Source organism: Gnatocerus cornutus, chromosome 1 (genome assembly GCF_029298725.1).
Source record: "Gnatocerus cornutus isolate USDA-ARS CGAHR chromosome 1, icGnaCorn1.1, whole genome shotgun sequence".
Taxonomy (NCBI): domain Eukaryota; kingdom Metazoa; phylum Arthropoda; class Insecta; order Coleoptera; family Tenebrionidae; genus Gnatocerus; species Gnatocerus cornutus.
The window spans coordinates 23,802,407-23,946,585 of NC_142233.1; the positions used below are offsets into that span (position 1 = coordinate 23,802,407).

The 144,179-nt window shown below is 31.9% G+C and overlaps 3 protein-coding genes across 4 annotated transcripts; 2 read left to right on the plus strand and 1 right to left on the minus strand.

Annotated features, from left to right (window-relative positions):
• Positions 1-15,098: 15,098 nt before the first annotated feature.
• LOC148180872 (uncharacterized) lies at positions 15,099-112,331 on the plus strand. Of its 2 annotated transcripts, none has more exons than XM_088044175.1 (6): positions 15,099-15,291; positions 52,665-52,696; positions 105,321-105,394; positions 105,462-105,563; positions 108,058-108,273; positions 111,954-112,331. In XM_088044175.1, the coding sequence occupies exons 3-6, from the start codon at positions 105,323-105,325 to the stop codon at positions 112,035-112,037; spliced, it is 474 nt and encodes a 157-aa protein (XP_087900301.1). In that variant the 5' UTR covers positions 15,099-15,291; positions 52,665-52,696; positions 105,321-105,322; the 3' UTR covers positions 112,038-112,331. The 2 variants fall into 2 exon arrangements, with proteins under 2 accessions (XP_087900301.1, XP_087900305.1); XM_088044179.1 differs by having other exon boundaries at positions 52,665-52,692.
• Positions 112,332-121,551: 9,220 nt separating this feature from the next.
• LOC148180873 (uncharacterized) lies at positions 121,552-133,067 on the minus strand. Its single transcript, XM_088035578.1, has 3 exons — positions 132,876-133,067; positions 126,380-126,782; positions 121,552-123,041 (listed from the first exon to the last, which is right to left on the minus strand). The coding sequence occupies exons 2-3, from the start codon at positions 126,548-126,550 to the stop codon at positions 122,760-122,762; spliced, it is 453 nt and encodes a 150-aa protein (XP_087891704.1). The 5' UTR covers positions 126,551-126,782; positions 132,876-133,067; the 3' UTR covers positions 121,552-122,759.
• Positions 133,068-133,914: 847 nt separating this feature from the next.
• On the plus strand, positions 133,915-137,855 carry LOC148180874 (UBX domain-containing protein 4-like). The gene is made up of 6 exons (XM_088047777.1): positions 133,915-134,115; positions 134,171-134,305; positions 134,369-134,506; positions 134,556-134,848; positions 136,820-137,496; positions 137,546-137,855. Exons 1-6 carry the CDS (start codon positions 134,034-134,036, stop codon positions 137,679-137,681), a joined length of 1,461 nt encoding a protein of 486 aa, XP_087903903.1. The 5' UTR covers positions 133,915-134,033; the 3' UTR covers positions 137,682-137,855.
• The last annotated feature ends 6,324 nt before the right edge of the window (positions 137,856-144,179 follow it).

A 144,179-nucleotide genomic window follows, 5' to 3' on the forward strand; every position in this document is an offset into this window, starting at 1 on the left:
TTTGTGCAGAGTTAGTCTTTCAGAACAAAAGTATTAAAATTAATATTACGAGTTATATTACAACAGATTTCGTTCAAATTTAAATTTTAACGAAGTAGGTATAATTTTTAGAATATACTCAAAGCTTATTCGTAATTTTTGTATTTAAAACGTCGCAAATTAGTTTGGTGATTAAAAAACAGCAGTAAGTAATTCGATTAACCAACCGCCATAAACTCATTTTCGTTTCATTTCATTTAAAATAATTTCCCCTTTTTAAAGCCGGAACAGCATCAGCTGTATTTAATGATAAAACTTTAATATCCTTATTTTACTTCCACATCTCTACGGAATAATAAATATACAGCAGGCATTCAAGAAGAAACATCTTAAAATGTTTCATTCTCTCTCCAACAATTATTTTTTAAAATAATATTAATTTTTCAAGAGCTCGCTATTGTATTGCGAGGGAGTATATTTCAAATAATGCGGAGGAACAGCATCGCTTTCCTTAATTAAAATATATTCCTTGGGAGATACAAAACACAAAAGCTCAAGAATAGATGGCGTTTGAAGCAGGTATAAAACCCGACCGAAAGGGAGCTTTGATGATTTATCTAAATGTTTCAGTGAACAAGAAAGTGTCAGAACTGCTTGCGTGGAAAAACGGCAAGGAAAATTAAATGCAAGAAAAATCATTGTTGGGAAAGAGTGAAAAGGGTTAATTATAGTAGCAAAAAACGAACTTTTTGTTTGTTACCTTTGAAAATCGACCTTTCCATTTAAAAATACGAGTCACTTTAAAGGTGAAGCTTGCTAACTTGCATTTCGTTCCAGTGCACTTTCGACGAGGAAATTTCATACAAGCATAAAACTTGAAAGCTCGTTATGACCCAAGATAAACAAACCCAGCTTTAATAATGCTTTCAAGAATGGCTATAATAATTCAACTATAATAATCATTATAGTTTCAAGAGCAAAATAACGCAACAGCTATAAGTTAAAACAAAGCAATAGCAACTTTAATTTTTTTTTGTAAAAGTCTCTAAAAAGATTAATCTCTTCAACTTCTGTTTTATTTTGTTATTACTGCCCTCAAAATTAACGTGTTTATCCACCTTTTATTCTCGCGCATTTACCTTGCTTTACTTTACCAACAAAGCCAGAATTAGTCGTTACCAAGACAGAGGGTCTTACACAAAAACCAAGCTAACAAAAGAAACACAAGAAAAGAGCCCTTGAATTAACATAATTCGCTCGTCACGAAGTCAATTGAGGCATATGAGGAAAAATTGAGGTGATCTTCTCTTAAAAAAATTTTATTCGTTTAAGGTATGCCACTGCGAACCCGAAATGGAATTTTCCAAATTGCTGAATAATTTTCGAATAATATTCTCGAGGTGCACTTTCCATTTAAATGATAGCATTGAACATTTGCTGCAGTTTCAGTAGTCAGGAAAGAAAATCCAATGCAAATTGTAACTTCTTGTGGAGATTAATTTCGTTAGGTATTTAGTTTTTGTTAGACGAAATTTAGCCTGTTTAATTAAATTTATTTTGGTCTGTTAATTTTAATGAAACGGTTAGAGATGTTTTTTTGGGTTTTGGACGTATTTTTCGCCGTGTTAGATGTTTGGACTAATGAAAATTTCTGGTTGAATGAGCTGGATAATAGAAAACCGAGTCTCTAAAGATTTGTTTAAATTACGGAAGATAAATATTACTCGTATGAAATAAAAATGGCAAATAATTGCAAATTAAGCTTGTTTCGTGTACATCCAACTTTTATGCAAAAACATTATTTGTTTTGGAAATTACTAAAAAAACAATAAAAAGCGAGAAAATATGCAATTCGACTTCGACTGTTGGGAAAATATTTGTTTTTTATTGATCGATTCTTTCAAAGTAAATTCTTCAATTTTTAGATGAATTTACATTTTTTTAACATTTGTGCCAATTATTTAAATCGGAATTTTTGATATTTTTCAACTTCCCATGTCCTTTATTAAATTGTTCATACAATTTGTTTGATGCGTCAAATTTTTTCAATTCTGAAGGTTTTATAATTGTTTCAAATGTTTAAGAAATTGTAGCAATTTTTCTTTTAATTTTTCAAATTAGTGAAATTTTTTAAATCATCAAGTTTAACACATCAATAATTTTGAAGTCTTTTTATTAAACCAATAAATATTTTAGACTATTGATATTGTTTCTATTAGACCTAATTTCTTTTCTAGATTTGAAATTGACATGATCACAGCTCTTCCAAAATAATTCGACAGGATCCTACTTACCATAAATTCATGTGAATTTCCTGAAGACACTTAAATGTAAATTACCGCCAGTATTAATCACCAGAATCAGAATTAGATTGTCTCATTAACCCTCTAATTTAATCGTGTTCTTACCTATCTAATTTGTATTACGCCCCATAATGAATGATCCTTCCTCAGGCTAATCCCTTCACTAGGACGAAACAAGAAACGAAAATCCACGCAGTTTGTCCGCTTCATGACGTCGCGACAAACAGTTTCCGGTAAATAAAATCCGGCACTAGTTACTACCGCCATTAATTAAAAGGTGCAGCTCAAACGTCCACGAGATAAACAGATTGTCCACAGGATAAAAGGACTTGTTCATTGGTTGGTTGGGCGCACTAATCGTCAGATAAAATCGCTGAAACGTCCTATTTTCCGGTTTCAATAATCGATTTTCCTTTTTAAATGAGAGATTTCAATCAGCGATAAGAATAATTTATAGGCGGTTTTCCACGTTTTGTAACTCCGAATTAATCTGTAAATTAAAAATTCAAGATACTGGAAACTGGCGAATAATGAAAAGTGATGGGGTTTGTCTAATTGACAGTGTAATGTACTAGGGCTGTCGTGGTGGAATTTTGTCAATTTCGGGGTTATTATTTGATTATCGAATTTGCAGATTGATAGTGCAGGCGTGTTGATTTCTAACAGGAAGATAAATGATCATGGTTTCAAATTTCGGGTTTTTAGAGGTAACTGAATTTAATTAAAACCAGTGCATTCAGACACATACAGAAAAACATGTGGGAGATAGAAATGTATTGTGCATTCATTAAAATAAATGTATGTAGGTATAGATAGCATTTATTAAAAATTTTGCTATATCCAACCATAAACTCTGAAACTGTTTTTGTCATTGAAACAATAAATTAAAAGCTTTATTCTAAAAACAAATGGAATTACTAAAATTTAAATTTAAGGCAAATTGAATTTTAATGTTATTTTTTTAATTATTGTTTTGGCAAACACAACACTAATGTATAATAATATTGACAGAAGTGTTTAATTTTTGAATTTTATTTCTACATACTCAAAATTTTTATATTAAATTTTCTTGTTTTCTGCATGTTTTTGGTATTAAATCATATTAAGCTTCCCTGATAAAATTACGTACGAAATTATAAAAATCTGTAATTTTATTCACTTTCCAAGTTCCATAAAGTTACAATAACTCCTTCTATTGAAGAATTATCAAATTTCGTAAAGATTTGGCTCAGTTCGCTATACCGTTAGCTAAACCACCAGTAATATCCATTCACAAAACATAAAAGTTACTATGGTTGGCGATAAAAAATAACCCTAAACGGAACAGTTGGTGAGATTGGTAACCAAATGGACATTTGACAATTATAATGCCAAAATTTCAAAATAAAATCTCTAATTTTGACTCACTCTGCAAGAAAACGTAAGAAATAGATAATTTCTACATTGGGAAATTTCAACAAGACACTAAGAACTGAACTGACTTTTTTAACAAACTTCAAAGTACAGTCCTATGAAATGATGATTGAAAAGTACACTCTGATTTTACAGAAATCAAACGTAACTTGATTTTTATGTTTTGTGAATGGATATTACTTCGGTTTTGTGTAAAATAAGTCTAGAAATGATCGGTCAATTATCACAATAGATCTAAATTGTAAAAAGAAACGTGTCATTTTCAGTATTTGCACAACTTTCAAAGAGATTCAAATTCTATCGTCCAAAGAAAGTAGAAAGGAGTCCCTTAAGGGCATGTAGACCGGTATTACGTCACAAAAAATGAGTTTCCAATAGGCAATAGACACAATTATTAACTCTATACTAAAACGCGTGCAACTTTCTCGCTTCTAAACACCTAAACGGCTTAAGATAATTGGTTGAAATTTTTAGAGTTAATGTTTTATAACTTGCTTTATGCAAAAAAAAATTTATCTTGAAGTATAAGAACAAAAATAAATAAAAATACAAATACAATTTTTGAAGTTTCTCAATTTGTTTTCAAAAATTTTCAAAAAAACATTAAAAAATAGTTAATTTGTATACGGAATGGTTCAACGTGATTTTCTCAAAAACAACAAATGATCGGATTTTGAAATTTTGGGTATAAAAATAAGCCTACAAAACTAATCGAGTGAGAGTATGTATTCATATTTTAGGGATACACGCACAGTAAGGCGGCGGCGGAGCGGAAAAATCTCTTTTTCCGAAAGTGACATTTTTGATAGGATGTTCTATGTATTTAACACTTTATGAGTTATAAAACTGCGGTATAATAAATAATAATTTTTGGATTTTCTATGTCTAAATTTGAGAAACTGTAAATCCGTCTCTCAATTTTGTCACTCAGGAATTTGTTTTTAAAATTATTTACCAAAATCTATTTTTTGTATACCTATGCCATTTAGTATCCAATACATATATACTTTGATTTATAAAATATTTTTACTTATTTCACCATAAATCCTCATTCTTTCATGATCGTCGCACTTTTTTTGACCTACAAAAAAGCTCCGGTTTCCTTCGTTTTTGGACTAATCAATTTCTGTTCTAAATAATACTGTGTACAAATCGTCGAATTTAGAATGAAGATTATGGGAAAATCAGTATCAAAAGAGCAAGTTTGGAGCCTGCAAGTCCATTTCCTCAACTTTCATAAATTCGGCAGCGTGCTGATAATGACATTATCAGTTATCACTTTTTATACAAGCTCGTCTGATCAAATAACGGTATGAAGCCATCCAAAACGGTGCTAAAAATATTGGATGCTCGATATTTCCGAGCTACAAGAAAATTATATTGCCGAAAAAAAAGTGCTATTTTTGTAATGCACTATCACAGATATTTGGGCAAGTTCGAAACAAAAATGATAGGAGTATTATGTAATGTATGTACTTATTTACGACTTCACCTGTGCCGTTAAGAATGACTAAAGTTTTTTCAATTGTGTTGTATATCTGCATTTTTGACAGTCAAATATTATGTGGTAAAACGCCGGGTTTCATTATGATTTTACCACTTTTCGTTTTTAAGAACATATAATTTTCAATATCTTCTTCTGACTGTTATAAAAAAATGTGACAATAGTCTACTGCCTTTATTTAAAACAAAATCACTTTGCCGCATAACTCGTTAACAAGTTATTCTTGTTTTTTCATTTTGAAGAAGACTGATAAATTGTGTAGCAGGTGCTGTTACCGATGTGTTTCTAGTTACATTGGGACACTACATATCTTTTGTATGGCATTTTTTAAATTCACATTATAATGCAAAATACGCTAGGCTCTCGGATATTTAAAACAACAGTAATTTGGAATCAGTAATGCTGAAATGTCTCAAATCTGACATCAGTATGGAGTGCGCCGAGTACCGTGGTGTGACGTCACGGCTAGTCACGCCCCGTTTCCCAAATCTACACTTTTGGGATTTTTTTTAAGGGTGAAAGAATTGCTGAAAAAAATTTATTTTTTGGGAATCGGTTATTTACGCAAATACGATTTTTCACGCATGTTTCTGATACAAGTATTTGCTTTAACTTTAGGTCTCTATTTCGGTAAAAAGAGAATCTTTTCGAAAGGTAACTGGGGAATTCCATGAAAAATTATCAACAGCATTTTTTCTTCATAAACTGAGAATCTATTTTGTGATTGCATGAGTTCAGGAAAAAGCGCAAATAAACCTTTTTTGCAAACAATGGATCTGCTTATCAATACTCGAGAATCGCTAGAAAATCAGGGGAAGTTAGACAAAATCACTAAAAAATCAGGAGAAAATATTAGAACAATAGGGGCTAATCTTTAGAAAATCAGAGAAAATCACTAGGAAATCAGGGTAAATTAGACGAAATCCCAAGAAAATCAGGGGAATTTGGACGAAATCCCAAGAAAATCAGGGGAATTTGGACAAAATTACAAGAAAATCCGAGAAAGTTTATCGAAAACAAAAGGAAATCAAGGGAAGTTTGTCGTATGCCATTTTCGAAAATTATTAACTTCTGGGATTAATCTTCTTGGAAAATAAGTCTTAGGAAATCACTATAAATCAGAGGAATTCGTTACGAAATCAGGGAAACTTTGACGAAATACAAAAAAAACAAAGAAAGTTAGACGAAATCGTTGGAAAATTATTAGAACATCAGGGGCATTCAATAGGAAAGCAGGGAATGTTAGACGAAATCACAAAGAAATCAGGGGAAGTTAGGCGAAATCAAAAAGAAATCAGGGGAAATTAGGAATTTATTTATAATTTTTTTATTTCTTCGATTAAATAGAGATTTAGTAAGAGAGCGAACTCTGTTATTCTTCATTATCTTTTTTAAACCAGTTTTGTTACTGGCTCTCTATTACCGATGGTTTGTTGTTTTCTTTTTCCAACCCCTGTTATCAGATGTTGTAAACAAAGATCGACAACAGTTAGCCGACAGTCGTACCGCATCACATTCACAAAAGAAAATCGTAAGTTGGGTAATTAGGAGCTGATTATTACTGATTTACACAGCCCCATTTTATGGCTTAGAGAACACCAACTCAGAAATCGCCTGTATTTATAGAAACTTAAGGGTCTACGAGCCTGCCCGAAAATTTCGTGTTTGAAAAGTATGCAACTTTAACAACACCTTTGATTGACAGCTGCCAAAAGGGATTACCGAGGATTTGGTAATGAGGGAATCATAAACTTTATGGAAACGGTCGCTTGACCTGCACATTTCCTAAGAAACCCAGCGGTTGGAACAATAAATTCGTGTTGGACCAAAGATGAGTTAAAATATCAGGATTTGAGTTTCTCTGCGTTTTGAGCTTGTGAAATTTCTGGTTCTAGTAGACAAAAATTTTACGGGCGTAATTTTTTTTCAATTAATGAAAAATGTATGTATAAAATCCCCAAATTTCCAGTTCCCATAGTACGTAATGGAAGAATGTTTTTTTAATTGAAAAATGTAATTTTCGTAAATGTGATCCAAAATTTTTCCTCACTGGTTACCGGGGAAATTTTAAAATTACTTATTATTTTAATATTTTTATTTGAGAAAAACGCATTTAATTTTTTTTAACCAAACCTTTTACCTGACACATGAGTTTTTGGACCTTTTAGACTCTGTTGTTTTCTGTGATTTAAAAGTTAACTCTTCATAATAATACATCCCACTAATCAATAAAAATACTTCCCTAATTAATATTTTTTAAGCCAGAACCACTCAGGAAAAGCAAAATTGGCGTTTAATGTTATTATGCAAAAAAACTATTTTTAAAAAAATCTGAATCCACTTGTGTCTTTAATTGTACGAATTTTACACAATAATCCTCGTCTCTAATCTTACCTGCTACCGGTGGATTTTATAGGTTACCAATAAGACAATTAGCTTTCAAATATGTCGAAGCTAACACCATAATTTTCTTTTCAAGAAAAGACTGTAAAACCCAAAACCTATAAATAAATACCTTGAAAAAATATTTAAATTCTTTCAATTTTTGGATACTTGTGTTTTTGACTGGGCTCGACTTGTAAATCAATGTACTTTTTTAAATTTCTAGAGTTTTATCGATTAAAGTTCAATGTTGTTTTTTGATGTTTTGCTAGAAATACGGGTTTTTGTTGAAAAAAATGCATAGAAAATATGAAAATGACTAAGAAAACTAGGCATAATAATCTGAGTTAGAATATATCATATATTTAACTACTTATTGTTTCAACATATAGTGTATTAACTTAAAAAAATGTATGTTTGAATAAAAAATAAGTACCTTCAACTTTTAACTTTTTTAAAAACAAGGGAAAGTCTGAAAAATATACTTGAAAAGGTAAAATCTCTAATTTTGAGTGTTTTTGAAAGGGAAATTCGCTTCGCTCATGGAGATTTTGTCCGAAATTTGTTTGAACGAAACCGTATTTTTTGTTCTGAAGTAGCCCAACAGAAAAAACATGGTAAAAAGACGAATTTTAAGTATTTTTAAATGGTAACTTTTCTTGGCCGAAACCGTATTCACGTTTGATAAAACAAGATATATTTCTTAAAATTTTGACTTTTTTAAAAAGGGTGACTTCGAAAAACCGAGCGAATTCTTTAAAAATTTTAACTTTTTAAAAACTTTTGAAAACCAGACTAAAAGCATTAAAAACAAAGTGTTCTGAGAGGGCCTACTAGTACAAAATTCAAAACAGGGTAAAATCTTTGAAAACAAGGTAAAATTCCTAATTTTAAATGTTTTTAAAAGGGAAATTTGTTTGTACGAAACCGTATTCACGTTTGATAAAACAGGATATACTTCTTAAAATTTTGACTTTTTTAAAAAAGAGTTCGAAAAACCGGACAAATTCTTTAAAAAATGTTAATTTTAAAATATACCTTAAAAACGGGAGTATTTTCACGATTTTTCTGCTTTTCTGTTAACCCTTGAAAATCGGGGTGTTTTCCTTAAAAAGTAGCTGTGTTCTCAAGGGGCCATCTTAGTAGTTTAATTATACGAATTTTAAAAGCAATTAAAAATGTATTTCGGAAAACCTATAAATAAATATCTTGAAAAAATATTTAAATTCTTTCAATCTTTGGATACTTGTGTTTTTGACTGTGCTCGACTTGTAAATCAATGTACCTACTTTTTTAAATTTCTAGAGTTTTGTCGATTAAAGTTGGTCAGTTGCTTTTATCAAACTTGCACGTCAGCAGTTTTTGACAAAATTTGGTGTTTGGGAATAAATTGTGTTTTTGATAATTTTTATCAACACCAAGATTTGAGCCAACAATTTTATTAAAAAACGGTGATGAAAAATATTAGGAATAGTTCCGAAAGTAAAAATGTAATTAGCGGTTTTAAGTCAGAATTATCGGATAAAGTTTTTGAAATAGAAAATGTTCCCAATAATACACATTTTATAATTGCGGAAAAAAGGTCTTCTAATTTAAAACTGGAAAATACGAAATGTAAAATTAATGCGTAAATAACAAAATTTTGTGTGAAAAACAGTGAATTATACCGAGTCCGGCAACAGTAATAATCACCCTCAAAATCGTTTTTAGTTTCAAAAATAAATATTTGCAATTTTGCATTCGCTTTATCAAGCTTAACAATCTAAAGCAAAAATTTGCGATGCGTTAGAAGAGTAATTTTTAGCGATGTTTGAGTTTTTGCGTAAATACTCGCGAATTGTTTTTTTAAAATAACTGTGACCTGCTTCATCTTAAATTTAATGTAACTGAGCATAAATTGCTGTTTTAACAAGTTAGTTTTCAAAACTATGACGGACAGTGGCAAACTACATCAATTTTTTACAAGTCACTTCAATTTTGATTAACGTTGATTGTTGCACTTTTTGGATACTAAATAGAAATAGTTAATTATATACATTGAAAAATAAGAACTTAGGGCCCGATTTTAAATCAGTGGCGTAAAATTGCGTTGTCGCAGTTGAAGATACCTTTGCTCTCTACCATCGCTAAAGAATTATTTACAATGTCAGGATTAATATGAAGGTTTACTGCCTTAATTACTTAAATATTTTTAACACATTTATATTAAAATATATGTATATATTGAATGGTTCCAAAAACCCTCACAAATAGATAAAAATTACACTTTTAAGGCGTCGCGACGCCAAAACTATCGGTGATAAAGAACAAGTTTTTGCGTCATCTTCTAGAGCTTCTTCGATTATCCATTAGCGTATGTAAATTTTTAAAATTTTATCTCTAAGACAATTTTGGGGGTGACCACAAATGTTGCCGGACCCTGTATCAGAGATAATAAAATATTATTTCTCAATACACTAGCTACAAGTACCTTCGATATTTGTTGCCGAGAGCGACCAGTTGGGTCTTTACCTGCTTTTACCCGATAGCAGTTTATTAATTGGGCGGAACGTCAGTGACCCCCTAGTGAGCGGTCGTAAATCATGAGATTTGCATAAGATGATTTGCGTTAGTTGTACTGTTGGTTGCCTATTTTTGATTTGTTTTTTTATTAATAACTTCAAAATTATAGCATAATGACAAAAACAAAAATGTCACCTCCATAGAGGTTTTAATTCTCCACATGTTGGTATTTTTTTAACTTCGTAGGTTGCTTCATATTCCTTAAAAACGAAAAATGGGAATTTCAGTTTTTAATTAATTAAAGTCAAATTTTTCACTTTTTCAAAATTCGAAGATGTCACCTCCATAGCTCTACCTGAGACGCATACATACAGAGGTCGAGCGATTTTTCAAAGTCCAAAATGCGCTTCAAAAACGAAAAATCGTAAGCCATATACGGGTATATGCGTAGCGTAGACCCTTAACAATTTATATAAATTCGCGAGATTCTATTGTATATTTTTTTCTTGCTATGACGTGGTGTCCAAATGAGGGACTACACCTTGTGTCTTATTTTTTTTCTTCTTTCATTGTATGAGTAATAGAATTTGCAATTGGCTCAGAAACCACGAAAGACGCAGCCTGTCTGATTTATGAATTTCCTGCGTAGTACTGTTAAATTTTTAATAGCAAAGCGCGTTTTCAGGAAAAATTTTCAGGAAAGTCTACATTTTGCCATCCGTAATTATTTGTACCAGAGTTTCAAAAAACAAAAACCACAAAATATGAAGTTATCCTAACTCTTTCTTTGTTAAATGGTAAATGACAAAATGCAATTAACTAGGTGGTCCTCGGAATCCCTCGGTTTTTTGTGAACCTAATTTTCCGAGGCCATTTTTGTTTCATAGTATAACAAATAAGCAAACTTAAATTAAAATCCAACGCCACGAAACAGCGAAGTTCACGAAAAAAGCGAGATCTACAGAATTCCGAGGGCTACCTAGTAATCATCTCATTGGTGTTTTCGGGATGATAAAAGGCAATTTTTATAGTCAAGTTCTGCTTTGGCTTAGGTAATCGGCAGCAAGATTATCGAGAAATAATTAGACAAAACCGTCTAGAAACAGTAGTCTAAGTCAAAAGACCTCAAGGAGGTACCTACTGAAATGTTTTGAGGTGGAATATTGTTCTATCAAAAAACTGTTATCATTCACATACTTGGGTCTTAACCTGGATAAATTTATGAATACAATGTTGTCAGAGATGTTGTTTAACCTTCCGCCAATGGCAAGGAAATTACCTACTTCATTTTTGTAAAAACTTTTAGGGCATGAATCTACGAGAGAATAAAAGAAGGTAAAAAAATTAAGTATCTACTTTCGAACTTTTTTTATAATTTTTGGTCTTACTAAATTCTGAATAAAGTAAAATTAACAGCAAATTAAAATTTTAATATTAATCGTAATTTTATAAAGAGTGCAAGACTTTTGAACGTTAGTGTATTTAGTATCAGAATTTACCCGGCGCATCCACCATTTCTATTGTGAATATTTAGTTACTTTTAATTCTGCATGAGTAGAGATAATAAAAAGCAGTTTCACACACATTTAAGACCAAGATTATCGTACTTAACTAAAATAATTATAGATCTTCAAACAAACTTTTTTTTAATTTGATTAACTTCATATTTCACCCCTTCTAACTGTCTCTATAAATATGCAATTTCTTTTCTTCTGCATTAGTTAAGTTTGAGACAGAAGATTTAAGGCCTCTTTAAAATGTAAATCCAGTTCATCAAAGACTTTCTATGCAAGTTCCCGCCAATACTCGTCTTTTATTTACATCCAGTGTCCAAAGGGCGTTGTTTGCGACGACAGAACACGTGAATAATTACTTGTTTGAGCACTTCAAGGATATTGATTTGATTCTGAGAGTGTTGTGATTGTCAACAGTATCATCCTACTTCTACCACAATATAATAGAAGCGAGTTACCAAAAGTGTTTAGTTTGCGCTCGTCCTTCAATGACATACGTGTAAACTCCGTAGACCTAGTTTTTTTAATGCTAATTAAAAAAATCGTTAAAAAAATTGGAAGTTCTTTTCCGATACATTATCTGTCGCAATTTCCCTAAGGATTACGCCCCTGTTGACGCCTCCGCTTCAATTATCATAATTCTCTCGGTTAAACTGCCATAGGTCGTAATACGCCATAAATTTCACCACCTATATACCATTCGATCAATGATCGTCAATCCCAGTGAAAGCGACATTATGGATGATCTAACTTGAATTTTAAATTTACCGTTATCTCTGTCATTGTTTGGAGCATTTTGCATGGATCTATGAAAAATAGCCAATATATTTGATTGCAATTTGCTCCAAATAGGTATATTCTCGCTACAAGTAACAAAAGTCAGAGATAAAATACCACATATGTATTATAGCATTACGCAATATCAAATTAATCACAAACAAAAATAATTGTAGTTAAATAAGTCCGTCTAGGAAATATGCATGGTTTTTGCACTAAAAAAACTTAAAGTTTTGCATTATCGCCACGCTTCGTCTCTCAACATGTTAAACCTATCCCATTTCAACTGTCACAAAACCCTTAAAAAAGTAAAGAGGGTTGTTCAGAGTCACCCAACATCCGTCTTCACCTTCAAAACTTAAATTAATAACCACGGTAACAAACTAAATTGGATGAAACAGCCAAGTTTGACATTAATAAGCAAAATGAAACATTAAAATCGTTTGTGGTTCAAAATTATGTTTATTAAATGGAAGTACGAGCATTTTCTTTGCACACAAAGAGTAGTTTTAATAACGATGACATCGTCTTCCAGTTGGGAAGTTCCAATTGCTTCTTAATACATACAGAGTGATTTTAAAATAGAGGCAGAAATAAAAATAACGAAAATACGTAAAAGACGTTTTCGATGATTTTTATTAATTTTAAGGTAAAAGTAATAATTCCAAAATAACCTTCACAACAATGCAGAGCATTTTGTTTGAGAATAATGGACCTATGCATAGTAACCTTAGTAACCGTAATAATCATTGACGTAGCAAGAAAATTGGAATCAACTTTATTTACTTTATTCTTAAAACTGAGACAGCAATTTAAAAACGAAACCTGTCAACTTCATTTATTTACAGTAAGCTGTAATGGATTTTTTTTCCGCCTCTTTTTCAAAATCTACAGGTGATTCGTTTTTTTTGAACGCTTGCTAAAAATTCATCTCTGGCTATGAAATAAAAGAACAAATTTCACATCCTCACATCTGTTTTAAATTTAGGGACTTGACAAAATAACGCACTAAGCGCCGATTCAAATATCACACTCACTCATGACTTTATTAAATATTTTCTTTTATACTAGGCATTGACATATCATCCTGATGGCAAAAATTATAATGCCATTAGGCCTTGGGTAATAGACTTAATACAAGGTGTTTATAAATGTTTCTAGCATCAAGGGTGGCTATGAAATGTCAAAGAAGTTTGCCGCTCATTACAAATGTGGGTTTCGATTTTTCAACTGACATTTGCAGTTAACCTCAAACATGGAACACAGTAAGTTTTGAGTAATAAACTGTTCTAGTTGTGGTTTAAAACCTGAAAATCATAAACTTGGGCACAAAACTGTAACTGAAACGTCATGGACATAAGTAACGTTATAAATAATTTTCAAGATAGTTATATTCACTATGAAAACAAAGCGGCAAAATAGTGGGCAGCAAGAATTCCAGAGCTACCCTTGATGCTAGAAACATTTATAAACACCTTGTATTAATATTCTAAATAAATTGATATATTAAAAATGACTAAAATTGTGTTTTTAACTGTAAAGTAGACTCAAACTCATTAACGTCAAATTAAGTCCCACGTTTTCAATAATCTTTGTTTTAAATTTTATTAAAATTCGTTTACAATTAACAAAGCTGTGTGAATAAGAATTAACTAAGCTTTTTATAATAATGAAGCCAAATGATCGAACTTTCAGTCTAGTTATTTATCCCAAAATGTAATAAACGAAGTTCTTTTTGACAAACTCCATATAAATTCTGTCTACTGGTTTTCTGTTAACCCATAAAAATGCTCTAGAATTTGAAATGTTAAAAAATTTTAATTTCTATTTTTAAGATTTTTAATTATTAATTTAAATTATTGACTGCTTTAAGAGTGATTATAATCTACCTTATCGTTTCAACACATTTTTCATATGCGGATGCTTCAAATTCTTGTACTTATAAACGTTTTAATTCCTTTATTTTTTATAAATTATATAGTTAATTGTATTTTTTATTAATTATAATTGTATAATCAATTTTCTAGATGCTATAGATTGTTCAAGCTTCGAACTTCCTCGATTTGTTCTAATTTAAAGTGGAAAAGACTAATCGTTAAGGTTCTGCAGATATTTATTTCTTGAAATCGTCATTTTTCCTGCAAAATTTCCTGCAAAAATTTTTACTGCGACTTTGTCAGCTTAATAATTTGAGGATAATAAAAACGAACATGAACTCATAAAAATCTGCCAAATGAAAAATTTTATTTGCTTAAAGATAAAAATTTAACTTGAATAGTTTTTTGAATAGTTTAAATATTGTGGTTTCTAAATGCTTTGGACAAATTGTCTGAATTAATCCATAGAAACTTTCGATTTTCTAAATTGCTTTTAGTTCTACTTGACTGATAAATTATAAAAATACACGTAAGCTTTAAAAAAAGTGATGCTTTTCACATTGCCCTAATAAACTATTTCGCTAAAGTATTTCGTTTTTTAAAATACCTTTCTGATTTTTGTTTCCGTTGTCCAGAGCATATGGCCCGTCACGGCCTATCCCAAAATCCGTAAGTTTCCGGGCGCACGTCACAGCCCGTCTCGCCCCTTTCCGGACGGACTCCGGGCGAGAGTAACGGCTACAGGTTCAACGTTGAGTTGCAAATTTCCCAAATCGACTGTAGACGGAACCACACGAATCTGTTCGTGAACGTAAAAGCTCACACGCTGGAGATTTAAGCTCAGTCTCATCTGGGATACTGCCTAGCAACTGGGACTTGTTACCTTCCGTTGCAACGACAGAAAGCACGCGATCCGGCGTGCTTACAACACACGTTTTCAATTTTGATTTTGTGGTGGACCTCGATTTTTTCCCGAGAGGTTGATAGTGCCAACTCACAAATTAAACAGCTGATGCTTCTAACATCGCACTGTTAAGAAGGTGAGTGATTTGTTGATGATTTTCATATGAGGGTATGTTCGTGCAGTGGTGTGCTTGATTTATTTCGGGGTGTTTACAGCTGCATTAGCGCTCGGAGGAGGAATTTACAACGGAGCTCAAATTGTTAAAGTTGGGAAAGGATTTCGGCTAAGATAAGGGATTTTAGTCTTTTTTGCAAACTAGTGACGTTACAAATTTTAACTGTAATTAAAGCACAATAAACATTTAATAGCGGTTTTTGTTATGTTTGATTTTGCCCGCTTAGGAGAACTATTTAGTGTTTCAGAAATAGCAAACTGTTAACTTGCATATTAAAGGTCAAATTAGTTAGGAAGTAATCAAAAGCCTACTAAATAATAAGGGTTGGCTTCTCTCAAACTACAGGCTTGTGAGAGTTCGCTTAATTGAATTAACAAATTTATTAAGTGTACCTTTTGTAAACAAAAGAATAGAAATAGAACACAATTTAATGTAAACAATTATACGTATTTATAGTCCAAAGTTTGAGCTTTTATTGAAAATAAATATTTACCATCGTTTGTAATAATTAGTTGACCTAGCTTCCATAATTATGCACAAAGTTAACATTTGAATTTTTGGTTTGTTGCAATTCATGCATTTGCCGTCAAAGTTGGCTTTGTCGGTCTTGTCATATTTGACAAGAAAAAGCAATTATGGGAAAATATTGAAAATACTTACCTGTTTGCGTTATTATTTATTTTTATTTGTTTATTTTCCATTAAACATTTTTGACACCACGTGAATGATTTATTAGATTTATATTATTTACTGTCAAATCATTTTTTGTTTTTATTTTGAGTATACTGATCGTCAGCTGTCTTCGAGCACGTTGGCGCTTTTTGTTTTTCTTTTCGTCGTTTAAATTTAACAATATTCGTATTAAAACTGTAAAAAAGCCATCAATTTTAATCTTACTCAACCCTTGATTAAATGGTACTTCTTTTGTGTTTTTTAAGCACAATAAAATTTTTAATTATATATAATAGCAAAATAGTACATTTAAACACTTTTAAAAATGGCGGATGCGCCGGGTTACTTTTTAAACATTTCTGGTTTTAATTGATATTTAGTTTTTCTTTCATTATTTTTTTTGCAACCAATAATTCCAAACTTTTTTATTAATAACGGAAGCAAAAATTGTTATTTACATTCGATCAACTAAAGTAGAATTTGCTCGTGGCAAAATTCCATTACTGTCATTAACATTGCCAGAATTACTTTTTTTAATCATCACAATTTTTCGATTTTACAAGAATATAAATTTTGAAAGTAAATAAATAATCTGTCAAAAGTAGTAATATTGTCAAATTTTGTTACTGTGGTATTAAAATTATCGAAATTATTTTTTTAAACATTCAAAATGGTTCGTTTCTTTAATTTTTTTTATGTTTTTTTGTTTTAAAAGCTTGTAATTGAGCGTAGTTAATCAAGATGTCAAAAGTAGGAAAGTACCCAAGTGTCATGACTGTAGCATTAAAACTATCTGAATTACATTTTTTTTTAATTTTTACTATTATTCGTTCCTCCAACAATAAAAATTTGTAAATTCTGTTTTTTTTTTGTTTTAGACATTGTTATTAAACACGCTAAATAAATCTGTCAAAAGTAGTAAACTTGCTAAATTTTATTACGGTAGCGTTAAAATTACCAGAATTACTGTTTTTAAATGTTCAAAACTTTTTGTTCCTTCAAAAATAAAAATTCTTAAAATCTGTCCCATTTGTTTTAGAAATTTGAAATTGGGCTGAATTAAAATCTCTACAGTAAGAAATTTTTAAAACCTTCAGGCCACTAAAACATCAAAGTTTGAATTAAATGTGTTGATCTGACACATCTGATAATTTTTTGACGTCCTTTGCAATTTTTAAATCTTCTATTTATGTATGTTGTTTGGCGCCACCAATAAAATTAATTTTTATTTTTATTTTTAAGATGGAAAAATCATTTTAACAACGAAAGAAATTGTGTAAAAAACACTTTGTTGTAGTAAAGGTTTGCTTTCTTTTTAAATGCCCCTGAGCAGGCAGTGTAATATGAATTATTTTTGCCCCCCTGCTGCAGCATTTTCGCACTGACAGCGTAAAAGTTACCATGTCTGCAACCAAAAAGTGTGCTTTACAACACAAAAGACCAAAAATTTTATTTTACATCCTCATAATAGCTGTGGAAGCTGAATTGGTAAAATTATAATAAAAACTACCGACAATCGTTTTCTTAATTATTTTCACATACCGAGTTATTCATTCATGTTGCCAATATTCACTTCAAAATTTAATTTTAAAACTTTACCATTTTGCTTCATGTTTCTTTTATGAGCTCCTTATTATTGACGTTCTTTTGAACACATGGCGCAAACTTGCCGACATCAAACGAAATCGAAATAAGAAATCTGGAACCCGACTTATCCGCAAACAGATCTTGACTAAACGACAGCAACATCATAATCTCTTAACTCAAAAAAATTTAAATTTTTCGTTCCATTTATTAAAACATAAACGAACAGCATATTCTGAAATCTTAAACAAACTGAAATGAAAATTCTTTATTTAACAGTCAAATATTTACTTTCGGATTTCGGGTGTCGACACTGTTCTTTCGTTGATGCGTAAAGTTCAGTTAAAAATTATTTCGTTATAAATTAAATCAGGTCGTATGTCAAGCGTGAAACCTTGCGTTCGTTTGATTTATTTTTGATGGAAATGCCCTAAAAGTAAATTTGAATAGTACGCTCACGCATTGTTTGCCCTTTGTGAAGACAAATTACGTATTCAGTATCACTGTATAGAATGATAATATGACACACCAGACTAAGAGGAAATTTGTTCTGTCTTCCATTGAAATTCGGGGGCTGTTTCTCATTTTGTGACAATGTCAGAGTTGTGGCAGGCCCGGCCTTGTTCTTTTGTGTGATTTTGCTACATTCCTACGTGATTTGATGGGGGAAAAATTACCTAACTAACAACTCTAACGCTGCGTAAATTGGTGAGGGCACACCCTTTCTGTTCTAAAATGTTGACGGTGAGTTATATTAATTTAATAGTAAATAATGACAACATAATTTGCGGCGCTCTGTTTTCTTGACAATAAAGGGAGATGACATAATGTGCTTGAAGAAGAAAATGTAATTTTCCTAAATTTCTGGAATGGAATTTTATACTTATACAAAATTTGATGTATGCATGTAAAGAATTTCTTTTAATTGATATTTTTTGCAAGAATGTAGTAATTTTGCTCGAGTATGAAAGTTATGACAGTTATGAGTCTCGTAGTGAAGATCCGATGGTGTGGAGGTAATATAAATTTTTAGATAAAATGCTACTGAAAAAGAACAATATTATTTAAATATTCTATAAGCTGATATTAACAAATTTTCCTAGAAGAATTTCTGTTAAATTTACCAAAGCATAGGTATTTCGTAATGATACAATTTAAGTTTAAATTTTGTTGCGTTTTATTTGACTTGTTTGATCAGGAATACAATGTTTAATGTAGCAATTAATAAAAATTATTATTAAAACACAATTGGAACTTTTTTTTCAATATTGTTATAATAACACTGCGTGACAAATTCCAATTAATTTTGAGTACCTTTTTTGAAAGTTCCAAATAATATCTTTACCTCACAACTTCGTATCACGTACCATTTTTTTGTTAAATCAATTTGAAAAATAGTTAAAAAAACATAGAAAGGAACTTGTTTTTTCAGGATTATTTAAAATATTAACGTTGTCATGGTCATAAAAATTCAAGATATATCAGAAAAAACAAGAATTAAAAAAATGATGAAAATCTATGCAAATCGTAATTGGTTTGGTCCGCGTACTTTAAAGGGAACTTTTACACTCACAAAAATTCATGCTTTTGCACTAATTTTGAATGTATTGTACTTGAGCTGTGTAATAACTTTTATTTTAAAAACAAAAAATACTTGCAGTATTTTCATAACCCACTTGCAGGAGGTTTTTTCAACATTTTTTTAAATTAAAAACGTAATAAAACTTAAACAAAATTTATAAATCCGAAATCACAAACTAAATAAAAACAAGTCACATTTCCGTTCGGAAATACTCCAAATTTCCGAAAACTTAGTGAATAGCACCATTACGTTATTTGTAAATTTTTGGTTTTTGAGGTTTTCACATTTGAGTGGAGATATGCAGAAACCATCCAACCCACAAAATTGCAAAAAATGAACTAATACGATTTTTGATATACTAATACACCCTTCTTTATTATTTATTTAACTCTTAGGGCCGGTTGCAAAAACACGAATGAATGAATTTTTGCGAAATTTTGCAAATTTTGAATGTAAAAAAATTAAAAAACTATTTATTACGTCAAAAATTGCGAGAAAAACGATGGCGTAAACCGCATCTCAATATCTGAAATAGTTTTCGAGATATGAAGCACAAATTGTTTCGAACCTTCAAAAATTTGGCCGTCTGGCCACAACCCAAAAACGACCATAACTCAGTCATTTGTTGACGAAAATTGAAAATTCTCATGTTTTTGGATTTTGTTTCCAGATTTTGATTCCAGATGATTATACACTGATGTATAATAACTTAAGTTTACTCAAAAAAATAAGCGAGATATCGATATCAGAAGTTTGACATAGTTTTAGTGATGAATTTTTGCGATAATTTGCAAATTTCGACTGTAGAAAAATCAAAAAACAATTTCTTATGTAAAAAATCGCGAGAAAAACGATGGCGCAAACCGCATCTCAATATCTGAAATAGTTTCCGAGATATCGAGCACGAATTGTTTTGAACCTCCAAAAATTTGGCCCTCTGGCGACAACCCAAAAATTCAACCGACCATAACTCAGTCATTTGTTGACGAAAATTGAAAATTCTTATGTTTTTGGATTCAGCGTGACATTCTTCGTAAAATGGGACCCAAATTTGTTGAGTTTGCTTAATAAATAAACGAGGCATTGGCCAAAAACTGTTTTAGGGTGATTTTTAATCAATGTTCTCAAAATGAAAACGACGTTTAATAGCTTTGAATTTACATCAGTCAAAAGAGGAGCTCGAAATCTATCTACTGGCCAAATTTGAGATCGATCGGACAAATAGTTTACAAGCTATGGCCAAAAATAAAAAAAATGAAAAATTTTCATCGTTTGAGTCGGAATCGCAAAAAATCGACTATCGAATTTTGGGCTTTTGAGAACATTTTCAAACGTAAAATGAGCCGAGAAAAAGTATGGCGCAAACCGTATCTTAATATCTCAAATAGTTTTCGAGATATTTAACTTTAAAAAAATACGAAAAATGAGGAAAAATGAAAATCAACTTTCCGAAACTTTGATCGGTCATACCTTAGTTATTTGTTGTCGAATCTGAATTTAAATCACAGATTTGGAATCTGCGGACACTGATGTACAATTATAACATAAGTTTACTCTAAAAATAAGCGAGATATCGATATCAAAAATTTGGCATAGTTTATGAATTTTTGCGAAAATTTGCAAATTTCGACTGTAAAAAAACAAAGAACTATTTTGTATGTAAAAAATCGCGAGAAAAACGATGGCGTTAACCGCATCTCTATATTTGAAATAGTTTCCGAGATATTGAGCACGAATGGTTTCGAACTTTTAAATTTTCTTAAATCTGTAAGGTCGATTATCTCACAACTATGTCAATGTGGGTTGGATGTTTTCTGCATAATTGCGCTCATTTAATCATGTCTAATTTCTAGATTTTTAAGCAGTCTGAACTTTCTTGAAGGAACGAGTTCTTTGAGAGTTTTGGGCTACTCTGTATGTATAAAAAATAGGTCGGTATATTTACTTTTTCTTTTTGAGTATTTCTATACTTCATACTTTTATCATCATGGAAGTTACTCCAATCACCACTTTTTGTTGCAATAAAAACCCCCCAACACGAACTTTCCATCACCCTGCTTTCAGCTGAAACTGGTTGTGATAAAGCTAATTTACTTAATTTTAATCTCGATGCAAACCATTAACCTTCGAATTGCGCCGAGATCACGATATTAAAACTACAGTACAAAAGATTTCATAAATTAGTTTTTAAATGTAAACGGAAAATCTGTGTGTCGTTACAGCCTCCATCAATACGACGATAATGTTTTTCGTCGCAAATTACCCTGCCATAAGCAGAGAATATAATAGATAAATTTGAAAAACGTGCATAAATGTCGGGTTAAAGGCGACTGTTTCATCCCTTTGGGTCGCTGAGACCTATTACAACGTACATAATAACCATTCGGTTTTTATTAATGTAGTATAGTAGAAATTGCGACTGTGTTTTATTAGGGGTTGCACTAATATTTGCATATATCTGAAGTACTAATTCGGGTATGATATTATATTTAGACGGGTTCAGAAATGATTTGATTGCTATTGGCATTGATATAACATATAGGTGTAAACATTTAAAGGGTTAAGAGAAAAGGGATGATTAGGTTTCAATTTTATAAAACCCAAGTAAATCCCCAAGTATTTGATAATTATAGGCCGGAAGTAATAAAAGTGCACGGGTTAATTTCTTCGATTTTTAATTAAAATTGACTGAATCATTAAAATTGTGTAGCCTACAACTCGATGTAATTTCTCCAGACTCCTGATAATCCACCACCATGTGTCCTACTTGCGAAATTGCAAATTTCTCGTCAACCTCATTTATTATTAAAATTCCAATAGCTATTTTACGGCACCAAGCGTAACACTTCTAAACATCTTTGTATATCGTTTGTCATTTCTGACACCGGCTGTATATTTAGTGTCAGTTCCAGACCTTTTTAATAAATTAGCACATTTCACGTGTTTCAAACCCATCGATTTAATAATAGCGTCGTTAAAGCGTGATGGAAAATTGAAGTAGTGTCAATGTACGTGACTCATTAATTCCGACGAAAGAGCTAGTTTTACATAACTTGTTGCTTTTGGTGCATAAGATGACAAAATGTAATTTGTGGTGCTAAACTTTGTGCATTATTGCGACGATTCCTTAAAGTTTATGTCGAGAGTGCTTGAATTGTGTGTTTGCAATAAGAGAGCTATAAATTTTAGGAGATATACGATGGTTTGGTGGCGGTTTGTTGCAAACAAAACTGTGGTTTAAATTTTGGGGACAACTTGGTGGATGATCTACCACTTTTACATACAACAAATAATTCAATTTTTAAAAAGCCACTAGGATCAAATTACTCAATATAAAATATTTTTATCGTTGACCTCTTATTAATGTCGATATTAATGAATCAGTTTGTCTGAAAAAGGATGCGTTAATGGGTGTCATTAACGCTCTCTTTTTCATTATGCAGCTCTTTTTGTAATTTTGACATTTTGACATATGCAACCAGAAATACACACAGAAATAAAACAAAAACTACGGCATTATCTTCAACTATGTTTCTATTTCTGAATATTTACTTTTACTCGGTAATAAACTTGAACATGCATCGTTTGCGCTTTGGACCACTGCAGCCGGTAAGGTATTATCACAATTTTCCAGGTCCATAATTACGACTTCAGCAACAACTTTTTCAAAATGGTGACACTTGTTGATAAAATTCGCATGTCATTTTTTTCAATGGTAACTATGTTTTTTTATCATAATGATTTTTCCGTGAAACTCTTGCCCATTTTGTCAGCCAAATAAAGGTATTGTGTGGTCACAAACGGTGTAAAACGGTGTAATAAACTCGTTTGTTAATGGGCGATTAATGATCTCCACTATTAAAGACACTCACTCGCTTCGCTCGTTCGTGCTTTAAACAGTGTCGATCATTAATCGCCTTCATTAACAAACTAGTTTATTAAATAACTATTTTTGCATCCTTCATAACAGAAAAATAATTACTTCCGTCAGTTAATAAGAGTAAAATATTTCTGATGACTCCTTCACTTTTTATCGAGTTTAGTAGGTCTCTACTTTGCAACCCAGCAGACTTTGTCTTAGAGGGTTCTTCTATCTTACCCTTGGGGAACAATCTACACAACTGTTTATCCTTAAAGAGCTTGCTGATATTCAGTCCCATTGGAGTATGCTGAGAGTTACTGGTAACATTCTTTACCAGCAGTTAAAACTTTGTAATAAGTGCATTACTTTAGAAATAAAATTTGAATTTGAATAAAGAATCTAATTGTAAGACACATATGGATAAAAGTGAAATAATACTACGTATACACGAGTGATAATGAGCCTGACCAAACTCAAACTGCAACCCAATATACATTTTCATAGCATTCGTTGCCAAATTTATATTTACAACAAGACAGCTGTCAGAGTTTCGACAAATTCTTTCACTCAAAATAGTTTCTAACCGCATGTGGAATGGCATCTCCTCCGACGAAACCTTAAACAGGTAAAAGCAATGCTAAAACTTAGCAGTCTTCGTAAATTAAAAGCATAACAGCGTGAGTTGTTCTAAAAATTTGTCAATTTTGACGTTCATTTCAAATATCTACGACAGCTATGAAAATGTATGTTGGGTTGCAGTTTGAGTTTCAAGTGTTTCAAAAAGATTTTCATCTAGTCACCTTTGATTTCTAGTACAAATTCAAGAATACCGCTTTACGAAGATAATGATTGGAATGTTGATTACATAATTTTAAAATACTTTTAAAAATTATAAGGTACAGTTATTTAGAACGACTTTCTAGCTGAGAGCATAAAACAGACTCAACAAGTGACACCATTGATAGAAGTTCATAGTGACAGAAGCAGCACAATGCTGCCCAAATAGAATAATTCATTCTAAAGGCAACTAAATGAAAATAATTTTGAAACACGGTGTATATACAGAGTGTCTCAAAATTAGCGAATTCCGAATTCAGAGCACGGTAGGGGAACCCAGTGGGGCCCGTAAATACTTAAAAAAAATTTTTTTCGCATTTCCTGAAGAAGATGTAAGCACTTTAATTTTGTTCAATGCGACAACATTGCAAAACTCACATCCTGACCTATCTTTATGATTTCTACTTGTATTGCTTTGATACGTTCGAAATCTCGTAACTGACATTGTCAAGTAATGTCAATTTTGCCACTTTTAAGCAGTTTGCTCACTAAATAAAGACGCACATCTAACTGACGACCCAAGTTTCGTGTGCTAATTTTTGGATCGTTGTGGTAAGCGGCAAGAATCTGTTTTTCCATGGAATCATCATAAAGCTTGCGCGTCCAGCGACGAAAGACTCCTGAAGTTGGCAGACCTAGTCGATTGGGCTATCGCTCATGGTATAAGCAGCAGCTACCACAGGTCTGTTGTCTCATGCCTCCAAAACCAAATACAAGTCTGCGTATTCATTATTTGAATAAAATTTTTAGCGGGGTGACAGATTTTGACAAAATTTATAGTTGCCTGCATCCATAGTAACAGACTAATTTCTAGCCACGTTGCCGTTTCATTTTTAAGAAAATTTTCAAAAATTTAAAATTTTTTTACTCCCAAATAAAGCAAATTCCGAAGTGATTCTCTACAACGCTCTGAACTCGGAATTCGCGAATTTTGAGACACCCTGTATAATTTTAACAATAATTAGGATCAAAAGTAATCAAATCGAACGAAACAAATGAAAATATTCACATCTTCGAGACACTTCTGATTACACCGGACTTACTTATTTCTCATATAATTTTTGGATTCTATAATTAAACTGAATGTTTGTTCAAAATTCAATTTGCACAACAAAAAATAGTATATTCTTTAACGAGTGTGTGGTAAAAGACTTTTATTACAAAAGGATTCATCTGAGTGTAATAATAGCCTATTACACGCGAGTGAAAAACACTATTTTATCTACAGCTTAACAATATTTTTTATCTATAGATTCAAAACATAGTTTAGGAACACTTTACCAAGACCAGTCATAGCCGAAGTGCATAGGTGTTTTCCCGCAATTGAGAAAAACCTTATAGTTTGGGGTTCAAATCTCTGTAAATCCAGATTTTTTTCAGGCAATAATACTTATATTACTTCAAATGCAGCAATAAGATGATTCGTAAATTACTAAAATTTGTAGAAAGAATCTAGTCCTTACTTAATGATTGATAAAAATTATTTATAATTTACGTATAGTTAATTTGCTGTTACTTCAAAGTAAAATAACTTTTTGATTTCAAATGGAACACCCTACATTTTTTATCGTAGAGTCAAACTTTGATTTCAATGCATGCTTAGACAATGTGTTAAAATTAAAATTAAAATATATTTTTTTTAATTTTGGTCGTGTTTTCAGATTACTGCAGTGTAAAAGCATCAGTAGATTGTAGTTTTTATTTCTGTTAATTTTCATTAGATCTGTACGATTGTGAATAAAATAGTGTATAAACTTCTGAGAAACTTCTCTCGAGAAAAAGTTTACACTACCCGCCTTGTCATTTTAAAAAAGTTTCTAATATCTAAAATTGTGAAACTTATTTTTCCTGCAAAAATTTTTTAAGTAACCGCCAAATTTAAAATGCAGCTTTGTAATTCGTCTTTCATCAGAGCGATTTACACAATGCTAACTTTTTTGAACTTCTGTAGTTCCTACGAAATGTCAAACAAAAACTTGTCATATTTGTCAAATTGTCACTAAATTGTAGGAGTGTCAACAATAAAGGCGAAGAGCCCACCCACTATTAAGATGAAATTTATTCAGTATTGGTCTAGATGAGCAAACCAATAGACCCCAAAATGTACCAAAAGAAAATCTGTTTTTATTCCGATACAAAAGCTAACTCACGAGGACTTAAACTTTGTCCACTTGTGTCCATCCCCAAAATCGTCTTTAATTTTAAAAACAAAATTTTGAAAATTTGCATACGCTCATAGTTGACAAAGCTCTAGAAGCCGACCCAAAAATTTATTTTTTATCACTTATAGTTTTGGCGTCGCGACGCCTTAAAATGTATTTTTTAGCTAATTGTGAAGGTTTGTGAAATCAACCCCTAATTTAATTTTTTTTTAATATAAGTGTGTTAAAAATATCTCAGTTGATATTTTAGATTTAATGTGAATTGTATTCAAAATGTGAGGAAAATATACTGTTTTATCAAGTTAGTTTCCAATTTCATTACGTCAAAATTGGGAACTACGTTTACACCGGTCTGTCAACATCTTGTGTCACAAATGACATATATCCTTTGGTTCGTTTTAGATGGTAACAAAAGTCTTACTTGGTGAAATTGTCTCTTTGTTGATGTTAATTAACGATTTCTGGTGTCCATAAAGTGCAACATGCCCGAGTTAATCAAATTTCACCTTCATATGAGCGAATGAAGTGACCTGTGAAATTTTGGTGTAAACGTAGTTTGTCACTGCACCGTCAAAATGTTGAAAACTAACTTGATAAAACAGCGTTTTTTTCGCAAATTTTAAACACCATTTGCAGTAGATTTAAAATAAAAACTCAAATATTTGTATTACAGTTATGTTGAAAAAAAAATGAATTCGCTAATATTACCGCAAAAACTCAAAAATCGCTAAAAATTATACTTTTTAGGCGTCGCGACGTCAAACAAACCGTGATATCAAAACAAATTTTTGTGTCAGCTTCTCGAGCTTTGTCAACTATAAGCGTATGCAAATTTTCAAAATTTTATCTTTAAAATTAAAGACGATTTTAGGGGTGGACACAAGTGTTGCCGGACCCTGTAGAAATGTGTCGAAACAAACCTTTGCAAAGCTGACTGTGGTTGAACGAGTAGAAGCATCGTTGCTTTGTTGACAAAGCCAGATAACACAATAATTTCTTGTATTCGATATAATTTGCAAAAGATAACTACAAAGTTATTCTGTGTTCTAAACATATTTGTATAAGAGCATTTTCAAACAACACCATCGACATAGCCATCTATGCAAATGAGAGTTTTCACAGCCGTGTCTGCGTGAAAACGCTCTATGAAAGATGTTTAGCTTAATCGCCAGAAACTTGCTCGCTTTGCCACTGCACAAATTTTGCAATGTTGTTTGGCCCTGCTATGTACCTCAAGATAAAAATTTTAAATTTAAAAACTAGGATCAAACAAAAAAAATGTTTCTATAACCGATAAAGTTTGAATTTTAAAAATCCTTCAAACTAAGCAAAAAATTTACTTAAAATTGACAGAAAACACGCTCGCTTTGTTGGCAATGAATGATTAAATACTACACATTTTTTCAACTGTTTTAAGTATAAAATAAAAAAAAAGAAGTTTGTAGAAAAGCCAAAAAATACACAATAATAAAGCTTCGCGTCGGTAACAAATTCGACCTTACAGGTATCGTGTACGACTTGTAAATTTCCTTTCTTATAGCTGTCTTGACAACATAATTCCATTCTGTCGAATAGCATTCTAGTATACAATATATCTTTACTATCGTCTGCCGTAACTAATTTAAATCTGATTTAACGACTAATTATCAAAATGACATAATCGTATTGAAGTTTATTGTTGCGCTTGATTAATTACTCATGGACAGTTACAATACATTAGTCTCTGTGGGTTACCACCGACATTCGTTAACGTTATTATCTACCCAATAAACTGCCATTATGGGAGACTTACTGTCAAAATAAATTACATCCAATATCGTTAATATCAGCTTTTATTAACTTCACTGAGCAGTTGCCATATTGTTTGTTTTAATGATTGATTGACTCGTATTTCAAGCCAGAGGGTGTGTTCGCAAAGTGGTGTAAATTTACATATTTGAATAAGGCCGAAATAAATCATTTTTGCTTAGAGGAGATTATTGTGGTAATTTCGGACCACCTTGGGGAGATAAATCAATTGATTGTAGATGAAAAGAGGTTTATCTCGGGATGATTGTGGAGAACAAAGCAACAATGCTGAAATGTGAAAATTTATGGGGCTTCTCTTCTTATCTCATAACTTGATAAAATGTTATAGCTTTGCTTGAATAAACTACAATAGGAGACGAGATTTATTGTAAATTTGGTTTATAACTATTATGAGAATAAATGCAGGGTGCGGCCAAGTCCAAGACTTTTTAGCTTTGCTACCAAAAAACTGTCCTACTATAATCAGTTTAAATGAAATAATATATTATGATCGTCCCAGCTCGCAAAGAAGAAACACAAATATTCAAAGACAGTAAAAAAGTTGATTTGTTTCGCCTCGAGGTCTTTTAAATGGAAATGTGTGGCTTCGGTTGAAAAATTTCCAGTAAAACTATTTCAAGTTCCTCTTATTGAATCTCATTGAAGATCCCGGTTACAAGACATTAATCCAAGACTACGAATATAAGTTTAAGTCTCAATTTAGAAGTACACAAGACGCCTTCTTGAACCGAACCAATTGCTTCGTGATTGTTAAATTTGGTGGAAATACGTGTTCAGACATCTAAGCCAGATTACGCTCTGATTCTGGATTAACTTTAGCAGAACTGAAACGCAAAACGCTTGGCTGCTTATTGGTTCTTCATGAAGAAATTAATTTTTTTAGAATATCTCGGACGGGGACGCATTTAACCGTATTTATTGGTTTTACAACCTTTGACCTTCTAGACTCGATTCCAATAAAATGTTTTATGGCAGTCAGAATTTTATCTGAATTTAGTGGTGAAACGTCTAGAAACGGACGCGAACGATTGGACTAGTGATGTGACTTGCATTATCTAAATGAAAACGTGCAGTTTACAACTATTTTGAGCAAACAATTGAGAATTGTTTGTGCTGGTAATGATTCATGTCTAAAATCTTGTTTCAAGACAGTTGCCTAGAAAGGCTTAAATTTGAAAGCTGGGTCTTGATTTCAACACCACTAACTAAATTTATAAATCTCTAATTTTTCATTAGATTTTTCATATTGATTTTTTAGTATTTGTGTTATACTGTTGTTTTATTAAATAGCTGAAACATGAACAAAGGGAAAAATGTCAATACAAAATAAATGTTTGTTCGAAAATTGAATAGTTTGAATTTTTTTATCATAGAATTTCCACAATTCTTTTATGAACACAACACGACTATAATGGTTCGACTTCGAAAAAGAATTTTTTCTATTTTGCGTTCATAATGAAGATATTTCGATACGCATTTGAGCGTATTTCGGTATCGTAATGAACCAATCCCGTGCCAATATTTCCAGGAACTTATATTTTTCTTAGGTTTGCAGCAGACAAACCGTCAACTTGCCGTCAACGTTGACAATTTAGATTTTGGTTTTGAATAACCTTGATAAATCGATCAATACACTATTATTTCTTGTTGTACTTGGCTTAATAATTCATCGGAGAAAAACTCTTTGGTTGCAAGAGAACCATCATGATCATGATCAACATCTTTGCTGTCTTGGCTCCCTTGGGCTCTGGTAACCTCAAAACGTCACACCTGTCAAACTGACTGAAATTGAATTTGGCTACTTGGCTCTACTTCGAATTTTTTCCCGAACATTTTGCAAATGCCAACTACCCTAAAATTCCCTAGATTTCGAAATCAAGTTTTTTCGTTTAAAATAAGGCGAAATAGAAAAAATAGCGTATGATACTTGTTCATAATGCATTTTGCCGCACTTACTACTTTATGTAGTAAACGTGCGTGCGGCAAAATGTTCATTAGGAAACGCGTTTCATAATATACTAGTAAAGCTATTATTCAAAATACATTCGATTACAGTGCCGACCAAAATAACTGCTACCAGTTTTGGTTGCTATTTTTTTATAATTTTAGTTTAGTTGTGCAAATAAATCAAATAAACAAATTGGCAATATTTTCTTGTAGAAGGTGAAATTGCATGTCTGATGAGTTCTAGTATAGCAATGTCTATTGATTTTCATTTAGTTTTGAATCTACCAGCACCTTTAAGTACTACTTAGTTTTGGTAGTTCCGATGACGTTGTCAGTAGTTCAATAGTTCAATAGTTTTAAACCGCTTTACAATAACAAAAAAAGTGGATCAGTTACTTTCGCCACTAGTGGTGATACTAAAATGTGACCGATTTTTTCGTTCTCGTGCGTTTTTCTCTTCATTTTCGTAACGTAAACCAGATTTTGAGCAGTGGCGTTCTATTTGATCTTTTCCAAAACATTTTATATTAGCTACACAACATTTTCAAATCAGTTCCAACTGTTCTTATCGACCGGTTTTGTTCGAATTTTGCAATGGGTCTTGCTTGGAAAATTAGTCACTTTCCGTACTTGTTATGTAAATAAATTTTTCTACGACCCCATATGAAAGTGGCATTTTACACACGGTTAAATGACTCCGAAAGTTGATGTTTTCGTACATCCATTTCCGAAAGTAAAAGTCACTAGTGTGATATGAATATTTCCGCACAGAACTGTCAAAATTGACAATATATATTGACAATATATAGTTATTTTCAAACACAAATGTAACTCCTGAATTTTTGTCTCAATTATCTAGACGATTCATTGTAAAATAACATGCATAATGATAAAAATGAATTGGTTAGGTCGTTTTTGACAAATCAGTTTTGACAGGTCTGTGCGGATATATTCATATCACACTAGTGACTTTTACTTTCGGAAATGGATGCACAAAAACATGAACCATCTAAATATGTGGAATTTACTTTCTCACTTTTTAATGAAGTTGTAGAAAAATGACATTTAGAATAGATTATCTGAAATGAACTATTGTTTCTTTCTGATGATGAAAGGTCGTAGGAAAAATAGTGTACGTAACTCGTCGAAAAGTGTCTTTCTTGCACTCGTGTAATATCTGCACTCGGCTGGCGCCTCGTGCATCTACTTTTACCCTCGTGCGAAATTGGTCACTTTCCGTACTTGTTATGTAATAGATATTTTTTCTACAATCAATATAAAAAGTAAATAAATAACACGTGTGATCCACAAAATTTTTATTTAGGGTAGGCTTTGACAAAATTTACGTAAGTCGAGAAAAAAATTTGACAGTAGTTTGACATTTGTCATTTGATTTAATTTCAATTAGTTTTCAATACATTATTAATTCTGCAGAGACACGATACATTTTCTCTTATTTGCACCTTGTAATGTTACATATTTTCATCAAAAAATTGAGGTTATATCAAAAACAAAATTTCACTCCGACATGACCTCTATTTGTGTCTCTCTCTTTCATGGCCTACCCTAAACAAAAATTTTGTGGCTCACATGATATAAATCGCTAGATAGCGTTTTGTTACTAAGTTACCAACAATTTTTTTTCCTAGTATTTATTATTCCAGATGCGCTGTGATTGATCAACTTAAAATGCCTGTAACTTGAATATTATAAATTAATGCTTGGACATTGTACAAAAATCATCTTAGATTTTGATAAAAAAAAAGTCATTAAAAGGAAATCCTCGCGTTCTGGGACACCTAATCATCCCAAATTTTGGACAGAAATTTTCTGCGATATTCCAAATAACATATATTTATATAGAGCATACAATATGTTGTCTAATTTAACTTAAGAAGGTTGATTTTGTAGTTTTTAATACCAGAAAGAAGTTTTCAATCGTCATTCTCAAATATTTTTCTTGGATCGCTTCTTGAAGTTCCTTCTGTAATATGTCAATAAAGACATTTTTTCAATTCAACGTAACATCGTGAAATTAATTAAATCGGTTGAGAAACGACAAAGTTATAAGCAGGGCAATAAATTAAAAATTTTCGCTGCGTCTTTTGATTAATATTGATATCGAATTATTTCATGTCCTATTTAAATACAAGGTGTTTATAAATGTTTCTAGCATCAAGGGTGGCTATGAAATTTGCCACTTATTATAAATGTGGGTTTAGATTTCTTAACTGACATTTGTAGTTAACCTCAATCATAGAGCAAAGTAAGTTTTGAGAAGAAAACTGTTGCAGTTGTCATTTGAAACCTGAAAATCAAAAATTTTGACACAAAACCGTAACAGAAGCGTCGTTAACGTAAATAACATTATAAATAATTTTTAAGATAGTTATATTCACTATGAAAACAAAGCGGCAAAGTAGTGCACGGCAGGAATTCCAGAGCCACCCTTGATGCTAGAAACATTTATAAACACCTCGTATTACTCATACATAAAATCTCAGTATTAAATTAGACATAGTTCGGTAAATTTTATTGAATTTTTACCATGCGGATGTTTTCTCTTGTAACATCCTGTATAATAGGTCTATTATAATTTGCTTAAAAAGTGATCTAGTGCTTTTTTTATCTATCTAACGTAATTCAACGAATGAAATAAAGTTAAGAGTTTAGATTTTTATAACTGCCACAAATGCGCAAATTTCGAAATAACTGTTCATATGGGAGATCCAATTCAGAATATATTATGCTTTTTAATTGATTATGATTAAATAGTTTTACTTCCATTATTTGTATTCTATTTTCCAAGCTAATTCCAATTCATAACATCCAACAATAAACTTCAGCCAACACCGTTTGTCCATTGCGCAGCAACAGTTATTAACAAAGTACATTCTAATTATACACAATTGCAAATTAATAATAATAGAAATAATTAATATTAAATTAACTGTTTGATGACTTTCCAAATAACTCACGCAAAATGTTTACATTTGTAACCATGTCGATCCATTTCTGCAGATTGTCAAGTCCACAATTTCGTCAACTTTTCCATAAAACTCCAATTTTCTTGCAAATTGGGTGCTGATCGAAAAACACCGGTAATAAGCATCCATATGAGAGTTTTCCTCGAGAACTCACGGCCTTCTTGATGGTTCCATTATGATGGAAAATTACTGCACGTCGCACATGAATAGCATCCTCAAGTCCTCAGTTCGTATGCAACAATCCATCCAACAAGATTTCAGGCATGTAGTTTGCCAAGGAAATCACTTTGAAGCTTGTAGTGTTTGAGATATTGACTTGACGGTGCGAAAGCGTTCTAATTTCACATTTCCATTGTTCAGTTTGACAATAATTTTGCGAAGATGGGAATGTGTGCACATGTCTCAGTCAAGGAACTAATTTCAACAGTTTCGAACGTTTTCTTATCGCCTCCAATTAGAAGGAATGTGACTTCAACATGTGTCCGATTTTTCTTCGACGTTGATTGTTGAGGGTTGATTAAGCTGTCGGGTTCGTGGTGCAATTATGTCGAAGGAAGGGCTACAAATACTTGGCGCATTAGTTCACATGGGATTTTCTAAAAGACTAATCAGAGGAAAAACTTGAATGAAAACGGCGTTATACCTTGTAGATTTCGTCGTAAAATGTGGGATTTCTCTCGCTTTATTTTAGGTAGATTTCAAAAAATAGCTTCGCGCCCAGATTTGCTGTTTTTGTCGAAAACTGTCACATCTTAACACGGAACAATTTTCCGGCAACGTAGTATTTGCAAACTTCAACTGCCTGCGCCAATTCTGCAGAAACTTTAAAGTTCTGGAAAAGCGAGTAAACATTCGAAAAGCCCCAGTTTCTGTCTGGTCACATTACAGCTTCCGAAAATAATTGAATTCTTTTTCTGTACCACAAGATTTTTTGTCCTCAATTCTTATGAAACCGGTTAAAAATGGGAAAAGTTCAGCAAACAATGAACTTTTCTTTTGTGAATTTTCCCTTAAGTAGTAATCGGATCAGATTTTCAATTAATTAAAACCCGTCATCAATTCCGACTTGCGTCGATGCAAATGGAGGTTTGATTAGTCCGTGAAATATTTTCATTCCGAGTGGTTTGCATGCCTTCGATTTTACAATAGAATTAAATAACTACTAATGATTTAACAAAATAGAATTTAGATAAACCATCACGAAATTGCGTGAAGGATACGCTCGGTGCGTTTTATTTTAGAAACATGCAAATTTGTTTTTGAATGTCGAAAATTTATTCCGTCAATATTTTGTATTAATTTCGAACTGGGATTTTATTTTGATCTGGAGTTTGAGAGAGGTCGTGAAAGGACGCGCCTTCACCCCGATAGAAAAATAATGTTCGTTATCGATATGAGATCTTCATAAATGGATGCTGCTCAAATTTCAACAGAAGCTTCCCTCTCGCCGAGGGAAGATCGCTCACAGCTAACGCAATTTTTGTAATAGACGTAATTGTCCGATTTCGATTATAATTTATTTCGAATTTTCGTATTTCCAGACGTCTCCTTTTTCCTGCTGACCCGTACGTTTTATATCCTGTGTCTTCAGTTTTGACTAAGATAAAGCTGAAATGTACACGAAATGACCTTTAACTTTTAAATTTTATATAACAAGCTTAATTTGTACGTGTCACGAAACCCAAGATAAATGAATTATTAAAAAAATTTAAGGTTTGATTCAAATTTTACACTGAACGATAAAATAACAGAACATTCTTCTTTGATTAATACTGTTTTTGATGGAATGAGATCAATATTTTTGTCTCAGGGCTATTGATGCACCATCTTTTCGTCTTCTGAAATAGTGAGCATCTACACAAAGCTTTTTCCTGCTTTTGTTGAGAATTTTTATTAAGAAAGGCGGACAATTTAAGTAAATCGACGGTCACTTGGTATTGGTTTGTTGCTATAGATGCGATTTTGTTTTTATAAAAGGTCTTGTAGTAAAGGCTCGGTTGCTCCAAAAAGAGCAAAATAACATTTTTAAGAATACATAAAATTGGTTAACGAGTTACCAACGTATAATTCAACATTATACAGAGTGATTTTGAAATAGAGGCTGAAAAAAATCTATTACAGCTTATTGCAAATTAATGAAGTTGGCAGGTTTCGTTTTTCAAATTGCTGTCTCAGTTTTAAGAAAAATATAAAACAAATTGATTTCAATTTTCATGCTACGCCAATGATTACTACAGTTACTAAGGTTACTATGCATAGGTAGGGGAGACTAAGGTATAATGATTCCTCTAAGGTCTTTAGTACTATAACTACAAAACTTTTACATTGATAAATCTACCACTTAGGTAGGAGCTTTGACAACTAATGTACTACAAGTAAGCCTGAAAATGCATCCGAAATTTTGCACCATTTTCATTAAAATAAAAATTAAGTGCAAGATTGCAGAAAGATCATTTTACCCATAGACTAGAGGTAAAATGATTCCTCGATTGGGGTAAAATGATTCCTTTCCATCGTAAGGATGTGTTATGTTCAAAAAGTTTTAGGAGTATAAGTTAAGCAAAAGTTAGTGGAAACAGTAAATATATTTAAGCAAAATAAACTTAAATAACAAAAAGTAAAACAACAAAATAGAGACTTATTGAAGACAAATAGACATTAGAAGATTAATTTTTTTTTGTAAAAACGAAAAGTTTTTTTGATTTAAGAAGTTTTTAATTCCACCAAACAGAAATTGCAAGTGAATATATTTTTCTCTTCGTCTACTCTTGCATATTGATCATAAGCCCATTTTTGGCACACACTGCATCTAATCCGATCCTCTTCTTTTAAAGAGTGGATATATTTTTTTCAATAAAAAATACGTTCTAAAAAGATTCTTTCTCTCGCTTTTGTTTTTTATCTCTGTCTTATTCATATTAAAGGTAAAATGATCCCGGGATCGTTTTACCCCAAGAGCAATAAGAACAAAAACCATAATCCATAAATTTACAACATGCAAGGTTGCAATTGAATCTACAAAAAATTGAAACTATAATGGTAATCCTTTAAAACACCACAGGAATCATTTTCAAAAATCGAACTAAGGAAAAACACAAATTCGCTGTGATTTTTTGAATATCCACCGAACTGCATGCAGGTCTTTGTCTGCAATATTCGCAGGTTCAGCAACATATTTAATCATTTCATTGATAGATTAAACTAAAGGCAGTTTGGGAATCAAAGGGAATCATTTTACCTCAAGAGATCATTTTGCCCCAGTCTGTGTAGGTACACCTAAAATTTAAACTGAAACCAAGTTAAAATGATTTATTTTCAAAATATTTACTAATATACTGATTGAATCTGTATTTTTTAAAATACTTCCGCAAACTTCTGTGTCCATTAATCATTAAATCATCATTAAACAAAAAACTAACTAATTTCCTTTTGTAAGGCCAGGCCGCCAAACGATGGCGCCGTTTTCCAAAAACGGTTACAAATTTGCGCAGGACAATTGAGAGTTATTTTTCTACACTCAATAAATTCCGTTTTGGCTTCTATTGAGTTTGATGTGAAACTGAATTTCTTATTTTCAGTAAATCAAACAATGTGTATTTTTTTATTCCGAGGAAAACTTCTTGGGTTACCCTGTTAATGCCAAATAGTTAAAATAATAAATTTGAACAAAGTTGAACAAAGCATCGTTTTTTTTTATTGTATGTTATAATTTCGACCTAACTCTCATCTTAATAAAAAAATAGATACTTAAATATCAACTTAAATAAAGAACAAAAAAAAATTTTGCAATGCATTAACTAATTAGGTTCATTTAGAAATTTTATTTATTTTGTCAAAACCTGTTTTCTTAAAGATATTTTTTCTTCTCAACAGGAGGAAGAACGGAACTCATATTTTACAAAACCAAACTAATACAACTGCTTTGAAATATACAATTTAAAGTGTGAACTACTTATTATTTCTTTATTATAACTTTTAAGCAAACGGTCGTTCGCAAACCTACCTTAATTAGTTCTAATCGAACACTGGAATCAGTCATGATTTGGAGTTAGTTGTGGTAGGTATAGTACGTACATATACAGTACAACCTCGATTATCCGTGCTTTTCGGAACCAGAGCCTGCACGGATAATAGAGTTGCTGAATAAACATATGTTTAAGGCAACAGAATTATTTGAAACGTTTTTTAATTCGAAAGATATAAAAACTTTAACAAAATTTATCAACATCTTAACAATAACAATTTTAAATTAAGAATAAGAAATTGAAACAATAAACTCTTATTAGCCATATTACATAAAAGTAACAATTTTGTAGTAAAAAAATCTGATCTTTCATTTATTTCTGTTTTGGTCCCAAAACTTTCTCTGCCACTTTCAGTTTTCTTAATTATAAAAGCTTTTATTGCAAACGAATTTATTATTATTTCTTTTTTTATTTTGTTATTGTTTGCGAACACTACTATTCAAAAACAAGCATTTTAACTCACAATTTTGTTTTTGTTCTCTGCACTGACTTAAATCTCAATAAACTAGACCAACCATTACTCGTGAAATTCCAAATTTTAAGATTTCTAACATTGGAAGTAAAAATACCAAGTAGTTGGTCTTTGATTTGTGTGTTTTTGTAATGCACGGATAATCGAAGCACGGATAATCAAACAAATATTCTTGCACGGATAATCCGCACCCGGATAATCGAAGTTCTACTGTACGTCTAGAAAAACCGAAATTACTCACTTTTCTATTTATAGGCCAACATTTTCTTAAAATTTACAATAGTATATCCCATTTTTATCCAAATACAATCCATCAAATACTCGGCATCCTATTTCCCTCAAAATGCGGGTCAAATTTATGTATTCTAACTACGTCAGAGCCCACCAACGTCTCTAAGGTAATTAGTTGTTGTCAAAACGATTCTCTTCGCTGTCCATACATTCTCTCTTATTCGGATTGATGTATTTATGTCGGCGCAGCAGGGAAATAGTCGGATTTTCCAGGAAGAAAAATAGCTTAGTCAGACACTACTCTAATCCTCACGATTTGTTAACCGATTTGTACGTTACAGTGAAACATTGTTGAATTTATAGCATTCACAATTTATGTGCTCGCTATATTTTTTTCCTAATGGACCTATAAACATTTCTGAATGGCCGAGATAGATGTATGACACGAATTCTCCATTATGGCACCGGTAGAGAGTTAATTGAAACGGACAAGTCTGCAATTTCTACAAATTCATTTCTACATCTAAGTAAGTTTCGTATTTCATTAAAATTAATTTAGTTGTGCTAGTTTGTTGGCTCTCGCAGTTGTATTAATTTATCGCCTGATAAAACGTGGAGGAAATTAAAACTTAGAAAATACAAGAACATTGTAGCGTTGTTTTGATACAGTCTTTAAGTCGTACAGTAAAGGAAATGTGTTCTAGTTTAAATGGGAGACTTATAAAAAAGGCTTTTATAGAGAGCGCAAGGTGAAACTGACAACTCTTAAAAAGCTTGAATGACTGTAGTTTTTTGGTGAGTAATAGAGATCTCGCATCTTTTGTTTTAAGGAGCTTTTAGCGGCAAGTGGGTTTCATTTGATGAGATTTTTAAAAGATCCATTTGTAACAGTATTTGATTACATAGAAACTTCTGATTTTATGTGCTTTCAAGGCTCTGTCCTACCCCGGCTGAAGTGCATAGGAAATAGCGCAAAACGCCATTACTTTTTACGGCCACAAATTAAGAGTTGGAGTTTTGATTTTTTTTGTACGTGTAGATAATATCGAAATGTACACGGAAAACTCTTTGATTTTCAAAAATTTCTTATAAATTAATTTAAAAAAAATGAAAACTGAAAAAACGCCATGTCGTTTTACGGGCACAGTTTTAGGAATTTTTGCTTGAACTACGACTCGATAGATGAGGGATTTTATTCTACATCTGGGAAACTCCTTGGTTTTTTCCCCACATGAACAGTTTCTTTAGAAAAAAATAAAATTTCATGTAAAAATGATTCCCAATTTACAAAAAGTCGGCAACCAACACTTCAATGTTGCCATGATTTACAGCCCCTCACAACAGGGGGTCTCTAATCCTAATCACGGTTCGACGACTACAACTCGGCCGACCGGCGATTGACCATTGGGGCCCCAACTTTATACCTACTTCTTACCAAGAATTGAAGACATCTGAATATAATAACATTTTAACCCTCATGCAAGATTTCTAAAAATAAATTTTAAGACATTTTGTCGACATTTTAATAATTAGATTAACGATTGCAAATGATTTTCAATCGATAATATAATTAAAAAGCAGTGACTTCTGAACAGTTTCAGAACCTTTTTTTTCTCAGTTGAGTGTAGTATTTTGAGTTTAGATTTAGTGCAATCAAACTCATCTTTGTTGACAAAAATTCGCTTTTGACTCTTGAAGTAGACCTCAATTAATAACTTGCATTACAACATTACATTTAAACAGTCTATTCTATATAGGGCAACGGATTAATTGCATTTCATACATTGATTGTTATGCATTTTATTGCATATTTGGCCATTTGGTCCTTTGCCGCAGGCAGGGTGGAATGTTTTCTCAAGTAGCCATAAGACCAAAAAGGTCAGCACCGAGTTGTCTCCCATACATGACTGTCAGGTTAAAATAAAAAGATTAGACGATTGAAAGCTTTTTAGCGCTCCCGTAACTATTTGATTTTTAGATACCAGCATAGCTCTATATTGTTACTTCTGTGTTTTGGCAATTTCTCCAACTTTGTTAAAATAATTACCCAAAACATGATTTTACATTTTCAATGATTTCTTTATACATATCTCAAATTGTGTTACTGTAGCAACTTTTTAAACTTTTCCAAAATGATGAAAACATTCATGGAGGTGGACATTTGTTCTCAATTTTTGAAATATTTAGTTGTGCCAAAATATGTTATTTTTTATTTTTTCGTGATGCGTATAAATGTATAGTTTTTTGACGTCCACGTATAAAAAGTAAAAACAAATTAGTGAAGTTTAATACACCAGTATTACTTAGAATTCTTCTAGATCGATGGATATCTTTCATAATTTTGAAACTCACGTTAATATAAGTAGCTGATGGCAAAAGTACAACACAAATTTTAATAGCTATTTGTGTATTAAGAGCGTAAAAATTTACATGGCCGATTGAAAGAGACAAAAAGTCTAAAGTTGCGCGACAACCTCTCGAAAACGGCAATTTGAATTTGCGCTCGAAATACACACAATATTTTTTCTACAATCTTGCATTTTCCGCGATTATTTGCGATTATTTCTGCGATTTGGCATAAGCGATTTATCGAAAAAAAAACCGTGATCGAGTGTTTTTTCAATTTTATAAAAAAAATTGTAGCTCTAGAACATATTCTTTACCCAGCTGTAATATTTTGTGTTATTCGGAAGTACCCAAATATCCATTTTAAAATTTGGTAGAATTGATTTTATTAAATACCCGCGGATTCGTTGAAACACAAGAAATGACAAGATGAACTAATATCTAAATCTAATTTATTTAAAATGCCTAGGCAGAAAAAGTACTTTTTAAGACGGCTACTATTTGAGACGGCACTTGCACGATATTAACTTTGAAACTCTTTAATAAAACCAATATTTTTTTACAATAAATGTCATCAATAACAACTACATACACGGCCATCCATGTTTTTAATTCAATTTGCGTTCACTTATTGTCGGTCGTGGAACTGAATCTAACGTTTGGAGAAAAAGTAGTATTTTAAAGTCACTCAACAGTTTTGCAAACTTCCAATTTTTGACGGAACGTTCAAACGCGATGAAACAACGAGAAAAGCATTTCTCAAGATATTTTATGTTACAATTAATATAAACAAATGAAGATCTTCAGATTTTGGTTTTCGGAGTTGCTTCAATTTTCGTAATTACATTGAATATTATAGATTGATAGCAGCAGCTATGCTATTATGAAACGGTAAGTTTGCTATTATAAAACAGTATGTTATTATGAATTATTTGTATCATCACTATTATGATGTACTTTACATGTAAACATACAAACGTATTAGATGTTCAGGTTTCGATAAAATTTATAAAATTAGAAAAACCTTTTTTTTTATTTTTTTTTTACTTTTTAACAATGAACTTTTCTAAGACGCAACTAAGGAGAAATATCCAACATATTATTATGTTAAACTGTGGTCTGGAAGATATAATCTCCACACTAACAATAAGCATAACAGTATGACCACCAAAATTGCAATATTGGATGTTCAGACGTCACATATGGATTAGTACAATTCCACATTTTGCAGTTTATCCTTTGATGTCTGAAATTGGAATAATATGCAAAGCGGCTATTCCCGCATATAGTCCAAGTTTTCTTTGCTTAAAGCTCGTAAAATTTTTAAAATTTCCTGTCGTTATAATATGCAAATTACTACTACAATGTACTAACAAAATTTTCCACCTGAGTGACCTCTTTGAAATTTATTAGTTTAATACTTGACTTTCCGGTAGTAAAATGAAAAAGTCTCGGGTTACTGTTATGATAAAATTAGCTTGAACTTAGCTAACACCAACAAGATTACTCCGTATCTCGCTTTACTATATTCATAAATTTTGTCACTATAATTTGTAAACAGAGTAGAAGAAAATTGTTTTATTGGATAAATAGATAAGGTTTGAGTTTAATATTCAACAAAGCCGAATTCACAAAGCTTTTAGTTAAACGTAATTTTCAGAACACGAGACTTCGATTTCCTACTTAGTAGAAGAAATTTGCATTAAGTCAATGTAAAGTCTGAACACATTTTCAGTTTTTGCGCACAATTCTTTCTGCTATTACACTTTTATGAAGATTCAGAGCACGGCGATAAATTCCCTGTGTTCAATAACGCCACCATTGGTGGCACTACTCTTTCAGGACATTAATCCTTTTTGCTTCTGAGTGGGTTCGAAACAATGAATGTAGGACAAAACTTAATGTCCTGCGGCTAACAAATATAGACAGTGGCGCCGACGGTACTAAGGACGATCGTAACACAGTAAGTGAATATATTATCAGGGCACTCTCTGAATTATTACTTAGGGCGTTATGTCTTTTATGTCTTTTTTGTTCGTTATGAATTAATAAATCTTGGTCATGGACTGAATAATTAATAAAACCATTTCCGGTGTCCTAGATAAAGCTAATGAAATTTCCAAATTCGATGCCGTGCCGTGGGTGGGTGCTGAAATATATGGCGTGGAAATAGTGTCTTGACCAGGTTTCAATTTCAGATGTCATGACACCATTAAAGGGGGAGGATTGGGAAGGGTTTTCACTTAGACAAAGTGGTGGAGATCTATTTCTTTATCACGGAAGATGTCTTTGTTTCGAAGATTTGTCACGAAGAGTTTTTAAAAGTGGAGAAGTAACAACAAAGTACTATAAACAATTGTCAACTTGCCTGTTACATGCATAAACATTTTTTTCTTTTTTAATGTAAGCGGATCTAGAACTGTTTAATTACAAAGCACCCTTTTCAATCGAAAACGGACTAACCTTAATCTGAATTTTAAGTCTGCATTGCGTAAAACTTTAGCACTGCGGTGAAAAAACTCTGATTACATTCAGGGGCATTTAGAATGAAAGCAAAATTAAAATCATATGTACACCAAATATGCATCATAAAAATTCTGATAAACTGTTTTCCTTGCATTTCAGGTGACGTAAATTTAAATGGAATAAAATACCTCACCTAGCATTGAGTCAAGTATCAAAGTGATGGAAATGTCACTAAAATTGTTAATTTAAATTTAATCCGTTTTTTGGTCTTTAGGGTTGCTGGTGTATTGCATTTAGCATTTATTGAGGAAAAATCAAAATGAACGAGCTTCTTAAAAGATAAAGTAAGCGAGTAAGTCATTTTGTTGTGGCGCCATTTTTAAAGATTCGAAAATTACAAATTACATTGTAAAAAATCGTTAAACAATTGGAAATGGAAATAATTTACTGCTCTCTAGCAAATGTCGCCTTCTCCTATTGTCATCGAGCCTTAAAATTCGACTTAAGCTGCTCGGTTGTAAATAACAATTTTATCTCATTCGGTATCGTGGTTAAAATTGGGACATCGGTGACGATCCGAAGACAATTTTCTTCAAATTAAGTTTCAATGAATCGTAATTACCGAAAAAGCCGCAATGACCCATTAAAACGCAAGTGAATGTCTCATAAAAACATTCTTCTTTAACGATTGCTCACTGTTTACTACCAATTCAGTTCCTCGCTGCTAAGAATTGGAGAAATAAAAGGCAGAGAAATTTCGCAATTATTCCTATTCTTCTCTTATTACTCGGAAATTCACTTACAATAAATTTTATTGTAGTCTAAATTTTTTATGAACCAGTAGGATTTGTTACACCCTCAAACAACACAGGAAAATCTAATTAAATCTTACCCGAACGAGCTCATGGAGCATTCTACCTTGAAATAGTATCCTCTTTAAGAAATTTCAACGAAAGAGAAATATTTATGAAAGTTTCCTTTCAAGTTATGGCTTCCGCGACAAAATTTACTCCAAAATCTAGACTATTTGCATCAAACTTGTATACACGACACATTATGCATTCACCTGACTTTTTAATTTTAAAGTTCTTATAAAAATGTAGGCAAACGTTTAACTCGTTCATACTAATTTAAAGCAGTTGCAAGGTTCAAATTTGTTGAGAAAAAAATTAATAAGGTGAAGAACAAAAACTGCTGCTGAAGGTTTAAATTCAGTTTTCTAAAACCCGCACTTGTTTGTCTATATTTGTAGAAATGACGCTAAAAATAAATTGGAACAAAAAAGAAATCCACAATGTCGAAAACGTTTGTATTTTGTTTGTTAATAATTTACTGATACAAAATTGACAATCAGAAATGATTTTGTTTGTTCAATAGATTGGTAAAAAATTGGTATCAAAACTGTGTACTTTTGGTGATTGACATAAATACTATATTTTACCAACATTCAAATAAAAATGTATGGTAAAACTTTTAATTAAGTTACAGTTGGTATTTGGTTTGAGTTGTATAATTTCTACGACTTTTTACTGCAAAATGAGAAAAAATGGAATTGAGCCATCTTCTCCTTAGTGGATACAAAGTCTGATCAAATTCTGATGTGTCAACAAACACCAATAAATTGAACAAAATAACGTGGATCTGAACCACCATTGACATTCCAATTTAACAGAAAGCTTTCGTGGCCAGGCCGTCAAACATTCCCAGTTTTAGAAAAAATAAATTTATTCGTAAAATAAAGTGTGTGTTGTATGTAACAAATGGCATTTATTTACTCCAGCAGAGGTATAATTTTTTCAGAAATTTACGTTTTTTTGTTTGGAAAACAAATTCGATAACTCTGTTCAAAACCAATTAATATTTCCGCAATATCTTGTGCTTCCGGAACGTCGACAGCTTTGATTAATGCCGAAAATAATCTGCAACAGCGCTTTTTGCAGGCATTGTATTTACAAAATGACTATAGCAGACCTGCTTAGTAAAGTTTAAGCGGAAGCTGAAAACACAATTCGGAATTCATAAAGATTTCCAGACAGAGAAGTTTGGTAATTAGCCGAGAAACTTGATCTATTGTCATTAACAGTGAGAAACCGACGGTTCAGATAAAAATTCTCGGTAAAGGTTGTTATCTTGCGATTAAGTGAAAAACTTTGTCTGGAATTATTAGGTGGAAATAATAAATTGCCGGAAAACACTGAAACAAAAAGAAAATGCGAGCGAGAGGTTTTATATCCACATAACGCTATGAAGAAACCGCGGCTTTTTAGCTCAACTTGGAAGAAAATTCCAGCCAAAATTGTGTTTCTTTCCTGTTTTGCACTCTTCTAGGTCAGAATGAAGTCATCAAGAATGATAATTTCTTGACATGGGTGCTGTTTTCATATCGTAAATTAAGAAGGCGGAAATTTACATTTTTAAATTACGCAATCTCACGGTTCACTTATGTTAATTCAAGTTGGGATTATCTCTACGCCAAAAATTTCCCTCCACTCACATATCATCTAAATTCATTGAGCATATTTGAGAGTATACGTGCCATGCATCTGTACGTTTTGATTTCGTTTCGAGTTCGACAGAGTCGAAGAAATTGACATATCTCAAGAATTATAAACTTGGGACGAATAAAAGCTTTCAACGTGCGGACTAAAAATAAAATTAGTTTATGCGAAGAAAATAATTTGGGTATTGAAAATTTGATAGAAAATAGAAATGACAGAATTTTATCAATACAATGATGAGAAAAATGGCCGAAATAAAATCGCTTATTTAACATCTAATATAAATATTTATTTGTTAATTTCAAAAACTGACATAAGTACGATTTAATTTAGGAATTAATTAAAATACTAAAAAAAAAATAATTAGTTTACTTTTTCGATTTCAGTGACAAAAAAATTCATTCGCAATTGTTCTCATATTGTAAATACTGTTTCGTATTTATCTTTTTAATTTGAACACTTACAATAGTTATTTACTGCATGTGAGATTTTGATATAAACTTATCGCGAAAGTATAGTTTTTATACTGCTTTTTCTAAAGGGTGATTTTTTAAAAACGGCAGGCGTAGAATTCTTATTTATGAACCGATTTCAAAAGTTTAAAAAACAGATTAAATGGTTTTAAATTTACTATAAACTGATGATTTTAAAATTTTTTTAAATGTCCTAGTATTTTTTGGGTGATACTCAACTTTCTTATTTTAAATTGACACCCATATTTTTTTTTTCATAATTTAGAAGATATTAATTTTCTTGATTCAAAAATGTGTAATATGTTCTACTTTTACAAAAAATATTTAAAAAAAAAATATCAAAAATGAAAAAAATTAGGCAATAAAGGTTAAAATCTAGGTGCGTGGTGTCAAATAACACAATATCGTTATTGTAACGTCAAAAAGCAGCAAATAACAGAAAGAACAAATTTTCTTTCAACAAGATGGGGCTACACCTTACAATGCACAATGCATTTCTCGTAGGTATCAATTCTGCAATAAAAAAAACGGGATGGCGTTTCAACAGTATTTTAATTAAATTAGGTAGTTGTTTTTTTTGATTTGTAACTATTATTGTTTTTTGTTATATAATTTCAAAAAAAATACCGATCCTTTCTGTTATTTGCTGCTTTTTGACATTACAATAACGGCATTCTTTTATTTGACACCATGCACCTAGATTTTATTAACTTTTATTGCTTATTTTTTTTCAATTTTGATAATTTTTTAAAAAATATTTTTGGTTAAAAGTAGAACATATTACAGATTTCTAAATCAAGAAAATTAATATCTTCCAAATTATGAAAAAAAAAATGGGTTCCAATTTAAAATAAGAAAGTTGAGTATCGCCCAAAAGATACTAAGACATTTAGAAAAATTTTAAAATCATCAGTTTATAATAAATTAAAAACCATTTCATTTGTTTTTAAAATTTCTAAAATCGGTTCATAAATAAATATTCTACAACGCCTGCCGTTTTAAAAAAATCACCCTGTATAATAATTATTATTTATAATAAAAAAATTAATTAGTAATGTTGTCAAATGCACCTTGGTATTAACTTTGTCAGTTAAAGCAGAAGGTCAACAAAATGTTAAAACTGTGAAAGATTTGTTTTCATTATAGTACGATTTTTGGTGTAAACATGAAAGTCATCAAAAATCGTTTAAGAATGAACTCGTTTTTGTATGACTTTTAAACATAGTAGAATAAAGTTATTCTAATACCGTAATATACAAATTAGCATTACAAGTTACAGACAAATAATATATTACTAGTTGGATTTAAAGTTGTTTTTTTCTGGAAATGCGACTTTTTTTTGTATTTCGATTATTTTTTGGCACTGCGACTTTTTTCTGGCAGTGCGACCTTTTTTCTGTGCTACTTAAAAAAGTATCTATATGGGCCTCTATATGCTTCCGTAGATATTTCATTAACCAAAATTCTATTCGCTTTAAATTAAACTCATTTTTGCATTTCAAACCGACTGAAATATTCTAGTGTGGTCGCCGCTGATAACGCCTGCAGAAACGACAAATGGAATAAATCTCTCAAAGGTGCCACCTCCGCTCATAATTCTCGTTCTCCGCGAATAGGAAAAATTAATCTACTCTATTCTACAAGCGTGAAAAGAACTATCCAACAATAACCAACTTGACGGGAATTCTTTTGAAGTAAATGTTTTTTGTCGCTTTCCTTTCCAGAATAACTCTGGTCCAATTTGTTAAAGTGGAGTCCACTCTAATCCTTTTTTAATCCGAAACTGGTCAAGAAATTTCAAGTAATATATTTTCTTTTCACTCAGATCACTCAGAGAAAAGAGGAAATGTATGCTATAAACGAACATCAATCAAGTTTTTCTAGCTGAAATCGACAAAAAAAAATAAACGAAATTGAGTTTCCACCGGAGCGAAATCCTTAAATGCGACTTAGTCAGCTTGGAAACCTCAATTACAATGCGGTGAGAAAAGCTGAAGGGAATTTTAGCTTTTATCTAGGATGAATAAATTAATAAGGGCTGTGCTTAGGATTCGTGACGTGGAAATAATTTTCAAAGATTCATTTAGAGCATTGAAAAGTCGCACGGGTTACAAACGGAGAACAAGAAGAAGAAAATTAAGAAGTATAAAACGATGATCGCGCGGTTTCAAAAGGAGTGTTCGATTTTCTTTAGTGTAAAAATGCTTACAAAGGAAATTATTTTTTAACGGCAGCAAGTACTACTTCAGATGTTTGCAGTGACACTAATTCAGAACGTTTTTAAAATTTTGCAGGTTTCGTAATTTTATAGTAAAACTGCTGCAGATTAAAAGCTCTTCGTCAAATTTTTACACCAAGCATCAAAAGAGATTTCATGGTGCTTTTATTGTCTTTCACTTGCTGATATGAATAAAACTTTGCACATGCTTTGAATAAACCAGACTGCAGCTTAACGCCGCTTGAATTTTTTAGATTTTTAAATTAGGAACTCTAAACGTTTAATCTCTGGGAACATTAACGTAATTACTGACTCAATTTGTCCCGCTCACTCCAAACGCTGATAACAGTCAGCAAGATCACTTTTAATGGAATAAAGTCCGTTTTTAATTAACGAAACTTAATCAACGCGACACAGTTTTCCGACTTCAACACCTGCACCCATCAAGTGTTATTTTCTTTTTTTTTTAAATATGCGGTAATAACTCAAGCAAGAGCTTGCTAAAATATTTTACACAAGATTCCACCGTTGGAAAAAAACTCTTCACGCTATTATTGCGTTTCACATTTCACTGTGATATTTTCCGATTGTGTTCCAATACGGCTCCATTGTCATCCATTACGGGAAGTGGACAATAAAGGGGCTCTACGCTGAAAAATAAATGACTTCTAATTCGTGTTTTTGTCTCCATAGCAACGATTTACTTTTCTTAGACTTAACGGCGTAAAAACGTTTCGAAAAAGAAAAAGCAATAAAGATGATCCGTTGCATGTGTGTGTGCCAGACGCCGTTCGTGTTAGATAATAGTCTTAGGACGTCCCTTTCACATGCTACTTACCGCTCCGGTTCTTCAAGGCGAAAGAAAAATGATTGATGGTAGGGAAAAAAGGGAAAATTAATATGTTGTTCTGCTTGTTTGACCTTAAGAATGAATGTTGACTGAGTTCCGGAAGTGGCGTCAGATTTAATATAACGATATAACACACAATCTTAGTTTGTAAATAGTTGTTTTGATACATGGAAGCAATAATAGGTATAATCTGTTTATCACTCATCTGTGATGACGTTAATAAAAAATCTCATTCTTTATCGCTTCATGATTTATTAGAAATGGTGGATGCGCCGGGAGAATTATGAGATATGAGATAATATTGTTTTTCGATAAAATTTAATTATTCTTTAAGTTTCGTCGTCTAAGCGGCAACATCCGCTATCTCAGTTATGAAAATATTTTGTTTCTACTTTTTCTCAGATGAATTTTTCACGGGAATTTACTGGTGGAAATTATTTTTCATATTTTTGAATAGATTTAATGTTAAGCTAAGATTTGATACCAAGTAATCATTGAGCAAAATTATTTACACTGCCAAAAATCAGTTTGTTTGCGCTCCCGCTTGACTTTGTAAAAATTGAGATTGCGGAAGTTGCCGCTTAGACGACGATTTGTTTCTTTCGCATTTAAAAATACCGGAATTTTTTATAAAGTAAGATGCATTTTTTTACTCGTTATTACATCGCGAAAATGGAGGTGCGTCATATACAGAGTGAGTCAAGCTTGCGTAGTCCTTCTGTGACGCTTTTATAAATAACTATTTTATATTTTTAAACAGATGAATCTATATGTCTGAATAAAATGCATATTTTAAAATTAATTTCAGTTGTCAAAAGTGCACTATTTTTGCAGGGCCGCATTCAACTTTTTTTCTTTAAATGCAACCTACTACTTTCAGTAAAAGAATTTGATGAGTTATTTAGTAAGGTATTCAATACTATCAACTTTTAAATTTTTGGTCGTGGCGTTGTCAAGTTATAATATTTTTTCTGAAAATTCTTAAAGTTGCAGTGTCTGATTTAAAAATTAACAGCACCATTACCTTTCGGCATATGAAGATAAAAACTGACATGTTCAATAACTAAAATATGCTTTTTCTTTTGATTTGACCAGAAATTAATGTTATGCTTAAATGTTAAAAATAGACGATTTTAATTAGAATTTACAAATGGCCAGAACTTGATTTTTTTAAATATAACCCCCTGTAAATGTTTAGTGTAATGAATTCAGTTTTATATTCTCATCATTTTTTTCTCAACTTCTACGTGGTTAAAATAGGCGATTTTTGAGATAGTATGTATGTAGAGACTTAGACAAAAAATTATGAGAATATAAAACTGAATTTATCACACTAAAAATTTACAGGAGGTTTCATTTGAAAAAATCAAGTTCTGGCCATTTGTACATCCTTAAAATTAAAATCGTCTATTTTTTACATTTAAGCATAAAATTAATTTCTGGTCAAATTAAGAGAAAAAGCACAGTTTAGTTGTAGAACGTGTCAAGTTTTATCTTAATATCTCAAAAGGCAAAGGTGCTGTCAATTTTTAAATCAGACACTGCAACTTCAAGAATTTTCGAAAAAAAAATCATAACTTGACAACGCCACCACCAAAAATTTAAAAGTTATTAGTTTTGAATAGCTTACTACATAACTCATTAAAATCTTCCACTAAAAGTGGTAGGTTGCATTTAAAGAAAAAATGTTGAATGCGGTCCTGCAAAAATGGTGCACTTCTGCCATCTGAAATTAACTTTAAGATATGCATTTTATTCAGACATATACATTAATCTTTTTAAAATTATAAAATAGTTATTTATAAAAGCGTCACAGAAGGACTACGCAAGCTTGACTCACCCTACATATTCGAAGTATATTATATGTATATTTAATAATGAAAAAGTGAGCAAAATCGCGACTAACTGATTGAAGTAACATGAGAGAACAAAATTGCTTAATTTATATTTTTTTATTAAAAAAATCTAAAATTAATTGGAAAACAAATATACCTACACCTTTTGTTCGAAGGCTTATGGTTGATTGAGTTCTAGAATATAACGCTTTTTTATCACTGTCAGCTTGGCGCCGCGACGCTCAAGAAGTGTAATTTAAAGTTTTAGTGGAAACACTAGCTAGCTCTTTTTTTAACATAATTGTGATAAAAAAGTCTTTGTTTTTATTCTAAATTTTATGTAAATTGTGTTTTAAATTTGAGAAATATCATGACGAAACACTTGCAAACTACATTTATTCCAAATTTCACAAATCACTTTATTTATTCATCTGAAGATCATTTGCATTTAAATCGTACGGCTTTTGTTACATTTTAAGGCGAACTAAAGGATCGTTTGGTATATGTGTACTTGGCAATTTTGACTAATTTGATAAAAACGCATTTTTCTTTAAATTTTAAAAACAATTTGAATCAAATGTGAAATGACAACTGAGATATGTTTAATATGTTCATATGTATCAATTAGCGTTTGATTCCAATATGCCTCAAAAATGGCGAAAGTTTACAGATTACAATTTTAAAGCGTCCAAATAAAAAACAAATTTTAGCTTTCGATTCTGTATAACAAATGCAAACAAACGTGAAATAGGTAGTTGTTTCTAGTACAGAACTTATTAATATAAGAGGTTTTTTTTAACATTTTTCCGGTGGCCCATGGCATAGTCCAATAATGCAGTGCAAAGATAAAAATACAGTTTTATTATTTTCTATTGTTATTTTCAAGAAAGAGCTATTATTTCAAAAACAGCTGGACTTCTTAGTTTCGTCAAACTATCTGACCCGACCATAAATTTTCTTCTTGTAGAGAAGTACTAATTTCTTACAAAATTTCAGCTTCGATTTAAAATCTAAAATTTTGCGCTACGATTACTCGCTTAATTATTGAAATATTTTTTAAAACTTAGAACCGTTGAATTCAGAACAACTTGCTTTACAAATCAACTGTATACATTTTTGATACAACAACGCAAACCGAAGTTGCAGTCTTCCGCCGAAATTAATGCAGTGTAATTATCGTTCTAGGAGTGATATAAAAAACGGTTAATCTGTAGACAACTACACGGACAGTATAAATTCTAAATTTCAGTTTTCTAGACCTAACCGTTTTTGAGTTATTATCGCGCAAGTTTACATTGCATTCCCCATAAGCATTTTGGGTGCGACCGCTCTTAAAATTTTTCAGCCGATTTTGTTTGTGATTTATAAATGGATTTTAATAAAATTCAAAACCAATATAACTGGAGCGGTGAAGAATGATTTAGTAATTTAATCATTTAGCAATATTTGAAAGAGTTTACTTAATGTTAAATTAATTCTGACGTAATCTTTATATTAAGTTTTAATAAAAATCCGTTCACAAGTTGATATTGGGTTTTGAGTCAACTTTTTCAGTCTGTTTAATCGTTCTATCCAATTAAGTCCTCTTTGAAATTGCATTTAGTTATTTCTAATTTTATTATTAATATGCTTTACGTTTCATAAATGAATATAAAGTTGTACTAATTTATAAAGTGTTTTTATAAATTCCTTATTTTCAGCTTGTTAAAATATCTGTTGCATCACTGCTTTAATATTATACAATTATAGGTACATTCATTTGATTGATATTTGTTTTTTTTTTATTACTGTTATTACATACCTTATTCTCTATGAAAACAAATAGTACTTTAAAGTTCATTCTTATAACTAATCACTAGTAAGAATAGAAAAAATTTTGACTGTAGCAATGCTCAGAAAAGCACTACTTCGTTACTGTAATGACCTAGATACTTGAATAGAGAACTTTTGTCTTTGACTCCAAAGTCACAAAGACGAATCCTTCTTCAAACCTCTCAAGAAAGAATTAAGAATCGTCTGCTGCTGGATTCATCTAAATGAGAACGATAAATTCACGGGAATAAATTGCCTTTTTAATTGTTTACTGTGCGGATTCCGGAATGCCGGTGATAAAATTGTAATTAATGCTTTTGGTAGATTTTTCATTATTGCCATAATAGTTCTTCATTCATTCTCACCACACTAATTCAAATATAAGAAAAAAAAATGTTCAGGATATCCGCTTTAAACTGTGGTGAATTCAGAACTGCGCCATTTCAATGCTTTTAGAAGTATAGCAGTGTTGAATTATTTAATAATTTATTACCAAGTGTAATCATATCAATCGATAAACTCACACAAATGCTTTTAATTGCTTTTTCATTTTCGCGGCAATACCGCTGCTTGTGATTTATCGGTTTGCTATAAATTAAATTTCGGGGAGAATTTAATAAATTCGATTTAATTCACGCTTGAAATAATACTATTTTTGTGTTACAGATACACCTGCTTCTGAAGAGTTCACACAGTGAGTAAGTTTTACCATTTTTTTCTCTTCGATGATAAAACGTCTACATTTATTATAATGTGCGTTCTGGTGAAAAAATATCTTCGCACGTTTCATAATACAGAAATAATAAATTGATAAGGGAAGTTCGAACCCCAACAGAGTCAGCATTGTTGGTTTTTCTCGCCTTTTGCTAGCAGACTTTCATAAATCCCAAAAACCGTAAATATAGATAATTGACATAATATTTGACAAGGATCTGTAAAAACGGTTCCCGAGCTGTCTATAATCTTTACAATGGAGCGTTTTTCACAAAAATTGCAGCATCGAGTCAAGATAAACCATCGCAACGCAGGCTACTTATGCCATTAAAAACCGAAAAGCTAGTTGAAAGCAATTATTTGCTGTAAGTTCTGAATTTCTAAAGCAAATATTTGAAGGCTCTTTATATTGGATAGCCCAAAAAGACGGATTTGCCTTTCACTACCAGTTTTCTTTGTAATATTCAATGTTGTTGTAAAATAAAATTCGTTACACCGCCATAATCATAATCATTATCACTGTCTTGTAACTTGTATGTTTCTATTTAAAAAAAAATCATACAAAAAATTGTCATACCTATTTACTCTGTCATTTTTGGAACACCTGTGTTACCGCTGTTTATACTACCTATCATAAAACCGACTTTTCTGCTAACTCTTATTTTGATGTCTTCATCATGAAGTTTAACTTTCATTATGTAAATCACATAATGTTGTGCGAATTACATGTTAACTGCTAGATAAAGAACGTCTTAAATTTGAACGGTTGTTCTGACAGTAAATTAAGCTGAACTCGTGCATACTACAGCTGAAAAGTCAAAAAGTAGCGAAACTTGCCAAGAGAGAAAATCGGATCACTCCTACTTCCAGCTTAACTGAAAGCTCGCATTTTTCCTGTTGACTTTTCTGATGATGAGCAGCGCTGTTTCAGTTATTAACGCTTGTCATTTCAACATTTTTATCACGGTACAGAAAGAAATTAATAATACGTTTAACGTAGAAAATTATAGTATGACAAACTTGCAATAGTTTTGGCTAAGCGACTTTTATAACAAGGTCATCCTGAGGCCTAGATTCAATATTTGAAAGTTTGCTAAGTGCGGCTTTAAAATTAAGAATTTATTTTAAGCTTCAGAAAAGCTTCTCTGATGTTGAGAACAGTAAAAGCAACTTTGTTTCGATTAGTTGCAGGTAGGGAGAACTGTTTTTACCAATTTTGACGGATTTTTCATGTCATTTGATTTAGACATTTTTATTTATTAAGATGCTACGGTTAGATAAATACAAATTTCTATTTAAAAAAAAGATTTTAAAACGAAACTTTACACTTCTTGTTTAAAGTTCTCTCTTGGGTGCTTAACTTCCCCCCAGCTAAATGCTCATCTTGCCGAGTGTCTCTCTAAAATGATTTAATGGAAATTGCAAATTAATTAATAAATCAATACTATGCATCAATCAATACTAATTACTAATTATTAATGAGTCAATAATCTATAAAGGCGCGATTCCACTTGCTTGGTCTAGCCCAGACCAATCCAAGATTTTGAGAGACGTTTTTATAATTCTTCAGTCGCTTTCTGCGTAGTCAGGGGTGCAATTGCATCTTAATGTTTTATCTTATGTTTTAAACACAGAAAGGGGCTGAAGAATTATAAAAACGTCACTCAAATCTTGGATGTCTGGTTTGGTCTGGGCTAGAACAAGCAAGTGGAATACAGTGCTTGGTGTCGTAGAAAAAAACGCTTGGAGGACGCTAAAATGCAGAGAATATTTTTATGAAATGTCGAACAGATGTTAGACACATATTCGACTGCAATATTTTAAAACGATAATAAAAATTCGTTCGTTTCAATTTTATTACTTCAATTTTAAGAAAAGAAAAAAAAGTAAATCTATTTTTCTGACTCGGTTTATAAATTGTGACTTCAGTCTGTAGTCTCATAAAATATGTATGTAGCTTTAAGAACGTACCTAATGCTTTATAAATTTACCAATAAATAACAATAAATAATATTAGTCAGAGCTTAGGTTGTAAATATACTGAGTGTTAAAATATCGCTCTTTTGCATGCATATTAAAGAAAATAAATCATACAACATTTTTATAAAACAGTTATAGAATTTGTGTTAGTGGAATATACGAGTAGTAGCTAATCAAATACTTTTTTAAGAGAAAATAGATATTTACATAACAAGTGCGGAAAGTGACCAATTTCGCATGAGTGTGAATGTAGATATACATAGATATTACACGAGTGCAAGAAAAACACTTTCCGACGAGTTATGTACTCTATTTTTCCTACGACCTTTCATCATCAAGAAGAAACCATAAGTTTCGACCACAGTTCATTTCTTATCTATTCTAAATGTCATTTTTCTACGATCTCATATAAAAGTGACGCATCTTACAAAGTTAGGTGGTTTGATTTGTCAAAAACGACCATTATGCATGTTGTTTCACAGTAAATCGTCTAGATATTTGAAACAAAAATTCAAAATAACTGTCATCTTTGACAAGTCTATGCGGATATATTCATGTCACACTAGTGACTTTTACTTTCGTAAATGGATGCACGAAATCATCAACTTTTGGAGTCATTTAACCGTGTGGAAAATGCCACTTTTATCTGGAGTCATAGGAAAAGGTAATGATAAAGCTTACCTTATGCAAGGCCGTGTATATTCGAAACTAAAGCATTCTGCCAAAATCATTTTTAAAAAATATAAAGTAGCATATTTTCAAAGATACTAAAGTTATATGAAATTGAACGAAAAAATAGTATATTAAAAAACGTGTTTTATAATGGCCAATTTGGTACACAAGTTCCCGGTATACAAAACGAGCCGTAGGCGAGTTTTGTATGGGACGAGTGCACCAATGCCATTATAAAACAAGTCCTTTATACTATTTTTTCGAATTTGCACCCTTTTTAATAAAAAATTTAAATTTTCCAATTCTAAGAGTTTTTGTGTTACACGATTGGTAATGGTTTTGTAACCACGACTTGCCACTTGATTTTCAAATTTAATTTAAAATTTGACATTTATTGAGTTTCACTGTCACTGAATTTTGACTTAACGTAACCTAACCTCACAGCCAGTATTCATACCAAATTGTCCAAGAACTTGACAGGAAACAAGTGACAGCCAGACTAATTAGTTCTGCCAATTCTTAAAAACAAAATTTCCTGCTTTGAGTTCTTTTATACTTGTGTCCACCCCCAAAATCGTCTTTAATTTTAAAGTCACAATTTTGAAAATTTGCATACGTTCATAGTTGACAAAGCTCTAGAAGCTGACGCAAAAATTTGTTTTTCCTACGACCCCATATAAAAGTGACATTTTCCACACGGTTAAATGACTCCGAAAGTTGATGTTTTCGTAATCCATTTCCGAAAGTAAAAGTCACTAGTGTGATATGAATATATCCGCACAGACCTGTCAAAATTGACAGTTATTTTGAAATACAAATGTAACTCTTGAATTGTTGTCGCAAATATGTAGACGATTCACTGTAAAACAACATGTGTAATGATAAAAATGAATTGGTTAGGTCGTTTTTGACAAATCAGTTTTGACAGGTCTGTGCGGATATATTCATATCACACTAGTGACTTTTACTTTCGGAAATGGATGTACAAAAACATGAACCATCTAAATATGTGGAATACGTCACTTTTTTAAGAGGTTGTAGAAAAATGGCATTTAGAATAGATAAGAAATGAACTATTGTCAAAACTTATGGTTTCTTCCTGATGATAAAAGGTCGTAGGAAAAATAGTATACATAACTCGTCGGAAAGTGTCTTTCTTGCACTCGTGTAATATCTGCACTCGGCTAGCGCCTCGTGCATCTACTTTTACACTCGTGCGAAATTGGTCACTTTCCGTACTTGTTATGTAAATATCTATTTTATCACAATTTGGTTGGCGTCGCGACGTCTAAGAAGTATTATTTTTAGCGATTTTTGAGTTTTTGCGGAAATATTTGCGAATTAATCTTCTTTTCAACATGACTGTGATACAAATATCTGAGTTTTTATTTTAAATCTAATGCAAATTGTGTTTAAAATTTGCGAAAAAAATGCTGTTTTATCAAGTTAGTTTTCAACATTCTAACAGCGCAGCGGCAAACTACGTTTACACCAAAATTTCACAAGTCATTTCATTCACTCTTATAAAGGTTAATTTTAATTAACACGGGCATGTTGCACTTTATGGACACCAGAAATCGTTAATTAACATAGACAAAGCAACAATTTCACCAATTAAGACTTTTGTTACAATTTAAAGCGAGCCAAAGAATAGATGTCATTTGTGACACAAGGTGTTGACAGATGGGTGTAAACGTAGTTCCCATTTTTGACGTAATGAAATTGGATAGTAACTTGATAAAACCGCCAAATTTTGAAGACAATTTGCATTGAATCTAAAATAACAGCTGATATATTTGCGTCAGCTTCTAGAGCTTTGTCAACTGTGAGCGTATGCAAATTTTCAAAATTTTATCTTTAAAATTAAAGACGATTTTGGGGGTGGACACAAGTGTTGCCGGACCCTGTAGATACCTATAAACGACTCCAAATTGAGTACTCTAATGGACCCATTAAAGCTGCAAATTCGAAAAAGTTTTTTTATTGCTCACTTTGCCTGAATTTACTATTTGGTTAAAAATAACAATTAAATAATTTAATTAAAATTATGGAAATCCATAACAGAGTTTATAACTAGACAAAAATTGCTATTGCGAGCGAAATTAAAATTAGGGATATAATTTTACGAATGTAAATATGACACGTAACACATTGAAAAGCCAGATTCACCCGTGTCGGTCCAATTAAAATATGTAAATGATTTTAGCATCGCTGTAATTGTAATATGTAATTTACAATACCTCCAACACGCTATAATCCTTGATTTATGGCAATCAACGGTTTCAAGAGGAACGAGCGGGATCATCATTGCAGTAGAGTGGTCAGGCACTAACAAAGGCCATAATTGATGAAGATTGACAGAAATCGATTGTCTTATGTAAGGGTACTTTAGATAAACCCTTTATCATTAATGCATGACTACCGTTGTAGCTCGACTTCACAAATTTGTCTTACTAGACTAACTAACTCTAACACGAGTTTGTGTAATATTCTCTTAAAGCGACTAAAGCTAGAACTTTGAAAATAACTTTGATAGAGCTACGATCAAAAATACCCACCGAAAGACTGTCAGTGAAAAATTTAAACTTTTCATGAGAGATTCTCCCGAAAAGGGGAAACTTAAATGTCTCTCTAAAGCGCTTTATTGTATGATTTAGAGGCACTCGCTTCACAAGACTGACTCTCCAACACCTTCAAAGCACTTGATCTTTTATTAGTCCTCCAGAAACGTCGCAAAAGTCTGACAAATGTTTATATGAAAATGGATCCGCTGTAAATCTAATTTCTAAAATGTAATTTAGATTTTCGTTAAAATCAAATGTTTGTTCTCTTGAGGCACCGCTGTAGGCTGTAATTCAATACAGAGGAATTAGCAAACAGAGTAATTAATTAAGTACGGAAGCGGGGATCGCGTGAAACTCATTATCGGCACAAAAGACATGGGCGAGTCTAAAACTTGTATTTTTATGAATCCCAAATTGATTACGTAACGACGCAATCTAAAATGGTAATCACCGCGCTCCTCCTGAATTAAATATTTACGTAGGCTCACTGAATCAAGGATTCGTCAAACTTGTCGAAAAAATTATTCGTGTCTAAATCCAATTTACACATGCTAAAAAATACGCCAGATCCTGAATCGATTATCCCTCTTCACACCGGCCAAATACATATTCAAGCTGGAGCCGGCACTGCGACTTTTGTTTGTTTTATTATCCTTGAATTTATGATTTATTGCTCTTTTTAGTGATGAACCTTTCCCGAGAGTTAGAACGTTCGAGAAATTTTATTTTTAGGTCAGCGATGACAATAATTTATTGAATTATTGTCGAGCTCGTTCTTCTTCGCCATATTACATTAATTTGGTCACATCGGCGGTAAGGGTGGAAATGACAATGCGATTCGTTATCGGAACGACAGCTGCATTTCATTAGTTTTCCAATAAGAGAACATTTCCCTACTGCACTGAGGTGTGAATCCATTCCCTTTTTTAAATTAGAAAAAATGGCGCTGCCTCTTAAAGAGATGCTTTAATAACTTTCGGGCTCCTTTATTAGACTATTTGTATTTGCAACGGAGCTAGTGTCTCAAAGCTGTTAAAAGCTCGTTCCAAACTTCCGCTCTTAGTCAGTTAGCTAAAATAGAGGAGAAACTGCAGTTAGTTTAAGATAAAGTGATCTTAAGATCTCATTAAATTAATGTAACAATTTTTGCAAAAGCGCTTCGCGCTTTAACAACTTCTACCAAAACCAGAAAACATAAAGAGGTGCTGAAATCATCATGAATATGTATGTAACTCAATTTACTAAAGTTATCGTCTCAATTTTAAATCAGTAAGCTAATCAATAGTTAAAACTGGTTAGTTATTAAGACAAGTGTTTTATGGAATTTCTAAACTTTAACTATAAAACACAATTTGATGTCTTCAGAATTTATTAACATTAATCGCAAGAGGTCACAAAAATCCTTTTAACATACGTTGCTACTGATAACCGTTGATAAATTTCCATACAGTCCATAAAACACTATTTTTTGTTGGCATTTAGATATTTAGATTTGCTTATAGTCACTATTGGTTTAATTTTTGATTCTTGCACGTGGAAGAGTAAATAAAAAACTAATAATTGAAATCAAAGTTTTAGTTTGTAGAAATGGCGGATGCGCCGGGTCAAAAACCTAAATTTGACACGATTAAAAAAACTAAGCAACAAATTAAAAAAACAATTAAACATTATTTTTAAGAGAGTTTTTTGCTTCATCAAAGATTCTTAAAAATAATTTTTTAGGCGACTTAAACTAAAAATGAAATTTTTAGGCCTTAAAAGCGGCCTAAAAGTGAGTCTTTTCTGGCCGCAAACATTTTCGGCCAATCTATAATGGCGCTATCTATCCATAGTTTTGCATATTACGTAAGATACCGATATTACCCTCAATTTTATAATTATTTAGGTAAAATCAAATCGACAAACTGCTGTAAAGTGCAACAAAGACGTGTTGAATTATTGAAAATGAACATGTCTAGCAGTGCTCCTGCAACAACATTAAAAAACACATTAAACCTAATTCATACAAATTGTGAAGCTACACGTGCTGAAAAGGAAAATATGAACTTTTCTGAAGGATTCATAAATATTTACAATTATTCAGTTGTTATAATTGATTAAATCAATAAATCATAAATAAAAATTAATTAACTTGTTAATTTAATGATGTCGCCTAAAAAATCTTGTGTGTAACACGGCCAAAAAGTGACATTTTGCCCTCGCCTTCTTTCTGGCCTCGGCTAGCGCCTCGGCCATTAAAAAAAGGCTCGGCCAAAAAAGAACCACTTTTTGGCCTTGGTACACAAATAGCTATTTTAAGCGACTTTTACATAGAATTCAATTTTTAGTTCTCAAAAGCGGACGAAAAATAACTGTCATTGTCGTCCGTACTAGGGTGGCGCCATCTATCGATAAAATTTTATCTTACATCATGATACCGACATTACCCCTAATTTTTAAAAATTTGAGTAAAATCAAATCGACAAACTGCAGTAAAGTGCAACAATGACGTGTTGAATTATTGCGGATGAACATCTCTAGTAGCAACGAAAGCTATTATTTTTTCTAAAAGATCCATCAATACTTCCAATTGTTTAGTAGTTATAAATAATTAGATCAATAAATCATAAGTATGTTGCCCTCGCCATTTTTCTGACCTCGGCTGTCGCCAAAAAAAAGCTCAGCCTAAAAAGACACACTTTTTGGCTTTGGTACACAAATAACAATTTTAGGTTCTTCTGTACAAAATTTTATTTACGCTTTTTTGAAAACTTTCGAAGTTATAAATTTAGTCAACAGTGTTTTGGAAAGCTAATTTACTAAGCTTTCCAACGACCTATAAAACTCGTCGCTAGAGTTAGTACTTTCCGGGATATTTTTAAAAAACTTATCTCATGTCCCAAAAAAAAACACCTTTTTTTATTAATTTTTATGTGCAATTTTGCATATAACTCAAGAATTATTACATCGATTTTTCATTTTAATGCAACATTGAAAAACAGATTTTGTCTTTTTGACGCGTTGATAAATGAGTTGCTCTCTAATCATTTAAAAGTTACAGGACAAATAAGATTTAAACGTATGTAAAAAATTTAAAACTTTGTAGTATTTTTTGGTGATATTATTTAAAAAATCTAAGCGACAAGAGGTACAATTGCGTCCAAAAATAATGCACCATCCCATTGCTTATTTCCAAATAGCATCGGAAAACATTTTGAGGGCCCTGCTGGGGCAGGTACAAGTCCGTTCTTGACCGTCCCAGCACATCTGGGTAGTCATAAAATGGTAATTTTTCAATGTTTGCAAAAATCCTGCTCTAAAATTATTTAGATCTTATTTTGCTGTGCTGTGATGGTAAAAGAAACGTATAAATACGGTGGAGCGTTTATGACTTTAACTTTTTAAACAGTTTCCACCAAACTTACCGCAAGACCCTATAAACATAATCACCCTCAAGTGGTGGGTCTTGTCTGATGACCAGAATTGATCCCCAATAAATTACAGCCTTTTTGTTGATTCAAATTTACTGGAATTGGGGAAAAAATATTTGGAAATAAAGTTTCAGGACATACAGACAAAATATAGTAGATTACTCAACGTGTGAAGTTAAGTTTTGTTTTAATCTAATGTTAACTTGTAATAATAGAGTTGACGAATGATTAGAATTTAGATTAGCTTAAAAGTGCAGTATAAAAATTTTCAAATTTCGCTTAAATTAAATAAAAATATAATTGTCAATTTTGACATGTCAAATCACTTGCTCTCATTGTTCTGCAACTTTTTCACTTACTAGTTAGTAGAAACATAAGTTAATTATTAGTGAAAAAAATGAAGAAAATTTGAGTTTCTTAGGTCCCAAACAATGACAAAAAATGTATTTTTATGGCAAAGTTGAAAAAAACTATATTTTATAGCTCGCGACAAATAATTTAAAAAATTATACACCCGGTTTGCAGAAACCAAATTAGATCCTTAATTTTGATCAAAGATTTTTACGAAACCAAATAACGTTACTAGGGTTTTTACATCTGAAAAACTATGTTTGAAAAACTAAAACTCGAGAAAATGTATAAATTGACGCTTCAAAAATTATAAATGCTGGTGGTTATAATCACTAAAACATGTAAACAGTTTGGCAAAATTACCAACACTAGTAGAAACACTAGAAATAAATTTGAAATAAAAAATTACATCTTTAATTAAAATTAATATTTAATTCCATCAAATGTCAGCAATCAAACTTAATTAAATGCGTGATTAATTTAATCGCAATCAACTTATAATGGAAATGAGGTCATTGATTAAGAATACAAACATTGATTCAAAATTTCTTTCAATGTTCTTCAAATCATGTTGATTAGTTGACTCAATCTGCATGAGTTTGACAGTGAGTTGTAAATAAAATTTGGTTGTCTGACGCACCCCTGTATGTACGAAAACTGACCGCTCAGATCTCAAGCAGACCAACCCAAAAGTTCTAGGGGTAAAATGTATTGTTGAGTGCATATTTTGTTCATACCATGGTGCCTTATTTTTGGACGCAATTGTAACAACCAATCTATATTATAATGAACTACATTTATTATTTCGTGTATTTGAACGATACTATAGAGTTTGATTTTGCAAGTTGTTAAACAAAACTAAAAACAAACAAAAAGTAAACACGATGTATTACTTAAAAAAATATTTTTCAACAATCTTTGAGTAACGGGCTTTGGATTCAAAATCAATAAGCAATTCTACCTTAGAACTCTTTCAGTACAAAATTTGCTCAAAATTTGTTGACTAGTAGAAATTATAAAACTGTTGACTTGGCCGTTAAATCGATTTTATTCCTTCAGTAACTTCGCACTGGTAATCCCGAAAATAGCTTAATTTCATCTAAAAATCTAATTCCTGCGAGTTGCTTTCTCAAACTTAATCAGAATCTCACCTTTTCAATCAGCCCCTTTTGACTGTAAAGCTGGCACGGCTTTTGCCTGTCCAATTTTACTGATGGCTGGATTATTTCCGTTCCTCGTCGAAGCCGGGTAGGCTTTATCTTCCTTATAAGCCATTACTTCCAGTGCTGTTTATTCATAACAGGGTAATGTGAGAGTCGAGTGGCAAAGGTGGGCGTTGTCGATTCGAAAAACCGGAAATTACCCGGAGCCGTCCCGGAATAGGGTGGACCGTTCACAATCAATTTGTAACATTTATGCATGAACGGGTCTTCAGCACTTTTAAGTTTGTGTGAAATGCCGGTCCTGTCGAAAACGAGGTCTTTCGCTTGACATTTTTCAAAGTGGATTTCGAGTGATTTCCGTTGCAGCTTGTATCGTAAAAAGTTAATTATGTTCCTTTTACGGTGAGTTCAAATCCGACGTAGTTTACAATCTGGTCTAATTCCACTATGTCCGAAATACCATCAACAAAAGCAACACCAATCAACTAACAACTTACTCAAAGAGAATTTTCAATCACCTGCAAATTGGGTAATTATCCCTCGTACAATTTGCAAATCGTTTCATGGCTTGGCGATAAAACAACGCTTTCAGAAATTCCCATTCAATTAACCCTTTGAATAATTAATTGTCTATAATGTATGCACGTTCAGCGACTCGACTGGTATATTTTATCTGCATAGAGCTCCTGTCATTTTTCCCGATCGCAATTTCCCCCAAATCTGATATTTTACTGGCGTGTCCGATAAATCCTCCCCATTACTTCCGTATATATTAATCATTTTTATACGTTTCAGAGATTTGGTATTACTCTATATTGTGGCCATTTCATTTCTATATCGCTTTAAATATTCGTGACATGTGCATTTCGTATTTTCCAGTCCTAAACTAAAAGACCATTTTTCCGCAATTATAAAATGTGTATTTTTGGGAACATTTTCTATTTCAAAAACACTTTTGGAACTATTCCTAATATTTTTCATAACCGTTTTTTAAGAAAATTGTTGGCTCAAATCTTGGTGACAAAAATTATCAAAAATGCTTGCAGCATTTTTTGACGAAATTTGGTGTTTCAGAATACATTATATTTTATCAAGAACCGTTTTGCAATTTGCTTCCTACTTTTTCGATTAACTGATGTGCTTACATGATTTTTTGAACCGTTTGCCATTGTAAATTAAAATAATTAAAAGCAAAAAATAATCTAATCTAAAGAACAAAAACTGGCCATCAACGATGAACACTGTCTCTCTCTGTGTGTAATAAAAATAAACAGCAAGTTTGGGATAAGGGTATAAAAATTTTAATCCACAAGCTAAATAAAATAGTATATTATGAAACGCGTTTCATAATGAACATTTTGCCGCACGCACGTTTTTAGGGCACGACGAGCGCAGCGACTCATAAAGTAGTAAGTGCGGCAAAATGCATTATGAACCAGTATCATACGCTATTTTTTTTATTTCGCCTTATTTTAAACGAAAAAACTTGATTTCGAAATCTAGGGAATTTTAGGGTGGCTCGCATTTGCAAAATGTTCGGGAAAAAAAATCGAAGTAGCCAAATCCAATTTCAGTCAGTTTGACAGGTGTGACGTTTTGAAGTTATTGGAACGCAAGGGAGCCAAGAGAGCGAAGATGTTGATCATGATCATGATGGTTCTCTTGCATCCAAAGAGTTTTTCTCCAACAAGAAATAATAGTGTATTGATCGATTTATCATGGTTTATCAAAACCAAAATCTAAATTGTCAACGTTGACGGTTTGTCTGCTGCAAACCTAAGAAAAATATAAGTTCCTGGAAATATTGGCACGGGATTGGTCCATTACGATACCGAAATACTCTCAAACGCGTATCGAAATATCTTCATTATGAACGCGAAATAGAAAAATTTTATTTTGCTGTTTTGAAACCATGGTTATGATAACGCCTTGCTGCTCTTTCCGTCCAAGAAACTTTTGATACGCTTTTTATAAGCATCTCGACTCTTTAATTAAATCAAGTTTTCCATTGTTTCTTCGGAATCTTGAATGATTTTTGAACTTTTGGATGAATTTTTGACAATTTTTAGCTTCTTTGAAACAAACAAACACCGTCGCCAGAGTCACTGCACACCTGATATTGTAGACGAACTTTTACGCTCATAAAATTTTTATTTGGTAGTTGTTAATTCTGACGTTCCTCGAATGTGAACTTTTTCAATCACTATTTTTGGGGCTTAGGGTGGTCAAAATTAAATAAAAGTTTGTATTACACGCGCGCCTAAAATGAATGTTTAACCTGCAGTCATTTTAAAGGTAGCAGGCAATGATTAGCTTATTAGAGACGAGGATTTTTATGTAAAATTTGTACAATTAAACACAAGTGGATACAGGTTTTTTAAAAAACAGTTTTTTGCATAATAACATTAAACACTAATTTTGCTTTTCTTGAGTGGTTCTGGCTTAAAAATATAAACCAATATAGAAACTATGATAATTTAAAATGTTAAAATTGTTGTTAAATCAATTAGGAAACGATTTCTATTGACTAGGGGGGTGTTTTATTATGAAGAGTCAATTTTTAAATTACAGAAAACAACAAAGTAAAAAAAGCCCAAAAACTCATGTGTCAGGTAAAAATTTGGTTAAAAAAATTAAATGCTTTGTTCTCAAATAAAAATTATAAAATAATAAGTAATTTTAAAATTTCCCCGGCGACCAGTGAGGAAAAATTTCTAACCACATTTACGAAAATTACATTTTTCAATTAAAAAAACATATCGTTCTGCCTTGTTATTACTACTATGGAAACTGGAAATTTTCGGATTTTATACATACATTTTCCGTTAATTAAAAAAAAATTTGCCTACTAGAACCAGAAATTTGAGGACTCGAAACGCAGAGAAACTCAAATCCTGATATTTTTAACTCATCGTTGGTCAAACACGAATTTATTGTTCCAACCGCTGGGTTTCTTATAATAGGGCCCCACAAACCTCGTTCGTGCACGACGTTTTTGAACGACGGTTCAAACTGTTGGAACGAAGAACGAAGCCGGACGGCGCCACACACCTTCGGTAATTTTTGGTCGGTTTTGAAGCGATAAACAGAATCATATTATCACCCTCAACGTCGTGGTTACCACTTCGATCATCTTGTATAGCATTTTTTTCAAAATTATTTATTAGAACCTCACAACGACTCAATACAAAAATATATCTTAAACCTTTGGAGGATCTGCTGTGGATTAAAACGGTGTCAAAAGGTAGGACATTAACAAGTAGCCAAATGGGGCATCAAGCACTTGTACTTGCGAGCGGTTAGCTTTCTGATCAAAAACATTGGTAATTTCTATATTACAGCTTGTGATCACTTGGGAAGGTGAGGCTCATCATAGATTACACCTAAATTGGTAATATGGTATTAAATTTTGTTTTTGAATTGATTTGTGAAAATATATATAAATATTAATCTAGCCAAAAAATTCTTTAAAATTAGCACAACTATCTGAAGTGCAATTTAATTATTCTCCTATTAGAACGATTTTTAAGTTTATTATTTGAAACAATTTTAAATTTGGGCGTTTGGGATTTTCAAATTTCTTTTTTGTGTTGTTCACAATGTATTTTTGACATGCTTCCTGGAATCTTTTTAAAGGCTAGGAGTAACCATTAGTTACCTCTTATGTAGAATACCACATTGGGTATAATTAAACCCATAGAACAGATTAAACCAGATAAAAGTCATCACCCGTCCTGCAGGAGTAGGTAAATTTAATATTACAAAAGATTGTACGACAGTTCGCGTGAATATCGCATGTAAAATGAGTGGAACTGAAACTGAAAATGATGTCTCATGCGATATATTCTAAACAACAAACTGAAGTCGATTTTTTTCAAGGGTTATGACTATAATAAGTGATCGTTAATGTTAAAATTGATATAACAAAAGTATAACAATAAATTCAGTATAATTTTAAATTTGCCAGATACAAAAGTGGTGAGGCGCAGCCTAATTTGCCTTATATAGCGAGTCGCCACTGGTATGTGCGGAGACAGGTCAGGTTCTCACATGACATCAAGTTACTCATTGTGTCTTTAAAAAATTCACTAAACTGAAATAAAAATTATGTATTTTCTAAAATGAGATGTTTTTTACCATTCGTAGGGAAGATTGAATGCATCAATTATTACAGAGTTGCCTTTTAAACGATTCCCCACTTAACCCTTCTATTCCCCGTTCTTGCGAAAGGAATAAAATCAAGCCAAATTGCACATGCTTTAAAAAGTAACACACTTGACCAAACTTGAACCGGAATCGGAAGATTGGCGATAAATCCTTGTTAAAATCAAACCTGAGGAGCGAAGTTTTCGTAAATGTTAAGTAACACCCAAGAGAAGTAACATACCGGCACATAACAATTAAAAAACTATCAGGCCAACAAAAAAATACACTGCTTCGTGCGATTGTTCACAAAAACAAGTATTGTTATCATTATAAAAAGGCTTCTTAAAGGTTTAAACTGCAGGTTTACATACTCTGCGACACTTAGGTTAGATATTAACTTTTCAAAATACACTTGAAGTTAGCGTTTAACAAAAATATGTGGCAACAGCGCTTGACGTGTTAGTGAGAATCAAATTACCAACCTCAATCTCTGATAAATTACTAACAAAAATATTTATTTATCCTTTGAGAGCCAAAACGGCATGCAATGTGTTAAGGCGAGTGCCAAGACTCGTCGCTGGTCAGAATTCGAGCTGAGCTGTCACATCGGGAAGGTTGTCAAGCGGTACCTCTGTTTACAACACCCCTTACTGTGCTACCGTAAAGTGATTGTAAAATGATAAATGCTTATTTTGCCTCTGTCTGGTAGAAATACTTCTTCATGGGTAAAATAATATGAATAAAAAACTTTTATTTTAAAATTGTAAGTACATCAGTACGTTGTTCAAAAAATAATTAGTCAAATAATAAATAGATCAAAGTATTATTTAATATTAGAATGCCAAACAGAAATTTTCTAAAAAAAACTAAACTTATCTGTTTTATGTTTAATTTTATTTGTTTCCAAATAGATACGTATTTGGTATGAAGGTATACTCAAAAGATACAAAATACATAGTACTTCTCATTTATTTTGAATACCGGAGTTCAAGGTCATAATTTGTGACAGTCGTGGAGCTGTGCGACAAATTTAAGAGGATTTATGTATTGAAAAGAATCACGAACAGGTTTTTGAGTGATCCAGTACTCGTTTATATTCAATTCAATGGATAAATCTTCTCAAATTTGACGTAGAGCTCCACAAGTTTCACAAATTATGACCTTGAAATGCGGTATTCAAAATAAATGAGGAGTATAATAATGTGTATAATATGTACATGTTAGTAAGTATTTATAAGAAAAGTGGTATTTACATAATAGGTACATATTTACAATATTGACAATTAACTAATACATAGGTAATACAAACTCAATGACGGCGGATCGGAATAGACAATCTTTGTTTCCTAGAGTCAATTAATTCCAGCAACATGTGATCAAAATAAAACTTAATCAATTTTGGTTCCATTTTTTTTTCCAAAAAGTTGTGTCTTCATAAATATATTCATATTTCATATCACTTTCTTGTCCAAACCAAACACCCAGAATACACATTTTTTTTCGTGTTATTCTTAACTGCCCTTGGATTTGGTAATACCAATTATGATTTGAATTTACAATGTATGTTCCATTTTTTTCTAGTTACCAGAAGTCAACCTTTTTATTCTCCCAAAAAAAATTTATATTGTTCTCAAAGGAACAAGATTTAGTGGGTTTTTCAGTAAAAGTTGAACCGGCCGGCGGCAAAATGAAAGAAATTGTCATCACCTAGTAAAACTCCGGTCAGTTTCTTAGATAAACTCTAATCCAATATTGCAAACATCAGGTAAATTGCATCCGGTCAGGTCGCTCCATAGAGTCATACCATTCAAAACAATTTTGTTTCATTCAACATTTTTTATTCATTGATGAACTTTTAAATTCTAGTGAAATAAGAAAAAAATAAACATAAATAATAAAATATGTAATAAGAAAAATAATAATAAATTACTATTTTATCAAATTTCATTTTCTAAATTTTACGTCCAACACCGTGAAGTAGTCGAGAAATTAATTCGTGTGTCATTGAAAGACTTTAGTTGAAAACATGTCTATAAATTAAATGAATTTTCATACTACATAGTTGTTTCTATAATTTCATACATCAAGCATTATGAAACTTCGATGTGCTTGTACTTATTAGCACTTTTAATAACGCTCTTCTAATTGTAACCATTTTATTATCCTCTGTGCGAAACAAGCAGGTAAAAATTTTAGAAGAAATCCCTTGATTTACAACTTCCAAAGCTGGTCAAGAAACCGCAAATGAGGGTACGCTTATAAATCAACCTAGTCGTAAATTATCTGCAAAGCTCAGAGCTTCGATTGAAAAATTTTTAGTTTATCTCACTCATAACTAGACCAATTTTAATGATATCGATTTAAATTTAGCGGGAAAGTGATTTTGAAAGTATTCTTTACTAATTCTAAGTTTAAAAATTCACAAAAATCGGACATAAACTTCTATTCGTAAAACTACCCCTAAATTATCGAATTTTCAAGTCCTTTAACTTTTAAATTAAATGTTTTTTCCAATGTTTGATTCTTAGTTTTAGAAGAAAATATGATACATGCAGTTGAGAATAAGAACGAAACTGATACATAAAAAATAAGCGAAATATTTAAACGACACTTTACATGGGATTCTCCATAAGAAAAATGTCTTGGCACTCGCCTTAAGGCAGACTTAAGTCATAGAATAGTGTCGCTCTTTTGGCAAAATTTCGTCCACGGGACCGATAAAACAGAGAAATAAATTGGTCACGTGATGTAACAAACGAATGCTCGGTACCGATAATTACCGTTAGGAGAACCAAAATGGTGACAAATGGACTTACCGAAAGCATGTCGCTTTATCTGCATCAACAGTGTTCCATTATGAATGACTGAAAGAAATTTCAAAGCGAGAGCCAGTTGTAGTTAATAGTAGGCAATTTAGTTTCACCGAGTTTCTGCGTAGTTCAAATACTCGTGTATTTGAAAAACAGGAATTGAAATTCACCGGAAGCATGCTGAGGAAAAATCTGGTAAGTTATAACCGGAAATAAACTCCCATAACGACCTTCTTCCCTCGAGATTAACCGGTAAGACATTAGGGCGGAAAATAATTTAAATACAAAGAGGAAAAAAAGTAAACACCTTTAACAGCCCTAATCAAATTAGATTTAAGAAGTCAGTCTGCCGTGAAACGTTTTGCTCGAAGCAACGTTGTCGCAACGTAAGTTAATATCCTCACGGCAGCTTCCTTTTTCTTTTTTCTATAGGTTTCGCCGTTTACCGAATTTCGGGATGCGGGCGATGTTTGTAATTAAGTTTCTTACATTTTTAATCTGCAGTCTTAATCCGACGCCACGGAATGCAAAGTGTCGTAAAATGCAGCTTCGACCGGATCCGACAAACAGAATAGAGATGTCAGAAGCAGCCGCGTGGAGTTAAATTTATTAGTTCAATTCCGATGAATAAATTGTGTCAATATTTATATTTTTAAATCAGCTCGGAGTGTATTTGGGAAACGATGGAGTCGAGCTAGATTTCAAAGAAAATATTTGGTTTTAGCTTATGAAAACCAGGATTTTTGAGAAGGAAAAAGTAATCAAATTTTTCAAAGAGAGTTGAAGAAGAGGTTTATACAGTGTGATATACTATAGCAAGAAATGACCCGTGTTTGGAATGTCAAACTATAACAAAATACATAATGCAGGTTAACTGGTACTAAAAAGAGAAATATGGCTGTAAAGTTTATGAAATTTGCGACAGTGTTGCTGTTATATGACCTCAACAGATTGCATCAACGTTATGATAAATTTTGCTATAACCGACATCGGGCGGGAATCAATATTGTTGTTTAAGTATATAAAAATGTCATCATAAAACTTTTATTCAAAAATAGTTTTCTAGTTCAGTTCTGCTTCTATAACAATTAAGCTCTAAATCGCGACCTGAGAATTATAAGGTTTTAAGGAATTTTTTGTGCCCACTCAATCTAACCTGCACGAGAGAGCGACGATAAAATTTTTGACGATAGGAAAAAAATTAGACAAGTCAAGCAATGGAGGCAGTTGAAGATCTTCTAAATTGTGAACAGAAAAATTTTAATTTTTGTGACATCCTCACTAGTGTCAAACTGTAAAAAACAAAAACTTCGTATTTTAGTCCTTTAAAACTTAACCGTGTTTTTCACTTATCCGTGCGACCTTTCTCTTCTATTACCTCGGATAATCGAGGTTCCACTGTAGTTATAATAAAATATCTGCTAAAAATCTATCTATCTATCTGCTGAAAATAACAAAAACAAGTACGTTACTGAGCTTCTATAATTTAGTGTTAATATGACAAATGTAACAGTTCTTGTTTGACATTCTGCAGGAATTGAAAGAATTAAAAAAATCAGTATAGCTCGCCTTGCTGCATGACCAATCGAACCACATTGTAAATTTGGCGTCTACAAAAAAATTTTACAGAAAAAATCAACCTTACATTGATTATAAAATATTAGAGTCTAACTAGAAAAACTTCGGTTTAGGTATTTTGAAAGAAATTTATATTTCCATACAACACTATCATAGAAAGTTTTCTGAGTCGTGACAACTATGTTAAACGTTAAGTTTCATTTAACGAAAACGTTACTGAAATATTTAAAAAATATAGGAATAAAATTAATTTTTAATTTTTTTCGAAAATTTTGAAAAATCAGAGTTTTCTCGTTCCATTGATTTTTTTAGCTTATTGTTAGTTATGCAACTTTCCACGCATTGTTATTTAATTGATTTTCTCCTATTTGTTATGTAATAATTAATTTCTGTCAAATATGATTAGTTATGCGTCACGTTCATACAACAGAGTAATGAATAATTAAAACAATTAATATCAAGAACTCAAAATTGGAGTAGATTTGTAACTACAGACGCCATGGTAAAAACTTATTTTTTTTGTCATTTTTAATAACGTATTTTTAGTACTTTGACTCTGAAACACGACAAAGTGGTTTATAATAAAATAAACATTTTATTATATTTTATTATATTTTATTATAGTGCTGTTTAACAACAAATTAGCAATACATTGGATTGTAAAAATTAATTGTTGGTTTGCTTGCAATTTGTTAGTGAACCGCCAGACAAACAAATATAATAATGACATTTGACAGCAATACAATTGCAATATAAATCAGAGATGTGGGTACGGATGTCCGATTTTTCATCATGATTGAGTTTAACGACTGTTTGGTTTATCGCTCTTTGTGTAGAAAATACCACAGAACATTTTCAGTAAATAAGGTTAAATTTATTTATTAAAATAACAGCCATAAATATACCTTATTCAAAATGCACAAAATGCAAAAACGGTTTTTACGTTCTCATTTGATCAAGAGAGAGAAGACACTCTCGTTATTATTTTCCGAGATTTGCAAGATCGAAAGAAAATAGAAAGCGAAGGCCAGAATAAACTAATTGCTAACCAAAAAGTAACTATCTTAAAATATTTAATTATTTTATTTGTTTTTGGCTTAATTGAAAAAATACAAGGCTTTAACATCGTCATTATTTTATTCGATTTATTCCAAATGTTCAAAATGACCATAATTTTAATCAATACAAACGTGTGTAATTCCCATAATGATCATAGCTTTATTGTGCAACAAATAATAGTTGTTAATTATTATTAACCAAGGTAGAGAAGCCACTTTTCACCCAAGTAACGAAACTTCGATAGAGATCCTAATAGTGCGAGGCTAGAAATTGTCTTCTCTACCGGAGTTAATATGACTTTTTTTTATTACTAGCACATTTACTTCTTTATTAGGTAATTTGTTTGTAAATACAATTTTCTTGTCAATAGCAACTGTCAAATGATTAGTTTAGTATATAATTCAACAGATTTTTTAAAAATGTCTATGCCTAAGGGGTCCACAACAATCGTCCTTCTTAGTTTATTTTCGTTCTTCGAAGATTTTTGTTCATTAGTTCGTATATCAAACACTTGCATGTAGGCAGCCAGCAATACCATTTACATTATTAACTAGTAGTAGATAATGAATTCATTAGTGATCAGTACCCAAATTAAAAAAAATGATTAAAGTTTTATGCAGAAAACGCAGGACCCCACTGCATTTAGATCTAATATCAAGTTCAGTTCATGCCATCGACAAGTTGGGAATAAACACGCTAATAAACAAGTAGCAAAAAATGTTTTTATTGGAGTTTCCGTTAGTTGAACAATGATCGTGGTAGAAAAATGTGGCTTTTACAGTGCCAAATTGTTCAAATTTGGATAATTTTGAGATTTTTTATTCTTTGCCAGTGGTTTCTTCAAAAGCGTAGTGATGAGACAAAAGTTTTTAAAAGTGTTTTCTTTACAGATGAAACTAAATGGGATTGTCCAATAGAGAGCCATTTGATCATTTTTCGTAATAGCTTCAGATAACTTTTTTATTATTTGGTCTCTAAATAAAATTTCAGTTTGATCCACAAAACAAATCGGAAAGTCACCTTACCAATCGAAATAAAGATTGGCTCTTTTGAGGGCCTAAATCATTTCAAATAAATTAATTTTTCGCAATAGCCACTTTTAAAAATGATGTTTTTAAAACCAGTAATTAAGTGAAAGTTAAACTGATAAGAAGCGAGAGTAAACATTTTTTGTTCGAATGGTTTTTATAGTCTTTGGGAAACAGTTGTTGAATTTAGTGCCATAAGCGTCGAATAACGGGTAATCCAAGGGAATTTTGCCCCACTCGAATTTCGATTTTTTTTGCAGAATTATAATCTAGGGGTGTCTGATATTGGTGTTAAAATCTTTGCACTTTATTCGGGTACACCCTGTAGATAATAATACATTTTTAAGCTAGAAAACATTAATTTTTAAGAATTAACTATGCGACTGATATAATAAAATAACTGTCAATTTGACATTAAACTTAAAATTTTCTTACACAACTTTCATTCAAAATTGTCTTTTAAAATTTGTTCTGATTGGTTACAAATAAAGCCTTCTATCTCTGAAACGGTTAAAGAAAACTCAAAAAACTTTTTTTTGTCGTTTGCTATAACTGTAACTTTACTTATCACCCTGCATATTTATACAGGGTGTCCCAGAACTCATGGCCCAGACAGCAAGGGAGGGTGCCGGCAGCAATACAGATGGTAAATTTTAAAACAAAAATTGCCTAAGTTTAATAGTTTTCTCTGGGTTACGAGTTGAGTTCTGGGACACCCTGTAAATACTTTATGTTTGTAGACAGCAATAAGGTACATTTTTTGTAAAGTGCAATTATATTTAATTTTCTGAATACCAACCCAACCTTACTTCCAACAACACATACAAGGTGTTTATAAATGTTTCTAACATCAAGGGTAGCCCTGGAATTCCTGCCGTGCACTATTTTGCCGCTTTGTTTTCATAGTGAATATAACTGTCTTGAAAATTATTTATAATGTGACTTACGTCCATGACGTTTTAGTTACAGTTTTGTGTCCAAGTTTTTGATTTTCAGGTTTTAAACCACAATTAGATCCGTTTATTTCTCAAAATTTACTTTGCTCTGAGGTTTGAGGTTTGAGGTTTGAGGTTAACTGAAAATGTCAGTTGAAAAATTGAAATCTACATTTGTAATGAGCGGCAAATTTCTCTGACATTTCATAGCCACCCTTGATGCTAGAAACATTTATAAACACCTTGTATATACATACATTCATATCTATCAAAGAACAGAAACGTAGAATGAAAAAAAAAACATTCCGTGAACATTCAGGAGAAATTTAGTAATTCTTGCAACAATTTCCAAGAAAAATTACTTGTCAAGAGTAAGACTTGAATTTTCAGGTGAAATATGAGGGCAATAAAAAGTGTGTTTATGAACATTTGAATATTTTATCGTTATTAAAAGGTATTAGAAATAACGTTGTTGCTAAATCATTTCTTGGCGAATTGAGTTCTCTAGAAAATAATGAAATGGCAAATAAACCACCACGAATAGTTCTTAATTAAGCTGTCTTTGTTTTCTTTCAACGACTGTCGAAATGAAATTTGGGGCTCATTAAAATTTAAAATAATCCGACGGTATTAATAGAACATTCGTATTGACTAAATTTACAGTATCTGCGTATGCAAAGCGCACATGAATTCAATTACAATATCAATTAATTTGATATCGAATACACACACCTACACGATTCGTAGAATATTTCGCCTGCAATAAAACGACAAAATAATTACAAGCAATGTTTATTAATAAAAGCAAAGTGACAATTGTTTGTTTGCTTCGTACTCGTCTGAATTTGAGACATTTTTATTGTCTGCATTTGCGACGGTAACGTCGCTATTGAAAGCACAATTCTTAAGAGAGTAGTGACACTACCTGACAATAAGTGTTCTTTGAAAGACCCTGTGAAATTCGCAACACAGCAAAAGAAGCTCAAATTGCAGTTTCAGCTCTCCCCAGCCATCGGTAAATTTTCCCTGCATACTGCACATTGTTGGAAGCCAACTCGAAACCGGAACAAAGAGCCACGTTGCGCCAATTTTCCAACAAAAAGAATGTAAACGTGTCGAACTGTTTGAATCGGAACCAAACTGACGTAACCTGCATTTCCGAGCGTTCATCAGTAGCAACGTGTTTGCGAAGTTTGTTTAGCACCATGTGTTGTTAAAGGGCCATTTATGTCCATTACCGCATGGGCGCTCACGCTAAACTGACTATTTATGGAAGATGAGCCCACAATGAAAGTTATGTTACCGTATGATGCCAGAAACAATGATAAATTCTCATTCTTTGTTCGGATTATTGAATATGAGAAATCGTGCGGATTTTTACTGTTAACCAACATGTCACGCTGACGCCGTAAACGGGAATCAGGGATACGGCCTATTTGCTGGGAAGATGGTATGAAAGCGCAATGGAGTGGCTTTAGTAGCCGTTCTTAAGAGAAAAAATCCTATTACGAGAATGGAGGAAAAAGTGAAAAAATCCAGTGGTCAGATTTTAGATGGGTTTTATTTTAAGGGGAACAAACTAGACCGTCATTACGTAGGAATATAAACTTATATTAGCAAAGTACTTTAATTTAATGCGATTTATTGATATGCTATAGTTTGTACGGTGAGAGATTGAGTGACAGAAAAGTCACTAAATCTACGCGATAAAAAGTGTACCAAACGCGCTAAATTTAAAATAACAAAATAACCCCAGTTACTGACAACCCTGTCAACCCATTTCGCGTAGGAATTTAGTGTTTTTAGTGTATTTTGTAGCATAATTTGCTACCAACCTATATGTCAACTGTCGAAATATCCCAATTTCTCACCGGATAAACTATAGTAAATAAGCAATAATTTGCCGCCAAGTTTAAAATTTAATAATTTTTTACTACTAGCTCTAGAACATGTCATTACATCGGCTGCTTTTGAACTGTCCTACAAGTAGATAAAAAAAGAGTATTTTGGGTTATCTATATTAGACTAAATATAAAGTGAGTCTCATAATAACGGGACCCTAACGAATTAAAACTGCAACACAAAATACGCATCGCTTTCTAAATTTTATTTCTACAAAACTTACAAGCATACGTCGTCTAAGCGGCAACATCCGCAAACTCAGTTGTGAAAATAATTTGTTATTACTTTTACTCAGATAAATTTTTTGCTGGAAACTTACTGGTGGAAATTATTTTTTGTATTTTTGAATAGATCTAACCTTAAGCTAAGATTTGATACCAATTAATTATTGAAAAAAAATATTTGCACTGTCAAAACAACAGTTTTTTTGCGTTCCCGTATGACTTTGTAAAAATTGAGATTGCGGTATTTGCCGCTTAGACGACGATATTGTAGTTAGTGGATAAATTTGACATTAGCAATAATTCTGTCAAATGAGCCAAGCAAATTGTTGCAATTATTTGTGAATAAGATTCTCTTGCTCAATAAATGCTGTTGCAACCGCTACCCCTTTGCACGACAATAGCACTGGTAGCACTCTTTAGAGCAAAATTTTAGGTGTTTAGAGACCACGTTAATAATAAACTAACCAAAAGACGGAATGACAATTGACTAAAGCTCGAACAGTCACAGGCATGCCAAATGATGTTCAAGTAATCAAAATTTATAAATTGTGCAAAATGGACCTACGTTGATCCTTCATTTTTTTAGAAATATTTTGGTATCCAATGACAAGTGGAAGATGTAATTTGTGTTGCGTTTTCAAATTATTAGAATACCGTTGTTAGACGACTCACCTTGTATTTAATGGAGATGAAAACAAAAATATTGTGTAGTCAAAAATACAGGTGTTTTATTGATTTCAAGTTAGAAATTTTTATGCGACAATTGAAGTTGACTTTATTAAGATTTCTCTATCACACCTCAATTTTTTCTTCAAAATACACTAACATCATATTATCACTCACATGAAATCGACAATAAATTGTGAAAAAGTGAGATTAAATTATTATCTATGCGTCAAAAATAAACATATACAAAATGTCTGGAAGCTCGCGCACCATCGTGACGCTGTATTATTTGGCGGTCTATTTTATAAACAACAGGAAAAATGTTGATTAATGGACTATTAAAGTCCCGGAATATTGTACCATACAAAAATCATCTCATGATCGAGAATTTTCCATTGAAAAGAAATGCGAGCGTTTTGAGAACCCTGTAATATTTTTGGAACTAGTGAATTTTTTTTTAATATTTTAAGGTTTTTTTGATTGTTTCTATTGTTCCAATCCTTCCATATGTCTTCAATTCCTGAGAATTATTAAATTGCAATATACAGAGTCCGGCAACACTTGTGTCCACCTTCAAAATCGTCTTTAATTTTAGAAATAAAATTTTGAAAATTTGCATATGTTCATAGTTGACAAACTTCTAGAAGCTGACGCAAAAATTTGTTTTTAATCACTTATACTTTTGGCGTCGCGACGTCTTATAAATGTAATTTTTGGCTAATTGTGAAATTAACCCCTAATTTCATTTTTTTCAATATAAATGTGTTAAAATATGTCAGTTGTCATCTGAGATTTAATGCAAGTTGTAATCAAAATTTGAGAAAAAAATGGTGTTTTATCAAGTTAGTTTCCAATTTCATTACGTCAAAATTGGGAACTACGTTTACACCCATCTCTCAACATCTTGTGTCACAAATGACATCTATCCTTTGGTTTGTTTTAGATTGTAACAAAAGTCTTACATCGTCAAATTCTCGCTGTGTCGATGTTAATTAATGATTTCTAATGTCCAAAAAGTGCAACATGCCCAAGTTAATCAAAATTGTCCTTCATACAGGTGATTGAAGTGACTTGTGAAATTTTGGTGTAAACGTAGTTTGCCACTCGCCGTCATAATTTTAAAAACTAACTTGATCAAACAGCGTTTTTTCTCAAATTTTAAACACAATTTGCATTAGATTTAAAATAAAAACTCAAATATTTGTACCACAGTGATGTTAAAAAAAAATTTAATTCGCGAATATTTCCGTAAAATCTCAAAAATCGCTAAAAATATACTTCTTAGGCGTCACGACGCCAAACAAACCGTGATAAAAAAAACATTTATTGCGTCTGCTTCTAGAGCTTTGTCAACTATGAGCGTATGCAAATTTTCAAAATTTTGTCTTTAAAATTAAAGACGATTTTGGGGGTGGACACAAGTGTTGCCGGACCTTGTACAGGTGATCGACCATAACTCGGTTATTTGTTGTCGGATCTGAATTTAAATCCCAGATTTGGAATCTGCGTACACTGATGTATAATAACCCTAGTATACTCTAATAAATAAGCGAGATATCAATATTAAAAGTTTGGCCATAGTTTTAGTAATGAATTTTCGCGAAAATTTGCAAATTTCGACTGTAGAAAAATCAAAGAACTGTTTCTTAGGTAAAAAATTGTGAGAAAAACTATGGCGCAAACCGCATCTCAATATCTGAAATAGTTTCCGAGATATCGAGCACGAATTGTTTTGAACCGTCAAAAATTTGGCTCTCTGGCGACAACCCGAAATTTCAAGCGGCTATAACTCGGTTATTTATTGACAAAAATTCAAAAATTATTATGTTTTTGAATTCAGCGTGAAATTCTGCGTAAAATGAGACCCAAATTTGTTGAGTTTTCTTAATAAATAAACGAGGTATCGGCCAAAAACTGTTTTGGAAACATCATTTTCAATCAATGTTTTCAAAATAAAATCGACGTTTATTAGCGTTGAATTATACATCAGTCAAAAGAGGAGCTTGAAATCTCTCTACTGGCCAAATTTGAGATCTATCAGACAAATAGTTTACGAGTTATGGCCAAAAATAAAAAAAATGAAAAATTTTCATCGTTTGAGTCGCAATTTTTTTTCGCAAAAAATTGACTATCGAGTTTTGGCCTTTTGAAAACATTTTCTAACGTAAAATGAGCCGAGAAAAACGATGGCGCAAACCGCATCTCAATATCTCTTGTAGTTTCCGAGATATTTATCTTTAAAAATTGGAAAAAATGAGAAAAAATGAAAATCAAGTTTACAAAACTTTTATCGACCATAACTCGGTTATTTGTTGTCGGATCTCAATTTAAATCCCAGATTTGGAATCTGCGGAAAATTCTGCGTACACTGATGTAAAATAACCTAAGTTTACTCTAAAAAATAAGCGAGATATCGATATCAGAAATTTGGCCATAGTTTTAGTAATGAATTTTCGCGAAAATTTGCAAATTTCGACTGTAGAAAAATCAAAGAACTGTTTCTTAGATAAAAAATTGTGAGAAAAACGATGGCGCAAACCGCATCTCAATATCTGTAATAGTTTCCGAGATATCTAGCACGAATTGTTTCGAACCGTCAAAAATTTGGCCCTCTGGCGACAACCCGAAATTTCAAACGGCTATAACTCGGTTATTTATTGACAAAAATTTAAAAATTATTATGTTTTTGAATTCAGCGTGAAATTCTGCGTAAAATGAGACCCAAATTTGTTGAGTTTTCTTAATAAATAAACGAGGTATCGGCCAAAAACTGTTTTGGAAACATCATTTTAGGGTGATTTTCAATCAATGTTTTCAAAATAAAAACGACGTTTAATAGCGTTGAATTATACATCAGTCAAAGGAGGAGCTCGAAATCTATCTACTGGCCCAATTTGAGATCTATCGGACAAATAGTTTACGAGTTATGGCCAAAAATAAAAAAAAATAAAAAATTTTCATCGTTTGAGTCGCAATTTTTTTTCGCGAAAAATCGACTATCGAATTTTGGGCTTTTGAAAACATTTTCTAACGTAAAATAAGCCGAAAAAAACGATGGCGCAAACCGCATCTCAATATCTCTTGTAGTTTCCGAGATATTTAACTTTAAAAATGGGAAAAAATGAGAAAAAATGAAAATCAAGTTTCCAAAACTTTGATCGACCATAACTCGGTTATTTGTTGTCGGATCTCAATTTAAATTCTAGATTTGGAATCTGCAGAAAATTCTGCGTACACTGATATATAATAACCTAAGTTTACTCTAAAAAATAAGCGAGATATCGATATCAGAAATTTGGCCATAGTTTTAGTAATGAATTTTCGCGAAAATTTGCAAATTTCGACTGTAGAAAAATCAAAGAACTGTTTCTTACATAAAAAATTGTGAGAAAAACGATGGCGCAAACCGCATCTCAATATCTGAAATAGTTTCCGAGATATCTAACACGAATTGTTTTGAACCGTCAAAATTTTGGCCCTCTGGCGACAACCCGAAATTTCAAACGGCTATAACTCGGTTATTTATTGACAAAAATTCAAAAATTATTATGTTTTTGAATTCAGCGTGAAATTCTACGTAAAATGAGACCCAAATTTGTTGAGTTTTCTTAATAAATAAACGAGGTATCGGCCAAAAACTGTTTTGGAAACATCATTTTAGGGTGATTTTCAATCAATGTTTTCAAAATAAAAACGACGTTTAATAGCGTTGAATTATACATCAGTCAAAAAAGGAGCTCGAAATCTATCTACTGGCCAAATTTGAGATTTATCAGACAAATAGTTTACGAGTTATGGCCAAAAATAAAAAAAATGAAAAATTTTCATCGTTTGAATCGCAATTTTTTTTCGCGAAAAATCGACTATCGAATTTTGGGCTTTTGAGAACATTTTCTAACGTAAAATGAGCCGAGAAAAACGATGGCGCAAACCGCATCTCAATATCTCTAATAGTTTCCGAGATATTTAACTTAAAATATTACGAAAAATGAGAAAAAAAATGAAAGTCAACTTTCCAAAACTTTGATCGGCCATAACTCAGTTATTTGTTGTTGGATTTGAGTTTAAATCCCAGATTCGGAATCTGCGTAAAATTCTGCGTACACTGATGTATAATAACCTAAGTTTACTCTTAAAAATAAGCGAGATATCGATATTAAAAGTTTGGCCATAGTTTTAGTAATGAATTTTCGCGAAAATTTGCAAATTTCGACTGTAGAAAAATCAAAGAACTGTTTCTTAGGTAAAAAATTGTGAGAAAAACGATGGCGCAAACCGCATCTCAATATCTGAAATAGTTTCCGAGATATCGAGCACGAATTGTTTCGAACCGTCAAAAATTTGGCCCTCTGGCGACAACCCGAAATTTCAAACGGCTATAACTCGGTTATTTATTGACAAAAATTCAAAAATTATTATGTTTTTGAATTCAGCGTGAAATTCTGCGTAAAATGAGACCCAAATTTGTTGAGTTTTCTTAATAAATAAGCGAGGTTTCGGCCAAAAACTGTTTTGGAAACATCATTTCAGGGTGATTTTCAATCAATGTTTTCAAAATAAAAACGACGTTTAATAGCGTTGAATTATACATCAGTCAAAGGAGGAGCTCGAAATCTATCTACTGGCCAAATTTGAGATCTATCGGACAAATAGTTTACGAGTTATGGCCAAAAATAAAAAAAATGAAAAATTTTCATCGTTTGGGTCGCAATTTTTTTTCGCGAAAAATCGACTATCGAATTTTGGGCTTTTGAGAACATTTTCTAACGTAAAATGAGCCGAGAAAAACGATGGCGCAAACCGCATCTCAATATCTCTTGTAGTTTCCGAGATATTTAACTTTAAAAATGGGAAAAAATGAGAAAAAATGAAAATCAAGTTTCCAAAACTTTGATCGACCATAACTCGGTTATTTGTTGTCGGATCTCAATTTAAATTCTAGATTTGGAATCTGCAGAAAATTCTGCGTACACTGATATATAATAACCTAAGTTTACTCTAAAAAATAAGCGAGATATCGATATCAGAAATTTGGCCATAGTTTTAGTAATGAATTTTTGCGAAAATTTGCAAGTTTCGACTGTAGAAAAATCAAAGAACTGTTTCTTAGGTAAAAAATTGTGAGAAAAACGATGGCGCAAACCGCATCTCAATATCTGAAATAGTTTCCGAGAAATCTAGCATCTAGCATGATTATCATGTTTCTGAATTCAGCGTGAAATTCTGCGTAAAATGAGACCCAAATTTGTTGAGTTTTCTTAATAAATAAACGAAGTATCGGCCAAAAACTGTTTTGGAAACATCATTTTAGGGTGATTTTCAATCAATGTTACCCTGTATTTACAGTAAAAATTTCGAATTTATAATATTTTGCCGGTTTCTTTGCCTCTTTCATTTGACTAGACGATTGTTTAGTTTAAACATTAATTTTTTTTAAAATGATTTTACTACATATTTTTAGAAATATACATATGGAGTGTAAAGGATTTCTAAATGATCTAAAAGATAGAATCTAAAATATAGTAGTGAAAATTTGACAACTGTTGCAGTTGTTACACATAGTGCTGAAATTGTAAGTTTTTAAAAATCAGAATTTTGTATATAAGACCGGCAATTGACGAATCACAGCATTTTAAATTAGGCGCCCAAAACAAATCCAGTGGATAAAAAATTATATTTAGAAAGTTTTGTGTTTTTCAATGCTTTACATCTTTTTACTCTAATAAGTTGTTTTTAATTATTTGGTTTCTTTTAAATGTTTCATTATATTATGTATTATAAGCAAATTTTATGCTCGTTTAGATTATGTACATATTATTGAAACTAAAATAAAAGATATAAAAATTAAGACAAATATCTAGAACTTTCAAAACATTAAAATGGGGAACATACCTTCTGTAGCCAGATTCTTTTATTCAAAGAGAATATTTTTTTCGTTATTCAACAAACGTACATCACCCTGTAGAACACCATCAGCTTATTATATGTTTCCGCCTTCCCCGAATCTCTAAATTTCCGTGTTTAAAAGAGCCGCAATAACAAAAGTTTGCTGATTTAGACAATCCCATCCGTATTCATGTGACCCACTTTTCAAGTTTCTCAAGTTAACCCGAAGCATTTAAGACAAAAAGCTCTCTATGAGTGAAATAAAACTAGACTCATCTTTGGTAAATGGCGAGTTCCTGAAAAGAAGCGCAAATTAGTTAACCGAAGGCAACGTGACCGAAGGTGAAATAAAAAAGTCGTCACTCTATTGGCACGTCCGGACGTCCCCCAAAGAACGAACGGCCTATTTTATCCGGACGTTAAAATTACGAGGGTTGCAATTTGTCGACTTGGCGATCGCAGATTTCTTCGTATAATCAAGACACAGAGAGACGCAAGATAATGCACCCTAATGAACATTTTCTCATCGTAATGAACCATTTAAGAGTTAAGCGTTACTGTGAAAGGTGATGCCGTAATAATCCGACTTCTGTCCTTCTCAATGCTGGACGATGGAAAGAGACACCATCTGAACTTACCCTTAAATTAAACACCGACGACTAAGTGATTTTTGCCGCAAATTCTGCAATTAAATTGTGAAGAATCTCCGGCAGTTTGCAGAAAACTACATTGGGTGACGTCTGCACTTTAGATGAAGTTTCATCGCGCGTCCCATCTAGCAGTCAATTGAGAGTTATCTTCTTTCGCATAGTTCGTTGCTTATGGTGGCACTAAAACATTTCTCTTATTTAATCGGCGCTTTCGCAAATATTATCTATTTGAAGTGTTGTGTGTTACGTTACTGAATAAACTTCGGGCAACAAATGTTTGGTATCAACTCTCCAAGCTTGCTTGTTTACTCTCTCTAATCTACATTTCGCAGTGCACGTTCCAGGATTTGTTTTATGTTGTTAATGATGGAAAGATCGATACTTAAGCTCTTTTGTGAAAAAGTAAACCCACATATTTGAAACAGAAACTAGTCAGGTGTTTCATTTTAATGATGAGGCCACAAAGAAAAAGAACAAACACAGATCCTAACAATAAATTAAATCTTTCAGAGAACAATACCAAATCACTGAGGCACAAATTTGTAACGGGAGCAAAATGAGGTTTAAACAATAAGCTTTGCTTGTTAGTTTCATGATACTGTCTAAATTTTCCAATATCGCCTTACCTACCTTTTGTTCGCTTTATTGCATTAGATTTTTGGAGATTGCTTTCGAAGGCGCTAAATTAGCTTTAATTATTACATTAAGGGGATATATAACAAACTGTAACGGTAAATTCTGTTTCAAAATTCTGCGTAAAGGAAAAATTATATGAAACATTTTAAACATCCAAACGTCAAATGTAGCATCTCCCATCAACCCTCATTATTTGTAGGCGGCACTCTTTTAGTGAGTTACCATGGTCAGTCTGCTTACTACGGTAATAAAACCATAAATAAAAACTACTTCTTAAAACCCCAGCCCGAGTAGTTTAGATTATTATTACCATCATCTTGTGGTCAGGACAATAGCTAATAGTTTTGACTGCATTGATGGCCAAATTATTATTGCCCATGGCCAGTAAATCTTAAATACTTTGATAGTAGAGTCCGATACTTTACAAATTACACCCATGAAACTTAATAATTACAATATCTCATTATTATTATTTAATGTTTATCTTCATAAATAAATTAAATTTTTCCCGAAAAGGTGGGATTTGTGTAATTGCAAAAATTGAAGAATTAATAGATGAACTTGAGATCTTCGAATTTTGTCCAAGATTTTTGTAAATGCAACAAAAAATAGTGAACAGAATGTACACGTTTTAGTAAGTGTTAAATTAGAAATAATTAAATTATAAATAATATGTAATTATATTCTGTTGTTTTAGTGATTGATCTATCCTTTAAAACCTTTAAATTACCAGAAATTTTTCAGTCTTTTTACCACCCCAAAGTCATAATTTTTACAACAAGACGTTATACTACTGTCTGGTTGTTCTCAAAATACGTATGTGTGAATTTTGAAAAGGATACGCATGTGAAATGCTAAAAATTATTTCGCTTTCAGCCAAGTTTTCGTATTTAATTAATCAAAAAGTCGTTAAATATTCATTTTACAAAAATTGTATACAGCACTTAACATAGTGCACGTTAAACAGATTCATATGCAAAAAACAGAAACCAATTTACTCAAGTAGTTTTCGAGTAATCGTGTTTGGAAAAATACATTGAATTTGCCTTATATTGAAATTTGTTCAAGATCTTAAAAAATAAAGATAAAGGCAAATATTTATCACCTAAACTATTCTAAAACAATTAAATCCTAATTCATCAGATATAATGTTCAAAATTTTGAAATGATTGTCCTCAAAGCTACGTTCAGTTTGAATGAATGAGAAAAATCTTGTTTCAGGCAAATTTAAGATTTTGTGTGTCTATGGAAAAGCTTCAGTTGTAAACTATCCCTTCGGCTACAAAATTGATTTATGGTACCCGCATTTCTACCTACCAGACAGACCTCTCTGGTATAAAAAAAAATAAAAGCGGCTCACTATACAGAGAAAAGAGATGTCACTGCTAGACAAGGATAACATGCTTCGAATATGAAATTTTCCAAACACGATTTCTCAAAAACTATTAACTTTAAAAAAAATCGGTTTGGTCGACATTATGTAAAATTAGTCTACGCATGTGGAGTGCTAAAAATTATTTCGGTTTTAGTCAAGTTTTCATATTTAATTAATCAAAAAGTCATTAAAGAATCATTTTACAAAAATTATATATAGCATTCAACATAGTGCACGTTGAACAGATTCATATGCAAAAAACAGAAAGCAATTTACTCAAATAGTTTTCGAGTAATCGTGTTTGGAAAAATACATTGAATTTGCCCTGAAATACCCTGAAATTTGTTCGATATCCTCTTAAATTACTAATGTTTTAATATTTAGGGTGATGGACGAAAAAATATAAGCAGAAAAAGACTTGTTGTGTACAACATCTAGTGCTTCGAAATTTTGTTTTTCTAATTATACAGGGTGTTAGGTAACGTTACGGCCATAGAAAAAGGGGTGATGGAGGCAGCCGTGAAAAGTAATGTTTCGAAGTTTTTTTCGGGTTTTCTTGAACCGTTCAAGAGCTGGAAGGCTTTGAATGTGACCAATCAGGGAACAATTCGCATAAGGTTACAAAAATTTGAATCAGTGTTACTGAAGGAAATTTTTTGTTTGACGTCTAATTGACAGTTCTTATTTTTTATCAGTGGCGTACTTGTTCCATTTTTGTGGACATCACAAATCAAGTTCGTCAAAACGAAAATGTGTTGGGTACAATAAAGGAAACATTGTTGCGTCGTTTACAATTATGTGTTCAACAAGATGGTGGCCATTTTGAACATCAATTGTAATGTTGCTTTATTGTCTGTTTTTTGAATAAAATTGCGTTGTTTTTCCCTTTTATTGACGCCACTGATTTAAAACTTCAAATGTGACGGGAAAGTGACAAATTATTCGTTTGGTTCGAAAGCTACTTGGATTTCTGTAAAATTGAAAAATTATTTGAAGCCATTCTATTGGTCAACTTTAAAGCCTTGTAGCTTTTTAACTAAAACGAAAAAAATAAAATTGATTGCGGATTCCGAGACAGTTTTCCTTCCTTAATTACCCATTAGTCTATGGCCGTAACGTTACCTAACACCCTGTAGATATTTTATAATTTTTTTTTTGTTCCGTTTGAAAATTTTTAAATGCAACCCAATTCACAATTTGTTAAAAACAAAACCCGTTTATACAAGTTTATACTTGAAAAAACTCTAGAATTCGACGCAAAAATTTGCTTTTATCACCAATAGTTAGGTGTCGCATCGCTTATCAAATTAAAATATTTGTTTTTATTTTAAATTACCTGCATTTCGTGTTTTTTGAGGAAAAAAAACAGTTTTATCATAGTATGTTATGAAACGCGTTTTATAATGAACATTTTGCCGCACGCACGTTTTTAATAAAATAGTAAGTGCGGCAAAATGCATTATGAATATGAATCATATGCAATTTTTTCTATTTTGCCTTATTTTAAACGAAAAAACTTGATTTTCAAATCTAGGGAATTTTGGGGTAGTTGGCATTTGCAAAATGTTCGGGAAAAAAAATCGAAGTAGCCAAATCCAATTTCAGTCAGTTTGACAGGTGTAACGTTTTGAGGTTACCGAAGTGCAAGGGAGCCAAGAGAGCGAAGATGTTGATCATGATGATGATGGTTCTCTTGCATCGAAAGAGTTTTTCTCCAACAAGAAATAATAGTGTATTGATCGATTTATCATGGTTTATCAAAACTAAAATCTAAATTGTCAACGTTGACGGTTTGTCTGCTGCAAACCTAAGAAAAATATACGCTCCTGGAAATATGGGCACGGGATTGGTCTATTACGATACCGAAATACGCTCAAACGCCTATCAAAATATGTTTATTATGAACGCGAAATAGAAAATTAGTATATTAAAGAACGTGTTTTATAATGTCCAATTGGGTGCACGAGTTCCCGGTGTAGACGAGTGCACCAGTTCCCGGTGTAGACGAGTGCACCAATGCCATTATAAAACAAGTCCTTTATACTACTTTTTCGAATTTATACCCTTTTTTTAATAAAAAATTTAAATTTTCCAATTCTAAGAGTTTTCGTGTTACACGATTGGTAATGGTTTTGTAACCACGACTTGCCACTAGATTTCTAAATTCAATTTAAAATTTGACATTTATTGAGTTTCACTTAACGTAACGTGACAACCTGCATTCACATCTATTATATTTAGGTTCATACAGTTTGGGGAATTGACACCCGATGCATGGAATTAAATTTAATAGAAAGTGGGGGACACCGAGCGAGAAAGAGATTCTTGCATTCTTTCATTCTCACACACATCAAGAAACATGAATTTTCGGTGAGTCCAAGACCGATTAATGGACAAATAGATGAGCGCAACAAAGAAAACCATAATTGCCATTGGAGCGAGGAAGATAAAAATAATTTACCCCCATCAGCGCGAATGCATGCGTCGTGGCATTGTTTTATCATTTTTGGCAAGACGAGGTGTTAACATGATTGCTCCTTTAGTAATTCTTCGCTATTAGAGGGATTTGGTCCTTCGAATGCAAAATGCAACAATTTTATTTTTTTATGAGTAATGATAGGCATTGTATTTCTCAATGAATTTGAGTTACAATTTTCGAGAACTTTGTCGCTAGGATGCATTGAGGGGAGTAATGCCACCCACTGACACTACTCCTCTCCCACTTCTTATTAAAATTGTTCCCATTCATCGGGTATCAATTCCCCAAACTGTATATTGTTAGCCGCAAAGGACAATTCAATTCACGCAGCAATTTATTAAACACGAATCGTAAAATCCGTAATGTGAAATTGACCAAGAACTTGACAGGAAACAGGTGACAGCCAGACGAATTAGTTCTGCCAACTCTTTAAAAACAAAATTTCCTACTTTGAGTTCTCTTATAGATACCTATAAACGACTCCAAATTGAGTACTCTAATGAACCTATTAAAGCGGAAAATTCGAAAAAGTTAATTTCCAAACGTGATGTTGGATACTACGTTTACACCAAACGGTTAACAACTTGTGTCAGAATACCATCCACTTTTTAAATAGCTTCAGATTGCAACAAAAGTTTTTATTGATGTTTCTGTTGATTTTTTTTTGTTGTTGGCAGTTTTTAGTGTCTAAAACGTGATATACGGGCAGTCTAATTAAAATTAACTTTTATTACCATGAGTTGAGTAACTAGTGATAATTTGATGTAAACGTAGTTTTGAAATGTCACGTTATGAGTTTGAAAACTAACTTGATAAAAGTGCTTTTTTTCTAAAATTTTTAACACAATTCGCATAAATTTTAAAATAAAATTTAAGAATTTTTTATTACACATGAATACCGTATTACTGGTCGCATTTAAACTTTGCCCGGGACGCAAAATTATGTCTATTATCTCCTCTTTTTCACATTTTCATTTCGACTCAATATAATTATTATTAGCCTCGATGCAATAACGAAGCAGCCCTTGTTCTCTCAAAGGATAATGATCGATCAGAGCTTCCAATTTCTCGCTGATTTGATTTTCAGCTTAATTCCATTATAAAACAAGGAAGAAAAAGTTGAGCTTTGATTGAAGTATATTACAGTATAATTAAAGCAAGTATCGATTTTTCTCATCTTCTGCTTTAATTGGAAACACGCTAGACAAGATTTTCGAAAAGACAAGACTGATAACAAGCACGAATTAAATTAAGCAAACATAATCCTCGCAACTGTACAGCATTAGAGTAATTAGTTCCTAGAAAATAAAAGTTAATAAGATTATTGTCGAGTGGAATGACGATTCAGATCATAATATTTCGAAACAATCCTTATTTGAATTGGTCTGCGTAGCGCAATAAAGCAATAATTCGTGAACTCTAGAGAGAATTCTCCATGGGACGCGAACGCAACTTAGGATCTCTTAATTACTTCTAATGGCGTCCTAATTATGGCCCTTAATCAGGGGCTGTGTTCTATAAATTAACAGTGCTAGTTATGGAGAATGATTACTGTATTTATGGCAGGTGCAAGCCGTGTATATATAACCCTTCTTAAGGGAATGAGACAGATTTATTTATGAAGTCTGTTGTCTGCCAACCCGATGTTACTGATTATATTAACGAGACTGGGATGTTTGTTGTTTCCGTAATCATGCCGAATTAATCTTTACCTTGCAAATTACTGTTATTTAGGCAGAAGTAACTAGCTGGAAACGATCTAGAAGATGCTTATTTTCACAAAATAGGTCAAAGATAGAGAAATTAACAGTGTTACCAATAGTAGGGTTGGATTAAGTGCTTTGCCCAATTATGTAAATTACAGAAAGTTTGCTGCATTACAGTTTTGTGAAAATACTTGGTGTGGAAAATAATGTGAAAACATGTACAATTTATTAAAAAATAAAAATTTGTAAATTATTTTATTATAGTTATTTCTATACGAGCAACTCTATACATAGCTTTACATTTGCTAGAGAGACATTAAATTCTTACAGTAAGAGATTTGTCCGTTTTTTAAATAATAATAGGGGAAAGTCTTATAGCGCCGGAAGCTTAACATATTTTCAAAATTTGAAGTACGAAAAATATTATTTTTCGAATTTGCCGCTTTAATAGGTCCATTATAGTACTCAATTTGGAGTCGTTTATAGGTATCGAGAACTCAAAGTTGGAAATTTTGTTTTTAAAAAGTTGGCAGAACTAATTAGTCTGGCTGTCACCTGTTTCCTGTCAAGTTCTTGGTCAATTTCACTATTTTCGATTCGTGTTTAATAAATTGCTGCGTGAATAAAAAATGTATTAATATAATTGAATTGTCCTTTGCGGCCAACAATATGTGTACCTAAATATAATAGATGTAAATGCAGGTTGTGAGGTTAGGTTAAAATTCAGTGACAGTGAAACTCAATAAATGTCAAATTTTAAATTGAAGTTGAAAATCAAGTGGCAAGTCGTGGTTACAAAACCATTACCAATGGTGTAACACGAAAACTGTTTGAATTAAAAAATTTAAATTTTTTATTAAATAAGGGTGCAAAGTCAAAAAAATTGTATAAAGGACTTGTTTTATAATGGCATTGGCCATAATAAAATACGTTCTTTAATATACTATTTTATCTTCCTTTTTTGTAGAATTATTTAATAAGAACAAATCAATGTTTAGAACTAAAATAATAAATAATTTAGTTTTAAATACTAAAGTTACAACTGAACAAATTTTGGTCATATTATGAGATAGTAATGTTTGTGGCATGTATAGGTAGGTAACGCCAGACATCAAAAATTTTAATAAAAGCTCACACACATAATAATTGTCACAAATTTGGCAAGCAACTAAATTCGTCAGACACTGAACAGAACATACACTTTATTTCCTCTTTATTTTTATCGTTTTCCACTAATTCTTTTTTTCATATCTGAACAAAAAACTTCTAATTTGTTTCGTTCAAATTTGTCTTCAGGTTCAGTTCAATTTTAGACGTATTAAAAAAACATTGTTTTATTTGCACATAACACTTCTTCTAAAATAGTATTTGACGGAAATAATAAATTTTGATTATAAGAACACTTACGTTTGACAGAATTTTTTTTTAAATATACAGGGTCCGTCAACACTTGTGTCCACCCCTAAAATCGTCTTTAATTTTAAAAACAAAATTTTGAAAATTTGCATACGCTCATAGTTGACAAAGCTCTAGAAGCCGACCCAAAAATTTATATTTTATCACTTATAGTTTTGGAGTCGCGACGCCTTAAAATGTATTTTTTAGCTAATTGTGAAGGTTTGTGAAATCAACCCTTAATTTAATTTTTTTTTAATATAAGTGTGTTAAAAATATCTCAGTTGATATTTTAGATTTAATGTGAATTGTATTCAAAATGTGAGGAAAAAATACTGTTTTATCAAGTTAGTTTCCAATTTCATTACGTCAAAATTGGGAACTACGTTTACACCCATCTGTCAACATCTTGTGTCACAAATGACATCTATCCTTTGGTTCGTTTTAGATGGTAACAAAAGTCTTACTTGGTGAAACTGTCGCTTTGTCGATGTTAATTAACGATTTCTGGTGTCCATAAAGTGCAACATGCCCGAGTTAATCAAAATTCACCTTCATATGAGCAAATGAAGTGACTTGTGAAATTTTGGTGTAAACGTAGTTTGTCACTGCACCGTCAAAATGTTGAAAACTAACTTGATAAAACAGCGTTTTTTTCGCAAATTTTAAACACCATTTGCAGTAGATTTAAAATAAAAACTCAAATATTTGTATTACAGTTATGTTGAAAAAAAATTGAATTCGCTAATATTACCGCAAAAACCCAAAAATCGCTAAAAATTAAACTTTTTAGGCGTCGCGACGCCAAAGAAACCGTGATATCAAAACAAATTTTTGTGTCAGCTTCTAGCGTCAACTATAAGCGTATGCAAATTTTCAAAATTTTATCTTTAAAATTAAAGACGATTTTAGGGGTGGACACAAGTGTTGCCGGACCCTGTATATATATATATATATATATATCATATATATATCATATATATATATATTTTCTTCTTGTAAAAATCAACACTGTCGGGTGTCTAGTGCATTGATTAATAACTTGAAATTTTATTCTCATGCATTTCAAAAACGTGTTCCACTTGAGCTAATTAATACGTTTTTGAAATGCATTCAAAAAAATTTCCGAAAATAACAATGCACTAGGGATATTATAAGTGATAATGTTGAATTAGCGAGTTTTGAAACTTTGTCGTTACATATTGTCCGTGTATGAAACACGGAATGTACAGTTGACCACAGTTACATATCTGGAATTCTAACAGGATCATTAATATAGTACGTGAATGTCAGGAACTCAATAGTCGTCTCATCAATTGAAATGTGATTTTTTTTTATACATAAAAAACGTCGTGTTACTGTGCAAAAACATTACTAAAGTGAGTTAAAATCATGATAAAAGTAGCTCGACGCCACTATTATATCACAGAAGTTGTACAAGCTTCTGTTTTTGACATACGGATACTCGCATATTTGCATGCATTAAAAACCCTTTATACTTTTTCAAACAATAAATTTCCGCTCGTTCTTGTTAAAATATACTCGAATTTCGTATACATTTGGCAAATAGCCAGGTTTCTAATAAAATGCATGCACTTTACCCTATTGAACCCGCATTGCCCCACATCCATACCCAATTAAGCCCGCTAATATCTTACGACCTCATTGCGGACATAACTCCAAAAAGCCATGTTCCAACACGCATCGTATAAATTTTCCGACCCCTTCACACTATTATTCTAAAAAGGGGACAGAGACAGTTTAAATAATTGCCGGGTCGAATGGCGTTAAAAGCGGAAACGCAAATGTCACAAGCTGATATACACAGACGTCCAAAGATTACCGCTGCCGCACCTCAAAGATGCAGTCACAGTCTAATTTTGCTTTATCACAATTAAAAAACACTGTTAGAGCGTGAAAATCTGTTTCCAAGCACACGCTGAAAACACCCTCAATAATTAATCAGCTTCTAAATTAATTCAGCATTCGAACATATTTCGTGGCTTGCGATTAAATATTACAACGTACTTTCCACAGCTTCTCCATTTTAGTTTCTATTATTTATAGCCCAAGACGCACAATTCTACGCACTATAAAGTTGAGACGAAATCCGATGAAATTCGTTCCGCTTGATGGAAGATCTGCGAAATTCAAGAGTCACGATTAAGAAAAAAGTTGCGATTTTTACTTGTAAGGACCGATCGAAACGGCACATATTTTATTCCTTCTGTGTCCGTTTTTCACTTCGAAAGTACAGTGAGGAACAAAGGCGACAGGCGCTAAGAGGAATTTATACCCACCAAATTTTTTCTTTTGTATCGCAAAGAAAAAGCTTTAGACGAAAACTTCCAAACAACTGGTGAAAATATCGTAACCATTTTTCAACTGTCGACGATACTAATAATAATAAATTATTGCTCAGTGCGCCGGCGCCGCTCGTATTTAAATTTCTTTTTCAACGTAGAATGTTTCTTTTGTTGAAGGCAGACTAAAACTGATCTAGAAGTATACAATAAAATTCTCAAATTAAAGCTTACTAGGAATACATTTAAGGTATTAAAAATATTATGCACAAAACTGCAGGCACTTCTGGGCCTATTTGACAGAAAGGTTTAAAAACTCCGATTGGGCAGGCCTCTGAAGCATATAGTTGGCCTTGAATTAATTTTATTCGTGGCGCCATCTAGTAGAAGATTCCAAATCGCAAGTGACGTTTTCATAGAATTGGCAGATCAACATTTTTAATTCAGTTTTAGATGGTTTATCAGTTTTTACAAATCTAGCATTGTAAGAATTTTACGTCTTGCCGCAAAAAGTTTGTTCTGTTTATTAAGTCATTTATTTGCGGAACATCCTGTATGTACAAATCCAAGGATATTTTATTTTTTCATTAAAAAACTCACAATTTCTCCAACATCACTGAGACGCAATGCGGGATTGAGGTCCTTCGAGTATTAATCACGTCTCAAGAAGGAGTCGAAGATAAGAGGATGATGAAGGATCGAGCAGTCCACTCCAAGACCCAAACCTAATGGACCGCGGATGGTAAGATGTGACGTTCCTTTCGACCGGAAAAGCAGTGCAGACGCGTCCAAACCCCTATTAATTGGAAACCGAGTGACCATTCAGCGTCACTCGAATAAGCTGTAAAACATTATTGCTGCTCTTGTATGTAAGATTAGATCCAGAATGTTCGCCTTTAAACTTGCGAACACCTACAAACTTCGGTTTAATAATCTTGTTGTTTAACCCGGATTATATTAAACGGGGAAAAAAGAAGAATTTAAGAATGTTGTCCGAAATCACCGATCGTTTTGTTTTGTACACAACACGAAGAAAAACGCAAATCTCGACACAACTTAACAATTTGCTTCCGAAAATTAGGTCAGCTCGCTCCATTCTTGTCTCGAAATTGTAAATTTCGTAGAATAACAAACAGTTTTCTCTTCCGACATCTTTGCTCTGTTGTCTCTTAAGACTGTGCAAAGTTATTTTTCTCCGAAAATCTAGCACAGACTATTAGCTTTCCCATGCATCACCCTCCTGCTTTGAAACGTAGTATGGCGTCGTCGTCGGTGTGTGTTCATGACATCCCTCCTATTAATTAAAGAGAGTGGTATAAGATGGTAGAGTCACTCTAACAATTTCACGTGGAACCACATAACCCAACATTAATCGATCCGGTTTCACATTCATGTGTTGTAGAGTACAGAAGTTATGGCTTGGAATAAACATATGTATCGTTTCCTGCAAAGCTTTATTGAGGGATAAAAGTGAGCCTAGGTGGTTTCTTTTATAAGTAAAAGCGGGATTTGAATGCACTTTCGAGGAAAAAGAGGAAAATAATGGAAATATAATGTGTTTCGCAAAGTGCAGGATACATTTTTAATGTTGAGGGAATATTGACCGTGAGCAGTTTTACGTACTCTAAGTGCAATATGTATCATATTTCTACGACACGTGCAACCAAAGAAGAAACAAAAAGAAAATTCTTATGAATCTAGGCGATTTCCATCGGCAACAAATGCGTCCTCAAAGTGTTTTTCACTCGACTTTTTTATTCTCGATAAAATCCTCACATTCTAAAACAAATTTCTACAAACCCGATTCTTTACCGTGAAGGGCTTTCAAAGCTTTAGAAACAATTTACCAATATTTGCAGACAATTTTATCATGCCGTTATTGTATTTTTAATAATTAAATTACAATTTTTTGTGTTATCGACTTAAAAAAATGCAAACATTGTATCAAACTTCGGTGTTGTACTGGCGATACTGTGAAAGTTTTATTTTTTGATGTCGTGCGATTAAATCTGAAGATCCATGTGAGCGTGAAAAGCCATTTTCTACAATTGCGTGTCGGGGTTGACATTTACACTTTCCCAAGACCATGCAAAGTTTACTTTTTCCATTCGTAAGCGACAGAGAAAGTTGTCCGCTCAAGATGATAGTTATTTAAGCATTTAAGGCAATATGCGCGTTTTAGCAATTTGGGCAAAAGTGATTACATTATACATTATCAGCAGTTCCACACGAACTGAACCTGACACATTAAAAACTAAAACATCTTGCAGAAACATAATTTTGTTAAAAATCGAATATATAAACCTTAAATTAACCAAAACCATGAATGGTTGAATTGTTTGCTTCTTGATACTTTATATAACCACCTTCTTTTAACTATACTTTCGTTCATATAGTTTAATTACATTTTTCGCTTAACTTCACTTATTTTTTTTTCACTCAAAATATAAATTCCAAGAATTTAAGATTAGTGGTCAAATCAGTTTGAACTATTTACTTAACACATCAGATACTGAATATACAGGGTCCGGCAACACTTGTGTCCATCCCCAAAATCGTCTTTATTTTTAAAGATAAAATTTTGAAAATTTGCATACGCTCACAGTTGACAAAGCTCTAGAAGCTGACCTAAAAATTTGTTTTTTATCACTGATAGTTTTGGCGTCGCAACGCCTTAAAAATGTAATTGTTAGGTAATTGTGAGGGTTTGTGATATCAACCCCTAATTTAATTTTTTTTCAATATAAATATGTTAAAAATATCTGAGTGGTTATTTTAGATTCAATGCAAATTGGTTTCAAAATTTGAGAAAAAAATGCTGTTTTATCAAGTTAGTTTCCAAGTTCATTACGTCAAAATTGGGAACTACGTTTACACCCATCTGTCAACATCTTGTGTCACAAATAACATCTATCCTTTGGCTCGCTTTAGATTGTAACAAAAGTCTTACTTGGTGAAATTGTCACTTTGTCGATGTTAATTAACGATTTCTGGTGTCCATAAAGTGCAACATGTCCGTGTTAATCAAAATTAACCTTTATAAAAGTGAGTGAAGTGACTTGTGAAATTTTGGTGTAAACGTAGATTGCCGCGGCACTGTCATAATTTTGAAAACTAACTTGATAAAAAAACGTTTTTTTCGCAAATTTTAAACACAATTTGGATTAGATTTAAAATAAAAACTCAGATATTTGTACCACAGTTATGTTGAAAAAAAATTGAATTCGCGAATATTTCCGCAAAAACTCAAAAATCGCTAAAAATTATACTTCTTAGGCGTCGCGACGCCAACCATACCGAGATAAAAAAATAATTTTTTGCGTCAGCTTCTAGAGCTTTGTCAACTATAAGCGTATGCAAATTTTCAAAATTTTATCTTTAAAAATAAAGACGATTTTGGGGGTGGACACAAGTGTTGCCGGACCCTGTATAAAAAAGTAATTTCATAATTTGTTTTTGAATTAAAACTTTGTTAAGAAAATTTGTCACACCCGTGACAATATTTTAACAAAAGTTGGCAAAACTGTTTGAAATCTGTGGAGTTAAAAATTGATAATTTGTATACAAAGTAACAAATTGATAATGCAGTTTTTGCACTAATTAAAGTTAAAATATATATTAGAGAAATACTGAAAATAAATGTCACGGGTGTGACAATTGTTAGATCGGACTTTCCAAATTTGATGATTTAAGGCTTAAAACATGTACACACTGTTGGTTTTAACAACTCTTATTAAAATGCTCACATGTTAAAGAAACTCTGGATGGTATAGGAGGCACAAATAAACGTATCGTTCACAGAAAGATAATCAACAATTCTGATAAGGATTTCTTCTTGAAAGCAAAACATCAATTAATAATATAAATATTTTGTATACTGGTGAATTCAAAGTCAAAATATCTGAATCAACTAAGTAAAAATATTCAAGCAATCAATACCAAATATCCAACAATATCTCATATTTTGTCCAAATAAAGAAGTTAGTTTAGGGTGGATGTAGGTATGTCTAGCGGATATAAGTACACTCGACCAATTTGTGAAACCGAAACTGGGGGCTGTGGGCGCCTTCGCCTGTGTAAAATATAACTTACTTTGTTCAAAATGTTACAAGCATTAATTAAATTAGTCTTTCTGCTACATTTTTTTGATTTTTTAGCAACGTTTATTTAACAAGCTTTGCTTTGTCACGCCTGTTACAAATGTATGTCACACCCGTTACAGTTTTCTTAAAAATACAGTGCACAATTGAATTGTTTATTCTAATTGCAAAGAGGCTTAAAATGTGTGCCTATAGTTCATATATTTGTGTACTAAAGGAGAAGGAATCTGACTTTTGTGATTCGCAGAAATATAGAAAAATGTTATTAAAAACAATAAATTTAATTTGTCCGCGTCACACCCGTGACACCACAAATTAATTTGCTGCTCTATGATCTGAAATCGTAACTTAACAAATTTTATTTAGATAATTTGCAGCACTTTAACCTACCTGATAACAGTGTACTTCTGCTTGAAAAAGCTCTTAGTCGTAAATAAATTAAAAAAAATGTTGTCACTTTGTCACACCCGTGACATATGGAATTGCTGTTATACATTATTACATTTTTATTGTTTTTTATTATGACTGTTAACGTGAAAATGCCGCAACTTTTTTAACCGCATATTCTGAAAATGAATTGTCGAAGATTTTTAATTTTTAAAATCTTTCACCCAATTTACTGTGATAAACAGAGCTCTTTTCGCTTACGTTTTAAGTGCAATAACATACTATTTTCGCATTAGATGTGTTAATAACATTGTTGAAATGGCAACGACGGAAATTTTTCAATTTTTTGTTTTTATTTAACTAGTCAATTAGGAAAGAGTAATTTTGCGACAAGTTGCGAAATGGTAATATTTCACGCACTAGACGTGGTTTGTAATATCCGTTTTGCACGAGTAGGACACAAGATTTTTTCTACAACCGCTGCTAAATGCAAAATTTAACAATAAATACTTCAACCAACAGTCATAACTATTATTTTAGAATTGACACTTATTTGACTGTTTTTGGATTTAATCACAAAAATTTTGAGATTTCACGCATTTAACTGTTAGAATTTGAGACATTGGCGTTAATTTGCGCGAAATCTAACAAAAGTCGAAAAATCATCTGGAAATGACAGTTCAAAACGATCCCTGTCAAAGTGACATTTTTTTACACACTTGTTTGATGACTCTTGGGTCTTTTTTACGTCTTTAAGTTTAAAAGGATGTTATTTCAAAATTAAAATGACAATCAAAATGTCAACTTTTTACATATAGCAAATGTAGAAAAAAAAATATGTACAGGCAACACTTCCAAAATCGTCTTTAATTTTAACGATGAAATTTTAAAAATTTGCATACGCTCGTAGTTGACAAAGTTCAATGTAGAAACTGACGCAAAAGTTTGACGCCTAAGAAGTATAATTTTTTGCAATTTCTGAGTTTTTGGGAAATATTCGCCAATTCAAATTTTTTTAAACATAACTTTGATACAAATATTTGAGTTTTTAATTTAAATCTAATGCAAATTGTGTTTAAAATTTGCGAAAAAAACTCTGTTTATCAAGTTAGTTTTCAAAATTATGACGGCGCAAGATGTTTATAAATGTTTCTAGCATCAAGGGTGGCTCTTGAATTCCTGTCGTACACTATTTTGCCACTTTGTTTTCATAGTGAATATGACTATCTTAAAAATTATTTATAATGTTATTTACGTCAATGACGTTTCAGTTACAGTTTTGTGTCCAAGTTTTTGATTTTCAGGTGTTAAACCACAACTAGAACAGTTTATTTCTCTAAACGTACTTTGCTCCATGACTGAGTGAGGTTAACTGCAAATGTCAGTTGAAAAATCGAAACCCACATTTGTAATTAGCGGCAAATTTCTTTGACATTTTATAGCCACCCTTGATGCTAGAAACATTTATAAACACCTTGTACGTTTACACCAAAATTTCACTCTTCATTCATTCTCTCGTATGAAGGTCAATTTATATTACGTTATTAATATTTTATTATTTTTATTGACAGAGAACAGATCCAAGTTGAGTTTTAGAAACTTGAGAAAAAGCTTTGTTTGAAAATCTTAATCTTAACTACAATAATAAATTAACCCCAAATTCAAATTCTAATTCTGTATCCTAGTTTTCAAGGGAGGTGCAAGAGTTTGAACGTTAGTGTAAAATAAATTATAGTTATTTACAAGGAAAGTTTTAGTTAATTAAAGTCGTTTCCTCACTTCTATGTGGCACACAAGAAAGTAAGCAAATATCTTACAGTACACTCTATACAAAAGGAAAATTTGTTTTCTCTCATCAGCATGATAGTCGTCTATTTCAGCAAATGATGTAATACCGTTTTTCTTTAAAGTATAGTTCCTGAAAGCTCTTTTGATACTAACAACCACACATATACATCAAGTAATAATAACATCTGTGTTGAAAGGCATACAATGAACACAAATGCATGGAAGCTTATTAAACTTGAGACTACTTTGAATTATTCTCTTCCAGTTGTACAAGCAACGTGAATATAATAATGAGAACGTGCATGTATACAATCTTAGCCTCGAACAATCCATAATCACAGACGTATAACATAATAGAATTTTCTCGTTGCAAACTTTCCCCAACTCCCACATTATCCGCTACTTAAATTTTTAAGCAGAACAAAAAATTGTTTTGTTCCATTAAAGTTAGTAGGAAGTTAGAGTGCTTCATGCATTATGAACGAACAACTCGGTAAAAGAAATTTAACGACTTGTGTTTTATAACTGACTCAGATTTATTAAGATTGTGCTTTTAACCTTGTTAGGTCGGTGGGAACGGACAATGGTGTTTACCAGAAAATTTGATTAAACCGTTTTATTTTTCCCGACTTGTTTTCCAGACGTCGCCGTCGTGACGTCAGATAAGAATTATTAGCTTCTAGAGAGTTGCTAAATTGCGTTGAGGCAGTCGGGTTTGTCAATATCGCTGGAAATGTGGAATTTGGTCAAGGCGAAGACATTTTTGCAGGAAACGTGCAAAATGATTTCTCGTCCATAATTTTTGCTGGATTTGTTTTTATCTGCAAAGAAGAAAACAACTTTGCGGTAATAGTTGATAAAAAAATATAATTTAATTATGTTGTTATTTTCTAATTAGAGTTGTTCACACTAATCTAGATACTAACAGCTCATCGATTTATTATTCATAACCTTTAGGAAAACATCGAGTTTGTCAATAATTACTAATCAATTAGACAAGAAAGAGAATGAGCGATAATCAAAAATTTTTCAAAACCAATCAGTGTTTTGAATCGTTCGTAAATCGCTCCTTTATTTTGATAAAATCCTCTGCTACAACAACTTGTTTATTTATTAAGAAAGTTTATTAACCATGCAATCTCCAGTAAATGAACCCCATTTGGATAAAGTCACGTCTTATCAATTCATTCGAATCCTATAAATTCCATTCGGACCGTAATAATTATCCAAAGTAGTAACAACTTCCTCAGTTATGTCACGTAGCAACGTCTACTTTTTTGTGATCCAAATCATGTTTTATTCAGTGGTGTTGTGTGATTATTCAAAATATAATTTACCTTTTAGAAAAATTGTACTAAATCGTGAAATAGTTAAAAATCAGTCTGACAACGTTCGAATTAGAAATGAAAATCTCCTTATCATCACCAAAGAACTGCTTCAAGATTTAAAACCAGTGATCAAATTAGAAATTCAATCTTCTAATGTGACCGTAATTGAAAACCGAGCTTTTGATAATCTTCACCATCTCAAGCAATTGAGTTTGGATCATAACTTAATTGAAGAAATTAGAAATGGAGTCTTTTCTGGTTTAGAACTGGAGGAATTGGATTTGAGTGACAACTTAATCAAGGTTATTGCACGAGAAGCTTTCGATTCCATGTGGAGTTTGAAATCCATCAATTTAAGAAATAACAAAATTGAGAATTATGAAAATCGATGGTTCGCAAACGTGCCTTTTTTAAAACGAGTCGACTTTGCAAACAACCTAATTAGACGTTTACCACAGCACGTCTTGGGAAAACAAAAATTTTATTACGTGGACTTTATCATAAGTTATAATCGAGTGGAAGAAATAGACAGAAATGCCTTTCATGGTATTTATCGACTGAATAGATTATATTTAGATCACAACTCTCTTGCTTCAATCCCAAAAGAAACATTTAATTCTTTGTCGGAGATTAGAGAACTTAAACTGAATCACAATCGAATGATTTGTTTGGACGTGGATTTGAAAAATGTCAAGAGATATAATATGAGTTTTAATCCTTGGGATGTAAACCTAAAAAGGCTTTTATTGAGTCGACAAAATGGCAACAAAAAATTGCCGAAATTCATCATTTCATTTAGTAATGTAAAAATTAGGTCTACGAATTATATAAAGTGTGATAACAACAATAATTTTCGATCATAACTTCTGAAATATGTGTAATTTAATTAATTGCTACAAATTGTTATTTATGTTATTGTAAATACTCTACTTCATTCACAAAATTTGTTATTTATGTGTCCACTTATTGTTAGTTCTGTGTAGTCTATTCCGAAGGGTGTCTTACCTGCGGAAAAATTTCTCCAAGGTCAAGACAATAAGTAAGTTGTGACATAATCAGCATTGCCAAAAAATTTTATTTCTTTTTTACCTTGTGATTCCAAACCTCATTATCTTATTTACCCACACCTTTCTAGTGTATTTTGCCCTGAAGACCTCTTCTTCTAAAACACTGTTTGTCCGTTCTAGTTTATTATTATTTAGGTACATATAAATAGGTATTTTATTTCAATTTTTGTATTAAATGAACTTGATAGCCGTTGCTTACATTTTAATATTTTCCGTTTACTTCAACCCTGTGGCAAACATGACATTTGCTTTGGAGAGTTCATGTTTTGTGAAGTTCATTACTCATTTGTAACATAACTTTTACGCTGTTGCCTCTATCGCTTGACATGTTCGCAGCACGAACTTAAGTGTAGTCCCCAACTTTAGTTTCTAATCTACTTCAAATGCATTGTCTATCGATGTTTCGGAAATTTGGTTCTTACTTTAAAGTGAAAATGAGTGTTATTGTTATTTTATTGTTTCTAATTAAAATAAAGCATACCTTGAAAGTCTTATCAATTTATTAAAAGTTTTTTATCAGTACATACCTATTTACAATTACAAATTTAAGATTTTCTTATTTGCATCTTTTTAGTTCAATGGATTTTTTAATCCTTCAGTTTATCTAGTTCTTGCGCTTCTTTAAATTTTTAAGACCTACAGATTCAAATGATTGAAATGATAATTTAGATCCGTAAGATAAATATGGGGTGTCCTAGAACTTATGACCCAGAGAATAAGGGGAGCAATACAGATGGTAAATTTCTAAACAAAAACTGCTTAAGTTTAATAGTATTCGAGAAATGATAAAAAATTAACAACCAATCCCGAAAGCTTATTCTAGAGGTGGAGTAAAATACCGTCTCAATTTCCTAATGAGATGAGAGTCTAATGTTCACTTGACCAATGGATGATGGTATGTGTTCATAGTTACCGATTTTCAAATTCTGTTCAACTTCGGGATTGGCTAACGTTTTTTCGTCTTAACTCGATTATTTTTTTGAGCAAACAATTTTTTTTTGAAATTTTGGTTCAGAATCGTCTTCATAAGCCAGTTTTCTCTAGGACACCTTGACTTTGTCAATCTTTTCCATCCTCTTCAATTATTTTAATTATTCGATTTCCTATAATTTGATAAATTCTTTAAATCTTTCGCTTTTTTTAAATGTTTTTACTTATCCATTGTGGCTCTCCATAAGGATTCTCTGAGATTGTCCAGGATTTACTAGGGTTCCCTGTAATTCAGAGTAATTCTTATTAATATTAATCATAGACGGCTTTGCAAATTTTGACGTAAGGCGCAGTGCAATTTGCTACTAGTTGAACATGTTACACCGAAGCGTAGAATTGACGGAGGTTAGGGTGCATGTATTAATTAATTATTTTTCGGCAATATTGAACATTGAACTGCTACTTGTTATGCACCATTAATGCAAACTGAAATAATGCAAATCTAGTATAGTCAAAGCACATTTTGAACATTTTAAATAAATTTGTTTTACCGCAAAAGGTTACCACATGATACATGGGCTCCAACTTCGCTGTCACTGATCTGTCATCTGTCAAATTAGGTGTAAGTGTTAGAATTGCGGATTGTGGTTGTTATAAGACACATGAACACTTTTTGTGAGCTTGTCTTATTGTTATGTTTGGTGACAAATAACAAAATAACGTTCACCGGTGCAAAACGCAGTTTTTTTTAACTTGAACAAAATCGTACGGTGGAAGAACACACATGTCCAAAAAATGTCAACGCACCCTTTGATTAATTTTAATAAGAATCACCCTGTATTTAGAAGTATTTCGAATTCTCTAGAATCTTGAAGATTTTTTTATAATTTCCTAGAGAAATTCTCTAGGATTGTCATAAAGTCATATTCTGGTAGTATTTTAGAATTTTTTGTTTTATTGTTTTTCACTAGTTGCAAAATCATTAATCTGGTGTTTTTTTTAATTTCTTGTAATAATTCTGTACTTTCTATAAATCTCTGAGAATTTTTGGCATTTTGCAGAAACATTTTCAGAATTTTTTAATTTTTAATTTTAATTTTTAAAACAACAAACAGCGTATTACTTGTTGAATTTGATATTCGCCACAGTTGTAAAATTATTTAATTATTGTGTGTTCTTGGCTTCTTCAACAATTTCTGTTAAAATTTTGTACCTTGTTTCTACACTTTATGTTCGATCTTCATAAATAAATTGTAGTCTATTATAAATTTCTTGTTGTGCCTGCCATTTGTCTCAAAACAGCAAAATTACAGAGCAGCACAACCGGCAATTTATACCAACTGTATATCTATCACAAAATCCAATCCAACTAATATAATTTATAGCAATTGCACCAATTCACCAGTTAACTCATACGTTACATTTAACTATCGATTTTGATTACTCGAGTAAACCAATCGCAATCCAAACGGTTTGTCTGAAGGGAAAAAGATCAATAAAATGACGTCCTTCTACAAAAACTTCTTCTCATAGTTTTCTCATGACTCTTGACTTGTCGCTAAATCAATTAAAAAGTCCCTATTAAGAGTCTCATCTCCATAATTCGCTCATTTGTCATTTTATTTTATTCAGTCCTGAGGGTGTTTTAAAAATGTAAATGACTTTGTCCTAGTAAGAATTAAAAATGTAAAAAACCTGCTTCGTTTTCTTAATGAGTGCGAAATGAACAAGTTAACTCGTCGCAATCTTTTCTTAAATGTAGCAAAGTCTTAATTATAGTCAACTTAAAGAAGTTTTATTTTTGTTGTCCAAGTTTCGTTTGCTTAACACAGGTTTTAACGAAATTAAACCAATTAAGGCTTTGGAGCCAAATATCTGGTTTGAGACAGTCGATAATTAATCACCGAATTCCTGTCTTCGACAACAATAAAGAAAGAGAATGAGGTGAAAGAGGGATATTTTTAGCCCACGCATAAATGACAAATCATCGGTTAAAGCGCAAAGGTCAACAAATTTATTCCAATTCTAATAACTAACTTTTGCTTTTATTATTTTTGGAACAACAAACTTAACATCGCTGTTTGTTTCAGCAATGAAAGGGGAAATAATAAACTGCCCAGCGCACAAGGATATTTACTTTTTGGAAACCAACACGAAATCCGAGGTAAACGCAACTAATTGTTTGAGTTTCCAATTGGAAAAGTCGTTGCTAATTTTCCCGTCTTTTTCAGAATACGAACTTAGCTAATTTATTCGCATCCCCCGCAGGAAGAGAAATGTTCAAATACAAGCCCCGACCGAAACTTAAACATAAACTCAATCCAGCACTAGAGGTAAGTCATAACTAAATATCTATAGTTCCAACTGTAGATTATTTCTTACCGGAAATTCAGCTTTTACATTATATTCTGGAGATTTCGCACAAAAGCTCCGAATCGATGTTGCAAACACTAAAAAGTTTTCTCACGTCCAATGGTTATGGGCACAGCTCAGGTTTAATGTTGAGATATTTTTATGTTAACCACACATACTGAACGAAAATCCAACGACTATAATTGCTTAGAGGCATTAAAAGATAATTCAACAACAATAAGCAGTTCTTAGTATTAATTATATCCACTTTTTTTTCAGTCTTGAGGGATGAACTAATTTAATTAATGCAAAATGCTGAGTGAACCAATTTTTTATGTTACATTACGATAATTAAACTTCATTGTATTAGGTAGGATTTCACTCGTAAAATTACACATAATTGCTGCTTTAGAACTCCCACAAAGTACTCAAATTTCACTGACTAACTTATTAAAACATAATACGAATATAAAAATTAGCAAATAAGGAAATGAGAAAAACCAACATCGACGTAATTTTCGCATAACAGAGTTACTGCTCATTGTATTGTTTCAACCCCTACTGCACCACCTACATTACCATAAATAAACAAAACAGCAAGTGGACCCTGCTGTCTCTCTAATTAAAACGATTTCCATTAAGTTTATTTTTACTGCTTTCGCCAAAGCACAAAAACATAAATTAAAACGGAATACCTTTTCCACACTTTCACGTATTCGAATGAGATTTGCTAGAAAAATGCAGGAAATGTTAATTTAGATTTTAATCAAGTTTTACCAGATTAACGTAAAACATTTCTAATCTCACGTGTAAAGAAAAATTCATGTTCTGAAAAAATTCTTTACTATTTCTTAAACTTTCATTAAATGTCGTTGGTGTAAAATTTTTTTAATCATTTAGGAACACAAATTTTGAAAGACATTTGAACGTAAATTTCGCTGTGAGTTCCAAATCCACTTACTCTAAATTTTTCTTGTAGCACTGGACTGTAAACAACCGTGACATATTTCTAGAGAGTTTATTTTCAGACCACTTTTCCATCTAAACTATAAATTAAACTGTTTCTCTTCCATCTATCCTGAATGTCAGTTGAGCATTTTCTATTAGAGAAACTCTGAAAATTCGTAAATATTTTTTCACACTGACATAATGTCACGCAATTTCAGCAAGATATATGGCGTCGGTTGACAAATAAAATGTGCCGTAGTTTATACTCCGGGGATTCCTAGTCCGGTGTGCCTGACAGGCAACGTATTAGAGACGACCGGAAACAAGTCACAGGAAAAAGGAAAGAAATAACAACTTGGGCAAACAGAACTTGCTTGTTAACATTACCGCGCGGTTGCCCGGATTTTCACCAACAACTTCAACTCTCTTCAAACCGGAAAATTCTGAATAAACTTGAATAACAAAATAACACCATTCTTCGACCGTGTTCGGATAAAGTTTAAATAGTGAGAAACCCCTGGACGATTTATCGCCCTCAAGGGTCTTTTCAGCCAGTTTTTGTCACGGTTCCGCAACAAATTTCTATTGAAAAGGTTTCTATAGGACCCAATCAAAGGGGAAAACAACGTCTGGACTTTTATTCCTCTTAATTGATACGACTTTTGGAAATATAATTTATTCATTGTTTATAACAGCGATTTAAGCTGAAGTTGATTATCTCACTTTTCTTTGACGAGGCATCAAAACTTTTTGTAAAAATCTCGAACGGTTGATTTATCAAAACGCTCTATTTCGGACTCAATTTTAATATAAGAAACTGAAACTACTTAGAAACTTGACAAAATGTCACGTCAGGGGTGCTCAAAATTCATGAAAAATAAACGCAATTAACATTTTCAAGTTACTCGTGAAAATTGCATATTGGGTTGCATGTAACATTCGTCAGGGTCGTAAAGTTATGTAAATTACCCTTTATTACAAATTACAATAAAATTATTTTTTTTATTTTAGGAAACTTAAATTTGAGTTAACAGATTTCAAAACTGATTGATTTATGTAATACTTTAACATAATAATAATACACAAACGACTAAACAGTTTCAATTATTGTCAGTAGACGACTGTAAAAGCGTAATCCGATTCGTGATTTGAATTATTTTATTTTCTGCTTTTAATTGCTTGTTAAATTTACCTCCCCAGCTTCCTCAAATATTTACGAAGCTTCCGACTCTACCAAACTACATTTGCCAATTTTCATCCTCAATTTAACCCCAATATAGTTTAAAAATGTTTATGACTAAAACTAGCGTTTCCTACTCGAATTTTTGTTCGTGTTCCGTTTATCGGCGAAATTGGATTTTCTTTCAGCAAAACCATGCTATTTTATTTATTTTGTGACCATTTGTTTCCAGAAAAATGTCTTTGTTTTCGAGAGCTTTTGCTTCGCATTAGCATAAAAATATTGAAAACATATTTCACATTTTGGAAACTGAATCGTTTTATTAAAATCATATTTTTCTTTTTTAGTTTTTTATTCAGAATAAGACGGCGAATTCATCATTGCAAGATACGAGCCATAAGTCAACAACAACAGTCGATAATAAATGTTCGACATCTGCTTCTTTGCCGACGTCAGAAGGATGCAGAAGCAGGAGGAGTAGTATAGATCTTTACGAGGAAGCTGCGTCGATATTGGGACTAACATGTTCACAGACTGATGACTGCAAATGTATAGAATGTCAGGTAGGTAATAAAACTTAGGGGTGGTAAAATCGAGTTTACGTCAGTGGTTTACAAATATTTTTTGTATGTAGTCGGTAATAACTTTAACTAGGTAATCTAAAAAATATTGTGGAAACAAAAATTGGTAATGGACAAACGCAAAATAAACAAATCAAATGCTTCTCTTTCAAACAACAATAAATTTATGAAACTGAACAATTATTCATATTCAAATAAACACCTGAATTCTTGACGTTTTAGTAATTGTCTCTTATTTACAATTTCAAAGTAATTTGCATAATTACCTATCCTTATACGTTATGTAAGAAAAGCAGCAAACAATCACGGCCTGTTTGGAAGATGCTAGTTAGTAATTGAAATATCTTTTTTTTTGTACCTTTTTTTGTAGGTAATCACGTGTCAGTTTGCATATTTGAAAAATTTAAGAAATCAAGTAAATTTTTAGTAAATGTGACACATGTTACACCTGAAATTTTGGCAAATAGGCGTATGGTTGTCAGGTGTTTGTCAAGTTAAGCTGAACAACTTTTTAAAACCACTATGCATTAGAGCTAGCGGCCAAACTTATTCAAATGGACTTTACATACATCACATACAAGATGTTTTTGAAAAACAGTACCAAACAAAAGACAATAATTGGTGAAGACAAGTAAAGTCAATTGACAAAAATTGCTTTATGTAAAAGTCTTTTTGTTTTCAAGAAAAAATTAAACAAATATTTGGTCAAAATTTCCAGTTCACCACTGGATTAAACATTATAATATTGTTTACTTAGCAACACTCCAATGTTGTTTTTGATGGATATTTTCAAAAGTGATGTTCTAAGTAAATGATAAAAGGTGTTTTTTCTTATTGTTAGAAAATAATTAAAAAATGGTCATATTGATTTCTTAAGACTGCCAAATACCGTGTTTAATTGGTAGGGTATTTCAAAAACACTGTATAATATCGCTTTTACCAATAATTTTCAATATTCTTTCAAGCCAAGCACAACTAGAAAATTATAGATATCATATCTAAAGTTTTTAAGATGATGTCTATCTTAACAATTACTTTTGTGATGAAAGTATCTTCTTGCTGTACCTTTATTTTTAGTCAATAAAGTCTTATTTTCTGGCTTTTTTATTTTTCCGAAAGTTGATTTCAATTGCCTTTGTCCTTGTCCGTTCAAATAGCTCGCTTTTCAAACATTCCTATTCCATGTTTTTGTTATGTAGGAGTAATAATTTTCTTCAGTGATTATTTCGAGATTTCTGGAGGAATGACAGTCCTCTATTCTGATCCTTCTTGTATGGCAGACTGTCTTTTCTTGATTTATTTTATTTCACTCTGAGTTTTACCGCAAAGTTATAAACTTTCTCTCAAACTGGCTCCAAAATTTTCTGAACTTTTGTTTCATTGTTAAGCTTTTCATTTATCTACAATGGTGTTTTTATTATCAACACTTCATCTTTGTGTTCTAAGCTTCACTAATTTTTTTTATTATTTATGAAAATATTACATTGATTTTTAATATATTTTTTCGGATGTGTCATAAAAGGACGGATTGGTTCATCGGCACGTGTGAACAAGCGATTAAGGAATTTTAAGAGCCATACTAAAAAATTTCCTTTTTACATTTTGGTGGAGAAAACCGAAAAGTTCTTTCGCTTCACCATCGTTCAGTGTTTGTTTTGTCGTAGAAAAAGTACAGTATAAAGCTCGCGTGGAATGTCCATTTCGATTGAGAACTATATATTTTATGCTTGTTGTACAATAATAAATAGTTCCTTTTTAAACTCTTCATATTATTTTCCGCACTACATACACAGGTACAGGGAGTTTTATCTCGCGTGTAACCAATAGTAGCCTAGTTGGACCAGCCATGATGTATTGACGCAAGTTTTCAAATTTAATACGCCCCTGGCTAGCAATTTCTTTTATTACGAAATATTACGGCTGCTACTTCAGTTCTGTTTATTTTATTTATGAAGTTGGGGTGCTTGTTTATAAAATTGTTTTTATAAGGATAAACTTTTTTTGTAATTATTTCCGTTTCGCTCCTAACAAATCATTTAGCCAACCACAGTTTGTCAGAAAACAAAACAGTTTTAAACAAATATTTTGAATTTTTTTTTATTTTTGTTCTATTTCTCTTTTTTCCTTCTTATTTTATGTATCTTTTAGTATTTTCAATCACTTCCTGATTTAACCAAAAGTGTCAATCGAAATGTAAACAAACTTATTTTGACACCCCCACGCCAAATTAGTACCAACTTTGGTGAAAATCCCTAACTTGCCAGAAACACTCAGCTCATATATACACCCTCCGCCACTAAAATTGGGACCTTTTATAGGTAATAAATGAAGTTTATTAGCGTGTTTATTCCAAACTTTTCGATACCGTGGACTCACTGTGAACTTGAACTAGAGTTTGCAGTGGCGCGCACCAGTTTCTGCAGAAAACTTTGATCATTTTTTTCTCGGAAACGGTGACGTTTCGGAACGCAAAATTTGGTTATTGTCAAACTACCTTGTCTGATATTGAGCTTAAAATCTTTGCACTTTATTCGGGTTCACTCTGTATAATAAATATCAATGATTAATACAAACATGTAACAGGTGTAATAATGATAGATTTATTGTGCGACAAATAAGGTGTTTTTTGGCAAATTGCTCTTGACTGGATACAAATAAAAACTTCTAGTTCTTGAACGGGTAAATCAGACAAAAAAAAACTTCGAATAATTACTTTTCACGGCTGCCTGCATCACCCCTTTCGCTATGGCCGTAACGTTACCTAACACCCTGTAGAACCAAAATAATTTTCTTGTTTTACCATAAATTAAAGGAAAATATGATTTTAGATGAAATCTCCGTTACTTTAAACAAATTTGCTCTCCAATTTTAATTTAAAACCTGATATTTTTGCATTAAACGTTCCGCAATTTCGAATCCGTGCGCCCCACTGGGTCCAACCCTGTTTTACTGCATTGAAATTTTAATTCCAATTTCGCCTGAGAGCGTACATGTTGCCAAACAAAGCCCCCAGTTTATTCTGTTTACACTAGATATATGAATTATATTGGTTGGAATGCATGCGCTTGATGTATAAACACTAAAGACAAGTGAATGGTTTACAATGCCTCCAACTTGCGAAGCACAATACCAACATAAAGTTAATGCAGAAATTATTACCGTCATCACACAATGCGTCTAATAAACAACGCCGTTGTTGATAAATGTATTCAGAAGGGAGATATCTACTTCATTTCATATTTTTTAGTTGTGACGTTTCACATTTTATTCAAAAAAAAGAAGTAATTGTCTTATATCCGCCTTCGCGATGATATTTTATTTCAGACCTGCCAAGTAGGAAATAATATCTCAGAATTTACGTCACTCAGACAATTTTATTAGAAAAACATTCCAGACGTGACACCACAAGATCTTTGGAAAAAAGCAATTTAGGAAGAGTAAAAGAAATATTTGCTCTAATTTAGAGTCTGATTAAAATTTAATTACCTGCTCAAAGAAGACTCAATGGCAATATTTCATTTCAATCGACGATATCAAGAGCTTTAAAGTCGAGCTTTTGAGAGAAATATCCGCAAGAATGACGGGGTTTAAACGAAAATAATTTAGAATTTTAATTTTAGCGTCAGAATTTCAAGAAACATTAATTTTGTTTTTGCTTTCAGTGCCATTACTTCGACTTTGAAGAGGATATTGACTACACAGGAGAATGCGTCGTCGATCACAGTTCATCGTGTACCATTCAATAACGAATAAATGAAGGCTGATTTTACTTTTTTTTAAAGCATGGATTTTAAGTGTTCCACGTCTTTCACGTTATTTTAATATTTTGACAAAAAGGAATATTCTTGTACTGTATATAAAAACACTGATCTGTTTGGACTTGCAACACTCGTTGTTTACGCGAAGATTGTTCAATCTTTTTTTACATATTATTATCCCTTGAACAATCTTTGGTACTATTGTAAATACTGTTTGTAACTATCAACGATTCTAAATATTATCGCTCTGATTGTTTTAATAAAGCTTATTTTCGTCGTTAATCGAGATTTATTAACAACCTGTTTGAGTGAGTGGTTTCAAATTAGCACTTACACCACCTATGCTTTGCTCTAACGAGATTATACTATGAGCATGCATAACTAAAACAAAGTGGAAGAGGTATTAATTACATCTCTTCATCAACGTCTGTTAATTGCGAACTAGTTGATAATTAAGCAGTAGAGCTAGAAATCAAACTGAATAACACTTACGATGCATAATAATTGATCTCGAACTAAATATTGATCAAGCGCAATTATATGTGAATATCAAACAATGCGCAATTTCACAATACAACAATACAAAGCTGTGAGTATTAATCAGTTACAAAGAGTTTAGATAAATACATGCAAATTATTAAAAATTTGTACTTTTGAATGATTTCGAAGATTTGGGTTTTAATCTTCGTGTAAAATCGCTCAAGTAGTATAAAAAAACATTGACTTTTTACCAATCAAAAGTGAGAGTTGAGGCTCAAATTAATTGTTTTAATTGACAAAATTTCTAACGAACAACAAACTCCGCCAAAAATGAAGCAATCTACCAAAAGACCACCAAGCAAAGTTAGATACCATTCATCAATCAATCGAATCATCACCAAATAGCAATGGTAACATATCTACATATGTATATCATTGGAATCGACACAGATTAAGGCTTTTAAAAGAAGAAGAGATAGAAGAGTTTTTGAACATGCTGTAAATTATAGTTTTTGACTGCATTTAAACTAATTGTAGATTACATTTAAGGGGATATCTAACAAACTGTAACGGTAAATTCTGCTTCAAAATTCTGCGTAAAGGGAAAATTATATGAAATATTTTAAACATCTAAACGTCAAATGTAGCATCTCCCTTCAACCCTCATTATTCGTAGACGGCACTAGAGTCCGATACTTTACAAATTACACCCATGAAACTTAATAATTACAATATCTCATTATTATTATTTAATGTTTATCTTCATAAATAAATTAAATTTTTCCCGAAAAGGTAGAATTTGTGTAATTGCAAAAATTGAAGAATTAATAGATGCACTGAGATCTTCGAATTTTGTCCAAGATTTTTGTGAATGCAACAAAAAATAGTGAACATAATTATAAATAATTAAATTATAAATAATAAATATATTCTGTTGTTTCAGTGATTGATCTATCTTTTAAAACCTTTAAATTACGAGAAATTTTTCAGTCTTTTCACCACCCCAAAGTCATAATTTTGACAACAAGACGTTATACTACTGTCTGGTTGTTCTCAAAATACGTATGTGTGAATTTTGAAAAGTCTACGCATGTGAAATGCTAAAAATTATTTTGCTTTTAGCCAAGTTTTCGTATTTAATTAATCAAAAAGTCATTAAATATTTACTTTACAAAAATTGTATACAGCATTTAACATAGTGCACGTTGAACAGATTCATATGCAAAAAACAGAAAGCCATTTACTCGAATAGTTTTCGAGTAATCGTGTTTGGAAAAATACATTGAATTTGTCCTATACTGAAATTTGTTCGATATCCCCTTAAGGTGGAAAATGTTTCATTATTTCGAAGGAATTATTTTGAATGACCGAGACGCGAAGTGTCGATGTTTGGCAATTTTTGAAAACTTATTGTTGTTCAACTAAAAATGTGAACTCTATAATTGGTCAACAACATGTACGTAATACCATTTACAATGTCAAATAAGAAAAAAAAAGTCTTGTAAATGTTGAACCCGAACTGATATTTGCATTTTACGTTTTCAAGAATAGAAGAGTCACTTTCCGACCCAGAGATGAGTGTTTTTCTGTTACTTTCGAACCAAGTGAAACACTTTTCTGACAGAAATGACGCATTTTTAAACCTCACACACGTTAAAAATAACCATTTACAATAATAATTACAAATAAAAGTAGTTATGATGGTAAATTACCACTTGCGTGATTAGTATTTTTTTTATAGCAAGAAATTTACAACTTATAATAAAAAATCTAAAGAAAATAAATTTATCAGAAAAATTCTTGTTTATCTCTTCAATTTTTGGATCACAAGGACATGGAAAACATCTGCTACAAAGCCAGAAAATATTTATCTAAAGTAGAAGTTGTCTTTACTCACCCATCTGAAACAAATAAACTAGACAGCTAGGTTACATTAGGTATACAATGTAATTTCTTTAATCTAACTTTAAATCTTGAAAATCATAAATTCTAAATAACAAACTTCAACTTGTTTTTCAAAAAGATAAAATGTTTAAACATATTGTAATAATAATTGTACAAAATCATCAAAAGTGGACATAATAAGAGATGTATTTAGTTTTGGTGGCAACAGATAACAGACCTGTGGTATAGCAGCCGTCAACATAATGTGGCGCTGACCTGCTCAGATGACTTGACTTTTAAGGGTTTTTACGACGGTGCGGTTGAGGGGTCATAAATTTCGGCTCTGAGGCCTGGGTTGACACTCAAACACTGCTTAGGGGTTCGCAATTAGGAGTAGTGTTATTTTAATTATATTGGAACCAATAAGATTCTGTTTTTGAAAACAGAAAACATTCCCTACTTTTTTTGCACATTAAGTTAGTCTTACTCTAAACGTGAGAATATCAACTGGCTTCTGATTAGCAAAGTGATTTTGTGTGATATTCAAAAAAATGTGGCGTCCAGTTGAGGATCAAGTAGAAAAATCCCGAATAATTCTAGCCGAAAAGATGAAATCCAGGATTTTTTGCATGAAAACGACGTCTACTTCAAAGAAAATTACAGGAAGTCAGAATTAATCGAAGTTCTTCGCACCAAAACATATAGCAAATCATACCATATTGACGAGCTTGCAAAGAGACATGGACACACCGTTTTAAGGCTGCCTCCATATCATTGTGTGTTCAATCCTATTGAACTGATTTGGTCGGAGTTGAAGGCACACATCCGGCGAAATAATACAGCGCCCAAATTTAGCAAAGAAGCGATTGATTTCATTTATCGAGAAGTACACAAAATCAGCGTTTCTAGCTGGAAAAACAGTGTTGCACATGTAATAAAGATTGAAGATAATTATAGAAAAAATCATCATCAAGAATTAATAATTAGTTTAAATGACGACGACGATTCCAGTGAAATGGAATTTGATTAATTTGTCTATTTGTTAGTTAATAAATTGTATATATTTAATTAGTTAATAAATTATCACGTAATTTGTTGTTAATTTTTACATATTTTTTTATTGGTACAAAAAATAAAATTAATCTGATATGAATCCTCTTAATTTTGAATTTAGCAAATGCGATCCTAACAATTTAATGTATTTTTGACAGCTTAAACCAGTAGAAATAAATACCTAAATTTATGGGCCCCCAACCGCACCGTCGTAAAAACCCTTAAAAGTCAAGTCATCTGAGCAGGTCAGCGCCACATTATCTTGACGGCTGCTATAGCTGCTCGCCTATACATGAGGAGAGTCTTTCGTCGCTGCACCCGCAAGCATTATCATGATTCCACACATAGAAAAGCAGATTCTTGCCGCTTACCGCAACGATCCAAAAATTAGCACACAAAACTTGGGTCGTCAGTTCGATGTGCACCTTTCTTTAGTGGGCAAGCGGCTTAAAACTAGCAAAATTGACATTACTTGACAATCGTATTTATGCAATACAAATAGAAATCATAAGGTAGGTCAGGTGTAAAAGACAGAAATGGAAAAAATAAAAGCTTCTCCTTGCGGCGCCGAAAAGCAAATTGAAACAGTGGGTTCCGACTTTTACGAAATTGCTTATGTATTCCACCACTTAACAAAAAAGAATAAGATGGATCAAAATTTTACGCCAAAGTGCGAGAGGGTATTTTATCAACTTTCTTCTTCAAATAGGGGTGCGATAAAAAAACTATTATTACTATTTATTTCACACTGCTTTTGCGAAAGGCATTCCGGTGACCATTTACCTGCTGCTAAAATAGGCTTCATTTCCACCGCAATGTGAGTGACGAGAGGTTCAATACTACTGCTTCTGTTGCAATTCTGTAGTTGGCATTGCGGTAAGTGTCTCTAAAATACATCGACAAACCAGCATTTACAGTTTTAGAGACCACATGACGCTCACATTATTTACTAATTCCCTCAAGTGTAGTGGAATCGATTTCTAAAAGCATAATTGAAGTAACACAAAATGGATTCATAACAGGAGTTTTAATCAAATATGTTTAAGAGTAAGGAATAGTGCACAACAAATAAAGATTAAAAAAAAAACCATTTACCAGTTTTATCACTAATATTTAACAAGAAAAAGATTTTAAAACCAGATGTTTGGGTGTCTTTTAAGGAAACAAATTGTTCAAAACTAAAAGAAAGTCATTTTTACAAGCACTCTTGAGGTTTAATATAGTAAACTGATATACAGGGCTATTCACATAACTGTAAGACCTAAAATTTCAAAAAATGCAACCAACAATACATTTCCTGTGTTGACTTGGGTTTTCTAAATTTAAATTTCAACAATACAATCAGAGATGCTTTATATCAACCAGTGGTGTTATAAAGAGTTGTCAATTTTTGCAAACTAAACTTAAGACTCCTAGTTATCATTGTCTTCGCGAAAATGTATTCTAACGACGAGAAAACTGACATGATGATGCTGTAGCGGCTGCAGATTTGTATGCACAAAAATATCCTGACTGTGCTGCACACCCAACAGACAAAATTTTCCAAAAATTGGAAGAAGATTTAAGAAAAAACTGGCCTCAACAGAAATGAGTTAGAACTAGAACAGCCACAGGTATGGAGAATGAAGTTACGGTTCTTCAAGATGTTACAGAAAATTCGCCCGTCAGTCAAAATTTTGTGACACGTCAAGTTAGAACCAGTTTGTCTTCAGTTTGAGAATTATTTCCGCTAACAAATTTCATCTATACCATATCATGTAGGTTTAAGAGCTGTAGGAAATCTGGAAGATTTAAAAGCAAAGATTACGGCAGCCTGTAGATCGATAACACCAGAAATTTTGGAACGCGTGCGGCGATCTTGTAGGAACAGAATAGCTTGTTGCGAAGCAAATAATGGGCAGCATTTTCAACACTTGTTACTATAATTTGTTTCAAATTTTTGTTAAATTTGGTTCTGTTACATAAATTTGGCTTCCAGTTTTGTTATCTTAATAAATCGTTGAACAATAAATGTCAGCTCATGTGATGATTTTTTTAAATGTCAAGCATCAACCATGCAGGCATCATTGATCGATTTTATATAGTATTTCAATTTACTAAAGTCGAAGATTGCTTTGAAAATGTATAATGGGTTGCATTTTTTGAAATTACTGGTCGTACAGTTATGTGAATAGCCCTGTATATCCCAAGTGAATGCCAAATACTGCGTGTACTCGTAAAAATATTCAAGGATGGCATGCACGAGGACTATTTCCCGAAGAAAATTTCACAAAAATTTTGATGGTAGAAATTGCGCGACAAAAATTAAAACCAAAAAAAAATATCTGGGTCATGAGTTCTGGGACACCTGAATAAGGGATAGGATGTAAATTTGTAAATAATCAAGTTAATGGAAGTATTGTAAAGTGGAATAAGTGAGAGTATCGAGAGTGTGCAAAGCGTTTAATAAAGTTGTTATTGTTACAAGCAAGTGTTTGAATTTTCGGCCAACGTGACAACTGGTGTCAGAAAGTGAGATCTCGTCCAGGATTGTGATCAAGAAAATTCTGGAATTTTCGATACGAAAAAATTCGTGACATTACCGGACTGCGACATCGTTTTACCTGATTATGGACAATGGAGTGCGGGCACTACCGCCTGTAAAGTATGCAACCTCCCACTCTGGAGGATCAACAAACCGTGTCGGTCCATTTAAATACCATTGAAAGCGTTGTTTGGATGCAGTATTTAATTATTTTTGACTGTGTTTTTACTATGGTTGGGTTGAAATCTTTTAATATGTATTATCTATACTGCCATTGACTAGTAATTGTTTATTTTAGGACACTTTTGGCGTAATTAGTGACCCAAAAACGCCAACGAATGACGACTTTCCAAATTTGATATTTTAAAAATCGCAAAAAAAGTTACAGGCGTTTGTCGCTTGACGATGAAAATTAAAATAAAATTAAAATATCTGCAGATTAGACAAAAAAATAATACAGTGCTTTGTACTTTAAATGAATAAGCTTCTATCTTCCTTAGTTTTAGAAGAAAAAATTTGATAATGATAGATTGTCCACGAGTTTTTGAATAAAGTGAACTTTTTCTTGGTGTTGGACATCTTCGATTTTTAAGAAAAGTTGCTCAGAATACATTCGTTACAAAATTTTAACTTAAAATTCTTATTTAGATTTTTTTAAAATACTAAAATCTTTAAATTCGATCGTTAATTATTGATATTGAAATATTATTATTTTGTTCATTTCTGCTAAATAAATGATTTTGTTTATTTTTTAGTTCGCATTAAATTATACTTAATAGAAACTCAAAATTTAAAGATTTTGGATTGGCAATTCTTATTTTTATGTATTACTGCTTAAAAGAACTTATGAATGTGATAAAATAAAAGTTGGAAATTTTTTGTTTAAAAACTTCTCATTGGGTATAAATGAATTTAAAATTCGATTCTAAGCAACTTCTCTTTGAATAATACCTAACTTTTAGAGATATTCCCAACGCGAAGTAAATTACAAAAAAAAGCTTTATTCAAAAAATCCTAATAGATTGAATTTGCCATATCTGATGTATTTAGTATCGTCATGGATTATGCAAAGTTGCATATAAATATCCCTAAAAAGGAAATTTACGATTTTATCAAAATTTAACAAAATATGCCAAAAACTAATAGATATACAGTATGTCCCCGGATTGAGTTCACAAGAGGAAAAAAAACGTTATTTTTCATTTTACAAAAAATGACAAAGGAATAATATTTTTTGCTTAATTTAAAATAAATAAATCTTTAATTAAAACTTTAATATTATAAAGCTGTGTTCTTAAAATCGAAAAAAACAAAAAATAACGAAGAACTTTTTTATTTTTAATTTTGCAAAAAATGTCAAAGAAATGAAATTTGTTCTTTAACTCAAACCAATTTCCACTATTTGATTGACCCATTATCAGTTTTAGCTCATAGTTCAATTCTAACTTGTAATTCTTTAAGACTGTTTCGAATTTTCTCGATTATTGTTAAGGATGCAATTGCAATTTTTTTCCAATTTTTAATGCTTACACATTATTGGGTAAATTTTTCTTTAATCTTTAACGCACTATTTGATATTGCGAATTCACAGCCTGCTGTTATTTAAACACGATTAGAAAATTTAATAAATAAAAATGATAAAAAAAATAATTTTAAGAGTACAAACTAATAATTTTGAAATTTTAATTGCAGATTTATCTGTTTTGAAATAAGCAAAAAATGTTATTCCTTTGAAATTTTTTTGTAAAATGGAAAATAAACTTTTTTTCCCTCTTGTGAACTCAATCCGGGGACATACTGTACTCCTCATTTATTTTGAATACCGGAGTTCAAGGTCATAATTTGTGACAGTCGTGGAGCTGTGCGACAAATTTAAGAGGATTTATGTATTGAATAGAATCACGAACAGGTTTTTGGGTGTTCCAGTACTCGTTTATATTCAATTCAATGGATAAATCTTCTCAAATTTGACGTAGAGCTCCACAAGTTTCACAAATTATGACCTTGAAATGCGGTATTCAAAATAAATGAGGAGTAGAGCTTGTATTCTGGCTGAAATTAAACATTTATTATTCACTGATCAAAATTATCATTAAGGCAATACATTTTAAGTCGTTGCAACCCAACTACAATACAAAAATAATTAAATACTGCATCTAAACAACTCTTTCAATGGTATTTAAATGGACCGGCAGAGTTTGTTGATCCACCAGAATGGGAGGTTGCATACTTTACAAGCGGTAGTGCCCGCACTCCATTTTATGCCTGTACAGACTTAGAGGACACCAACTCAGAAATCGCTTGTATTCACGTGTATCATACATCATTTTTTACAATTTCGTAGTATGTTTCAAAATAAAAATTTGTTTAGATAATTCATTTTGATTTTTCTGACAATAAATAATATTGCAGCCGCAGCTTCATTTCAAACACCATTTTACAGAATCTTAGAAATATTTGTGTAAAGCGTTACAAATTTTACAAACAAGGCATCCATGACAACGAAAAGTTTAGTGGTAGTGCAAAATTTTTAGTTTTTATATTTTATTCGTGTTGTCTAGGACAATAACATTTTGTTCACTCTTTCGATTGATTAAACTACTGTTTTAATAGCGACACTTCAAATTTCAAAATGAGCAAAGTCTCGAAACAAAATTATGATAAAGTTTCAAGTAAATTTTTTATTTTTTGCCACCAGTTTTCATGATAAAAGCCGTTACTTACACTTCCCAAATTATTTATAGCAAATCTCACACATTTAAAATAGGTGTCGTGTTTGTTCAACTGCGGCATTTTTTCCGCGATATGAATATCTCGGATAAGATGTTAAGATTTTCAATTTCTTCAACAAAGCTAAAAACAAGAAAATTAAGTAGAAATATGTCCTTTTAATATCAGTGTCTGGTATTTGCGGGAAAAAAAGTGACGACATTATCAACCACCACTGGTATTTAGAAAAAAAAGTTGGAATTATATCAGCAGCATCAACAGTTGAAGTGCCAAACAAATGCACGGAAAAACTAAACAGCAGCCCTGTTTAAACATTTTTAATGAAATCACGAAAAAGTCGTTTTAACAGTGCGCCTTATACAGAAGGTCCTGAAAGTGGTGCATCACTTTGGAAAGGAGTAATTGCGTAATCCCGCAGAATAGAAAAAAATGTTTAAAAAATTCTGCACTCTGTCTTTGCAGTAGGACCAAATTAAAATAAAAAAAAATCTTTCTAATTTTTTGCACCATGCTTTTACACACAATGTCCTTTAGCTTACAAATGCATTTGAACGTGAAATTATTGCACAAAAATCGTTAATTTTGGCATTAAACTTTTACTTTTCAATCCATTAATATCACGAAGTTTAAGACATGGTTTTTTTTTAACATTTTTTCGGTAATCTGTTGAAAATCCCAATAATACAGTATCATGATGGTGCGCGACTTTCCGGACACCTGTTCGTGTTTACGAACCTCATTCGTGCATACATTTACTTTTATCGGCATTCACATCTTGCTCATGTTTTATTGTTTTTTGTCATTTTATTACACTTATATAAAACGAAAGTCTGTACTTTTACTGTTTTATTCACTCGAAATCATAAACATTCACAGATTACAAGTTAAATAAAATATCACACGATTATTTGCAATTCCGATATACAAAATATAAGTGCGAAAGATATTTTGGTGCAATTTCAACATTCATTACATTATACAAGATATAGGCCCTATGCTGTTATCGTTTGTTTAACTATATTAGTACGGGTATATAACACAAATTTATATTAATACAATTTTAAAACTTTCTGCCACATTTCGAAGCTTTACAGGGCGTACAAATACATATATAAATTAAAAATCTTGTTAGGACAGCCATGTATGGTGGACAATGTAGACAATAAAAGTGGATCAAAAAAACTTATCTCAAAATCTTAACCTACAATTATGTTAATCAGTACGAAGACACCCTGTCACTTGGATTTTCTTTAACTTTTTGCCAGTATCTGAAAAATTAGTGGCTTGACCATATAATTTGACATTGTTCCCAACATCAGGTATTTTAGTGTAATTTCAACAAACTAGTGAACATTATGCACTCGTTACATTTCTTATTATCTGCACTCTTAACAACAATAGCTATGCTAACATTCATGATATAGTATGAAAATAGTATCTGGACACTTATACCACTTTTAGGAATGAACATTTAAAGATGTAAAAGATTACCTACACTAGTGCTACGATTTGGAACCAAAACTATGCAACCAGTAATATAGAGGTATGTTATATAGTTATAGAGCGAATAGTACTGACTCTGGAATATTTACCACATAGAGAACCAGTGAAACTTAGTTGCTAAGAAGGCATGAGTGCATGTTCTATAACTTGCGTGTAAAACTACACAGATAGCTAGAAGAAAGCAGTAATACGCAATAACTTTACAAACGGTTTATACAGTCTGAGGTTTGTTAGGCCATTTCTTTGCGTATTACGTTAAAGTTATCTGAGATCTTTTGAAAGCAGCTATTTCATGCTATATTACAATAGTTTGCATAATATTTACAACACATCAGCTACTGAATTACAAATAACTACGCCTCTATACACTCTAACAATATCAATACAATAGACTTTAAAAAATCATTAAAACCTGTGCGTTAGCTGTAAAGCTATACAGTTTCTATTGTTATTTTGATTTTCACATTTTCACACGTATTAAAGCTGCACTGGCATTTTGCCTAATTTAAAATCAGTTTACTCTTTTTTAAATGTGTTTACAATATATTACAGGCCGTACCGTGCATAACTTCAGATATGAACATTGGTGTTCCGGCTCCAAGACCTCCATCTGTTTTTTCTTGTTCGTTTTGTTCGTATTCGCAATCAAAATAATGGCTTTGGCAATCAAAACAACGACATTGATCCGACATTTTGCATGTTATACCGAATTGTTTGGCGACCGCTCGATACAGTTCTTTGCTGGATTTGTGCATTATTTCTGGACCTTTTGCGGGGTTGACTGGGGATGATGCGTCTTGTTGGGCTTTTAATCTTGTCTGAAACAGAAATATGAGTCAGTTGATTTATTTATAGTTTTTCCTAATTTCATTTTCATGCAGACACCCCCAAAAACTGCTGCGGCATTTTTTAGATGACGTGGTGTTTAATTACAAAATGAAATACTTAAAACTCATGTACACGATGACGGTTTGATTAATTTTGCCGCAATATGTTAGGCAGTGGTTTATTTTTAACGTGCGGTTAGTGGCGGCCCGGCGCATCCACCATTTTTCAAACTGGTTTTCAAAACACGTGCGATTTTGCTGTAATGCAAACAGATATTAATAATTTAATAATTTTAATATAAACTAGACATGGTTTTTTAATTGATTTAAAATGTACACAAATGTATATAATTGTGCAGAAAAATTTAATTTTTGCAAATTACATTCTTCTTTTCAGTAAAACTTTATTACGTTTAAAATGTATCGCTATTTATCAATAAAGTAATGCCACCAAATAAAAAAAACCTAAATCTTGAACTACTTAGAATATAAAAAAAATGATAAAACCATATACAGTTGGTTCAAAATTGTTGCCTTCATAAGCCTTTTCTCTCTTATGCGTTATGCTCCATTAGATCCAGATACAGAGATATTCTTAAAAAATGATTTTTTAGATTCTACTGCATATCAACTCATTTTCTTAATTTTTTTTTTGAAACCTTGAAAAGGAATTTGTGATCAGTGTTTTAAAAAACCAGTTAATTAAGCTTTCCAATGACTTATTGTTTGGGTTTGTACTATGGTGGACACTAATTCTTGAACTGTATTTTCCTGTCATTTCAAAAAGCCTCGATGTAATCCAAGCTTTATGGTCATTATGATTGACGTTAATACAAGCCAAACTAATTTTGAAAATGTTTTTCTGCGATATGCAACCACTAGCAATTGATGTGCCGCCACAAGAAAGCGAGAATTGGTTTTGCGCTACAACACTTGGTCATGAGCGAAGAGTTGTAGAGCTAAGTGGTTTTATTATTGCTAAAATGTCAAAATGACAATTGAGTAAAAAATTAAAAGTTTAATTATGAACAAACGTCCTTCGTGTCCACCATAGTATATTATTATTATACTTTCAGGAAAATTTTATTTTATTAATAAATCTATGTATGAACTTTTTAGAAGTTGATGCATAATTATTTAAAAACTCGAGAATTATTTAAAAAACTACAGTTTGTGGGCATTCAGATTATAATTTTTACAAAATCTTTGAAAGTTAACGAAACATTTTTTTAGATCACTTCATATGCTTAACATATTTAACACCGTGTTAGAAATCATAGATCTCAATCTTTATTACTTTACTCTAAAAAAAAAAACAAAATGTTTGCTTTATGCAAAAAGTATTAAAAGTTTTAAAAAACGTTTCATTTTCAATTTTTTTTATCAGTTTTTCTCACATATTTTTGCATAAGTCTATGAGTCCGGCAACACTTGTGTCCATCCCCAAAATTGTCTTTAATTTTAAAGATAAAATTTTGAAAATTTTTATACGCTTATAGTTGACAAAGCTCTAGAAACTGATGTAAAAATTTGTTTTTTATCACGGATTGTTTGGCGTCGCGCCGTCTAAGAAGTATAATTTTTAGCGATTTTTGAGTTTTTGCAGAAATACTCGCAAATTCAATTTTTTTTCAACATAACTGTTGAGTTTCTATTTTAAATCTAATGCAAATTTTGTTTAAAATTTGCGAAAAAACGCTGTTTTATCAAGTTAGTTTTCAAAATTCTGACGGCGCAGTTGCAAACTACGTTTACACCACATTTTCACAAGTCACTCATTGACTCAAATAAAGGTCAATTTTGATTAACTCAGACATGTTACACTTTTTGGACACCAGAAATCGTTAATTTCCATCGACAAAGCGACAAATTAATCAAGATTTTTGAAACTAACTTAATAAAACAGCATTTTTCCTCAAATTTCGAATATAATTTGCACTAAAATGACAACAAACATAATTTCAACAGATTTATACTGAAAAAATATTTGATTAGCGGTTGATTTCACAAACCTTCACAATTTGGTAAAAACTACATTTTAAGGCATCGCAATGCCAAAACTATCGGTAATAAATATCAATTTTTGCGTCAGCTTCTAGAGCTTTGTCAACTATGAGCGTATGCAAAATTTTAAAATTCTATCTTTAAAATTAAAGACGATTTTGAGGGTGAACACAAGTGTTGCCGGATCTGTATATGTATAATTCATTGCGAAACTTAATTAATTATCTGATGTATTATAAAGTTTTATGACTTTACAAGTTGTTAAGCAAAACTAAAAAAAAAAAGTGTTTACGGTGTCTTAAAAAACCTTTTTTTTTATTATTCCTGAGGCTTCGTATTCTGAATCAATTCGCCTTTAGACTGATTCAACTGAATTTCCACTGATTCAATACAAATTTTGTCCAAAATTGGTTGACTGATGTAAAAGAAGTACATACCCATACATAAGGTTTCAAAAGCAAAACAAGAAAAAAATCAAATAATCTAGCAAGCACAAAATCTCTTTAATTTAGTTTTTTGTAAGCGTATAGAAGAAACTACAGACAATAAAAATGTTAATTCAGCAAACTTTGCAACTCCAAACATTCGATCGAACGGTTTGTAAGTCAGTTGAATAACAATTTTGAAGTGTTTTTGTAAATTTACAATTTTCTTGATTCATAGTTTTCGCAATCTTGTTAACCCCGATTCACGGAATTTTTCTTTCTCCCCCTAAAACTATTTTGCATCTTTTTTGTTCCGAGTTCTTCGAACTCGCAAACAAACAGGAAAATATTTCACATCACCCCAATTTAGAAGTCAGATACCATCTGTAAAACAATTAACCAAAAACTTCTACAATCTTGAAATATGTGTGGGACAATCCATTATGTGAGCTTCGGATTACTTAAATGTGTCTCATATATTAAGAAAGTTCCTCGTTGAACCCATTTAGATAAAATTTCAACGAGGAAAATACAAATTATCATAAATCTTATCTGGAAAGTTCTTGGAAACTAGAGCTCCAAGAACAAGGACATCTTTCTAGCAAATATCGAATTCGTTTCAGAAAGAACGTAAGTAATCGAATAATCTTAGAGAATAAGATAGTAATGAAAGTATAATAATGAGATTTTGGACTGTAAGTTAGTTTCTTATCGACTAAAGCTCATCTCTAATCCCTACAGAAATTCAACGGAAATCTGTCCCAAGCGGTGAAGCTTAGAGTTTCGATTAAACCAAAGTGTCTCTGCAGGACTCGTTTCAATTATAGAAAAAAGAAAACAACCGTTTCCATTTGTTCGAAAGAGAAGATTTTTTAGCACATTCCATAAGAAAAATGTTACCTCTTCCAAAACGTGTTCATAAGAAGGTGGTGGACTCGACGGAACGACCTCCTGTCCTTCGGCGGCTTCCAAGATCGCAGGAACGTCCCTCTGAGGGCTACAAACATCACTTTCGCATTCAGCAGGAGCCTCCATCGAATTACTCCTTGTGGAAGAATTCGACTTCGACATCCTGCTAAATTTCAATTTGAACGGCGCCACTTTTATTGCTTCGTCGACGTCAGCGTCTGGTTTAAGTGCTGCAGCGACTTACTACCATTGCCGTAAGTTGGAAAAAAACGGATTTTAATCGGCGAGTTCCAGGTTGTGTTGCAGGAAATGAGTAATAAAATGCCATCAAAGTGGGTGCCGTGGTCGGGGGTTTCAGTCTTTTGGGGTGAGAGAAAGACGAGGGTAGTTGTGGCTGAAAATAAAAATTACAATTGTCATTTTTCATTATTGTAAAGTTTTGATAATTATTAGAGAGAAAAACAATTTTATTGCAATGACATTCCTGGCAAACTCAATCATGATTTCTGCACAGTTAATAAATAATAGCTGACCTTTGAACTTCTTTATTCGAACATTGTTAGTGCTTCTAGAAATTGAAGTTTGTTGTGCTTATTTTCTCTTTTGTAAGGCATTTCTACTTCAGGAATTAGTAAAATATTTCGAATACTGTCTAAAACAGATCTATTCTTCTATTTCACCACCTAGATAAAATTTTATCTGTGAATCCACGAAGTATAAAGGCTGGTGCGTATCGGAAGTATTGATCGGACACCTGAATAAAACCAAATAAATTACGCAACGTGAGAACCGAAGTAAACAAACCCTTGGACATGACAACTTATCAGGATAGCAATCTCCCCATTATAACCCGTGACGTATGAGGACAGAGTTGAGTCTATACATCACGAGTGATTTAAGTTTATTAACTGGAAAATATGCTTTCCATGATTTTAGCAGTGACATCGCAAATATTTCAATATTGGAAGTGACGATAATCCATATTGATTTTTTAAGGATAAATTGAGAAGTTTAATGCGACTTAACATTTAACTTTAAAAGTATGTCAATGCACTTTATGGAATAGATGAGAAATAAATCAGACACTGAAATATTATTTGTGAATCATTTTGGTGTTTCATCGAAAACCGGGACTTTCCAGTAAACAAATTGAGGATGAATAAAATTATATTTTATCTATTTTATCTATTTTATCTACGATCGTACAAAGTAGGCGTTTTGCGAACAGATTTCGTATCTGACTATTGTACACTTTTTGCTTAGATGCGGCAAATCTGTTGTCAAAATTTATTTTAATTGACATTTTTTGATAACAGAAAATACAAAATACACGTTTATAAAGTTTCTTCATAGTAAATCTGGGACTTTTACATCGATTTTTTATTAATATCAATTTCGATTTTTAATACCTTTATTTTTATTATCATTGTATCATTAAAAATCGATGATTGCGGTTTCGATGTATGTACTTTATTTTACACTCTTGATTTTGGCGATTTTTGGTTTGGTTGGTTGTCAACGTATAGAACCAAAGCAACGCGGGATTAACTTGTGCAGCGGTCAAAATAAAGAAGGCTGGAATTTAGTTTTAGGGGGTTATATTTTTGAATTTTGTTTATTCTTATTAATCTCGAATTTGTTATTTTTTTATAATTTATTTAATTACTGCTTTGTTAGGTTTTTATTTATTTTTGTTTTTCTCGTATTTGGTTATTATTTTGTTCCTTTATTAAGAATTTTATTTATTTTTGTTTTTCACAATAAACTATGCTATTTTGAGTTTTTTATTTACTATTTTTCAAAATCGATGTTTTCTCCGATGTATTGGAGATCGATGTAATTGTGCTCTGTTGAAATTGAGTTCAACATCGATTTTTTTTACTCGATATTCCCAGATTTACTTCATAGCTTTCGTGCCATTCAACTCGGAAACTCGTGTTTTGAACCAGCCACTCATGCAATAAAATTGACTTTTTAAACTTGTATCTTAAATAACTATTAAAAGCGTGGAAAAAGCCGAAAATATGTATTTTCTTAAGAAAAAAAGAAACATAAACGCAATTAAAAAATGCAAATAATATTATGGTAGTATATTTTCAAAATGTACCACCCAGTTAATGTCGAATAATAAACCAAAAATTTTAGATTTTTTCTTTTTGTCTATAGCGTCTGGTTGTCCACATTTTTTCCGCTAATGATAGGTTGAATTATAAGCGCAATCTAGGACCGAATGTAAGCGTCGCAATTTCTTTCCTCATTCCTAATGGCTACCAAGAGAGGACTGATTTAAACTTTTTGTTTGTCATGCCACAAATGCAATACTCTATTATTAAACATTTTTTTTATCTATAGCTTATAGCAGTTATTACTATATGATAAGCGCGTCTGATAATTTCTGAAAACGAAATGGAACGAGACGCATCTTACTTGGCTATAAAACTTTATAGAGAAATATTTCAACATTATTTTCTATCTTTACAAAATATCTTGATAGATTCTCATTAATGACATGACGATACTTTCAAAAGAAAACAATAATAACGAAATTTGGAAAACACCAGTCAACGGTATGAAAAAAAGGTCAAAAAAATGTTGGTAGACAGAATAAAATCCCTAGAAATAATACTAGACGGAGAGTACAACCACTCTTTAATAATAAAAAGAACCATAAATGAAACGACCTAAAACAAAAATATACTGTTTTCCCACACGCATGTGAATCATGAATGCGAACAAAGAAAATAAAAATAAACTACAAACAATGTAAATTATGATACTAGAGAAGATACAAAGAGTTACAAAATTAGCCTGTCGCATTGTAAAATGTATCTATAGTTCCACGCAGTCAATTTTTTATTGCAAATTTAATTTTAAGTTTTTGTCTCCGACTTAAGTCATAATATAGGAAAGAATGCGCAGCAACCAATGTTCTTCAAAGAACTTTTAGATGCCAGTTTGTATTTTTTTAAGTTTAAGAATTTAATGAGTTTAAATAATGTAAACACGTAATTAAATTTTTCATCAATTTTTCAAGGATATTTTTCGCCTGTTTGTCAAGACGGTAAATCACATTAGGGCCCTAGGACGGTAAGTAAAAGTTCAAAAAACTCATGTTATTACTCTTTGACTTTGGGAATAACCATTTTATTACACGAAAACACAACGAGATATGTTGACAGTGTTTTAATATAGAATTATACAGGGTGATTTTTTTAAAACGGCAGGCGTTGTAGAATTTTTATTTATAAACCGATTTCAAAAATTTAAAAAACAAATTAAATGGTTTTTAATTTACTATAAACTGATGATTTTAAAATTTTTCTAAATGTCTTAGTTTCTTTTGGGCGATATTCAACTTTCTTATTTTAAATTGAAACCTATTTTTTTTTTCATAATTTGAAAGATTTTAATTTTCTTGATTCAGAAATGTGTAATATGTTTTACTTTTAACCAAAAATATTTTTAAAAAAAATTTCAAAGTTCAAAAAAATAAGCAATAAAAGTTAATAAAATCTAGGTGTATGGTGTCAAATAAAAGAATGCCGTTATTGTAAATAACAGAAAGGATCGGCATTTTTTTTTGAAATTATTAATAACAAAAGACAATAATAATTACAAATCAGAAAAAACAACTACTTAATTTAATTAAAATACTGTTGAAACGCCATCCCGTTTTTTTTATTGCACAATTGACACCTACGAAAAATGCATTGTGCATTGTAAGGTGTAGCCCCATCTTGTTGAAAGAAAACTTGTTCTTTCTGTTATTTGCTGCTTTTTGACATTACAATAACGATATTGTGTTATTTGACACCACGCACCTAGATTTTATTAACTTTTATTGCCTAAATTTTTTCATTTTTGATATTTTTTTTTTTAAATATTTTTTGTAAAAGTAGAACATATTACACATTTCTAATTCAAGAAAATTAATATCTTCTAAATTATGGAAAAAAAAATATGGGTGTCAATTTAAAATAAGAAAGTTGAGTATCGCCCAAAAAATACTAAGACATTTAAAAAACTTTTAAAATCATCAGTTTATAGGAAATTAAAAACCATTTAATTTGTTTTTTAAATTTTTGAAATCGGTTCATAAATAAAAATTCTACAACGCCTGCCGTTTTAAAAAAATCACCCTGTATATTATTTAATATAGAAATCAAATCAAGAACAATTTTTTTATAATTTGAATTTTATTAATTTTTCATTTACTTGTTTTATTGTTCTGATCAAGCAAAAACGTAATAAATTCTCGTTCTTCAAATTATTCGTTCTACTTTTAAAACGACTATTACTTTGCTTATTTTTGGTACAATTGGTTTTTGAAAAATTTTGTTATTTTAAAACTTATTTAAAAGAAATTCTTGAGAAATTTTCTTAAGTAAAAATAACAGGTATATAAAAAAATAAAACCATTTACTGCGTACTCTTAGGCACTTATCCCCTAATGGCTTGAAGTACACAACAAAACCAACACGATAAAAAAATTACTCCAAGCATAAAAACAACTAAAAACTTAAACAAGTAGTCGATGTGTTTTTAAAAGCAATTAGAAGCATTCACTATTTTTTCTAGGTCTTCTTTTACTTAAATTCTCAATATTTATATTTACTTAAAAACTCAATATTAATTATCGTTTAATCGTGGTGGCGCAGTCACATTTGACAAAATTGTCATTCTAACATTTATAAGCCAATCTTACAAATAGTATCAGAATGCATCCAGTTGAAGCAGAAACTAAAACATCATGCATTTTTATCAACAAATTATGGCAAATGGTCAACGATCCGTCTACAAATCATCTCATTCATTGGAATCCTTCTGGAACAAGTTTTGTAATCCCAAAGCAAGCTCAGTTTTGGAGTGAACTTCTCCCTAAATATTACAAACATAACAATCTAAGCAGTTTCGTAAGACAATTAAACATGTATGGTTTCCACAAAGTGTTCAGTTTAGAAAATAACACACCGCATTCAAAGGAAGAGAAAATTTTGTTCTCGCATCAATGTTTTCTAAGAGATCAACCAGAACGACTCAAAGAAATCAAGAGAAATGGAGGAAAATCAAAATCAAATGAATCCTTCAGAATGGCACAATTTGCTGAACATATTAATACTCAGCTAGGAGCTCTGAAGACAGAAAATGCGTTGTTGTGGAAAGAACTGAATAATGTAAAACAACAAAATTTAAAACAACAACAAATTGTGTGTCAGCTGATGGAGTTTTTGGCTACTGTGGTAAGATCTCGAATGCGTTTCGGAGTTAAAAGAGGAAACAAATTGAGAGTTCTTCGTGAAAGCTTGAAGAAGATTAAAAAGGACGCAAGTGCGCAAGATTTCCTTTGTGATTTAGATTTTATGAATGAAGGGAAGAATTTGTGTGACGCTGTTGGTTCTTGTTCTGCTTCTCTAGCAGGAAATCCAAATATAATATTACAGAGTCGTTTAAATAACGAGAAGAATGAATGTTTCTTTACTGGTGACGGCACATCAGAAATGAGTCAAACTATTCCTGTAGGAAGTGAACTTGACGAATTTAATTACTTTTTAAATGAAAAGCCCGACAATAACGTGTTATTAGAATTTCTTGATCTTGATAAAAAATTTCAGTATGACCAGAAATAGTCTTTAATTTTTCAATGTTCAAATTTCTTTTTAGGCATTAATTTAGTGTTTGTCTAATGAACTTTGTATCAGTTTCTAAAACAATAAAGTGTACACAATAACTGTTTGTAGTACATTTACATATAAACAAGTGTTTACGCTTCACTTTCCATCACCAACCTTCGAACTTTTGAGATAAAATCACCAAACACGTGTATAAAATGTAAATTTCATGAAATAAATAGAGTTAGTGCTTGTAAAAGCCCCTGAAACTCTGCTCTGATTGGCATTTCGGTCAAGCACTCTCCAAATAGCTTTAGAAGCAAGCTTCGCCGATTCATCTTTTAAAAATTAGACCCTCGACCCTACACTTCACTTTAAATCGGCGACGAGAAAATTTTACTTCAGCAGTTTTTGCACTCAATTGCACTTCTCTTATCACAAGATGATCAAACGCGCTTCGGCATTAATAAACTTTTGACCGCATCACAAATTTCAGCGAGAAAGAAAATCAATTTTTTGTCGATTTATCGCGTGCTAAAGATCTGGAATTTTTCCAATTTTAGAAACATTCCATTTCAAATAGGAAATTGTATAATTAATTTTGGATTGTCTCATGAAGTCGCTCCAACTCAGATCTATGGGATAATAGCTTAAAATTACGAGCCCCGTATTGATCTAGAACATGAAGGGTGTCTCTCGTGTCTCGAACATCTCTAGTCGCCACAGTAACAACACAAAACTCAACTATCCCATCTTTCATTACTAAAAAAAAGAAGTGCAGGGTGGAATTGTGGTGCAATATTTGACCAAAACAAACAAGATGATCAATTCATGCAGGAGGGATTACAATTGATGGTTTTAATAAGAGTGCCACTTACTTGGGTGTTACTTTGTTGACAATGAACTGATTGTTGTTTTACGTTGGCAAAGTTTGTAAAATTTCGTTATAATTTGACGAGTGGTGTTGGAACACAAGTAGAAACCACATTAGGCCAAGTAAAATAGCTTATTTGGGGATGTTTGGACGCTCACCGTCGCGGCGCCACCGGGTTATCAACGCTGTTTGCGTGTGCAGTGAACGCCATCAATACTGGACGGGGGTGAAATCGAATGAACTCTAATAAAGCCCACGGGCTAAATTTTAATTTTTTACAACTTTTAGGTGAATTAGTAAGTCTTCCGAAACATTTGCGTACAAAAAATGAGCAAAAGTAGCCTATGTTTGTTTATTGAAGTTAATTTTGATCGAACGTTTAATCTTCTGCTTAAACGAGGCCCACAAGATTTCAACTCACCTTGTTAAGTTTCTTGTGACCAATTAGTTTATAATTAACAAGTATAGTGGTGAAAATAGACTGTATCGATTGCATTATTTTTATCCAAAACACACTAATAAGTCATTACTCACTTATTTGAGCAAATTGCTGTTCTAATTGCAACCAATAGATGCGTTGAATAAAATCTTGTATTATACTCAAGTATAATGGAATTTTGTTTACAAGAAATTATTCACTTGGTATACGACTTCGGAAATAACTGAATAATAGATTTTATGCATGAATAAAATGTGTTTTAATCCTCTCGTATAACAATAACAAATATCCAAAAACTGAGACAATAAAATCCGCGACCGACTTAAATTCATTGCTTAAAATACCTAAATGACAATAAATATTATTGATCAAGCATCTTTAGACCTACAATAAACGACTAAATTTACAGTGAATTGTAATGCGTAATGTAATGGATTCGTCCAATAAATTAGTTAACGATCATTTAAGAACTTTGAATTTATTTTTATTTAAATATCCCGCTTTCACTGTTAGCCATCTTATGGGCGCTATGCCAACCTCAACAAAAACAAACAAGCACAGACAAACGTTACTCTTTTTCACGCACCCGATTCAACGCTACAGACAAAGATAGAAGCCACAGCATTTCTTTTTTCCCTTCTGTCATTACTGTCATTTTAGAATTAACACGTCAGTTTACTTAAACGAGTCATAGTTTGTTGAAAATCATAAGTTTTACCGAAAATGAATTGGTTCGAAGGCGACATCGCCCAAGCTGTCGCTACAAAGAAAGCGAAGCAGGCAATATTTGTAGTCTACAGTTACGGTAACGTATTCTCAACATTTTTTTTAACCTTGTCCTAATCGCTTTTTCGTCGCAGGGAAAGATGAAAAGTCATCGCAAATCACGGAATTAATCAACAAGGAAGAAGTGGCGACAGTCTTGAACAGGGACAGTTTTGTATCAATCAAAGTTGATGAGGAGTCGGTTTCTTATCGCCAGTTTAGCGAAATATGTATCCTTTCAAACAGAAAGTCTCCTTGAAATTTCGGAAATGTTTTTCTTGACCAGTCTTTAGATAAACAAGTTCCAGTACCTTCAATTTACTTCATTGGCAAGAAAGGAGAGCCTCTTCTAGTTGTGACTGAAATCAAAGATGTCAGCAGTTTTGTAGAGCAAATTAAGAAGATCTTGCAGGAGGACTTGGGCCCCATAAGTAACTATCCCTACATTCACTGAAACTTGGTACTTATGTGGTTTTTTAGGTACTAAAACTCAAGATTTTATCAGCAAAGAACAGGCGCCACCAGCTCCTACTACATCTGTAGATGCACCAACCCCTGCAAGTTCAACAACTGCCCCAAAGCCTGATGATGTAGTTTGTGAAAATGGCGTTTGTTTTATTAAAAAAGATGATAAGCCTTCAACTAGTCAAGAAAGTAAGTCTGAGGAATCTAAACCAGAAGAAAAAAGTGAGCTATCAGTTGAGGAAAAAGTGGAGAGAGCCAAGCAGCTGGTGGAGAAAAAGAGGGAAGAAAAACAGAAAGAGGAATTTGAGGTATGGGTAAACTGTTTGTCTAATAGTGTACAAATTAACATTGAAGTTTTTATTCAAACAGTTTTTTGTTGTCTTGGGTTACAGACTGTTTTCGGAATTTATTAATGGGTTCTTTTGTTTGTCCTTAGGCATAGGTCATTTTTAATAAACAATTAAATAGAAGGTCAATATTTCCTCATGAACTGTTTGACCTAGAAAAATACATATTTGTAGTATTTATTATTTCTGCATGTGATTCTCATTACAGGGCATTTGTTGAACTATAACAATCCAATGGTGATTTTTATTACAATTTTGTTGTTTTATGCTGCTCTCAGATGTTCGATCGGAGAAATCGACATCAAAATTAAATATTCAAATTCCGCTTCTTACTTTCTCTTTAATGATAAAACTAAAATTACTACAATAAAGTAAAAGGTTTGACAGACACATGACAATTTACTTGAAACAAAGCGACACACCGAGGGTTTAAGGTTTTGCCCGTAGAAATCAAATACTGGCCTCGATTATCCGTGCAGAACAGAAAATGCTTAAAAAGAGTAATACATGGTTCTAGCATCAAGGGTGGCTATGAAATGTCAAAAAAATTTGCCGCTTATTACAAATGTGGGTTTCGATTTTTCAACTGACATTTTCAGTTAACCTCAAACATGGAGCAAAGTTAATTTTGAGAAATAAACTGTTTTAGTTGTGGTTTAAAACCTGAAAATCAAAAACTTGAACACAAAACTGTAACTGAAACGTCATGGACGTAAGTAACATTATGAATAATTTTCAAGATAGTTATATTCACTATAAAAACAAAGCGGCAAAATAGTGCACGGCAGGAATTCCAGAGCCATCCTTGATGCTAGAAACATTTATAAACACCTTGTATATGCGTACTATTTTAAATTGGTGTACTTGACTTTTGCAGACAAATATGATCTCATTGCACTTACATTATAATGCAAGCGCGTAAACATTTTTTTTTAATATTTTATTTATGCCATCTAAAGCGGCAGGTAATTGGCGACATGATCGAGCTGATGAGTTTCAAATACAAGGTGTTTATAAATGTTTCTAGCATCAAGGGTGGCTATGAAATGTCAAAGAAATTTGCCGCTCATTACAAATGTGGGTTTCGATTTGTCAACTGACATTTTCAGTTAACCTCAAACATGAAGCAAAGTAAGTTTTGAGAAATAAACTGTTTCAGTTGTGGGTAAAAACCTGAAAATCGAAAACTTGGGCACAAAACCGTAACTAAAACGTCAATTCAGTAAGTAACATTATAAATTATTTTCAATATAGTTACATTCACTATGAAAATAAAGCGGCAAAATAGTGTACGACAGGAATTCCAAAGCCACGCTTGATGCTAGAAACACTTATAAACACTTTGTATGTATGTAATTCTTTCCAGATGTTATTTTGCATTTCGTTTTATACAGATGTCCGCGAACTATCGCACTTTCTTTTAATTGGAAATTCTCCATTCAAATCTGAGAAGATATTTTTTATCGGAACTAATTGTTTTTGAGTTAGAAGCACTTCAGTTTCACTAATCACAGTCCATAAACCTCTAGATATTATTCTAATGGTAAATTACCAACAAAAATTGTTCCTTGTATTAAACGCAGATGCATTGTGACTGATCAACTTAAAATGCTTGTAGCTTGAATACTATAAATGCCTGGACATGTGTGCGATACAAAAATTATCTCAGATTTCCATTAAAAGCAAGTGCGAGCGCTCTGGGACAGCTGTATATGCATGGAAACAAAAGTTTAATTGGTGTTTGAACCAAAAATATTACCTGGCCTTAAGACAAGAAGACTCAAAATGCAAACAAAATTACATTCTAGTTGTCAGTTTCTGTTAACATTAACACCGTTTATCATTCTTTTTTATTTTTTGAGTCAATTTTGGAATACCTGTATATTTTTTGAATAAAAGCTCTAAATTACAGCCTTTGCTTTTCTCTTGCAGAAGGACCGCCAGCAAGAAATCGAGCGTCGCAAAATGGGCCAAAACGTGCAGCAGCTGAAACGTTGGCAAGAAGACCAAGAACTCAAACAAGTAATGGAAGAGCGTGAAAGAGAAAAACGCGAAAGCCAAGCTGCCCGTGATCGCGTTTTGGCTCAAATCGCTCAGGATAAAGCCGAAAGAGCAGCAAAATTCTCTCCTGCTACTCCTCCTTCACAGCCTGCACCAACACCACAAGTTTCACCAAGACCAGTTAATACCAACACGGCACGAATACAGTTTAGATTACCGGATGGTAGAACTTCTACCAATGATTTCCCCAGCGGTGACACCTTGGATAATGTACACGTTTTTATTAGAGCTAATTTGGATTTACCGTTTTCTACTTACACTTTGTCGACCACGTTCCCTAGAAGGGAGTTCACAGATACCGATAAAAATCAGAGTTTGTTAGATTTAGGATTAGTTCCGACAGCAGTTATTTTGATTTTACCTACAAGTCATGGAACAATAACTACGAGTTCAACAGGAGGTTTTACTGGATTTTTATGGTCGTTACTTACACCGATTTTTACGATTTTGGGCTATTTGAAGACGTTCGTGTTTGGGTCAGGGCCACCGCATAATCCTAGTACTGATAATCAAAATAAAAGAGCTGCAGAATCGAGTAATGATCCAAGGTAGTGCGGTATTGAGTTTTGTGGAGGTTATTTATTTGTTTGTTTGCAGAGCACAAGCAAAAGTTCGTAAAGCTGGAGAAACTACTGTGATCAGAAGACAAGGAAATATTCATCGTTTGTCTAATAAAAATGATAGCGATGATGAGAACAATACCTGGAATGGAAACTCTACTCAGCAAATGTAAATTATTTTGTTCCACTTTATTATAAAGGTTTGCTATTATTTTCTTTGTTGTTTTTTGAGATATTAGGCACAAGTGGTATATACACGTGTAAATACATTTAAAAATTTTTAGCGTGTTTTGTATTATAAAAAGTATATTTCATTCTTGTGTAAATAAAATAAAGAATTATCTTTTTCTCTTCTTATTTTTTCAGTTTTAGTTTCACAATATTATTGTTCTTATTCTTATCTAATAACTTCCGAAACTTCCGCCAATGGCGAAAGCACTCACTTTTGAAGAGCCAAAATTTCTTTTGAAATAGTAAGGACCACGGGGCTGGTGTACAGAAGCTAAGTTAACTTTTATTTTTATTTTCGATTAAATACTTAACATCATGTTAAAGTGACATGTGATTGTTAATTTCAATTAAGCTATTGTGTAAACCGGCCCTAGATAAAAGACTAACAACTTTCCCTTTATAATTTATAAGAGAGGTCACTTTAAATTCATCTAACATCAAATGTCAAAATAAATAAAAAGTACTTATGTAAAAAATACATCAAAAGAAGAAATTCAAATTTTAGTTTTAGTTAGAATTAAAAAAATAATCGTTAATTTTAATTATTGCTCTCGTGTAAACTAGGAATATTTAAACTTTAAACGTACGGATTGACATAAGATTCGTTATGGGTAGCATTTAGATTTCAGAGGCAATCTATCAAAAATTTTGAAATGGAATTGACGCCGACTGTCCTTACTATGTGATCAAAATGATTTATTTCAGTCGCTAAAAATACCAAACATTTTTAAAAATCTCATAAATTCTAATAGGCTGCTATCAAGTAAATATGCAAGTCCAAATCTAAATTACGTCATAGCAACACCAATCAAATTGATGCGATCTTAGCAACAGCGTCGACGCAAATTTGCGCCATTAAGTACGGTTGTGGGTGTTAAAAAAAAGTTTTTTTACGCTATATTAAAATGTGGTGGGTAAATTAGGCTTTACTTTAGGTTAACAATGTTAGTGTTACTTGTGATAAAAGTCATGTTTGAAACATGCCAAAAATTTGGCTATTTTAATCAGTTGCCATTTGAAGATATAAATGTGACTAATAAAAGCTTAATTTTTAGATTTCTTTTTTAATAAATTTAATCTAAACTATATAGAAATACAGGGTGTTTTTGAAATGCATCTACAAAACAGTTCTGCGCTATTTCAGAAGGAGTATGAAGGTAAAATTAACCCCAATCCACGAACTTTCTACACCACTGGCTAAAAACGCATCTGGAATGACTTGTTTCCTAAGCAATCAGCAATTCGATTTTTTAACTTTTAAATTAGTGCCGCACAAGTAAGTTTATTGAAATTTTTGACTAATTTTATCTCAAAAACAAAAAAAACTTTTATCTTAATAGGTTCAACTTGTGCGACAAGAAATTACCACACTCTTTATGTACACGCATTTCAAAAACACCTTGTATAATGCTTTCATAATTTTATTAAAAAATTAGAAGCAGTAGTTTGTATGCTAAAAAATCTTTTTGAGAATATACAGTGTGATTTTTTAAAAACGGCAGGCGTTGTAAAATTTTTATTTATGAATCGATTTCAAAAATTTTAAAAACAAATTAAATGGTTTTTAATTTCCTATAAACTGATGATTTTAAAATTTTTCTAAATGTCTTAGTGTCTTTTGGGCCATACTCAACTTTCTTATTTTAAATTGGAACCCATATTTTTTTTTTCATAATTTGGAAGATATTAATTTTCTTGATTCAGAAATGTGTAATATGTTCTACTTTTACAAAAAATATTTTTAAAAATAATTATCAAAATTGAAAAAAAATAAGCAATAAAGGTTAATAAAATCTAGGTGCATGGTGTCAAATAAAATAATGCCGTTATTGTAAAGTCAAAAAGCAGCAAATAACAGAAAGGATTAGCAATTTTTTTTGAAATTATTAATAACAAAAGACAATAATAATTACAAATCAGAAACAAACAACTACCAACTTTAATTAAAATACTGTTGAAACGCCATCCCGTTTTTTTCATTGCACAATTGACACCTACGAGAAATGCATTGTTCAGAAAACTTAGAACAGTGAGCCAGTTTAATAGACTTAAAAATCATTTTTAAATTAACAAAAAAATTTTGTCGTCGGAGAATTTTAAAATGCAGTCCACCATTGACTATGCAGGCTTCTGTCCTCCGTACCATGGATGTTAATGGCTCGTCTGACCATTGCAGGATTATTGTAAATGTTTTCCGCTGCTTCAGTTACAAATTCTCGCCCATACCTGGAAGGTAAATTGTTCTTGTAGATGTCGATTGAAGGTAAAGTTTGTATGTTACTAACTGCATGTGATACGAATACAGTTCTTATCCATGAAGAATTTGCCGACTGAGAAACACCCATTCGTAATATCAATCTTCGTCAAACTGACGCAAGGATCTCCTTCAACTGCTTCCAAAATCTTGAATTTCAAACCCAAAACACGATCAGTATTTTGACGTCCGTAGTCTTGAGTCCGAGGAGCAAAAGCGATATTCCCGAAAATTTTGTAAAAGTTTGTGCACATGGTCGAATCCGGTCGGTAAAACGTTCTACGCCTTCCCATACAAGATCAGCATGTCCGTCAACTCGGCAGAAGAGAACATTTTAAATTTAAACTTTTCAGATTTGTAACAAATCAGAATTTTACCGTTTATCGAAATTAATCTGTGTTGCCACAATAACAACAAAACATTTGCATGCAACAATATCACACATTTTTTCCATCATACATCAAGCGGCTCGTTAAGGATGGAACGAGGATTTTTTTCCCCTACACATTTTGATAAAATGTTATATAGATTTAATGTGACCTAATTCCACATAAAATATTTTGATGTATTTAAGAATCACCCTACGTTTTTTGTTAAACTTCTCATATAAAAAATAGAAAATTTTTATTTTGTGGTTGTGGTGTCAAGGCTTACTAAATTATTGAGTCAAATTGTCGAATAATCTTTAATTACCTAATAACATAATGTATTTACGTATTTGCAATATTTTTATTTTATTTCGTATTTACGCTCATTATTTTTATTACAACTTACTAGATAAATTAATAGCAAATAGTTATTTACAGTCGCGTGTGGTAACTTACATTTTACAGCGCGAAATCAGTTTGAAGCACGACGGCGTAGCCGTTAATGATTGAGCGCTGTAAAATGGTTAACGCACAAGAGTTGTATTAAACTTTTTGGCCGAAAAATTTTAATTTAAATAATTGGATTTTTCAAAATTCATGAGAACTGTCACATCTGACATTTGTAAATTTCATCATCTGTCAATTCTGTCAATTTTGTAGTTGGTGCACAAAAAGTACACAAGATGGCGCTGTATAAAAACGTTTTAATATTACTTTAAAAATAGAAATATTGTCTTAATTGAGGTAAGGATTTAGGTAGATTCCACTTTGGTGATCAATCTTCATTATGGTAAAGTGATTTTAATTTATAAACGCATCTGAAGAGCAGACGATTTGGGCAATTTTTACCGCACGGCTTGTGTAAACGTTCAGGGCGCTTGTAAACCTAGTGTTTCCGAAGATGTCAATTGAATGTTAATTTGACGTTTACAGTTCATGAGGCCAAAAATTTATTTACAAATTTTCAATTCCAAAATGTTTACATTTTGGGAGTTAAATTGTTAAACTCTAAACCCTAAATTATCTTTTTGGCCTCATGAATTGTAAACGTCAAATTAACATTCAATTGGCATCTTCGGAAACATTATATTTACAAGCGCCCTGGACGTTTACACACGCCGCACGATGGGACTAAATCAGAATTTGGCGGGTCAAATTTTCAAATTGTCTTCAACATAATTGACTAGAAAATAGTTTCTATTAATTCTATTATGTTTTGTAAGTTGAAATAAAACAAATTAAGCTAAGCTCTAGGTACTAAGGTAACGTTAATAAACAATTTATTTATTTTAACAGAACACAGTTGTGTTGAAAAAAATGTTTTACTCGATTATAGGGTTTTTAGATAGAAGTGAGTACATAATAATAGTAAAATATAATAAATATTTATGCATCTATATCAGATTTAGGCACCTCGTAGATGAATTCTCCAGGATGTATTATCACTATTTTTTAAAAATTGTATGCCAGAATTTGCCTAAGTTAAAGCTATAAGCGATTTAAATTTACATGTCTCCCCAGATTACTATGTGACATTTTCACATGTTTGACATAAATGTTTGTAATGTAATGTCAATAAAAACTAGTTTTTATTTTTTATATTTCAAATAAATGCTAACTAGAGTATGAAAGCGTAGATTACTTATCGTTTATGTTGCAAATTATAAATTATTTGGCTACTCTTTACATTTTCTCAAGACCATACCATTTTGAACCATTTTGCTGAGTAAGACAAAAAAGTGAATCAAAAAAATATCTATAAATTTCAAATCAATTTTTTGTTATTTACAATAATCATAATATAATTTTTTGTAAAAATAAATGCTTTTTTATGAATCTCTAAAATTTGACCAGCCAGATTTGTGTTTAGTCCCAACGTGCGCCATGCGGTAAATATTGCCCAAATCGTCTGCTCTTCAGATGCGTTTATAAATTAAAATCACTTTATCATAATGAAGATTGATCACAAAAGTGGAATCTACCTAAATTATTATCTCAATTAAGACAGTATTTCTATTTTTAAAGTCATATTAAAACTTTTTTTATAGCGCCATCTTGTGTACTTTTTGTGCACCAACTACAAAATTGACAGAATTGACAGATGATAAAATTTATAAATGTCAGATGTGACAGTTCTCATGAATTTTGAAAAACCCAATTATTTGAATTAATTTTTCGGCCAAAAAGTTTAATACAACTCTTGTGCGTTAACCATTTTACAGTGCCCAATCATTAAAGCACTCCGGCTACGCCGTCGTGCTTCAAACTGATTTCGCGCTGTAAAATGTAAGTTACCACACGCGACTGTTAATAACTATTCCCTGGCTTTTAAAATGTATTTACTGAAATGTTAAGTTCCTACTTATTATTATTAAATCGAGTTCTCAAATGTGCAAGTCGTTAATTGATTAAACGCATAACAAATAAAACGGTTTGTTGCAAGTTACAAAAAATGGTGGATGCGCCGGGTTAAAATGAAAAAAAAAGTTAAAAAAATAAGTTTCTGCTTTCGCAGTAGAAGGGAAACAAAATAAGAAAAACAGGCAACATTGTTGAACTGTGGACTCAATAATAATTAAAATTTCTAGTATTTAAAGCCATGGTAACTATAGATTCAAGTGCATAATGCACAGGCATAACGACTACGACTTTCCTAATTCGAAAATGGTAACTTTTTTTTTTCTATTTCGCGTTCATAATGAAGATATTTCGATATGCGTTTGAGCGTATTTCGGTATCGTAATGAACCAATCCCGTGCCAATATTTCCAGGAACATATATTTTTCTTAGGTTTGCAGCAGACAAACCGTCAACCTGCCGTCAACGTTGACAATTTAGATTCTGGTTTTGATAAACCTTGATAAATTGATCAATACACTATTATTTCTTGTTGTGCTTGGCTTAATAATTCATCGGAGAAAAACTATGTGGATGCAAGAAAATCATCATGATCATGATCAACATCTTCGCTCTCTTGGCTCCCTTGCGCTCTGATAACCTCAAAACGTCACACCTGTCAAACTGACTGAAATTGGATTTGGCTACTTCGAATTTTTTCCCGAACATTTTGCAAATGCCAACTACCCTAAAATTCCCAAGATTTCGAAATCAAGTTTTTTCGTTTAAAATAAGGCGAAATAGAAAAAATAGCGTATGATACTTGTTCATAATGCATTTTGCCACACTTACTAGTTTATGTACTTTATGTGCACTAAAAACGTGCGTGCGGCAAAATGTTCATTATGAAACGCGTTTCATAATATACTATTATGGATTCTTTAGGCACAAGTGCATTAATGTGACATAAGAGAGTGTTAACTTATCCGTCAAAAACAGTATGTTCGTGATTAAATCCGCACCCCAAAACCGTGCGGAAATTCTGTCAAGTGAAATTTTAATTGAAGAACTGTTACTTAGGGTCGATTTTACCACTCACCTACACTAAGATTAGTTTTCCTTTGCCGCTCGTTTTATAATGGATGAGTGCCTTAATGGTCTTATGAACGAGGTTTTTATACTATTTTCCTTAATTTATTCTTGTAACAGAGCTATTTTCGCTATTTCTTGTGGTAAGTATTGTTAGTGTTAATACAAACATGTCAGTAGACTTTCACAATTAGATTTAAAATATTAACATATATATAACTTGTACATTTTACCAACATTTCCAATATAGATTTTCTGATTAACGTATATTTGTGATTAGTCCATTCTCCATTCTACCAACGAAACTGAACATTTTCGCATTTTTGCGCCAATTCGCCTTTTACAATTCATATAGGTACTTGTGAAATTAATTCAAAACGACGCCATTTGTC

Excerpts from the sequence above, each read along its gene's own strand:
- LOC148180872 (XM_088044175.1), top strand. The coding sequence starts at position 105,323 with ATGAAAGGGGAAATAATAAACTGCCCAGCGCACAAGGATATTTACTTT. Across the intron at positions 105,395-105,461 it reads AAACCAACACGAAATCCGAG|AATACGAACTTAGCTAATTT; the intron begins GTAAACGCAACT and ends CGTCTTTTTCAG. Across the intron at positions 105,564-108,057 it reads AACTCAATCCAGCACTAGAG|TTTTTTATTCAGAATAAGAC; the intron begins GTAAGTCATAAC and ends TTTCTTTTTTAG.
- LOC148180874 (XM_088047777.1), top strand. The coding sequence starts at position 134,034 with ATGAATTGGTTCGAAGGCGACATCGCCCAAGCTGTCGCTACAAAGAAA. Across the intron at positions 134,306-134,368 it reads TCGCCAGTTTAGCGAAATAT|ATAAACAAGTTCCAGTACCT; the intron begins GTATCCTTTCAA and ends ACCAGTCTTTAG. Across the intron at positions 137,497-137,545 it reads GAATCGAGTAATGATCCAAG|AGCACAAGCAAAAGTTCGTA; the intron begins GTAGTGCGGTAT and ends GTTTGTTTGCAG.
- LOC148180873 (XM_088035578.1), bottom strand. The coding sequence starts at position 126,550 with ATGTCGAAGTCGAATTCTTCCACAAGGAGTAATTCGATGGAGGCTCCT. Across the intron at positions 123,042-126,379 it reads ATGAACACGTTTTGGAAGAG|ACAAGATTAAAAGCCCAACA; the intron begins GTAACATTTTTC and ends TTTCTGTTTCAG.